Below are 106,529 nucleotides of genomic sequence, written 5' to 3' on the forward strand. Positions count from 1 at the left end.
CTGGGCACTGGAGCTGCTCCTGCAGCAGCCTTGGAGGGGACAGACCTGCTGCAGCAGCAGGTGGCACTGAGGGAGGGCAGGTCAGCGGGGCAGGGAGCAGCTGGGGGCTGCAGGTATCACATTCTGCACCCTGGTCATGGCAATCATCTCCACATGCACATAGGGGAATATCCCAGCACAGCTGGAGCTGTGAGGAGCTCTGAGCCCTTGCTGGGGAGCTGGTGCACACAGCTCATGAGCCAAAATGTGAGAAGAGCCACCAGGACCCTCACAGGACCCTCTGCAGCAGCCCCAGGGCAGGACCTGCTGTGCCTGTGGGTCAGGGCTGAGCTGGCTCTGCTGGAGGATGGAGACAAGAGCTGCTGCCCACCCAGGGCAGGGTCTCCAGGGGGTGTTTCAGATGGTGCCAGGCTGCAGGGAGGATTTCAGCTGCACCAGGGTGGGCTCCTCACAAGGGCCTGGCTGCTGTTGGGCTGGGTGGGATCTTGCCAACATGATACTGTTCTGAGGCAGAGACCTGAGCTCTTCCAGCTGCTCCATGTTTGGCTTTTTGCTTCCTGTGCCCCATTTTCCCCCATTGGAGGGGTTGGATGGTGCAAGGTCTGTCAGCCACAGCCAGGCTCCTGGTGCTGGGGCTGGGATGCTCTGCTGGGCAGGATGTGACCCCAGCCCACACCACAGAGGTTTGAAATGGCCTTTGGTGGCTCTGCAAGGGAGGGCAGAGGTGGATGCAAAGCATCCCCTAAAGCAGAGAACACTCTGATCCCTGTGCAGCCCTGCCTGCTCCTGCCTGAGCGTTCCAGGTGCCTCCTCACCGTGCTCAGTGCCACCAGGGCAGTGCAGGGACCATCCAGAGCCAGCCCTGCTCTCCCCAGGAGGGACAGGGAGTGCAGGGACCATCCCAGACCAGCCCTGCTCTCCCCAGCAGGGACAGGCAGTGCAGGGACCATCCCAGACCAGCCCTGCTCTCCCCAGCAGGGACAGGCAGTGCAGGGACCATCCACAGCCAGCCCTGCTCTCCCCAGGAGGGACAGGCAGTGCAGGGACCATCCCAGACCAGCCCTGCTCTCCCCAGGAGGGACAGGCAGTGCAGGGACCATCCCAGACCAGCCCTGCTCTCCCCAGGAGGGACAGGCAGTGCAGGGACCATCCCAGACCAGCCCTGCTCTCCCCAGCAGGGACAGGCAGTGCAGGGACCATCCCAGACCAGCCCTGCTCTCCCCAGGAGGGACAGGCAGTGCAGGGACCGTCCCAGAGCCAGCCCTGCTCTCCCCAGGAGGGACAGGCAGTGCAGGGACCGTCCCAGAGCCAGCCCTGCTCTCCCCAGGAGGGACAGGCAGTGCAGGAATCATCCTCACCCGGTGTCTGCTCTACATCACAGAGCCCCTCACAGATCAAAGCTCTGAGGTTTTCCCTGAGCAGCTGAAACGCTCTCAGAGGGTGAAGTGCTGCTGTCAGCAGCCCCTGGCCACGGGGATGGGCTTGTCCCCGTCCTGTCACAGCCACCTCACTGTCACTCGTGCTGCATGCTGGGGCTGTGGGCCCTCGGTGTCCCCAGCACTGAGACCCAGGTGGGTTTGTGCTGGAGCTCAGGTTGGTTTGTAGGGAGGTTTGGGTTGGTTTATCGTGAGGCTGGGGTTTGTATTGAAGTTAGGGTTGGTTTATAGTGAAGTTTGGGTTGGTTTATACTGAAGTTTGGGTTGGTTTATACTGAAGTTTGGGTTGGTTTGTAGTGAAGTTGGAGTGGGTTTGCAGTGGATCTGGGGTGGGTCTGCAGTGGAGTTGGGGTTTGCAGGGCTCCCTGCCCCTCACCAAGGCCAGGATTTTCAGTCTCTTGCTCAGTCACCCGTCTCCCCTGTGGACAGGGGTGATGGCAGCCCTGGCACAGTGTTGGGGTCAGTCCCAGTGTGGAGCTGAGGAGGTGACAGTGAGTGACCTCTCTGGGACAGCACGGAGACCCTGGTTTGTTATCACTGAGGACAGGGGAAAATGCTGTGATTAAACAGAAGGAAAATAATAATGGCTAATCCTTCCAAAAAGTAATTTGGGGAGCCTCAATTTAGAAAGCCAAAATTGAGCTCCCTTGAAGAGACAGTTTTCCAGAGGCTTCTCCAAGACGTCTGGGGGAGTCATCCGCCGTCTGGCACCAGCAGAATTTGCCATTTCTAGGAGCTGTGGCCGGGAAGTGATAGTTAAGATTCCTGCCTGGCTGGGGCTGCCCGTCCTGCACATGAGGAGCTGTCAGACAATCCCCGAGCTCAGGGACAGCCGGGCTGTGCCAGCAGCCCCGGGTTAGTGTTACCCCGGCCCTGGGATCTCACCACGAGCCAGCTTTCCCAAAATAGTCCCTGGCACCCCTCCACTGCTGCTGTGCCGGGCCAAGTGTCTCTGAGACTTCTTCCAGCTTCCCCATAGCCCAGGGAGAGGAGGAGGAGAAACCTCCCTCCCTTCCCTCTGCATCGCCTTGGCCCTGCTCTGCCCCACTCCCCCTGCCCAGGGCAGGGCCCCCTTCCCCTTCCCCTTCCCCTGCTGTCCCCCAGCTCTCCCGATTCCCGGCTGAACGAGCCCCTGTACATAAAATTATCACCCTCGCAGGAGGCTGCCAGGGGATCCTGCCCGGGCTGCAGCAATGGGAAGCAGATGCTCCGTGATTGAGCCCACATGGGCAGGGCAGGGCTGTGCCCGGGGCAGGGCTGGGGGCATTAACCTGCCTTGGGGAGGGATGGCTCAGAATGGGACACACTGCAGGGATTAGATGGGCAGGGCTGGCAGGATGGGGCCAGGAGATCTCTGTGCCCACCAGTGATGCTCAGGGGGAAATGGGCTCATGCACCACTCACCCCCTGAGGGCAGTGCCCCATTCCTATGGGAGCCAAACTGGACTTTTCAGCTTCATCAGACCAAGAGAACTGGGTGAGAGGAGGGCTGGGAGCTGCAACCCGACAGCTGCAACCTGCCAGGGATGAAACCCTGGAGGGCAGGAAGGGCCATGCCCAGAGCAGCTCCAGCCCAGCAGCCCCAGCTAAAGCCATTTGCAGCCCCCTGGCAGCCCCTGGAGCAGCGGTTTGACTGCCCTGCACACAGCCTGGTCCCTGAGACCCCCACTGTGCTCCCTGCAGAGGGTTCCAAAGTCCCAGCCCTGGTCCCTGAGACCCTCCCTGTGCTCCCTGCAGAGGGTTCCAAAGTCCAGGTGACCCTGGCCAGGCCCCTGTGGAGGTGCAGAGGGAAGAAGCGGGCTCGGTGTGCGGGGCCAGCCCTGCCCGCAGAGCTCTGTAACCTGAGCTCCACCTCCCCGATAACATCAAGGACCTCCCTGATAACATCAAGGCACAGGGGGGCGGTTTGCAGGGTAAGGTCGAGGGGGGCTCGCTGACCCCTCCAAACACCAGCCCAGGACCCCCGGCACCAGCGGGCAGGGACAGACACTCACTGCTGCTCAGCCTTTGATTCTCCTTCTCTTCTTCCCTTTCATGGTTTTGTCCCTGAAGGGGGGAAGTCACCACTTATCTCCTGCCCTTTCCAGCCTCCCCAGTGTGGTTTCTCCAGCCTCCCCAGCAGGGATGGCCATTTCTGTTTCTTCTCAAGGCGTTTTTCCACCCACCCTCTCTGGCCCTGGTGGGAATTGTCAGCTTTGAGATAACGAGAAGGATGAATTGTCGTACAGGATGTTGCACGAAGCCCAAGTGCTATTTGCAGGCAACTTTAATAAGTAATAATAAGGAGAGAGAACTCCAAAGGAAGTAACCTGGTACAGCAGACAAGGCAGATTTATCAAGGCAGAGAGGAAATACTCCCCAGAAATGAATCTGGCATGAGTTCCTGCACACCAGTCCCACGATCCTGTCTGCCACCGCAGGCAGCTCTTATCTGAAACAGTCCAGTGTTTAAAATAGACTGGAAAATAAATAATCTTCCAGCACGACTGATCCTCCAGAGCCTGCAGTTCATCCCAGCAGCATTTACAGTTTTCTCTGGAGTGTTTCCGACGGACTTCAAGACCTTCCAGCTCTTTTCTTCTCCTCCCCTGCCTGTGATATTAATGAACCTTTAGGGATTCTCAAAGCACGTTTTATGTGGATGTATTTTTAAGCAGGAGAAGGAGAGCGGTTCCCAGCCCGGGCTGGATGCAGAGTGGTTTTGTGAGGAGCACTCCAAACAGGAATCCATCAAGCTGCAGGCTGAGTGTGGCTGCGGCAGCTCGCTCGTGTGAACTTGTTTAATGTTCATTGTTCACAGCTGTGTCACCCTAATAGAGTATTTTATTGTTTTTCCAGTCGCGCTTAAACCCATCATTCATTATCCTGCCCAGCCTGGCCAGCGCCTCACCTTTAATTGATGACACCGGACAAAAAATGCCTGCTCGAAGTTTCCAGGGTCTGCACCACGACTGGGACTGGCTCCCTGCCACCCCCAGACCCTGCCAGAGCAGCTCAGGGCCTGTCAGTGACCTGGAGGACAAGGGGGACAGGGCCACCAGGAGCTGTGTCCCCCCCTGGAGCAGTTTGGGGGGAGCAGGGCTGTGGAGCAGACCTGGCACGGGGCACTGGCTGATCCTGGGCTGGGATGTGACCTCAGGCACAGACACCCCGCGGGGTCAGGGTGACACAAGCCATCCCTGGGGTCGTGGGGAGGACCAGGCTGGGTCTCTGTCCCCTGTGGAGCAGTTCAGGAGGATCAGGGCTGTGGCCCCAGACCTGGCATGGGGCACTGGCTGTCCCTGGGCTGGGATGTGACCTCAGGTAGAGACATCCCGAGGGGTCAGGGTGACACAAACCACCCCTGGGGTCGTGGGGAGGACCAGGCTGGGTGGCAGCAAAGCCCCTGGGGACACCCCTGCTGTCCTGGAGAGCGAGTGCCCAGGGCATGACCCTGGCTTGGCCAGAGCAGCAGAGATGGGCTGGCAGAGGCAGAGGAGCAGCCCCAGCTCTGTTCCCTCACACAGGGACCCCTCACAGCCCCCAAATGGACCTTTTTGGCCAGCAGAGCCATGTCCCCATGTTGTCCCTGTGAGCCAGGCTGGCCTGTCCCATGTCCCACCCCAAGCCCCGCCAATGTCCTCCTGCCCACAAGTGACAATCCCACACTGCAGTGACCAACTGCATTTGCTGGAAAATCCCCTTTGGCAGGCAGGGAAGGTTTCCTGCTCTGTGTAAGGCCTGACAGACCCTCTACAGTAGTTAAAAGGGACAGCATTAAAGAAAAAGAACTTAACCCCAAAGTGAAGGGCCTGTAATTTATTTACTCCCCTCAATGAATGCTGGTTGCAAATCACTGTATAAAAATAACTCCTTTCTCCAACTTTTGATCTCTGATATTCCTGTATTTCCCTGGGGAAAATGTAAATCTATGAACTTATTACTAATGTTTCCTGTCCCTGACAGTGGAGCCAGTTGATATTTTACTTGAGAAGCTGGAGAGAAAAAAAAAAGAAAAAAAAAAGTAGCATAAACTTAATGACTGCAGACTGTTTCCAATCTTAGTTTCACTTTTCAGATGTAGAGTTTCCATCTTACAACAGGGAGAGGGAGATTTTTAAATAAAACATGATTTAACTTCAGCCAAACTTCCTCCTGGTGTTTATGCTTTTGGCTGGGGGTTTGATCCAGTTAAAGCTGGTTCCCTTTGAAGCGGCCCCGGCTCATCACTGTGCACCATCACCACGGCTTGGAAATTGTCTGTTCCGCTTCTGGATCCAAATTCCCCGGCCTCTGGCTGCCCTGTGCCCCCCTGCCTGCCCTGCCTGGGGGGCAGCACCCAATTCCTGTCCCCCTGTGGGCAGGGGGGTGACACTGTGGTGGCACCTGCACTGCCTGGGCATCCCCTGGGACACCCACCTTGGCCACTGGAAAAAGCAGCTCCGTGGTCCTTTTGCAGCCCCAAATCCATGTGCGGGAGTGGCTGGTGGAGAAGTGCAGGGCAGGAGCTCAGGGGTCCAAAAATTTCTTGGAAAGTTTCCGAATTGTCTCATTTTAGTGTGTTTCCCACCCCTCCCAGAACCAAACAAGTTTATAGTTGACAACAGCCTTGGCTCAGAAGTGCAAGCTCTCCAGCTCTGCTGAACAGGTACAGAGAAATCCCCAGCTTGTTTAGGTTTTTTCCTATTTCTGGATAGAAAAAAATCCCCCAGAGTTCGCAGAGCAGGGGGAGAGATCGCCCTGGCAGCACCAGAGCTGGGGAGCTGCAGGGAGGCAGCCCGAGCCTGGCTCTGCAAAAACAGCCCCTTCAGCTTCTCCCTCCTGTCCCCACCCCACAGAGCCTGGCATGGCCCTGGGGGGACCCTGGGCTCCTGTCCTGACCCTCTGCCCATCCTGCAGAGCCCAGTGCTTGGGCACTGCCTGTGCCTGCCCCTGAGGCTGGAGCTGGGCTTGGGGTGTAGGGACGGGCTCTGGGGTGCAGGAACAGACTCTGGGGTGCAGGGATGGGCTCTGGGGTGCAGGGATGGGCTCTGGGGTGTGGGGATGAGCTCTGGGGTGCAGGAACAGGCTCTGGGGTGCAGGGATGGGCTCTGGGGTGCAGGGATGGGCTTTGGGGTGCAGGAACAGGCTCTGGGGTGCAGGGACAGGCTCTGGGGTGCAGGGACGGGCTCTGGGGTGCAGGGATGAGCTCTGGGGTGCAGAGATGGGCTCTGGGGTGCAGGGATGGGCTCTGGGGTGCAGGAACAGGCTCTGGGGTGCAGGGATGGGCTCTGGGGTGCAGGAACAGGCTCTGGGGTGCAGGGATGGCTCTGGGGTGCAGGGATGGGGCACAGCTGGCCCGGAGCAGCAGCAGACCTGACGCCAGGCAGGGAACTCATCTCCCTCAGGAGCAATTCAGGCGCTGCTTCAACATCAGCCAAAACACGGGGAATAAAAGGAACTTTAATGGGGTCTAAGTTGAGCTGTGCACCCTGGAGGATTCCCGGCTGCCTCTGTTCGTGTCAGATAAATAGCCCTGTGACTGCAGTAATGTTTAACATCCCCTCTCATTATCTCTCTGGCATCCCGGGCTCCTGCAGGGATTGCAGCCAGGCCTCACCACGTCCTCCCCCCAGTCCCCATCGCTCTGCCTGGGCTGCAGCAGCACTGACACAGCCATCCCATCCCTTTGCTGGGAGACACTTGGAAGCACCACATTTTATTTTCATTTCCCCTCATGGAAAGTACAGCTCAGCACAAACCCATTTCCCAGCCGTGGCCAACCCACGGGGACAGGTCCTGGCAGCACCCAAAGGCTCCAGGCAGCACCCAAAGGGTCCTGGCAGCACCCAAAGGCTCCAGCAGCACCCACAGCTCTGCACTGCCCCTGCCCCACGCCAGCCAAACTTTCCTCCACAAACCTAAATAGGGCGAAGAAGAGAAGGAAGAGCCCAGGGGAGGAAATGGCCCATCCCCAGCAGCCCGCAGTGCACGTTTCCTCTGCCCAGTGGCCAGGAAAGGCTCCAGTGGGGCCGTCTCCATGCTGACTCCTGGAGCTCTGCCTCCAATCCCTATTTCCCAGCACTTTGACACAAAACACATCAGCTACCCAGGGCTTCAATCCCCCTGTTTACCATCCACCTGGGCCTGCAGCAGGAGCAGGCAGAGGCCCCTCTGGCAGGGCTGCCAGGCTGTGCTGCAGCTCCTGTGGGCTCATCCCCAGCCCTGGAATTCCCTCTGAGGCCATAGAAAGGAGTCAGGAGCCCGAGTGCACAGCTTTGGGATGAGGTGTGATTTCCCTGCAAGGTGTGGGTCACCAGCCCGGGAAGTGAGGAGGTGTCCAGCACACCGAGCCCCCGCAGGGGAAGGCCTGGCTGCTGAGAAACAAGAGCCAAAATTCCCCTCTTGGCTCTTGGCCACTGACCCTGGGAGCCACCAGGAGAGGAGCAGAGGAGTTTCTGTGGGAGGTTTGGGCTCACACAACTGGGCCTTTTGCTGGTGCACTGGTCACTCATGGAACCCACAGACACCACCTCTTCAACCCCCGAGGGGGCACAGGGAACCACAAGAGAGGTTTTCCTATTCCCCCAAAATAAAGGGACCCCCCAGCACCCTGGGGTGCCCCCAGCCCCCCACAGCCCCTCTGCCAGGGGGGGCCACTCAGCCTGAGCCTGGAGCTGGACCCTTTCCTGCATTCCAGGACTGGCAGGAATGTTATTTACTGAACCGGGGAGAGCCTGAGAGCGCCGGGCCGGCTCTTCCCCATGTATGGCTGTGCATGGGTTACTCAGCAGGATGCGGCACAGACGGAGGCGCCGCGGGCTCCCCTCGGGGAAAAGGGGGGACAGGAGGGGGCCCGAGCTGCCAGCCGGGCTCTGGGGACACCACGGCGTTGTCCACCTGCCCTGAGCTGTGCCAGCCCTGCCCCGAGATGTGCCAGCCCTGCCCCGAGATGTGCCAGCCCTGCCCTGAGCTGTGCCCACCTGCCCCAAGCTGTGCCAGCCCTGCCCTGAGCTGTGCCCACCTGCCCCAAGCTGTGCCAGCCCTGCCCTGAGCTGTGCCAGCCCTGCCCCGAGATGTGCCCCCCTGCGCCGAGCTGTGCCCACCTGTCCTGAGCTGTGCTCACCTGTCCGGAGCTGTGCCAGCCCTGCCCTGAGCTGTGCCAGCCCTGCCCTGAGCTGTGCCCACCTGCCCTGAGCTGTGTCCACCTGCCCTGAGCTGTGCCCACCTGCCCTGAGCTGTGTCCACCTGCCCTGAGCTGTGCCCACCTGCCCTGAGCTGTGCCAGCGCTGCCCTGAGCTGTGCCAGCGCTGCCCCAGGGCTCAGCCAGGCTTTGGACAAGCCGGGGGACACAGGTGGGATGTGAGGCTGGGCCTGGGGGTGCAGCAGGGCCAGGGGAGGTGTGTCTGCCCTGGGAACAGCAGAAGAAGCCCCCCAACCCCTCCCTTTTCCCTTAGAGGAGCATCTCACCCAGAAGAAGCCCCCCAACCCCTCCCTTTTCCCTTAAACAGCCTCGTCCGGCTCAAAGCAAATATTTTTGTGCAAGCGGGATTTCACTTCCCATTTGTATTTCTGGCGTTAGTTGAAGGCTGACGGCGCGCTGGAGGGGAAGCGGCGTTTCCCGAAGCCGTGCAGTGTTCCCAGCCCCGGCTGGGCCTGGGGAAGGCCGCCCTGGGCCCGCAGGTGGGGGATGCCCGGGGACTGTCACTGCCCACACAGGGCGGGTTCCCTGAGTCACCGACACATCCCAGGGCTCTGCTCTTCTCTCTCCCTGGGGCTCCAAAGGCTCTGAAACAGGAATAGCCGCAGCCCCAGAGTTAAATCAACAGAGCCTCCTGTCCCACCGCCCTAAAAACACCCCGGGCTGTCCTGGCCGGGCTGCACCGTGCACGGACAGGGAATTAAACACCGGCACTTTTCTCCTCCCGCCTCCAAATCCTGCCGTTTTCCCCCCCTCTCTTGGATTATCCCCCTGCCCTGCGGTCCCTGGGCCGCTGATATTTTCCCGGAGCAGCCCCCGAGGGCAGCGGGAGCAGGAGGGAAGGGATGGGATGAGCCCTGGGCAGGGCGGGATGAGCCCTGGGCAGGAGAGAATAAACCCCGGGCAGGAGGGATGAGCCCCGGGCAGGAGGGATGAGCCCCGGGCAGGAGAGAATAAACCCCGGGCAGGAGGGAAGGGATGGGATGAGCCCTGGGCAGGGTGAAATGAGCCCTGGGCAGGAGGGATGAGCCCTGGGCAGGAGGGGATGAGCCCTGGGCAGGAGGGGATGAGCCCTGGGCAGGAGAGAATAAACCCCGGGCAGGAGGGATGAGCCCTGGGCAGGAGGGATGAGCCCCGGGCAGGAGGGATGAGCCCTGGGCAGGGTGGGATGAGCCCTGGGCAGGAGGGATGAGCCCTGGGCAGGGCGGGATGAGCCCCGGGCAGGAGGGATGAGCCCTGGGCAGGAGGGATGAGCCCTGGGCAGGAGGGATGAGCCCTGGGCAGGAGGGATGAGCCCTGGGCAGGAGGGAAGGGATGGGATGAGCCCCGGGCAGGAGGGATGAGCCCCGGGCAGGGTGGGATGAGCCCTGGGCAGGAGGGAAGGGATGGGATGAGCCCTGGGCAGGAGGGATGAGCCCCGAGGAGGGAGAAATGCACCCCGAACAGGGTGGAAGGAGCCCCGAGAGGATGAAATGCGCCCCGAACAGGATGAAATGCACCCCGAACAGGATGGAAGGAGCCCCGAGCAGGAGACACCCCAGGGCGGCCCAGCCGACGCCTTTCCCAGCCGTCACTGCCCGGGGAAGTTCAGTGTGAGTGACTCATTGGCTTCCCCCGCGCTCTGAATCGCCGCTTTGTGCTGAGAAATCACAAACACAGCGCCATCCCTGCCGGGTGCCCTCCCGCAGCCCCGGGGGGGCGGGGAGGGGAGGGAAGCCTCAGTTTCCCCTGGAGGAGACCCGACCCTCCCCCGAGGGCCGGACCCGCTGTGCCACCGAGTTTTGGCACCTCGGGGACCTCGGGGCGCTCCAGCAGCTCCTCCAGGAGACGCCTCTCTTTTCCTTGGGAAGGAACCCCCGCGCAGGCAGCCGTGCCAGACGTGTGCTCCCTCGGCAAACAAGCCGGAGAGAGGGAAAAAAAAAAAAAAAAAAAAAAAAAAAAAAAAAAAAAAAAAAAAAATTAAAAAAGCAAAAAAAAGCAGGCGAGAGGAGCGCTGTGGCGGCGCCCCCTCTGCCAGCGCCGCCCCTCCCCGCGTGCCGAGTACACAGTTTATTTTCCTTCCCATTAAAGTCTCCCCGGCAGGCCGGGCTGGCTCTGGGAAAGGGGATTTATGCTCCGAGCCCCGGGTGTGTTGTTGCTGCAGGGGAACAGAGCGGGGCAGTGAGAGCGGGGGCGGCGCCCCCGGCCCGGCACAAGCCGCTCTTTGCTTTGGCGGCCCCAGCGCCGAGCGGGGACGGGAAGTCCCGGCGCAGACACAAAGTCTGGGGCTCTGCGGGGCTCGGGGGCTGCAGCCCCGCCGGGCAGGGCCGGGAACGGGGCTGGGGATGGGCTGGAGCCTCGGGCCAGAGCACGGCCCTGGTGGGAGCTCCTGCACGTCCCGGGATAGAGCTGGGGGTCCCCAGGGCTGGATCCTGGGATGGAGCTGGGGGTCCCCAGGGCTGGATCCTGGGATGGAGCTGGGGGTCCCCAGGGCTGGATGGGAGAACAGTCACCCTCTGCCAGCCGGCACGGCACAGCTCAGAGAGAGGGAGGGTAAAGGCTGCAGGGATGAGGGATGAGTCTGAGCGCCCCCAAACCACGGCCTGGCCCAGGGGGTGCCCTGGGGGACGGGGCTGAACACAGGGCAGATCCATGCACAGGAGAGATCCATGCACAGGGTAAATCCATCCTGAGGGCAGATCCATGTTCAGGGCAGATCCATCCTGAGGGCAGATCCCTGCACAAGAGAGATCCATGCTCAGGGCAGATCCATGCACAGGGTAGATCCATCCTCAGGGCAGATCCCTGCCCAGGGCATCCCCAGCATTGCCCCAGCTGTTTTCCAGCTGTTTCTGTGCTCCTGAGCTGTCTGCAGCAGTACCTGCTGTGCTTTCCCCCAGCAGGGCTGGTGCAGCAGGAAGAGCCATGTCCTGGCTCCTGCCCCAGGATCCCCCCTGGCCTCCAGCACCTCCCTGTCCCCTCTGCTCCTCCATGCCCGCTCCAAGTGACCCCAGACAAGCGAAATCCCAAAGGCCTGGCGTGAGCAGGAGGTGACCTGCCATCCTCACAGCTGGTTTTTCCCTTGCTCTGCAAGGTTACAATAGCTCCTTGTTCCTCTCCTGTATCACATCCCACACCGCCGCCTGGCAGTGACCTCATCTCTCTCATTTTCCGTGCCTCCCCCTGAACCAGGGCCACGTTCTGTCCCAGCCCCTGCCCCTGCTGTCCCCTGGGGGTGCCAGGAGGGGACGGGGGTCTCCAAGTGCCCCCCTTGCCCCAGCACCCACAGGGCCCACACAACCAGAGTGCAGCCCGGGGAGGTTTGCAATTGTGGCTAAAGGACCATCTGTGAAATCCATTTGCAGCTTTTTTTTTCCCCTGCATTTTTAACCCCTTTATCCCCACGTAGCCTCAGTCTGGCCTGGGATGTGCTGAGCAGCCCCTGCCAGCTCCAGGCTCTTCTCTGGGGCACAGGGTTACTCTGTAGGGTGCTGCCCCAGGAGGGACCTCACCCCAGATGTGTTTGGTCTCTGTTTCAGAGACCATGAATGCCTTGGAAATGCTTGGTGGCCCTGCACATGGTGCTTCTCTTGCCCAGCTGGTTTGGGACACTTTGGCATCTCAGTGTCATTTTGGCTTCTCACCACGGCCCATTTCCAGGACACAAAGTTTTCTCTGGTTGGGAACTTTCCTGTGCCCTCTCCGCCCCCGTCCCTTTCATGTGGTGTTCAGAGGAGCCTCGTTTGCATGAAGGAGGGGAAATCACCACAGGCTTTCATCCATCCCCTGGGGCCTGGGACCTTCACACCCAGCCGGGGCTGCGGTTAGCCAGAAAAAAACATTTGTGGTGGCCCAGGGCTGGTGAGAGCCCAGGAGAGCTGTGCACTTGTGCTGTGGCCAGGGGAAGGCACTGCCCGGCTGTGCTGAGCACCCACAGGGATGGCTGTTACACCCAGGACAGTCTCAGGTGGGCTGAGGGACAGGGACAGGGCCCAGCTGGTGCCACCCACCCAATTTCTGCATTTCTGGGGGAGCCTCCTCAGGGGCACAGGGCCCCTCACTCACTCTGCCTCAGGGGGTGACAGTGACCCTGGGGCAGGAGCTCCAGGACTTGGCTGCTCACACCCCGGCACAGCAGAAAGCTGTTTGCCTTTGAGCTTCCTACTGAAACAGGACCTTTCTCTTTCTCTGCCCCACTCAGGCATCAGCTGGGGAGGGAAGGTCTTGGCTGCCACAGGGGCAGGACAAGCCAAACCAGACCAGACAGGGCAGAGGCACTGTCCCAAGAACTCCACTCCATCTCTGTGGCTGCAGCATGGCAGGACCTCCCTGGGGAGATGCTGTGTGAGACCCCAAGCCCTGTGCTGGTGAGTCAAACACCACAAACACCACAAACTCAGTGGTGCTGCAGGACTGTCCCCCTGTCACCAGAGCAGGCAGACGTGGGGTCTCTCTGTGTCCACCTGGTTAATTATTCTGAGATTTTCATATTCAAAACCAGGAGGGTTGGGAAGCCCCACAGACAGCAGGGGGGGCCCACCTGTGCCCCCACCTTGTGTTCCCCAGCCCGGTGCCCGTCTGGCGCCCGCCGGTGCAGCCAGAGCTGGGGGAGATGTTTTGCTGAGGGCGTCAGCCTTGGAGCAGGGTGGCAGTGCCTGCGAGCACCGGCATGAGCTCACGTCTGCCGGCAGCCACACAGCCTCAAGTGCCTTAAGTAGGTGTTGAAAATGAGGAGTTTCTTTCAAGAAGCTCCGGGGGTGGGAGGCACGGCCTGGCTGCGGTGATTGATAATGTGCTGCCACTGCTGGGCACTGCTGCTCCTGGGGCTGGGGCTGCTCCTGGGGCTGGGGCTGCTCCTGGGGCTGGGGATGGGGGATCTGGGGCTGCTCCTGGGGATGGGGATGGGGGATCTGGGGGCTCAGCTGGCCCTGTGGCCACTGAAATGCTCCTCGGGCTCTCACAGCTCCGACACAGGGCTGGGAGGAGAAGGCAGAGGTGCCTCCACAGCAAACAGGGGTGGCTGGGGACACATGGCTGAGTTGGCACTGCACAGCCTGTGGGAGGTGGGTGGCCACTCTCTGCAGTGATGCTGGGTGTGCTCCAGAGCCCAGGAGCTGCCCTGAGACCTGGGGCAGGGGCTCCTCCACTGGGGCAGGGGCTCCTCCAGTGGGGCAGGGACTCCTCCACTGGGACAGAGACCCCTCCAGTGGGGCAGGGACTCCTCCACTGGGGCAGGGGCTCCTCCACTGGGGCAGGGACTCCTCCACTGGGGCAGGGGCTCCTCCACTGGGGCAGGGACTCCTCCACTGGGGCAGGGGCTCCTTCACTGCGGCAAAGGCTCCTCCACTGGGGCAGGGCCTCCTCCACTGCCTGTGATGATGGTGTATCCTCAGGAGGCTCCACACCAAGATCTGCCTCACCTTCCCCTGCTGCTGTGGCTGTTTGGGGCTCACAGGTGGTGATGCTCAGGAGCTGCCCCTGCACTGCTCACTGCCAGGCCCCCACTGTGCTGATGGTGTTTGATGAGTGGGGCTGGGCTGGCTCTGTGCCTTGGGTCCCCCAGAATACCTGAAGAAAACCAGACCTCCCTGTGTGCTGCAGCCTCACCAGGAGTCTCCCTAAAAGGATGAGGGTGTTTCCCTCTGCAGGTTTGGATGTGGTTAATGTGCTCTAGGGGGGTGACAGGGACCCCAGACTCTCACCTGGGGCTGGGAGCCCAGCCAGGAGAGGTGGAAGGCACAGGTGAGAACTGCACAGTGCAGAGCCCCTGTGAGGCTCGGTGTGCGGCAGGGCCAGCCCTCCCCCGGTGTCTCTCACTCACTCACTCACAGCAATCCCCACTCCCAGCTGGCAGCCCCGGCTGGGCTCCTGTCACTGGGGCTGGAGGGATCCCCTGCCCCTGCAGCCGTGTGTGTGCTGGGGGAGCTGCCAAGGCAGAGTCATTCCCCTCGCCGGGCCAAGCCTGGGGATTTCTGGGCTGCTCTCCACGCGTTTCCGTGCGCTGGAGCTCTTGGCTCTGGCTGTGACAGTGCGGGCTGTTCCCAGGCCGGCGCCTGGCTGCGGCCCCAGGGATCTGCAGCCCCAGGGATCCCTCCCTGCGCTCATTCCCCGGCGATGCTGGTGCTGATAACGGCCCCGGGGATCCATCCCTGCGCTCATTCCCCAGCGATACTGCTGCTGATAACAGCCCTGTGCAGAACACCGGCCTGGGGAGCGCTGGGGCAGGCGCTGGGCAGAGCCCCCAGGGTCCCCAGGGCTGCAGTTTTGGGATCCTCGCCCCGGGCACGGGTGGCCCAGAGGGTCCCAGCTCTCCTCTGGTGCTGCTGGACCTCAGAGACACCTCGCGGCCAGGAGAGTGACCCCACTGCACACCTGGATCAGCTTTAAATGGGAGTTTTGGGGTGTCACCCCCTCCTCTGATCCCACTGCACACCTGGATCAGCTTTAAATGGGAGTTTTGGGGTGTCACCCCCTCCTCTGACCCCACTGCACATCTGGGTCAGCTTTAAATGGGAGTTTTGGGGTGTTGCCCCCTCCTCCTGTGCAGCAGGAGCTCCAGAGTGAGCGCTGCTACCAGAGCTGGGATGTTTCAGAGAAATGGTGCATCTTTAGAAAGAAAGCTGCAATCAGTGTGGTGGGGAAAAAATGTGGATTTTGATTCGTTTCTGTGCTTGAAAATATCCCTCACCATTGGAGCTCTGTAAAAAAAAACAAACTAATTTGTTCCAAGTCCCAGTGATCTCTTTTTTCCCATGAAATGTAAGCTAATGAAATGCACTTAAAAACATTCTGTGTGTTCAAAGTGCAAACAAAATATTTCAGGAGTGTCTGAATGAGGGTGGAAGAACTGACCAAGGCTGATCTAATCCAAGGCTCGGGAATGAGCCTTGAAATGTCATTTTCCTCCACCTTTTGAAGGGGAAAATTTCAAACCCTCTGCTGATCTTCTGAGTAGCCAACTGACCTGGGTGTCACGAGAGGTGTTTGGTGCCACCTGAACTGCCCTGAAGGTGCCAGGCTGAGCAGAGTGGGCCCTGCCAGAGACCTGTGGGATGCAGGGATGGGGTGACAGGGACAGATGTGTCAGGGTCAGGGACAAAATGTGGCACTGGGGTCACCTCTGTGGCACTGGGGTCAAGGCAGGAGGTGTGGGAGGGACACAGGGGGACAGGGGGGTCCCTTGGGTGCCCAGGCAGTGTGGGTGCTGCAGTGGGTGAGGCAGGGCAGCAGCCTGGGGATCCCTGCTGGGCACCCTGGCTCTGTGTCACAGCAGAGATGCCCCGCTGGGGGATGTTTGGAGGGCCAGCCTGGATAAAAGATGATTGTGAGCGCAGCCCAGGCTTGACACTGTTTATTAACAGACATTTTATTGCAACACCTTGGGCCCTTTCCAGAGGGTTGCAGTGCAGCAGAAAGCTCAGAGGAGCAGGCTCAGGGACAGGCAGTGGTGTCTGTCCTCTCTCCAGTGCTGCAGGGCAGGGGCAGGGCTGTCCCTGCTGTCCCCTCTGTCCCCTCTGTCCCCGCTGTGCCACAGCACAACAGCAGGACTGGCACTGCACAGCTCCTGGCTGGAGCCCCGGGTTTGTGGGGAGCCAAAGCAAAGCCCCCCGTGCCTTGAGCTTGTCCCCCCAGACCCCTCAGACAGTGACAGCCCCATCTGGGTGCTCCAGCCAGGCTGGGGTGTCTTCATGGCCCCCATGACCTGATGGGTGACACCTGCTCCAATGTCCACCTCACCAGGTGAGAGCAGAGCAGATCTGGGCCTTTCCAGGCCTGTCCTGCCCCACTGCCCACAGGTGTGTCTCCACCAGCTCAGAACCCAGAGCTGTCCTGGGCTGTGAACAGGTCACAAGGAGCTCATTCCTGTGGGGCAGGGATGGATCAGACCCGTGAGGATCCTCCCACCTTTGCTTTGGGAGATAAACATCCCAATAAACAGGGGCTGATGCAATTATCACATGCAGGGAGACACCAGCCTGGCTCCCTCCTGCCCGGGGAGGGGCAGAGCAGTGGCTGGGGGGGCTCTGGGGCGTGGGGGGCCTCGGGGACCTCCAGCTCACCCTCCCTGCCGCCCTGTTAATATCCAAAGTGGCTGTGATAAGAAGCAGTTGCTGGGGCCGCAGGTGGGAAGGTGTCAAGTCGTACACACGGAGCTATAAACAGTGCGTGCCCATAAACCAGATCAAAGCACCAGGAGTTTATTTTCAGAAGGTCTGCTTCCTCCGCTGAGCCTGCAGACAAAGAGCTTTGGGGGGAAGGGGGGAAGGAGAGGGAGGGGAAAAAAATGGGGAGTTAGAGGAGGGGAAAGGATCGAGTTGGCCTCGGTGGTTTCTGCAGGGTGGATCTCACAGGGATCCTGATTGCATCCAGCGGGTTCAGAGGGGGTGAGGAGCTGCTGGGGCTCAGCCTGGAGCAGCTGCGGGGTGCAGGACTGTCCCCCCAGGGCACACAGGGCTGTCCCCCAGGGCTCACAGGGCTGTCCCCCAGGGCTCACAGAGTGTCCCCCCACAGGGCATACAGAGTGTCCCCCCAGGGCACACAGGACTGTCCCCCCCAGGACTGTCCCCCAGGGCTCACAGTGTCCCCCCAGGGCACACAGGACTGTCCCCCCCAGGACTGTCCCCCAGGGCACACAGGGCTGTCCCCCCAGGGCTCACAGGGCTGTCCCCCAGGGCACACAGGGCTGTCCCCCCCAGGACTGTCCCCCAGGGCTCACAGTGTCCCCCCAGGGCACACAGGGCTGTCCCCCCCAGGACTGTCCCCCAGGGCACACAGAGTGTCCCCCCAGGGCACACAGGACTGTCCCCCCCAGGACTGTCCCCCAGGGCACACAGGGCTGTCCCCCCAGGGCTCACAGGGCTGTCCCCCAGGGCACACAGGGCTGTCCCCCCCAGGGCACACAGAGCTGTCCCCCCAGGGCTCACAGGGCTGGGCTGCTCCCGGAGCACCTGAGCCGTAAGTCACAAGCCTTTAAGCAAACTATTGTGAAACCCCTCTGGATTGCAGCGCCTGTCCCCACCCTCCAGCCCCCAAATCACAGGGCTCGGCTCCTGCAGTGCTGTGGGGGAAGCGGTGCCCACCTGCTCCAGGGAGCTCGTGGTGTCTGCAGGCAGCAGGAGGAGGAGGAGGAGGAAATCCAGGAGGGGGAAGGCAGCGGCATCAGGTTCGCCAGCAGCGGAGCTCAGAGGTCAGAGAGCAGATGTTGGGGCTGCAGGGAGTGCGTGTCAGCACAGAGGCGCCTGCATCCTGTGCTGCCCTGCTCACCTCACCCGCTGGCTCAGGCAGAGAATTCCCACTCCTGCCTCACTGACCGGCTCTGAAATGAGCCACAGGAAGTTTGAGATCTCAGACTTGTTCAGTTTGGGCTCTAGATACAAATATTCCTCTGAATCTACTCATCCCCCAGTGCAGCTGGGGGCTGTAGCTGCAGGCTCCCACCACAGAGGGTTTGCAGTGCACTCGTCCCTCCTTCACACTGATGGGCTGATGGGCTCAGCAGAGCAGATACTGAGCACTGCTCTGCAGGGGGAGAGTGGGAGCTCCTGGGTGTGCTCCAGCCCCACCAGCACATCATTTCCAGCAGCACACTGGTGTCAGGAGGCCCCAGAGCCCTCTGCTCCCCTGGGCTCCCCTGTGCTCTCACAGCCTGGTCCCCCCAGCAGGCAGGAACATCCCAGGGCACATCCCAGGGAATATCTCACAGAACATCCCAGGGAACATCCCAGGGCACATCCCATAGAACATCCCAGGGCACATCCCAGGGCACATCCCAGGGAATATCTCACAGAACATCCCATAGAACATCCCAGGCACATCCCAGGGCACATCCCAGGGCACATCCCAGTGCACATCCCAGGGAATATCCCAGGGCACATCCAGGGCACATCCCAGGGCACATCCCAGGGAATATCCCAGGGCACATCCCAGGGAATATCCCAGGGCACATCCAGGGCACATCCCAGGGCACATCCCAGGGCACAGCCACATCAGGAGTTGGTGACCTCTGCTCCCACACCACCAGCCCCTCCCCTGTGCTGTTCTGCCCACCCTGGAGTGCTCCCAGCACGTTCCCTGCTCTCACCCCGTGTGGGCCTGGCTGTGCTGGGGCTGTGCCTGCAGCACTGCAGGGGCCTGTGGCCTTTGGTGGCTTTCTCAGCCTGCAAAGGCTGATCCCAGATCCCTGGGAATGTCACCCTGGGCTGTGGCAGGCTCTGCTCTGTCCCAGCAGCACGGGGGATGTTGTGCTGATCCCACAGAGCTCTGGCTCTCCTGGCCTGGGCTGTGCTGGCTTTACCTTGCAGGGATTCCTCCCACGGGCTTTGGGTTTAAACCACAGCAGTGAAATGCCCAGGTTTTTTCAGGATTGCTTTTCCTGCAGCCCCCAGCAGGTTCCTGAGCCTGTTTTGGGGGTGAAGTCAGAATCCCGGGCTCTCTTTCCCTGGGAAGGGGCAGCACCACTCCCACCCTGCCCTGGCAGCACCTGCTGCAGTGCCGGCCCTCCCCTCCCCTCCCCTCCCCTCCCACCCACCGCCGCGCCGAGGGAAACACATTGCGCGGCCTTCAAGGGAAATTTCACTCCGCTTTGCACAAATATTTATCCCACCTGTTTCCTGCCGGGCCCGGTGGGTCAGGGGCGGGGGAAGCGCAGGGAACCGGCTCCTGCTCACACACACAGACCTTTGCTCTGCAGGGCTGTGCAGGGCTGTGCAGGGCTCTGCAGGGCTGTGCAGGGCTGTGCAGGGCCGTGCAGGGCTGTGCAGGGCCGTGCAGGGCTGTGCAGGGCTGTGCGGGCCGTGCAGGGCTGTGCAGGGCTGTGCAGGGCTGTGCGGGGCTGTGCAGGGCTGTGCGGGCCGTGCAGGGCTGTGCAGGGCTGTGCAGGGCCGTGCAGGGCTGTGCAGGGCCGTGCAGAGCCGTGCGGGGCCGTGCAGGGCCGTGCAGGGCCGTGCAGGGCCGTGCAGGGCTGTGCGGGCTGTGCAGGGCCGTGCAGGGCTCTGCAGGGCCGTGCAGGGCTGTGCAGGGCTGTGCAGGGCTCTGCAGGGCTGTGCAGGGCCGTGCAGGGCCGTGCAGGGCCGTGCAGGGCTGTGCAGGGCCGTGCAGGGCCGTGCAGGGCCGTGCAGGGCTGTGCAGGGCCGTGCAGGGCTGTGCAGGGCTGTGCAGGGCTGTGCAGGGCCGTGCAGGGCTCTGCAGGGCTGTGCAGGGCTGTGCAGGGCTGTGCAGGGCCGTGCAGGGCCGTGCAGGGCCGTGCAGGGCTGTGCAGGGCTGTGCAGGGCCGTGCAGGGCTGTGCAGGGCTGAGCAGGGCTGTGCAGGGCCGTGCAGGGCTGAGCAGGGCTGTGCAGGGCTGTGCAGGGCTGTGCAGGGCTGTGCAGGGCTGTGCAGGGCCGTGCAGGGCTCTGCAGGGCTGTGCAGGGCTGTGCAGGGCTGTGCAGGGCCGTGCAGGGCCGTGCGGGGCTGTGCAGGGCTGTGCGGGCTGTGCAGGGCTGTGCAGGGCTGTGCGGGGCTGTGCGGGGCTGTGCAGGGCTGTGCGGGCTGTGCAGGGCTGTGCAGGGCTGTGCAGGGCCGTGCAGGGCTGTGCGGGCTGTGCAGGGCTGTGCAGGGCTGTGCAGGGCCGTGCAGGGCCGTGCAGGGCTGTGCGGGCTGTGCAGGGCCGTGCAGGGCCGTGCAGGGCTGTGCGGGGCTGTGCAGGGCTGTGCAGGGCTGCGGGGGCTGTGCAGGGCTGTGCAGGGCCGTGCAGGGCTGCGGGGGCTGTGCAGGGCTGGGCAGGGCCGTGCAGGGCTGGGCAGGGCTGTGCAGGGCTGTGCAGGGCTGTGCAGGGCCGTGCAGGGCTGTGCAGGGCTGCGGGGGCTGTTCCCCTCTGCCCGGGGAGAGGATGGGATGGGAAATCTGCAGGGGAAGGCATGGAGTGCTGCAGTTAAAATAAAAGCCGCCCCAGTTTGTCTTTGGTTTGTTTTCACCCCACGCTGGAGCATCTCTGGGGAAAAGTGAACGGACTGGGGAAGTGTCCTGTGTTTCTTACAGGGTGTTACTAATGGCCTGGGTTTGGATCTCCCCGTTAATTCATCCTGAAGGGGCCTTTCTCCGGGCTGAAATAGCTGGGACAGGAATGGTGGTGAGACCCCCATTCTGGATCCCCATCCCACCCCGAGCTCTGGGCACCGCAGGAACAGCTCCCCCGGCCCCGCAGCCGCTCCTGGGGCACCGGAGATGCCATTCTCGGGCACGGAGCCGCAGGACGGGCCGGGCCGGGCACCGGAGCCGCCGGTGAGGGGCAGGCGCCGCATCCCCGGCCCCGCCCGGCTCAGGAAATCCCCGCTCCGGGCCGGGAAACGCCGCCGGGCTATTCTTACCCTGCCCGGCTGCGGGGGACAGGATGGGCTGGATGGCCCTGTCCCCAGGCCGGCTCCGGGGCTTTCCCCCGATCCCAGCCCTAAAACAGCCCCGATTCCTGCAGGGAGAGGCTCCCACTCCCAGCACAGCCCCGATTATTCCCATAGGGAACAGCTCCCAGCACAGCCCCGATTCCCGCAGGGAGTCGCTCCCAGCACAGCCCCGGCCCCTCGGGGGGCTGCTGCAGTTCCCCCACCTCCTGTCCCCCCATCACCGCCGCCCTTTCCCAGCCAGGCCGTGATTCACGAGCACAGCCCATGGAGGCTCTGGGAAGCCCCAGGAGCGGCTCGGGGACACATCTGGCGGTGGTGGCACTGTCCCCTGCCAGCCCCTGCCCCAGGGCCACCCTGTCCCCCCCTGTGCCCCTGGCACGGCTGTCCCAGCCCCAGAGCAGCCCTGTCCCCCCCTGTGCCCCTGGCACGGCTGTCCCAGCCCCAAGAGCCCTGACCAGCCCTGTCCCCTCCTGTGCCCCCGGCACGGCTGTCCCAGCCCCTGCCCCAGGGCAGCCCTGTCCCCCCCTATGCCCCTGGCACGGCTGTCCCAGCCCCAGAGCAGCGCCAGCCTGGGAGATGCGGGCAGGAAGGGCCTGACTCATGCCGGAGTTAATGAAAACAAAACTCTGCAAATAAATAGCGCTCGCAGCGTTTCCTCACCGGAACGGGCCCCGTTTCCTCCGCCGGGGCTCCTCGGGGGGTGTCACCTCCAGGGACTGGCCCTGAGCTGCCTCTGGCGCCGGGGCTGTGCCAGCCAAAGACCTGTCCGAATGTGCCCTTGGCTGAAGAGAGTGAGGGTCGGGCTGTGCTGGGGGTCGGGCTGTGCTGGGGGTCAGGGCTGTGCTGGGGGTCAGGGATGTGCTGGGGGTCAGGATGTGCTGGGGGTCAGGATGTGCTGGGGGTCGGGCTGTGCTGGGGGTCAGGGATGTGCTGGGGGTCAGGATGTGCTGGGGGTCGGGCTGTGCTGGGGGTCAGGGATGTGCTGGGGGTCAGGATGTGCTGAGGGTCAGGGCTGTGCTGGGGGTCAGGGATGTGCTGGGGGTCAGGGCTGTGCTGGAGTCCCTGTGCTGGTCACTGTGAGCCCCCAGACCCCAAGGGTTTGATCACAAACCTGACCCCCAGCCTGGCTCGATATTTTGGGATGTTCAGACAGACCTGGATGCTGCCAGGGACTCACCTGGGCTGAGTTTTGAGCGAGACGGGGCAAACATTTTGGTTTTCAGTTGACAGAGGTTTTACAGTGTGGATTCCCGGGGTTGGGGCTGAGCTTTGCCCCACAGAACTCACACCCAGGGCCTCCCCCTGTCTGTGCTGGGCCCTGCCAGTGCAGCCTGGCTCTGGCCTTTGGGACACCTGTAATCCCTGTCCAGCAGCTCCTTGGGGACACTGTGGGGCCTGGGGCAGGGCTGGGGACACTGTGGGGGTTGGAACAGGGCTGGGGACACTGCAGGGCTGGGGACACTGCAGGGCTGGGGACACTGAGGCTGGGGACACTGCGGGGCCCGGGACAGGGCTGGGGACAGGCCTGGGGACACTACAGGGCTGGGGACGCTGTAGGGCTGGGGACAGGCCTGGGGACACTGCAGGGCCCGGGGCAGGGCTGGCAGCCTCACACCCCCAGCAGGACGCTGCTTTTCCCCGGGGTCTCATCCCAGTGTGGCCGGAGAACAGGAATCACGACTCCCTGTCAGCTTTTCCCACCCTCTGCCCGAATTTCCCAGGCAATTAATTTACCACTTTAAAAAGACCGAAGGAGACCCGAGGGAGGGCAGAAATCCCCTCTGGGCCCAGGCTGGGCTGTCCCGGGTCCCTTTTCTCCTCCCCAGGTGAGAAATGCGGTGCCTGGGGATGTGTGTGTGAGGCACAGCCCCGCTCCCCAAGCCCGGCTGAGGATGCTCAGGGCTGCCCAGGGCTGTTCCCAGCCCCTTCCCAGGCCAGGGGGAGCAGCAGCCCCCGGGACAGGCCGGAGAGCCGCAGGCGTTTCCTGCTGAGGCAGCACATTCCCGGGGGGAGGAAAGGTCTCGGCGCTGGGGCTGTCCCGCTTTCCGCTCCCGGCGGCTCCGGCAGCTGCTGCTGCGGCTTCCCCTGGCTCCGGCCCAGCCCTGCAAGGTGCAGCCCAAACCGGGCCGGGCCTGGCCGGGAGCGCCGCGCCCACGGCCCACGGCCGGGCCGGGATGTTCTGCCTCCCGGGGTTTTGGGGTGGGCACAGCTGGACGGGCCGGGCTGTTCTCCCTCCCGGGGTTATTGGGGTGGGCACAGCTGGACGGGCCGGGCTGTTCTCCCACCCGGGGTTATTGGGGTGGGCACAGCTGGACGGGCACAGCTGGACGGGCACAGCTGGATGGGCCGTGCTGGGCTCTTCTCCCACCCGGGGGTTATTCGGGCACAGTTGGTTGGGCACAGCTGGACGGGCACAGCTGGACGGGCCGTGCCGGGATGTTCTCCCACCCGGGCACAACTGGACGGGCCGGACACGGTGACATCCCCCCTGTCCGGTGCCACAGCCCGGCGGTGACACACAGAGCCCGGCGGTGACACACAGAGCCCAGCGGTGACACACAGAGCCCGGCAGTGACACACACCAGTCACTTCCCTCCTTTTTCCCCTCTCAGTGAAGCTCCTGAGGTGCCGTTTCCATCCCCCCCCGGGCTCCCTGTGGGGATGATGGAGGGGGTGAGGTCTCCCTGTGGCACCGCAGGGATGTTCTCTCATCATTCCCAGGCTGCCCTTTGTATCAAATTGAATTTTGTATTGTCCAAATAACCACATCCGTGTAATATGGACATCCACAGTATATATTGTAATGTAATGTTACATCCGAAATATATTTTGTTATGTAATATATTCCATCCACAATGTATATTGTAATGTAATATTACATCCACAATATATCCAGCACATCATTTAAAGGAAAATGTGAAGCACAAGTATCTAGCACTGTTCTCGGTATAAAAATTGAAGCAAAATTAACCAAAATAATCGCGTGGAAATGAAACTTTGAAGTTTATTTTAAAAAAAAATAATAAAAAATCAGGCACAGAGCTGATGGTGCCAAAACCCCCATTAGTGTGAGTCAGTTCAAGTCTCCCCCAGGAAAAAGCCCCGAAATGCTCCTGTCCTGGGGAAGTGTTTCATTTGTGGCTGCCAAGGCAGGTGGGTCCCAGGAGTTCCCCTCAACGCCCGGGTGATGCTCAGTCAGTGCCAAGGGACAACAAACCCAGCTGAGAGCCCCTTATCATCCCCGGGCAGTGATTGAATCAGCCACAGGCTCTTCTGGTGTTTCCAAGCATTGCACTTCCCTCGGGGCGATTTACTCACTAAATCCATTGGTGTCATGGGTTAAATTGTCATTTTTTAACAGATCACAGTAAAGTAGCTGCTGACAGTCCCTCGTGTCCCTGCAGTGGGTGTGTGCAGGGCACCCCTGGCCGGGGCTGGGGCTGGCAGGAGGGTTTATCTCCCTGCTCTTATCACTCTCCTTTCTCCCGGGCAATCAGCTGGGAGCCCATCCCTCTGCAAAGGGATTTAATAATCTCTGCAAGCAGAGGGGGCTGGAGGGATGGTGGGTGCTCATAGCACACGTCCCCAGGGGTGGGTGAGCAGGGGCAGCCAGAGGGCCCAGGATGGACCTGCTGTGGAGCTCCAATCCCCTCCTCAGGCAGGGAAACTGAGGCACACACAGCCACAGCTGAGCCTGTGCCAGGGGCTGCTCTGGGCTCACAGGGCTGTCCCCAGCCAGGGAAACTGAGGCACACAGACACACACCCCAGGCCAGCCTGTGCCAGGGGCTGCTCTGGGCTCACAGGGCTGTGCCTAGCCAGGGAAACTGAGGCACACAGACACACACCCCAGGCCAGCCTGTGCCAGGGGCTGCTCTGAGCTCACAGGGCTGTGCCCAGCCAGGCCTTCATCTCCATCTTCCTGGGAGGAGAAAAGGACTCACCTGAGCTTCTTCAGAACGTGTTTGCTTTGCCTCCGGGTTAATATATATGGGTTTACTCATCTGATAGAGAGATCAATGGGCAGGGCTGGCCCCGGACAGGGATGTGACACATTTATTTTCTGCCTGTTTCAAAGACTTCATCAGCACGAGGCTGCCCCTCGTTATCAGCAGCCAATTGAAGCATCTGAAATGCAGGCTGGACTTTTTTTGCACGTTTGTCCATCAGGTTTCCATGAGGTTGGGCCTTTCCCAGCACCCCAGGCTGAGCACACAGGAACAGGAGCAGCAGCTCCCTGGGCAGGCTGGAGAGGAGGGAAGGAGCTGCTGCCCCCACAGCCGGGTCAGGGCTGCACCTGCAGGGAAGGACAAACTGCCAGGACATCCTGCCCAGCTGTGCCTGGCGGTGGCTGTGCCAAGTTCAAGCTCCTGGCTGTCCCCAGCACGGTCTGCAACCTGAGCAGCCCCTCCTGGCCCTGTCCCTGTCCCTGTCCCCGTCCCTGTCCCCATCGTCCTCCCCTGATAACACGGGGGACAATAGGGCTGGCAGGGGGGTGAGCAGGTGAACCAGGGAGGGACAAGGACAAACAGCCCAAAGGCTCCTCAGGGCCCAAGGCCAGGGCTCCTCCAGGGATTAGGTCCCCTTGTGCTGGGGTGAAGCAAGAGTTTACCAAAGCCCTCACTATCAGCCCAGCCTGTGTGAGGAGGGGGCTGTGAGCATCCCTGGTGTGCCCCGGGGCTGGGCATGGCCCCCTGCCCCTGCCCTGTGTGAGGAGGGGGCTGTGAGCACCCCTGGTGTGCCCCAGGGCTGGGCATGGCCCCCCTGCCCCTGCCCCTGCTCCTGTCTGTCCCCAGGTGTCCCCCAGCCCAGCAGGACTTGCCTTTACTCCTGGGCCAGGACAGCTTCACCTGCCCTGGGGGGAGCTGGGGGGGTCCAGGGGGGCTCCCCATGAAGGAGGACTCACCTCTCCTCCTCCTGGAGCTCCAGCCCTGAGCTGGGAGTGGGAGCATTGTCACTGAATCCTGAGGTGACAGTGAGGAGCATTGTCACCCAGCCTGGAGCCCCAGCCCTGAGATGGGATTGTCCAGCCCTGAGCTGGGAGTGAGGAGCATTGTCACTGAGCCTGGAGCCCCAGGCCTGGCTCACGCTCCCAGGGCAGCCCTTTCCTGCACAGCCATCACCTCCACCCACCCTCATCCCCAGCAGGAGACGGGCTGGCTCTGCCTCTCCCTCGGCTCTCTCCCTCTTGGCAGATACTTTGCTGACGTCTGGTAACCGCAGAGCAGGTTGATTTGAATTTTCCATGGATGGCTCAGAGTCACGGATAATTCATTATTCACACCTCTCTAATGAAGCTGCTGCCCAGCAGGCAGAGGCAGGGCTCAGAGCAGCCACATGTCCCCAGGCCTGGGTGGGTCAGTGAGGTCCAGGGTGGATGAATTTGGGCTGTGGTGTCACAGGGGACACATTTCTGAGGGCAGCGCAGAGGGAAGGGCAGCAGCCCTTGGGAGTGTTTCCCCAAACTTGGAGCCCAGCTCAAGGTCCTGCCAGAGCCTTTCTGCTCCCGAGGAAGGGCTGGACAAGGCAGCAGCGATTTGGAGCCGTGCAGGAGCAGGAGGAGCAGCAGAAGGAGCTGGTGAAGCTCGCAGCCACCTCACTGGGTTCACACCGGCTGGGATCACAGTCCTGGGTGTTACAGCTCTCTGTGACCAGCCGGGCACAGAGCACAGGGCAGGGCACAGGGCACAGGGCAGGGCACAGGGCACAGAGCAGGGCACAGAGCAGAGCACAGGGCAGGGCACAGAGCACAGGGCAGGGCACAGGGCAGGGCACAGAGCAGGGCACAGAGCAGGGCACAGAGCAGGGCACAGGGCACACAGCAGGACACACAGCAGGGCACAGAGCAGGGCACAGGGCACGCAGCAGGCACAGGGCACACAGCAGGGCACAGAGCACACAGCAGGACACAGGGCAGGGCACAGGGCACAGAGCAGGCACAGGGCACACAGCAGGGCACACAGCAGGGCACAGAGCTGGGCACAGAGCAGGGCACAGGGCACAGAGCAGGGCACAGGGCACGCAGCAGGCACAGGGCACACAGCAGGACACACAGCAGGACACAGGGCAGGGCACAGGGCACAGAGCAGGCACAGGGCACACAGCAGGGCACACAGCAGGACACAGGGCAGGGCACAGAGCAGGACACACAGCAGGGCACAGAACAGGGCAGCAATGCAGCTGTGGGCACGGAGCAGGGCAGCAATGCAGCTGTGAATGCAGCAGGATGAGCCGCACCGGCTCCATCCCCGGAGCATCCCCCGGGCCGCGGCGCTGATGAGAACTCCAAATGCGGCCGGTGGGCTCCTCCACAGGCAGCTCCGCGCCGCCGAGGCAGCCAGGGCCATTTTAATCATTTCCAGATTTGTGTGGGAGGTCAGGGCCCTGGGGTGCTGCTCCATGTCAGTTTTATAAACACGGCAGTTTTTCCAGATGGTCTCTGGCTCCAGCCTGGCTAGCAGGTTGATTGGGCCAGACCAAAATAACAACAGGTGGAGAACAGGCCATGACTGCCTGGCGCTATCTCCTTTCTCCATCTATTCCCCAAATGATTTTCTTTTTCTTTGCAGAAAACAATTAAGTTTGGCGGGGGCAGGGGGCGGGAGCGGGGCCGAGGCCCCACACCTTCAGTGCGGTGTGAGAGCAGAGTCTGCCCCGCCTGGGGGGCCGGGTCCCTGCACAGACACCCCCCGACACCCCAGTCCGGCAGTGGAGGTTCTTCCTCCATCCTCCCAGGGCTCCCTGAGTTAGCAGATGAGCTGCTCACCAGTGGGCTCCTTCATCCCTCCCGCTCTCCCTTTTTTATTCGGAGTTTTATAGTGAGATGCAATTTAAAAAAATATTTTTCATTAACTCCCCAGGAGTTTTCATTAACTCCCTGCAGCCTGCACCCCTCATCTCCAGGGTCCAGAGGGAGCCCTGCACCCCCAGGTGCTTTGTGGGTCCATCTGAGGCTGCTGGACCTGGTGCTTTCCCAACGCTGCCAACCCACCAGGACCACTGAGAGCAGGGCCAGCTCCACATGAGAAACGTGGCAGAGGTTCTGAATGGATGCCCAGAGTCCCAGGGCTGAGAAATCAAACGGATCCCAGCTCTGACTGTGCACAGGAGCTCCAGGGCCCCATCCCTCCCTCACCACCACCCTGGGGCAGCACTGGGAGCACTGGGAGCAGCACTGGGAGCAGCACTGGGGGCACTGGGAACACTGGGGCAGCACTGGGAGCACGGGGGCAGCAATGGGAGCACTGGGGGCACTGGGAGCACTGGGGGTAGCACTGGGAGCACTGGGAGCAATGGGAACAGCACTGGGGGCACTGGGAGCAGCACTGGGCACTCAGGGCAGAGCTGGTGGTGGCACAGAGACCCCTCTGAGCCCCACGGATGGAAACCCCAGGGCTGTGTGCACACCAGCAGAGCTGCTCTCTCTCTCTCTCTCTCACACACACACACACACACACACATACACACAGAGCTCTTTCACATTCCCCACTCGCCCCCGTGCTGATGTCTCTCTGCAGGCCAAACCTTCCCATCCAGGGGAAGAAGCTTTTGCCAGAGGTTGTAAACTGATTGTGGGTGTAAATAAAGGAGCTGCACGTGCAGCCCTGCAAGCCAAGGCCGGCACAGGACCCTCCCTGCATCTGCTGCTGGCCCCACACACACCCCACAGCCCTGCATGGGCCAAGCTGAGCACACACAGCACCGGGGGAGGAGGAGGAGGGACATTTCCGAGGGCTCTGCTCAGAGGGAGGTTTCACACAGCCAAGAGGACACGGCTCACCACCCACTCTGTGCCTGTGGTGCAGCTCTGTGTCCACCTCCAGCATCCCAAACCCTCAGCAGCATCCCTTCCTCTCTCCACAGCACCATTCTGGCATCACACATCTTTATTTCCTAAACCCTGGCCAAGGCTCCGCTGGCCCAGCCCTGTCACCGTGTGACAGCTGGCTCTGACACCTCCCTCCAGCCTGCCCTGATTCCTTCCATAGGAAGGAATTTGCTCCTGCACACCAACTCCCAGCATTGCCTGTCCCCCTCTGCTCACTGCGCAATCCCAAAGGAAAATCTGTATCCAAGGTGCTGCAATTTAACATTTAATTTATTCCGTGGCTATTAATGGAGGAGAGGCTCCATCCCACGAGCAGCACAAAGCGCTGACAGGGAAGGATCCTGGCTGAAATGCAGTGCTGGAGGTTTGGGCAGTGTGGCCGTGGCTCCAGGGGAGGATCCTGAGCAGGATCAGCCCCAGGGTTGTTCCTGTGGCCCAGGGAGACCAGGGCAGCCGTGCCCAGAGCAGGCAGCAGCCTGTTCCCAGCCCACCTCCCCGCTCTGGTAAGAAAGCAGGGGATTAGAAAGGCCTCACCCTGTTTCCACCAGCTCCTAAAATGGAAGTGTGGAGCTCTGGGCAGCGGGTCTGGACAGTTTTACTCCCGCAGGCAGGTAGGCAGAGAATCTGGAAACCCTCTGTGGTGGGAGCAGTGGCAGCAGAGCAGGGACTCACCTCCCCCAGCCCTTTGTTTAGGAATCCCATTTCTGCCATGTCTAAATATGCCCTAATCCTACAAACAGTTCCCCTCCAGGAGAAGGAACAGACCTTGGGCTGATTTTTCTCCGCAGCCATTTGAGCACACCTGAAACCTCGGGGTAATGATGGATGAAATGGCTCCAGCACTGCTCCCTTTCCCCTTGGATCTCACCTTCCTCCCCAGAGCTGGGTGTTCTCAGCCCTGTTTGCAGGTGGAGAACTGGGGCTGTGTTTTGGTGATGGGGGAAGGCTGGTCTGAGCACTGGCACTGCACCATCACACACTGCACACGTGTGCTGCACACAGGATCCTGCCCAGGGCAGGCACAGCTGTGCCCGTGCCTGTGTCCATGTCCATTCCCATGTCCATGCCTGTGTCCTTGCCTGTGTCCATGTCCATTCCCGTGTCCATTCCCATGTCCATTCCCGTGTCCATTCCCATGTCCATGCCTGTGTCCATGTCTGTGCCCATGTTCATGTCTGTCTGTATCCATGAGTGTGCCTGTGTCCGTGTCCATGTCTGTGCCTGTGTCTGTGTCCGTGTCTGTGCCTGTGTCCATGTCCATGCCTATGTCTGTGCCTGTGTCTGTGTCCATTCCTGTGTCATTGTCCATGTCTGTGTCCATTCCCGTGTCCATTCCCATGTCCATATCTGTGTCTGTGCCTGTGTCCATGTCCATTCCCATGTCCATGTCCATGCTCATGTCTGTGCCTCTGTCCATGTCCATGTCTGTGCCTGTGTCCACGTCCGTGCCTGTACCTGTGTCCATGTCTGTGCCCATATCTATGTCCGTGTCCATTCCCATGTCCATGCCCACATCTGTGCTTGTGTTCACGTCCATCCCTGTGTCCATGCCCATGTTTGTGCCCGTGTTCATGTCTGTCTGTATCCATGTGTGTGCCTGTGCCTGTGTCCATGCCCGTGTCTGTGCCTGTGTCCATGTCTCTGGCCATGCCCATGTCTGTGCCTGTGTTCATGCCCGTGCCCATGTCTGTGCCTGTGCCTGTGTTCATGTCTGTCCGTGTCCATGTTTGTGTCCATGTCTGTGCCTGTGTCTGTGTCCGTGCCAATGCTCCTGCACGCCTGGCAGCTGGAGCTCTGTGCACACACTCTCTCTCACACACACACACTCACACCCACCCACACCCACACCCACACCTACACCCCCCCCCACTCTCTCATGCACTCTCACACACACATATATTCACACACACATATATATTAACACACATACACTCTCTCAGACACTCACACTCACACACATACACATATTCACACACTCTCTCTCACACACACGCATGCAGTCACACACGCACACACACTCACACACACTCTCACACTTTCACTCACATTCTCTCAGACACACATTCACTCACACTGACACACACACACCCTCACACATACATATGCTCTCTCTCACACACACAATCTCTCTCACACACTCACACACACACACACACTCATTCACACACTCACACACACACACACACACACACACGTGTGAGCATCTCCCGAGCTGGTTGGGCGCCGAGGGAAGGGAACAAAGCCGGGATCCCTGTGTCTGGGCGGGGAGGCAGAGGAAGGGCAGGAGCAGCCCACACACCGAGCCACCCGTGGGCTGCCCGCGTTCCCAGGCTGCTCCAGAGGCGTCCCGTGCTGCCTGCACCTGGCTGCCATTAACCGTTCAATCAAAAAGGGATCACAAGCCAGATAGAACTAATTCGGAGGAACTTTTTTACACAACAAGCCCCTTTCAGTTTGCTTGTTTGGTTTTATATCTGAGGCGGACTCCGGCAGGTTTGAAAATGAGCAGAGCTCTTGGCTGCGGGGGAACACGCCACGTTTCCAGCAGACAGAGGTGGGAGTTCTCCTTTGGTGTTTTAAAAATAGCACTACAAAGAGAGGAGGGCTGGGATCCTGGTGGCGTGCAGGGGGTGACACCATGGGCCAGTCCTGGGGACAGGGCCCACAGAGATGGGGGGTGTCTGTCCCCCACAGCTGCTCCTCAGGTCCTCTCTGCACTTGTTTTCCACCCTGGTGAGAGTGTGGGGCTGCCCAGGGGGTGAAAGAAGAGACAGGCTGGTGCCCTCAGCACTGTGACCTGCTCTTGGACCCTTCCCAAAATCTCACCCCTGAGCTGGTGTGAGCACTGGGCACTCCATGCAGAGGCAGCTGGGACACAGCCCTGGAGCACACGGCTGCCTTCAGCTGCACAGACACCACTGGAGCTGCCAAACCTCCCCTGAGGAGCTGATGGAGGCAGGAGCAATCCTGGAGGACACCTGGAGGTGAGGCTGTGACCCCCAGCAAACAGCCCCGTGCCAGACCCCGTCCCCAGCAAACCCTGGACAGGTGGCGGAACTGGCCCCAAATGTCTCCTACACAATGGCTTTGACCCTATTTCAGCGAGGAGCTTCCAATGCCATTAATCACTGGCGACACTTCCTTCTGCCGTGGCAAAAGAGACTCAACATCTTATTCTTTTATCAACTATGAAAAATCCACATTAAAAAGTTCCTTTTCTCCCACCTTCACAGAGCCCAGCAGCAAACACTACCATCTCCTCCACAGCCACCTCTAGATCCCCATCCTAAGAGCAAAAACTTTTCTGAGACACAAAAAATGAAGGTAATGACAACAATAATCACACACCTCCTGTAGCAAAGCCCCTGGGGGTGCAAGTGCCTCAACCCTCACACAGGGAGGGCACACACAGACGTGGGGAGAGCACAGAGATCCCCTCACAGAGCGTGGCCAGGCTGCTCTGGCAGCTGCAGAGCCCAGTCCCTCAGTTCAGTGTGTGGGTGTGCAGGGATTTACACACCCAGCGGCTCCCCGCGGTTTGGAGCTGCTCGTGCTGCCAGCCCCAGGAATTGTGCCCAACATGTGCTTAAAGGCACCATTCAGCAGCGTCCACCAGCATTCCTGCACTGGCCACACTCCCCTGGGGCCTGGGACACGCTGCCTTTTGGGCAAAGGCTCCAAGGAGGTTTTAATTTAATGCTGGCGCTTGCCCTGGGAAGAATTTCCCAAGTAGGTGGAAATTCATGATTCCCATCAGGCCGGGGAGAAAGGAGGAGCAGGGAAGGACCATCCCTGTGCACTAAAATTCCTCTTTTTGGGGACTGTTCAGGATGTCTATTCCCCAGACACTGACATTACTCTTCCCCAGGAATTCTGGCCGCTTTAAAACTTCAGCCAGTTTATTTGCACGTTATTCACGGCGGCTTTTGGCTCCCCACTCGCCCGGCTCCCGGTGCTGAGGGGACCCGAAGGACCGCAGGGGCTTTTCAGGCTCGGGCCGGGCTCCGGCGGGAGGGAGAGAGAGAGGGAGGGAGCTCGGCCAGATGGTTTGTTTTCACTCAGCATCAAACCCGCGCCTTGTGTCGGTGGCTCCCCGCAGCTCCTCATCCTCCCACGGTCGCCTCGGGAGAGCACGGGCTGTGCCTGGGCTGGGGGAGCCCCCGGGAGCCCTGGGGTGGCCACGGCTTGGGGACCCTGGCCTCGGTTCCCAATCCCGGTTCCCAATCCTGTTCCTAGCCCCGGTTCCCGGCCCCTGTTCCCAGTCCTGGTTCCCAATCCCTGTTCCCAGCCCCGGTTCTCAATCCCTGTTCCCAGCGCCGGTTCCCAATCCCGGTTCCCAATCCCTGTTCCCAGCCCCGGTTCCCAATTCCATTCCCAGCCCTGGTTCCCAGCCCCAGTTCCCAATCCCTGTTCCCAGCCCCAGTTCCCAATCCCGATTCCCAGCCCTGGTTCCCAATCCTGGTTCCAGCTCCAGTTCCCAGCCCCGGTTCCCAGCCCCGGTTCCAGACCCGGTTCCCAATCCTGGTTCCCAGTCCCGGTTCCCAGCCCTGGTTCCCAATCCCGGTTCCAGCCCCAGTTCCCGGCCCCGGTTCCAGCCCTGGTTCCCAGTCCTGGTTCCCAATCCTGGTTCCCAATCCCGGTTCCCAATCCCAGTTCCCAGCCCCGGTTCCCAATCCTGGTTCCCAGTCCTGGTTCCCAATCCCGGTTCCCAATCCCGGTTCCTGGCCCTGGTTCCCAATCCCGGTTCCCAATCCTGGTTCCAGCCCCAGTTCCCAATCCCGGTTCCCAGCCCCGGTTCCCAGCCCCGGTTCCCAATCCTGTTCCCAGCCCCGGTTCCCGGCCCCTGTTCCCAGTCCTGGTTCCCAATCCCTGTTCCCAGCCCCGGTTCCCAATTCCGTTCCCAGCCGTGGTTCCCAGCCCCAGTTCCCAATCCCTGTTCCTAGCCCCAGTTCCCAATCCCGATTCCCAGTCCCGGTTCCCAATCCCGGTTCCCAATCCCGGTTCCCAATCCTGGTTCCCAGTCCCGGTTCCCAATCCCGGTTCCCAATCCCGGTTCCCAATCCTGGTTCCCAGCCCTGGTTCCCAATCCCGGTTCCCAATCCTGGTTCCCAATCCCGGTTCCCAATCCCGGTTCCAGCCCCAGTTCCCGGCCCTGCTTCCAGCCCTGGTTCCCAATCCCGGTTCCCAATCCTGGTTCCAGCCCCAGTTCCCAATCCCGGTTCCCAATCCTGGTTCCAGCCCCAGTTCCCAATCCCGGTTCCCAGCCCCGGTTCCCAATCCCGGTTCCCGGCCCCGGTTCCCAGCCCCGGGGGGAGCGGTCCTCCTCGGGAGGACACGGCAGGATCCCTCTCGCTGGCCCCAGCCCCTGATGGAGGGAATTAAGGAGCGGATTTGGCTGGGAACAGCCCCCAGGTTCTCTCCCAGGGAAGGGGAAGGCAGATGTGCGGCTCTGTCCCGGGAAGGACAATAAAGAGCTGGGCTGGAGAAGCGCTGCGGTGTTGGGTCGTGGCCAGGGTGACTAAGCCTCCTCTTCCTCTCCGCTCACCCTCCTCTCTGCCCTGTCAGACTTTTTAAAAAGCACCTCCAGTTTTGCAACGCTCTTGCTCAGAGCCTCATTACTCAGGCTGAGCTGGCCCCGTTTCCTGGGGAGCGAGGCATCCCTGCCTGATAAGATAAGCTCCCCAAAGAAAGGTTTTGGGACCCTGACTCAGTGCAGAAACTTTCATCCAGCCTCTAACACACTCAGCTGTTTGATGGGCTTATCAGTGAGATTCAGATGTTCATCTATGGCCATTGCGGGACAGCCCTGATCCGGGAGAAGGGTCATCCCAATCAGGTGTTAAGCCTGGAGAGTCACCCTATCTGCACCTCCCTAAATATTCACAGCCCCTTCTCGGTGCTGTCCCCAAACCCTCCTGCCCTGGGCCCCCACAGGGACTCAGAGACCCTCTGGTGCTGGAGCCCCGTTCAGCTGGGGCTCTGGGGTGTCAGCTCTGCTGGCAGGAGTCCTGTTCCTGCTGTCAGCTCCCCCCTGGGCACTGCTGGGGGGTCTGTGCCCACACTGGGGCAGCCCCAGGCCCTGGGTCCCCATCCCCAGCAGGGTCTGGCTCCAGGTTATCGCTCCTGCTGCTCCTGGCAGCCCAGGGCTGGTTTTACAGACGGGCAATAAATCCCCGAGGAGAAGCAGCCACAAGGTCTCTATCCAGGCACCCCCAAGGGGAAGCAGGTCCAGACCCCAGATCCTTGTCCTGGTCAGTCCCCACGTGAAGGCACCCCCGGTTTTCTGTTCTGGGTGCAGTGAGCTCTGAGGCCAAAGGATGCCACTTGTGATTGTATCAACATATGCTGCTGACACTGGGTGGGGGAGAAATCCTCTTGTGGGGGGATTAACCCAGCACGAGTTTGGGAGCAGTTCCTTGGCCCCAGTGAGTGCATTCCCTGCACAGTGCTGAGATAGGAGGGGGTCTATGGGTGCTTTCCCCCGGCACCCAAATCCAGCACCCAAATCCAGCACCCAAATCCAGCACCCTGGCATTCCCCTGGGCTGGCCCCAAAACACCCCACACCCCTGGGTTGACCCAAAGCACCCCACACCCCTGGGGTGGCCCCAAAACACCCCATATCCCTGGGCTGGTCCCAAAGCACCCCATACCCCTGGGGTGGCCCCAAAGCACCCCACACCCCTGGGCTGGCCCCAAAGCACCCCACACCCCTGGGCTGGCCCCAAAGCACCCCATACCCCTGGGGTGGCCCAAAGCACCCCACACCCCTGGGCTGGCCCCAAAGCACCCCATACCCCTGGGGTGGCCCAAAGCACCCCACAGCCCTGGGGTGGCCCCAAAGCACCTGATATCCCTGGGCTGGCCCCAAAACACCCCAAACCCCGGGGTGGGCTGCCTTGGCCCCAGCCCCACTGTGGAGATGAGTGTGTCAGGGCTCTGTGCCCAGCTGTGCCCAGCTGTGCCTCTGGCAGCAGGACCCAGCAGGTTATCGGGGCAGCTCTGGGAGCCCCCAACAACTGCAAATGATCAACCCCGGGGGGAATTTTTATTTTTTTTTTTTCCCCCTTCCCTCAGCTCTGGAGTCAATTGTCAGCCCCGCTTTTAAAGACACCCTTGTCGGCAGCCCGGCTGTGCTTTTCTGCTCCGGAGGAATTCCTCTAAAACAATAATAGTGACATTGTTCCTCACTTTGCTGGCGGTTTTATAGGGCTCACGTTGGGGAAAGGTGACCACGGCTGCCTTTTGGCCACATGTGTTTACACAAGGAAATGCATGTGGGTTTTGGGGTGGCGCCTGGAGTCAGCAGCCGCTCTCTGTACTCCTGACCCTTACAGAGCTGCTTTCTTGCTTCTGGGTACGTTTACTGCACTCCAGATGTGAGCTGGCTCCAGCCAGGCTGCGCAGCGCCAGGGATCTGGCATCCCCAGACTCATCAGTCCGTGGGGTAGAATGCCATGGTGGTTGTTTTAAAAGCTGTAATGCGTCTTGGTAACACATCATGATTTATTCAGCCCTTGTTTGACAGGGAGCCTTTATCAAAAGCCGATGCGGAGCCCGGGCTCGGCGGCGCTGCCGAGGGTGGCTGGGAGGGGGCTCTGGGGATGGGCTGGGGGTCCTGCGGTCCCCACCGTGCCACCCACCCCGAGGGGCTGCCTCTGGGGACACCTGTGGCCCATGGAGCCACTCCACGGATGAGCCACGAAGGGTTTTGGGCGGTGCCAGGTCCCCGCTGGTGGCACCGGGGGCTGCGGGACCGGGGGTGGCCTGGGGGTGACCTGGGGGTGACAGGGGGGTGGTCTGGGGGTGACCGGGGGGTGACAGGGGGTGACAGGGGGTGGCCTGGGGGTGACCTGGGGGTGGCAGTGCCACTGTCCCTCCTGGCAGAGCCCTCCTGGCTCGCTTTGGCCTCGCTCTCAGGCAAACCAGAGTTGATGAGAGGAGAGGAAAGGAGTGAAAATAGAGCTTGGGGAAAAGCAGAGCAGAGTGTGGGCAGGAAGGGAGCCCCGGGGAGGCAGAGCAGGGACAGGGCTGGGCAGTTGTCCCAGGGGCAAGGGCAGCTCTGCTGAGCCCCCCAGCTCTGTTCCTCCCCTGTCCTCAGCAGATAAACCCCCAGGGAAAGGGGGGCTTGGCTGGGTCACAGCCTGAGGAGAGGAGGGAGAGGAGCCCGAGCAGAGCAAACCCTGCCCTGGGCTGGGGCTGGAAGGCACTGGGCAAGATTTGGGGGAACAGCCCAGGATAAGGACTTGTCCCCAGCCCCAAATCCCTGCCCCAGCCTCCTCACTCGCTCCCTCCAAGGTGCCATTCCCACGGGCATTCAGAGGGATGCAGGACACCAGAGCCCTGGATTAGGGATGAGCCTCTGCTTTAGAGATATTTATTTGCTTTTTATCATAATGAAAAAAAAAATGCAACAGCAGATAGAAGAGGAAGGAAAAAAACCCCAATCTGGGTCAGGATCTCACACTGGCTAGTTCACTTCACAGTTTAAGTAAATAGTTCTCATCCCAAAACCCTTCGGGGTCATATAAATGCGCCTCTTCACATGGAAGAGACTATTTTGATAGTAGCTGGGTGCCTGATGAATTTGCAACTTTCCCAAACTGTCGGTGTCTAGAATGTGACTGGGTTTTTCACAGTGAGATATAAAATCCTATCAATTAATCTAACTTTTATTGCACCTCTGGGGCACGAACGTGATGTTATTTAAACAAATGGTTCCCATTACCTTCAATTATTTTATAAATGTTTTTCAGTGATTTATAGGCTTCTATTAAATGGACAATATACTCCTGTGCTCCTCGAGGGGGTAAACAGTAATCTGAGGGCTTGGATTTGCTGATCCTTTTTTTTTTTTTTTTTCTTTCTCTCCTTCCTTTTCCACAAGCATCAGAGGCTGCTCTTTAATTACGGGGGAGGTGGGGAAGAGCCCGGCCAGACGCGCCTCTGATGGTGCCCCCGCCCCATTTCTGATCCCACAGCCCCCCTGCCCCTGCCCCATCCCACAGCCCCCCTGCCCCATCCCCATCCCACAGCCCCCCATTCCCCATCCCACAGCCCCCCTGCCCCATCCCTGATCCCACAGCCCCCCTGCCCCATTTCTGATCCCACAGCCCCCCTGCCCCTGCCCCATCCCACAGCCCCCTGCCCCATCCCCCATCCCACAACCCCCCTGCCCCATTCCTGATCCCACAGCCCCCCTGGGGAAAGGGCTGGGGATGGATCTGAGCACAGGGAAAGGGCTGGGGATGGATCTGAAAGCACCGGGAAAGGGCTGGGGATGGATCTGAGCACAGGGAAAGAGCTGGGGATGGATCTGAAAGCACCGGGAAAGGGCTGGGGATGGATCTGGCAGGGCTGGGCTTTGTCCGGGGGGTGGCGATTTTTCTGCAGGACAGGACAGGGGGACACAGGAGGGTCACAGCTCTGTTGGTGCTGCTCAGGAAGGGACAGACAATGAGCATCTTGCTCCTCTCGTACACGACTGGAGGAATTTCTCCTGCCTGGCACGGAGATGTCCCTGCAGAGCCTTGTGCTCTGGGGACACACGACACCAATGTGACACTGCCACCAACATGACACTGCCACCAACATGACACTGCCATCAAAGTGACACTGCCACCAATGTGACACTGCCACCAACATGACACTGCTACTGACACTGCCACCAACACGACGCTGCCAACAAAGTGACACTGACACTGACACTGTCACTGCCACCAACATGACACTGCCACTCACACTGCCACCAACACGACACTGCCACTGCCACCAACGTGACACTGTCACCAGCAGTGCTAACTGCCACCAACCCTCACAACCCCAGGAGAGCAGCAGCTGTGAGCCCCAAAAAGGCTGGCACAAAGCCCGGACAGCAGGTCCTTTCTGCCAAGGCAGGCCCTTCTCTCAGTGTTGTTGTCCCAGGCTGGGTTGGGGAGGCCAGGGCAGAGGCAGAGCAGCAGGATGGGGCAGGGGATGGTGCAGGGGATGGTGCAGGGATGGAGGCCAGGGCGGGCCAGAGCAGCAGGATGGGGCAGGGGATGGTGCAGGGATGGAGGCCAGGGCAGGGGCAGAGCAGCAGGATGGTGCAGGGGATGGTGCAGGGATGGAGGCCAGGGCAGGAGCAGAGCAGCAGGATGGTGCAGGGGATGGTGCAGGGATGGAGGCCAGGGCAGGGGCAGAGCAGCAGGATGGTGCAGGGGATGGTGCAGGGATGGAGGCCAGGGCAGGGCCAGAGCAGCAGGATGGGGCAGGGGATGGTGCAGGGATGGAGGCCAGGGCAGGGCCAGAGCAGCAGGATGCAGCCACGGGGCCGGTGCAGGGCCCGTTTATCTGTGCGGGGTCACGCCGGGACGTGGCTCCTGGAGCAGTGACCCCGCACAGGACCCCATCCATCTCCCTGCAGGCCTCCCCTGCTCACCCTCAGCCCTGCACGCTGACAGACAGGACAGCAATTAAGTCCTCGCTGAACTAATTCACTTGAGCCTGTCCACATTTCAAACAGCCCTGCAGATAGGCTCTGTTTACAGAGCCCGACGCCGTTTATTATTTTTTTGGGGGGGTGTTGCAGGGAGTGGGGAGGGGAGATGACATTTGGGGAAGATAAATAGGGCAGAAGATGCTGTAAAGACAAAGGGCTGAGCAGGGCTGGCTGGGACAGGGCTGCAGAGGGGCAGGGAGAGCATTCCCCACTCTGGCTGAGGGCGGGCACAGCTCAGTGCACACTCCTGGGCTGCTCCAGGCAGGACCTGTTGGGGTTCCTCTGCTGATGGGGATCATTTATAGCCCATCCCCAGCACAGCAGGGCCCTGGTTCCATGGGCAGCCCTTTCCTGCCCACCCCGGGGCACAGCAGGACACACTGGGGGAGCTGCAGGTCCCCACAGGCCCCTCCCTGCTGGGACCTGGCTCCTGTTTGCCGGGGAAAGGGGCAGCCCTGGGGGAGCAGGAGAGCCCTGGCTCTGCCCTGAACTGGGACATGGTAGAGGGGATGAGCTGCTGGGGCTGGGGGTGACAGGGGGGGCCTGTCCCAGCTTCCCAGGGACCCCCAAACCCTGCCCTGCCCCTCCCAGCCCTGCCAGGGGTGCTGGGACAGCATCACCATCCTGGGCTCTGCAGGATCCAACCCTTGTTTTCCCAAAAGGCTGATCCCACCTCCCAGCCCGGGCAGGTTTCTCTGCCCTGAGCTCTGCCAGGCACACAGAGCTCAATCCTGCAGACCCACCTGGACCCTTTTCTTGGCAAAAAACTCCTCAAAATTGTTACACCACCAAAACCAGCTAATTAGGTTTTAGTTAATTAAGCAGCATGAGGCCTCAGGATGCTGATGGTCCCTTTTTCCCTTTGCCTTGCTCTGTGCCACGTCCCAGCCTGGAATCACCCCAGCACTGATAAATAATCATAATAAAAAGGTATTTATAGCCACCCCCTTGTCTTGCCTTTGCTCAAATCAGGGCATGTCTGGAAGACAAAAACCCCGCTGGGGAGTCGGGGTTTGGGGGAGACAAAGGGGAGTGTTGTGTGCAGTCAGGGCTGTCCCTGCCCGGGCTGTTTGCACAGCAGCAGCTCCGAAATCCGATTTCACTGCAGCACCACAGAGTCTTCCTCGGGTTTCTCCAGATCTGGGCTCGGGCCTATTTCTCGCTGCAAGGTTATTAAAAACACTTGAACCTGAAACAGGCTCATTGTGTCCGCACGTTGGCTGTTTATTATTATAAACAAGGGTGTCAGGGCCATTAAAAATAAATCAAAATGGGTGAAAAATGAGCAAGAAATACAAGGAAATGGAATGATTGAAAACACCCATCCCACGGCCCAGGGCTGACAATTCCTGCACACAAGAAAATGCCTCTGTGGCAGAGAGAGGGGAGAGTAACTTCTCATTTTTTCTTTTCAAAAAGCTGCATCCTTTCCCAGCTGTGGGGATGGAGAGGAGCAGACCCAACACTCAGCCCTGGGGTTGGTGACCCCTGGGATCTGTGCTGGCACCTTCACTGCACCAAGGGATGGGAGTTCCTGGTTCTGGCTGAGCTGTGGGAGCTGCAAACACGGGCAGGGCCAGGGGCTGAAGGGTTGGGAAAAGCCTCCTCATCACAGCACCTCCCTCAGAGCATCTCAGCCATTTAAAATTCTTAAAAATCATTGCAAAGCAACCAGAGGAGCTGCATCCTGCTCTGGGTCACACCAGCACACATGGAGAGCAGAGGTGTTATTGTACACAGCACTAAAAGCTGTCCTGGGGGAATTGTAATTGTTCCCCAGGTCAGACCCCTGGGCTGTGCCATGGGGAGACACCAGGGCCAGTCCCAAATGTCCCAAATGTCCCAAATGTCCCCCCCTTGGTGATGGAGGGACAGCTGAGACTCTCAGGGGAGCAATGGCACAGGCCAGCCCTGGGCTGCTGGCCCAGCTGAGCCCATAATCTCATTAAAAACATCCCTGGGACATTTCCCCCTCCACACCCCGGGCAGTTCCCACACCAGGTCTGGGGGAACTGAGGCACGAAAATCTGATGAAATGATGGGAAGTGTTAGAAGAGTCTTGTTTCGTGGCAGTGGGACATTTCTTGTCACTCTTGTTTGAACACCAAAGCTCATGGGTGGCATTAGGAATATTTTAGAAGAACCACACATCAAAATCCAACTGGTTTTTTTTTTTTTTTTCCTAATTTATTTATTTTAATTTTTTTATGCATGTAATAATTTAAATCACAGCTTTGCATGGTGGAGTTAATGAAATCCTCTCCTTCTATAGACCTGCACAGACCAAAACCAACCTCAAAACAACTGGACAGCGACCCTGCACACAAGAAGAGACACTGAAAGGGATTTTTGTTGTACTTTTGTGGCCGGGGGTGGGCAGGGGACACAGGAGCATGTTTTGCTGGGAAAGCATGACGACATCCAGGGAAGGAAGGGAACACTCTCAGCCTTCTGGCCTAAATTATCTGCTAACACAAATAATCAAATTCCAGGGACCACACGGCTCTGGCGCCGCTCAGAGCAGGGGGCGGCCCAGGGCAGCTCTGGGGGAGCAGGTGGCAGCCCAGCCTGACCTGCCAGTGAGACACACAAAATTCTGCTGCTCTCTGAGGAGGCAGCATCGCTCCCGGGATCGTGGGAAGTTTTTAATGGCTCGCTCAAGGCAAGGCCTCTGAAATGTTTATATTCATACGTACTCTTGGATAGCCCCTCGTTTGGTCTCAGCTGGAAACCCGTCCAAACAGCTGAGAAACATCTGGCCGCTAACCCTGGACAGCATCTGATCTGGTAGCCCGGGGATTTGAGAGGTCTCCTCGGAGGGACAGGAGCTTGGCAGGTCCTTGCTGGGATCTCTGTCCTGCCCTGGCTGCTCCTCAGTGCTGCTCCCAGCTCCAGGCTGACACCTCCAGACCCCCCTGCAGCTCCAGAGGGAGAGCACAGAGCTGAGATTGGGCACTGCTCTGGTTTTTGGACACTCCTGGAGGGGTGGGACACACAGCAGTTGACCAAACTGAGCACTTCTCCTCCTCTCCTCCTCCTGCAGCCTCCCCTGGCTTGTCTTCCCTCAGCCTCACTTACAGAAAATCAGCCCCAGAGAGTCTCCAGCACCAGGAAAACAAAATTCCTCCTCTCTGCAGATCTGCAGACCACGATGAAGGTCTTAAAGCAGAGCAGGCAGGAGGGGAATGGCCCCGTTGTTTCTGGTGAAGGTGGCTCAGAATTTGCATCACTTTTCTTCCCAGAAACTCCTGCTTGGGTGGTTTTTCCCTCCCCAAGAATCTTCAGCTTTGGCTCTCCTGAAACATCCTTTGGCAAGTGGAAAGGTAAAAAGGAAGACAACACAAAAGAACAGATGCTGAGCAATAGAAAGGGGGGAAGAGACTTTAAGACATTTTACATTTATTCTCCCCTCCTGTCACCCCTCAAGGCTCTCCAGGGCTTCCCAGAAATGTCAGGGCAGAGACACCAGGACCTGCTCAAGGGGCAGAGAAACAGGACAGGAGCCACATTTCTGAAATCCTTTATTTAAAATGAGATAAGGATGAATAAAGGTGACAAGATGCTTGACAGATATAGAATGAGCATCAAGCTTATCTCCCTTTCCTCAACATCATCTTCTGCTCTTGACTTTTTTGTGGGAGACATTGGGGTAAATGTAAAGGCACGAGCAGCAGGGATGGAGCACCAGGGAGGGAGGACGAGGAAGAAGATGCTCAACGGGGGCTCAAAAAGCCTTTCCAGCAGAGGCTGAGCACGCTGGCTCTGCTCCAACAAAGCACTTAAGCCTGTGCCTAAATTAAATTTGCCTTTACTGGGGCTCTTTGCAGCACATTCTCCAGCAATCTGCTACAGCAGGAGCAGGAAAACGAGGGGCTGTAAAGGGACCTGAACCCCAGTCAGCAGCCAGGTTAGCTGAGATTAATGCAACATGGCAATCCCACTGACAGGAAAACCCTTGGCCTTCAGAAAAAACTCCCTAAACAGAAAATAACAAGTAAAAATTTAGATATTAAGATTATCAGTATCATTTTTTCTTTGGCTTCTTTTGGCTCAGTGTGGGTAGAGCCTGATGCAGACACATTCACAGGTACCTGCAGGACTGGAACTCTCTTGTTGCAGAAAATGTTGGTGCCAACTTGAAAAAACACCTTGAGCTCAGTGTGCTGTTCCTTGGTGTGACAAACACCGTCCTTGTCTCTCCTGTTCCATGTCCTTGTCCCCCCTGCCCTGTCTTTGTCCCCTTTGCTCTGTGTCCTTGTCCCTCCTGCCCTGTCCTTGTCCCACTCAGGGATGAGCCACAGACAAGGCTGGTATCTCACAGAGCAGCTGATGACAAAATTATTTCTATAATGACAGGGGGAGGAACTTAAATTTTAACTGTAAATCACTGCAGGGGGTTGTGAGGGAGCAGAAAGGGCAGAGTTAAACACACACTCCTTTATTACACACACTGAGCTTGATGCCAACACACCAAGAAGTGACCAGCCATCAGTCTTTATTATCAATGGAGGTGATTATTATTTATTATCAATGGAGGTGATTATTATTTATTATCAATGGAGGTGATTATTATTTATTATCAATGGAGGTGATTATTATTTATTATCAATGAAGTTGGTATTATTTATTATCAACGAAGGCGATTATTATTTATTATCAATTAAGTTGATATTATTTATTATCAATGAAGTTGATATTATTTATTATCAAAAGAGGTGATTATTATTTATTATCAATGCAGGTCTCCCTGCGGTGCTGGTGTCCCCAGGAGGTCAGTGCTGGACAGTCACAGTGCACAGGCTCCTCAAACCAAACCCATTCCGGATGAAAACGAGAAGCGGCTCCACAGGAGGACGGAGCGTTCCCCCGGAGCAGCAGCCGGGAACGGCCTTGGGAAGGGTTGGGGCTCCCTCTGCCGTCCCGCGGCCAACGCGGCTCCAGCCCCGGCAGGGCTCGGCTGGAGAGGGGACAGGGCTGGAGAGGGGACAGGGCTGGAGAGGGGACACTCTGCGGGCTCAGGGACCCTCTGAGGATGCAGGGACCCTCTGCTGTCACAGGGACTCTCTATGGGAACAGGGCTGGCTTGGGGACCCTCTTCAGGCACAGGGACCCTCTGCAGGCTCAGGGATGCTCAGAGGGCACAGGGCTGGCTCAGGAACCCTCTGTGGGCACAGGGACCCTCTATGGGCACAGGGCTGGCTCAGGAACCCTCTGAGGGCACAGGGCAGGGCGGGTCCAGCTCAGAGCAGCCTCCTCCAAGCGCTGCTCAGCCACCTCCAGCAGCACCTGCTCCAGGCACATTATTTCTTTCATGGCCAATGCTCTTATTTTATTTATTATCCCTTTCTCTGGGGACAGCCCGAGGGCTGGCAGGGACCACCAGAGCACAGAGCACTCTGCTGGGCCCTGCCAGGGTTTGGACAGGGTTTGGACAAGCACAGGAGTGAGTGGCTTTGCTCCCACACCTCATTTGTGAACACACCAGCCTGGGGTGAAGGGTCCCTGCCCCTGCAGGGGTGACACAGACAGAGCCACCACCCAGCTCTGATGAGAGATGACTCCCAAGGAGCTCTTTTCCCACACTGCTCTTGGTTGTGGGAACAGCAATGGAGCTCTGAGGTGTCCAGAGAGTTCAATTCCTGGGGGAGAACAGGCACAGTGAACCCTTATTTCTAAAGCAGCATCCAGCTGTGTGTGGCACATCTGTGCCCAGGCTGCTCCTGCCAGCCCAGCCCAGCCAGGTGGGAGCTCTCACCTCTGTGACTCCCAAAGCAAACCAGCCGCTTTCAGGGTTTAAAATTCATTCAGGGAGGTCCCAAACTGGCACCAAGCACAACCTCCCAAAGAGAGCAAAGGGCACTCTGAAAAAGAGACAATCAAGCAGCCCAGTGTAATTATCACACCCGGTTACCACCTTTGACACTAAACTATTTTAAATAAACACACACACACAGTGTTAGTCCCATTGTCCTCACAGACACCCCCGGGAGGGAGCAGAATTCATCCCAGCCCAGAAACCAGCAGCGAGTTTCACAAAGTTTCACAAGGCCACTCCCTGTCTCGTTCCCAAGGCAGAAGAAGAACCTCATTTCAGCCCATCACTGCAGCCAGTGAACGCACCAGGACCTTCCAGGAATCCTCTGGGCTGGGAAAAGCCAACATTTCACAGCCTGGTTTTTCCCCAGCCTGGGAGAAAAGCTGGGCTGGTTGCAGGGGATGCTGCAGGCAGATAAAATCTTCACCATCTGAGGAAAACAGTTATAATTTCGGGTTGTGAAACACTCCTCGACAGACAGTGTAACATGCAGCTGTTCCACCTCCTCGGGACTCCAGCACAGGAACCCCTTGGCAGCTCCAGGGCCTCACCTGGTGCCACCAAAGGCCAAATCTGGGCCAGCCTGAGGCTCAAAACTACTCCAAAGATGCTCCTGGGCACAGCAGCAGCTGGATAGAGACAATTGCCTTTCAGCACCACTTTACATTCTGTCAGCTAAACGTGATCTGGAGGAAGATACTTCCAACAAATCGAGGATTCCGTCAGGGGATCAGAATTCTAAACATAAATACAATTAAAGCCTTCTAATATTAATGCACACTTTTTTATTATATTAAAATCAGGCAATGGTCTGATACAATAAAAAGGCTGCTTATGGAATACTGTTATGTTAAACTTTCAGTACAGAGGATGTTAAATCCTTACAACTAATATTTTCCTCAGAAGTTAATGGAAACATCAATTGTTCATTGACTTGACAGCTGCTGCTTTAAAATGTGTTTATTTTTACTCTTTTCCTTTTTTTTTTCCTCATTTTTTTCTTTTTTTTTTCTTTTATTTTTTTTTACACAAACACTGAATTTTTTGATAAAACTTAGGACACACTAGGTTGGTTTCCTGTGAGCTTGCATCCACATTGCAGCAGTCAGTGGTCCGGAACAGTAAAACCAGAAAAGGCAGTGATTTGCCAGGATGCAAAGCCAATCAAGGTCCTTAATCTGCTGTGCCACCGCTTCCCCAAAACCTCCCCTGAAGAGATTTCTAACCCTTACAGAACCCTAACAAAACCCCACCAGTTGGATTTTGATTTGTCTGTGCCTGTCACACCTTTAGGGAGCAAAACGCCAAGTGCAACATTTTGTTAATGAACATTCTTGGGTCAGTCCAAAGCACCAAAACAGCGATTTGAGGGCACCTGGAGCGTGTGTTCACAATCTCTACGTGCAGAGCCTCCCCCGGTGGGGTCTGGCAGCAGAAGGGTTTGGGCAATCCTGGTAAATTACTGCTCTTTTCCCCACTCAAAGCCTATCTAAGAGCTCGGCGGTGCAGGGAAGGGAGAACCCACGTTTGCCAGCAGAACTGATACTCTTCTTTCCCAGGCTGGTGAAGAATAAATTTGTTGCAAAACCCAAATGATAAGCGGGAGGGAACAAGGTGGAGTTATTGCCCCGAGGCTCACCCCCTGGGCCAGGGGTGAGAAGAGTCACCGAGAGGGGCAAAAAGAAAGCAGCACCCCCCACTAAAAAGAGGGGGAAGAGATTAAAAGAACCCTGAATCCCTCACCCAAAGCTCATGTCACTGGTGAGGGGGACCAGGGAGAGAAATACAATCTATGCCTTGGCCAAAGGAAAGGAGGAAAGCTTGCCCCAGATTATCAGGGCATTTAAAAAGAAAAAAAAAAAAACAACAACAAAAAAAAACAAAACCCAAAAAAACGACCACAGTCACATTCAGCCTTTACTAGAGCGAGCACAAAGGGAGGGATGACTGAGGTGAGCACACATCCCCAGTAGTAGTCCATACAGCCCAGTGCAGCACTGGAAGCAAAAACCTTTGTGTCTACTCTAATAAATAGCCCTGAGCTTCGACTCTATTGCAAAAGACAGAGAAAGAAAAAAAATAAAAATAAAAAAAAATAACCCAGGCCAGACACACAGCAAGGTGATTGTGGGATGGATCCTTTCACAGTTAAGTTGGATGTGCCACACTGGTCTCGACAGTAATAAATTTAAATAGACTTTTCCTGATACCAGAAGTTCAGCTATGTGGACAGTGGTTACACGACAGGATTATTTGTTATAGCACAACTTATATTTCAAATGAAAAAAAAAAAAAAATTAGTATCATTTACAGTATCTCAAGAAAAAAACTTCCTTTGAATGGGAACTTCCTTTCCAGTATTTTGAGGTCTACAAGATGCATCTAGAAAATTTTACTACTGTGGAAAATGAAGACAGCTTAAATTGAATAAGGGGGGGCATGTTGGTTGGTTTTTTTTTTTTTTTTTTTTTTTTTTTTTTTTTTTTTTTAATTAATTGCTGTAACATTGTCCTTCAGGTGGCTGAGGAAGTTTCATATTTTCTTTAGACATCATTAGACGCCGAAGCTCTTGCAGAACAACTTTGATACTATAAGAATTCTGCCATTTTGCTAGGACTGATATGGCTCTGGGGTCCACCTAAAACAGACAAAAAGACCATTCCTGTCAGAACTGGTGCACTGGTTACACTGAACTTCCCCCCATCCCCAAGTAAAGATCCCACATGAAATCTGAGTGGAACAAATAAAAAAGTTTTCCTAAAAACATAATAATCTCCATTTCCCTTCTGCCCCCCTTTCCTTCTCCAACAAACACCACAAGCAATGATTAGCTAAGCAAGCTACAAGTATAAACAAAGCATTAAAGCTGCACAAAAAAACCCCCAAAAAAACCCCAACACTAAAATGAATAAAAGCAAAAAAAAAAAACCAACTTACCACTCCATTAGAACTATTTACTCCATTCATATTAATTTTTGTTACAAATCTTACAAATGGAGGTGCTTCTGGATACTTAGGCCCACATTCTATTTTAAGGCTGTATATTCTGTTTTCATAAATCGTCTGAGGGGAAGAGAAAGGGGGAAACAATTACATCAGGCAGTTCATTAAGCATTTGGTTAAAGCAGGGGCTACTTTAGGGACTACCAGGAGTGAGGGCAGCCATGCAGACACTATTCTGGCTACCTGCTTTTAGTTCATTTTATAACAGTCAGAGCATCAAATGTAATAAATTCTGCTGGTGTTTGTGCACAGAGCAGGGCCCTGAGCTCCCTGCAGGATTTGGGGGACTGCAGCTCTGCACAGCTGCTCTCTCAGGGAGGGTTTCCTCACCCCAGATTTAAAGTCCTTGGCCCCCTAAAAGCCCCGAGTTGTGTTGGTATAAAAAAGCAGAGTCCTCAAGGTTCTGTTTTCAGGTTTCTCATGGTGTTTATTATTTGATATCTCAGAGTTTTCTCTCTCCCAGCCGAGGTCTGGGCAGGGCTGGGACATGAGGGGACGGCCCCCGATGGGGTCACCTCACATTTATACAGATAACCACGGGTGGGGTATTTACAATTTCACACCAATGCCCAGGGCTCACACTAAAAGGGTCATTTCTGCTCTGACCCAACCCACTGTCACTGCCCTGTGCCATCACCACCCCAGGGGATGGAGGGCGGGGGAGAAGGAGAGGGACACGAGGCACCACCCAAATCCCTCCATCTTGTCCCCCATTTACCTCTATTCTATGAACCCCAAAACTACTGAATTTTGCATCTTCTACTGTGCTAAACTACTGTTTTCACTTCCTGGTGATTTGCAATTCCTCTCCTTGTACTGGAAGTTTCTCCCATGGGCTGAGATCAAACTCAGTGTCTTCCTGGACTGTGCCAAGGTTTCCAACCCCCCTGGACCAGCTCCACACCCCCTGCCCAGGGCTCAAATTCCCTTCCTCGGGTCCCAGCTCATCCCAGGGGATGTCCTGGACTCCAACACTGCTCCTTCTCCCCACTGGGATCCAGCAAACATCCTCCTACCTGCTACAAGAGTGAGTGCTCTCCACCCAGAGGGACACAGGACCCAGCTTTTGTCCCCAGCCACATCCCACTAAAAATCCAAATGGTAATGACTGAGTGTGAGCAGTGTTAGAGGGAGGACTGAGTGTGAGCAGTGTTAAAGGAAGGACAGCAAACAAGAATGGCTGCAAGTCCCCACATCTCTCTCAATACATCCTGCTGCCTCAAGCAAGGAGCTCAAAACTAGTCAGGACATTTGTGGCAAGAAGATCTACATCCCTCAGTGTGTCAGGAAAGCAGCAGAGGCAGGGCTGACTCCTCTGCTGTGATGGTCCTGTGGCCTTGCTTTGCAGCACGACAAGAACTGCAAACTCCCATCCCTGCTGGCAAGGCTGCACGCTCCTGTTTGCACATTTCAATTCCTATTTAATTTTCTAAATTAGATTTCAAGGTTGTTTAAATTCTCCATAAAGCCCATGCCCACAGTGAGCTTCCTTCAGAGCCTTAATGCAGGCTCATTAGCACTCTCCTAATGCTCTAAAAATCAAATGCTGCTCTAGAAAACAATTTGGGTACATCACCAACAAATGAAATGCTCGTGACTGGGGAGAGATTAGCAGAGGAGACAACAAGTAAACAACACTTGTGGGTGAGACAGAAAACGCTGCCTGTGTAATGCCTTCATGATGCATCTTCCTGTATAAAACCTCACTGCATGTCAAAAAAAAACCAAACAGGCAACTGACAGAATGGGAACAGAGAGCAGGAACGTGATTAAAAGGGCTGTAAAGATTTTTATACAATGACCCCTGGAATTACTGAGAGATGATACTGAGGGCAGATGTAGAAGACAGGAAGGAGAATTGCCTATTGCACTCCATCAAAGGATATTAAGGAAACAGAGCAGTGAAATGAGACAACAGACAGGTTCTGGTTTTAGAACAATGCACACATCCAACACACAGTTAAGTCAGGTTCACTAATAGAGTGAAAACCCACAGTTCAGGAGGGCTGGGGGGAAAAGAGAACACAACAACACTCCCACAAAGACCAGCTGCATTATAAAATGCTGCTTTGGGAGAGGACATTCAGAGAAGAGACTGAAATCACTGAAATCTGAGTTTCCTCAGTCAGCTGGAATTCTACAGGAGCTCCTCAGTTCTGCTGCAATAAACAGCACCCCAAAAGCTGGTCAGGAGCAGCAGGAAAAGCAGCACAGAGCATCCCCTGGCACCTGCAGCAGCTCCACCTGGAGCCTCACCAGCTGAGGGGTTTTAAACCTTGCTGCATTCAGGGGCACAGGACATCACAATCCTGAGGTCTCAAAATAATGAATCTGCCGACAAGTAACACCAGAATGTTTCAAATGATTATCAAAGAGTCATATAGATACATGGAACCCATTATTATAAATAACTTCAATATAAATCACTTCCTAAAGTGGTTTTTTTTCACTCATTTGCCTTTATTTTCTACTTCAATTGTTGGGTTAGGAGAAGGGGGAAAATGTAATAATACTATTTTAGTATTTCAGTGGATACTTACTCTTGGAGGCCCAATAATCATTCCTGTCCATCTTGTAAGTGTCATATCTTCATCATCTTCAAGGCCCCAGCTAACTGTTCCATCCCCTACTCCCTTCTGACCCTCTTCAAGTTCTTCCAAAAGACGAAAATTACGAGGAACTTTTACTCCTGAAACAATCAGAAAAATACTTTTATTTGAGAAATCTAATAAAGAAAAAAAGCTAGAGTAATTTCCCTGATACTTTTGGGATGACATTTTGGGCAAAACCATGGAAATACCATTTTTTGAATGACAATAATTCAACATTAAATAAAGCTGTTCCCATATTTAGCCTGGATTTTACAAGCAAAATCAAGGTATCCCCAAATAAACATTCCAGAAGGCTGACAGGCCACATGTTACAGGAGACAATAAAACAAAAGGAAACCTCTGTTCCCTCAAAGGTAACACCCAGTATTATGGAGCTCTAATTAGCACTTGTCCATATGATTTATAGTATAAAAATTCAGAAGTTTCTACAAAACGACACCATCAGAGGCTTGACAGCAGTCGACTCACTCAGAGCTTTAAAAATACCTTTGAAAGCAAATAAAACCCTTTCATAACATGAGTAGGTTAATCTGAAGTTAATTGAAGTGGGCTTTGTCAGCAGCAATAGCATCCTTTGTACTTGTGACCTCCACCACCAAGGAATCCCAGCACTGTGTAACTGCTGGCACGTTTCTCCTCAGAACAGACAGAAAAAACCAGAGAAATTTCCTTTTCCCTGTTACATTAATGGAAACCAATGGCACAGAGAGCTCAGGTGACACAGCCAAGGTCACACACCGAGCCCTGGGTGAGGGAGGATCCTGAACTCAGCCCACAGTGGGTTTTAAACTCTCCTTTAAATACATTAATGATGTAAGAAATGAAATGGCAGAGATGATTTTGCCACGCAATCAGAGGTGTCCAAATTTCATTCACTACAAAGCACCAAAGAAACCAAACCAGACTAAAGGAAGAAGTTTGTTGACCAGTTGGGTCGTGTCTAAGAACAGGAACAGGAACCAGGAGCCAGCAGAGCAGTGCTGCAGACCCCAGGCCTGTGCTGGCAGAACCAAAGCTCCCACACGGGGCTGCTGAGCACAGCTCCCTGCCCAGTCCCCTCCCAGACACCCCGGCCTGCTCAGCAACACAAATTTCTTTGCCTGTGAAAAGGAAATGAGTCACTTGGAGCTGGTAAAGGCTCTGCCATCAGACTGCCCCAGCTCTTGGGTGGCAGCAGGACCTCCTGGGCACCACTGTCACATCCCCTGCACGATTAATTCCAGCATTTACTCTCCTACAAAACCATTAAATGATGGAGTGTGTGTATCCTGTGTGCCCCAGACAGGTGTGCAGGCCACACCTGAGCCAGGACAGAGCAGCCACTCTGTGTTTAATCCTACCCCCAAGGCTGCAGTTTGGGAGGCAGAGCAGCCCAGCCCCAACACCTGGGACAGGAGAGCTGGGGGCACAAGGTGCAGGACAAGGTGCAGCCTCTGCCTGCACACACCTCACCTATTTCCCTGTTTGCTGCAGGGGCTGCACAGGGAGCTGCTGGTGGGGAGTGACTCACAGCTCAGCTGCTCTCCGGGCTCCAGTCCTGGTGCTGGAGAAAAAAGGGCCAGGGGAGAAGGGCAAACACAAGGTCCTCATGGAGGGGCCTGCAGCTCTTTCCCACAGAGGAACCCTGTGGATGTCAGCAGAACCCAAACCTGTGGAGGACCTGCCTGGAATGAGCCACGGGAATGCCCAAAAATGCTCTCACTTCTACACCACAACATCACAATGCTCAACAAGCATCATCTCTGTCTGTGCCTCACTCCTCAATAACATCAATTTACAGTTATCTCTGCTGCAAAGACAATGCTCTGGTATTCACTGAGACCAGGCTAAACAACCCAGGAGGAACCAGCTCCATGGGAGACACGGGCCACACACCAAAGGAGAAAACCAAAAATATTGCCTGTCCACCCCTCCTCTGAGCATCAGCTCTGAGAGACCCCTCTGAGCATCACACCCTGCTCCCTGAGCCAAGCAGGAACCTTTAAATGAGTGTGTAATTAAAAATGACATCACCACATCCACATTCCAGCAGGCCAGGACTGAGAGCAGCCTCAGTTCTGACATTTGTTACCCAGAGCTGGGCTTGGCTTTACAACCTGACGGGAAGAGAAGGCAACTTAATTGCTGGGCTCTCCCCAGACACAGCTGCTCTGATTCAGCATGAATCCAGCATGAATCAGAGCCATAAAAGAGTCACAGAGGATTTCAGAGCTCTTTGGCAAGTGTGGGATCTCCAGAGAGCTGGCGAGTCATGCTGAGCACTGACTGCTGGCACACAGAAATCCCAAAAAGGAGAGTTTTCATTCCACAGGAACTGCTCTCCCTGTGAGCACTGCAGGGGGATCATGGCAAGGGGCTGCACAAAGGGAAGGACATAGAGATTTGAGTTTATGCACTTCACAGAAAATAAAATGATCACGGGAGATAACTGGTAATTTTACAAAACATGACCCTGTCCAACAGCATTGTTGGTTTTTAAACATGTTTTAGCCCTGTTCTGAAGCTCGGGGTGTGACATGCAGGACCATCACCTCAGCTCCCACAGAGAGTGGCAATTCAGCTCCTCCCTGACACATTCTCAGACAATTCATTCAACAGAAAGAGAATAACACACATTAATCTAAAAGATTATGCCTACATGACCATAAACGCTTTATATAAATAAACTTCCCTCAAGCAAGGCAGAATAAAGAGCAGATTTGTCCCTCTGGTCAGCCTGGAAAGAGGCACAAGGCCTTTAAGCCACCCCATCTCCTCCTCTGGAAGGGCCTGGAGCACTCACTCATGTTCTGCTATCACATCCCTGCTGGGATCCAACCTCAGAGGCCACTTTATCCCTTGTGCTCACACACAAACACATCACCATCCTGTTTTTTTTTTTTTTTTTTTTTTTTTTTTTTTTTTTAAGGGCCCTTCATTTAACACTAGAAAGCCTAAATAAAGTGAGAGGCAATTAAAAAGTCATCAGCTTGTCTAAAGTACTTTCAGTTATGCATTTTAATTTAGGCTTCGCTATGGTTCAAGATGACTCTCAAACAGCAGCTTCATTTGAAACATAAATACAGTAATATCTCAGTGACTGCTTCACTTGCAGCTTGTTTAACCTCACAGAAAGCATTGGGACTGGAAAAAATACACAAACCATTCCTTCTCACAATGGTATATAAAGTTCCTGAAGCGATGGACTACCTAAAACCAAATAAAAGCCTTTCAGCAATTGTCACCAAAAGCCTTCAGGAGACAGGAACTTTGGATTTCTTGCACTGTCTTTACAGTCACAATTTCCACTCTGATGATGCAGACAAGGCACTGAGATATTCTACAGACACACAAATAACTTCCTGTGCACTCCAACAACCTGAAGTGGTTTCTGTTCTGTTATTGAGGTTCTACTTTTCAGTGATTTAGGCAGGTTCCTTGGAAAGAGGTCACTAAACCATCAGTAACTGCAGCTCCACTTGCAGGGATTGAACTGCACCTTCACAACCTGAAAAATCCCGATTTTCACACCCTCATCAAATCTATCAGCGTTACACCTGCCAGGATCCTTACCTGTAATTAATCCCTTAATACACTAATTAATACTGTTCTCAGTAATAATGCTTTTGAAACATATTCTGTAATTTATCTCATAGAAGATGAAAATATTCAATTCAGTATCGTCTTGTAGGAGTGTTGAACTATTCACCTTTCTGTTCAACCTCCTGCATCCTCCTATTACAATACACAGAGCTCTGCAAACAACTCCTCTGGCACTATTTCACCTGCTCTTACAGCCTATTTTATTTAAGAATCAGAATTTATCTTGCATTTTCTGTCCAGTGACTTTTCCCCTACCCCTGAGTCTTTCACTCACAGCCCCAGGGAGCCCTTGGTTCTGGCAATGATTCCTTTGAGATCAGAGTCACTGCTGTCCTGTGCTGTACAATACTCACATTTCACCTCTCCTGTGCTCTCCACAACCATCCCCCGGGGTTTACGGGGATGTCACAGGGCCCCCACAGCAAAACAGACACTTTTAATGCTCTGTCCCAGCCCCAGTGTGTGCTGCTCTCTGTTGGGAGCATTAAGGCACATTAATTACCAGCACTGTCACAGCCACACACCCACTGACTGCAGCTCTTCACCTTTTTCTGCAGTTCTTCACCTTTTTCTGCAGCTCTTCACCTTTTTCTGCAGCTCTTCACCTTCCTCAGACTCGGAAAAAACTTAAATTTGGGCAAACCACTTTAGTGCTCATCACTTCCAGGCTGCTGGTGAACACAGTGCCTCACACTCCCTGCCACAGCCCCACTAAACTGAACCCTGAAGGAAAAGTGAGGTGATTAAACATTTCCCAGGGTTAGAGGAACACAATCCCCCAGGGCAGCACCCTCCACGCTGGGTCTGGACTCATCATAAACCCCAAATCTGCAGGACACAAAGGCTGTGCAAGGTCTGTGGTGTAAGTGCAGCCCAGCAAGGGCAGGAGCCTCTGAGGAGCCCTTGGATTCCTGCAGGACACCTCAGGATGCACACACACAGTGGGGTCTCCTTGGAACAGCCTCATTAAAATCATTAAAGTCATTAAATCAACCCTTTTTGTTCATACAGAACTGGGGTGTGTGGGACACCCACACCATCAGCAAGGATTCCCCTCTCTCAGTGGTACAGGTGGATTTCACATCCCAACACTCCCTCCAGGCCAATGGGTGGGTTCTGCCCCTTGTTAATAATTTCTACCTGTTTAATAGATAAAAACATCTAATCTATCTCCCTGCCTGATTGCCAGGACCAGCCCTACGGCTTTTTTAGGTTACAGGGACATTTGTAACCACCTCTTCCTCTGGGGCAGCAGCTGCCTTTGAAGACAGAAGAGCCTTTTTCATCTTCACTGTGTGTTCAGGCTCCACTGCTAAACCACTGTGAGCTCCAGACACCACACTTATTCCAGTTTTACAGACAGATGTGAGCACACTGAGATCCCACAGAACAAATCTCAGCAAACAGGGACTGCCAGGTGAGTGAAGGCAGCACTGAGGCTCCTTCCCCAGCCCCAGAGAGGGGCCAGCAGTGCCCCCAGCACAGGGAAATCCATCCTTTCCCAGCTCTGCAGCCCCCTGTGCCAGCCCCTGCCCCTCCTGCAGTGCCCCCAGCACAGGGACAGGGACAAATCCATCCTCTCCCAGCTCTGCAGCCCCCTATGCCAGCCCCTGCCCTCCCTGCAGTGCCCCCAGCACAGGGACAGGGAAATCTCCATCCTCTCCCAGCTCTGCAGAGCCCTGTGAGAGCAGCCCAGGGGTCACAGACAAAGCTCCCAGAGTGGATTTGGGCTTTGTGCAGACACACAGGGCTGGGAGTGACCCCTGCAGTGCCCACACTGCCCACAGGACACTGCTCCCAGCCCTGGGGAGACCAGGCACCCCACAAACCCCGGGGACAATGTCACAGCCACACCAGGCTGTCCCCAGGGCTGTGCTGGGGCTGGCACTGCAGCCCAGCCCCTCCAGGAGCACCAAACAATCCCCCCCAGAGCTGCCCTGCCTGGAAAAGGGAAGGGTTTGCCTGGTTCTCCCAGCCAAACACAAAGTGCACAGTCAGCAGCCTGAGAGGAGCACTGGGGAGGCAGAGCAGGCAGGAGAATGGGATGTGACAGGGAAGGAAAGGTTCTTTCTCCCTGGTTACAGCTTTTGTGTCTTTGGTCAACACCTGGACAGTTCAAACACAGACCTGGAACACTCTCAGGGCAGTGACCACCCCACTGGAAAAGGGTTTTTATTAAATTGATTCATGTGAATTATGTGTACTGTGATGGTTATCCTTAAAATCTCAGTGGTCATTGAGAGAGGACTATCTGTAAAAAAATAACTCCAAAATTATTCTGTTATATCCTCACAGTCACATTGTGGTGAGCACAGAGTTAAACCTCAGAGGGGGAATTTGAAAACCAGCACTCCAGGGGCACAGTGAAACCTTCCATGGACTCAGGAAAACGGGAAAATGAAACTGCCTCGACAGAAGTGACTCTGATTTACTGGATCTGCTGAAGCTCATGAGAGGATGTCAACAGGAAAAAAAACCTCCCTCTGATCTACCTGCAGTATTTTTGTTTAACGTGTAATGATAAATGCAAGGGGAGAGTGCGTGTAACTACTTAACGCTGGTGTGGAGCAGGTTTGAAAGGGATAAAAATTTCATTGTTGGAGCACACGGGGCCTGGCAGGAGTCAGACTCCTCATGGAACAGGGAGAGGGGAGCAGCGAAAGGGGCTTTGAAAGGGGCTGATTGCACCCACGGAGCTGCAGCCACAGCCCGGGGACTAACGAGGGGAGAGCCCCGGAGCCAGACGGGCCCGGGCAGGGGAGGAGCGGGGCAGGAGAAGCTCCCGAAGGGCGGCCCGGGAGCCCCTGGGAGCCCCACGGGCCCCACCGCGGGCTGGGCCCGGCCCGGTTCCGGCCCCCGGGACACGCGTCCCGCAGGGCCCCGCCGGCCTCCGGACCCGCCCCGGGGCCGCTCCCACGGCCGGGAAGGCGCGGCCGGGCCCGGCGGGACCCGCGGACGGGAGCGGGGACACGGCTCCGGGAGCGGGGACACGGCTCCGGCCCCGGCTCCACCCCCGCCCCGCCGGGCCGGGCCCCGCTCGGGCCCCTCAGCCGCGGCCGCCCCTGCGCCGGGCGCCTCCCGCCCCGCCGTCGCCGTCCCCGGAGCTGTCCCGGGGCTCGCTGTCCCCGTCCCCGGCCGTCCCGGCGCTGGCTGTCCCCGGGGCTCGCTGTCCCCGCCGCCCGGCCCGGCCCGGCCCCGCTCACCCGCGCCCGTGGTCGCCGCCATCTTGCGCCGCCGCCGCCGCCGGCCCCGCCCCCGCCTGACGTCACCGCAACGCGGGAACTGCGGGCGCGGCGGGCGCGGGCGGGCGCGCTAAGGGGAGTTCGCGGCGGGGCGGGGCCGCGCTCAGGAAAGCTCTGTGGTGCACGCGGAGATTTCCGCAGCTCCGCGGTGCGGGCGGGCGTTATCGCTGCGGATACCGGCCCCGGTCACCGGCCCTGGGATCCGGGATAGCGGCGGCACGTCGGGCCTGTAACAGCCCTTACAGTCCGGCCCGGCTTCCCCCAGCCCGCCCCGCTTCGTGCATAATACAAAAAAAAAAAAAAAAAAAAAAAAAGGAAGGAAATGAGTTCCGCTTCACTTCGCTCCGAAAACTGAGCCCCAAAACGTCCCACGGAAACACCCAGAAACTGAGCCCTCCCAGACTCCGCTTTAGCCACGGGAGACATCGATTGTCCTTGGAAACCGCTTTAAAACAGCGATGCGGGTCTTAGTGGTCGGCTTTTATTGCACCCGGTAACATTTCATTGCATTGCATTGCATTTTATTGCATTTCAGCCACGGCTGAGCGGGGCAGCGGGAAAAAGGGGCAGGAAGGAAAGAGAAGGCAGTAGGAAAAGCAGCAGGAGGAGGCAGCAGGAGAAGAAGCAGGAACAAGCAGCAGCAGAAGGCAGCTAGATGGCACAAGAGCCCAGCTCTGCTGGTGCCCGGCGGGCAGAACTGGCCGGACCAAATCCCAGGAGGATCACAGAGACAGGCACCGCACCTGAGCCAAGCCCTCCAAGTGGGATTTTGAGGCGCTTTGCAGTAATTTTTCCTCAGTTTTTACTATAGCACGACACTTCCCTGTGCAGCTGTGTCCCCACTCAGCCCTGTCTGTGTGTCTGAGGGGATTCTGCAGGGCCACGGCTGCATGAAAGGGATCCCAGGTGCTCCTGGGATGGGTGTAAGGGATCACAGATACTCCTGGGATGGATGAAAGGGATCCCAGCTGCTCCTGGGATGGATGAAAGGGATCCCAACTGCTCCTGGGATGGATGTAAGGGATCATCTCTGCTCCTGGGATGGGTGTAAGGGATCACCTCTTCTCCTGGGATGCACATATGGGATCACCCCTGCTCCTGGGATGGATGTAAGGGATCACCCCTGCTCCTGGGATGGATGTAAGGGATCACCCCTGCTCCTGGGATGGATGTAAGGGATCACCCCTGCTCCTGGGATGGATGTAAGGGATCACCTCTGCTCCTGGGATGGATGTAAGGGATCACCCCTGCTCCTGGGATGGATGTAAGGGATCACCCCTGCTCCTGGGATGGATGTAAGGGATCACCTCTGCTCCTGGGATGGATGTAAGGGATCACCCCTGCTCCTGGGATGGATGTAAAGGGTCACTCCTGCTCCTGGGATGGATGTAAGGGATCACCTCTGCTCCTGGGATGGATGTAAGGGATCACTCCTGCTCCTGGGATGGATGTAAAGGGTCACTCCTGCTCCTGGGATGGATGTAAAGGGTCACTCCTGCTCCTGGGATGGATGTAAGGGATCACCCCTGTCTCTGGGATGCACATAAGGGATCACCCCTGTCTCTGGGATGCACAGAAGGGATCCCAGCTGCTCCTCCAAGGCCCTCCTGACCACAAGATCCACTCACAGAGAGGAAATGCAGCCCCAGCAAAAGCTGGAGGCCTGAGAGTCCTTCTGAGGGTCCAGAGAGCAGGAGCCTGACCAGAATTCTCCGTGGAGCTGAGACTGAAATCAGAGAGCATTTAAAAGCATTTAAAAGCATTGAAGTGAACTGCAGGCCATCCATCCCTGAGGAGTTTAACAGGAGTGCCTTATTCTGCTTCAGCTCTAATCTGCCCCTAATCAACTTAAGACAAATTTTCTTAAGCCAGATTTGCAGCTGTTAAGAAGGATCCAGGCAGCCTTTTGCTCCACAATTGCCATATTGATTTTTGTGGGATCATCCAGGTCTCTGGAGGGGTGGAGCAGGACCTTGGGAGCTGCAGGCACGTCGTGTGTGGGGAGTGACAGAGCCAGGGCTGCCCCAGGAGCCCAGCACAGCAGCCGTGTGGAAAATGCATCTGGAGATTAGCTCTGGCCCAGTTTCTCACAATTAAGCGAGATTAACAGATAAATAGTCCCAGCAGCCACCACTATGAGTAGCTCAGATTTGTTTCCAGTAAGGCAACGGCGGCCAAGAGGGGTTTGGGCAGCAGCAATGCCTCAAACAGCACTTGGGAAGTACAAAATTCTGGTGATTGCTGTGTCCCAGATCCGTTTGTTCTGTCCACTGCACCACTGCTGCTCGCTTGGCATTTAAACCGGCAGTGCAAAGAGCTCTCAGAGGACCCAGTGCTTCAGGCTGATGGACACAGGAGCCCTGAACGTCCACCCAGTTCTGCCCAGAGCTCTCCAGAATCCACTGAAAGCATTTGGGGACTCCTGCTGAACTGGAAGAATTATTTAATGTCAAAGCTGCACAGAGACCTGGTGCTGACTCTGGGAACAGTTTCATGTGATGGGGCAAAGTTCTCCAACACTCACATGAAATATTTTGTGACCAAGGTACCAACTCTGATTTTAATCTGCAGTACCCACTCAGAGGCACCTGCATTCAGCACTTCCCACTGAAGGAGAGTTGTCAGGTCCCAACTCATTCAGAATCCATCCACCATCTCTGAAGGAACTGGAGATCAAGGTCAGCCTAAACCTATGACTCAAAACCATCTTACCCTGCTCTTCAGTTTGAATTTAACACAATTTACAGCCACAGGAGGGAACATACCTTACAGCTGATCAGCACTGAGCTTTCAGTCAGGCAAGAATGAAACAAGATCCAGATCACATTAACTTGATAAAGTGCCTGTTGGATGTTTTTAGAGAAACTTCTTGTCCCTAATTCAGCTGGAGTTACACCTTTGCATCCAGAGCAGAATGAATTACTTACACTTCTTGAAAGGTGCAGAAATCTGGTATAACATAGTGCCAGGCTCCTAAAAGGCTGGCAGAGGATCACTCCAACCCAAAAAAGCTTTGACAGGCTGCCAGGTGTCTCAGGTGTTGTGCAACCACTGATCCAGCTCTTGCACTGAGTGCTGCCAGTGCAGCAATGAAAAACAGCAACAAGACTTGAACGTGATTAGTATTATCCAACTGCTTTGTTATAAATATATTATATACATTCAAACATCACATTAAAATATTATTCCATTACACCAGAAGAGATTAAGGCTTTATATTATTTACAGAAACAAGCAAGCACCTTAAAAAAAAAATAATAATAAAAAGAACAAAACACCAGTCATTGACATTTCCCTTCTAACATTACGAGTTTGATACCTTGAGCTCTTGAATACAGCTATTTGCAGTGTGCCCAATGCTAGAACTATTTCAAACATTTATTGTCAGGGTAGGAAACACTTAATAGAAGACTCAGCAGTGAGCACTCCACACGAACAGACACATGTGTTGTAGGGTGCCCTCCCTCTCCTCCAGAGGCTCCTGAAGTTGAAGGCTTATGCAGAAAATTGTCTGCTCAATTCCACGTGGAGAGTAGAAACGAGAGTAAAACGACTCTGATTTAAGGGAAACTGAAGACACTTGAGGATTGGCGGCCCCCTGGAGGAGCAGGAATTCTCCCAGTCTGTTCCAGTGTGACACCAATGGGGCTGAACATGATTGTGCAGGCAGAGCTGCTGTCCATCCATCCATCCATCACCGAGTGCATCCATCCCACAGTCATGATTTATTGTACAGCCTTCCACTGCTCCCCCCACTGTCCTCAGGCAGTGCCCTTGTGCTCCAACACCAAGTGACAGGCTCGTCCCCCTCCTCCCTGCAGGTGTGAGGCGAGGAGCTGCTGTGGAAGTGTCCAGAAATGTTGATACAACACACGTTTCCTCCGCCCCCACGTGCCCCGGCAGTGCCTCCGCTCCCTCAGGGACACGAAGCGAGTTCTAAGGTGTAAAGCAGACATGGCTACACAAAAAAGGTGCTCAGTGAGAGTAATCATCTTCATTTCAAGTATTGTTTTAAGAATTAGTTCTTTTCATTGCAGTCTGTGTTAGCACTTTTTTTAGTTTGTGCTTTAGAGTCTGTTATTTCTTTGCAGGTCTTGATTTTGGCTGATGGCTTTATTATTATTATTTTTTTTTCTTTTAAAAACAACATTGGCAACGAGTTAAGGATTGCAGAAGGCTGGCAAAAGTTATTTGATTTTCTGAGCCCATTTCATGTCATCTGCTCTCGGCTTCTCCCCAGTAAGTCCTTGGATGATGTTCTCCAGGCATCTCCAAAATCTTATCTTCTCTAAGGGATAATTCAGCCAACCTAAGGGATTGCAAAGGAAAAAGAGGATTACTTTGTCACAGCATCCAAAGTTCGACCTTTTTATAATGAGAAAAAAAAAGCAACCAGCCCAATACTGCTAATAACGGTTAGGCTTAAACTCTCAGGACATAGTAGGACTTAAAAATAGCTCTTTGGGTGGCAAGATTTTTGCCACCATCTGTCAACTCAGGCTTCTCAATTGTACCATGTTTCTACATGACATTCTGCTAATGAGAATTAGATTTTTTTTTCTCTTGGCAGAGGTTTCAAACCCCACATGAACCGTGTGCAGAAGCCAATGCCAGAATGAAGAACCAGAGTGGTTTATTTCCAGCTGTCTAATTCACCTGATAACTTATTTAGGCTCGTGCAACACTGGTGACTGAGCGTTCCCACCTGTACAGATAGAAAAGGAAGCTAAAGCTTTCTGCAAACCTCTCCACTCCTCTGAGACAGAATGAGTGGATGCTGACAATGCAGAAGCCTGGCTTTTAGAAATGAGCATCCCAGAGCAGCTGCAGACACTCTGCTCTTTTGAAGGAACAGCAGCTTTAGTGAACAAACCCCATTAGTGGCCTGAGCTCACCAAGACCCCACACAATCAGATCTCAGCAGCACTGACTGCTCCCTCAGGCTCCCTGCAGCTCATCACCAACATTCCCTCACACTTTTTATGCAAAAACCCCCCTGATTACAGTTTTTCCAAGGGCTGTGGGAGCACAGCTGAGGGCAGGACTGTGAGTTCAGGGGGCAGTACCCGTGGTGATGCAGAAGTAGGTCTCGTGTGGGGACACGTGGTGGATCCTGTGGTGTTTCCTGGGCAGGATGATGTGCCAGTCCTGCAGGAACACGACCCAGCGGGGAAGGCCAAAGTAGGTGTGGGACCACTTGTGGATCTGGTTGGTCATGGTGATGAAGATGATGAGGGCGAAGACGTAACAGTCCCAGGGGCAGCTGTCACACAGAGCCTCTGCAAAACACCATGGGCAGGGTGAGCACCAGCCAAGGGAAGGCACTTCTCTGCCAGGACAACATCCTGCCCAGCCAGAGCTGCAGGAATTGCCAAAGGCCTCACCACAGCTGCTCTGTCACCAGAGCCAGTGAGCCACCAGCAATTCCCAAATGTCACAGGACAGGCTGGGAAGTGCCACAGTCTGTCAACACACCATAAACAGGAAGTCAAACTGAGTTTGCAAAGTTTATTTGATCCTTTAGTTCTTGACTCCTGGTTTGCACAGAAAGTACTTGTGCACAGAGATGAAACATTGTTTTGTGTTACACACTTTGGAACAATCAGTTTCTCCAGATGTTCTCAGCTTGGTCCCTCCTATTAAAAGAGTATTTAGCATAACTTCTAATCTTCCTTGCACAACTCCCCAGCCCCAGATTCTCTGCTGAGCAGGAGAACCTCACTGTGCCACCTTCTGCCACCACACCTCAAAGGAAACAAATCTTCCCTCCCTCCTGCCAGGAGCACCAACAGCCATTTCTTGTCAAATCACATCCACGGATTTCTCCAACTTCACGCAGACAAATGTTCATTCAGCAGCAACAAGAACAGTAAATCCACAGCAGTGAGGAGTAAGAGCTTACCTGGGGAAAAGGACACAAATTTGTAGGCCATGTTTGCCAAGGGGACCAGGGTCATGAAGCAGTTGTCTCCGTTGGTCTCGATGAAATCGTGCCTGGTGATGGCTGTGGGGTCAATGTGGTGTTCCCTAAAGGGCCTGATGAAAGCCTGGGGAATTCATGGGACAAACACAATGCCACACTCAGTAATGGTCTTGGAAAAGAAAAAAATAACCCAAACAAACCCCCCAAACCCCCTCTCATACACTCAAATATGCCGAGTTGAAGAGAATTCCATAGTACCAGCATGTAAGCAGGATTCAAACTTTTGTCATGACCACACTTCAGATCTTTTGATTTACATTTGCAAAGAAATTCACTTCCCACACCCAAATCCAGGTTTTCTTTGCTTTTCAGGTTTCTTCTTCTGAATTGTCACTTAGGACTTTTAGTGTGTAATCTTAAAGCATCAATACCCTAATTTCACAGGCAAAAAAAAGCCTGTGAAATTCACTTGCTAAGCAGAATCAACCAAGGAAAAAAAAACCACAATTTTTTTTAAAATAATGATCCTTCTAATATTGCACTGTGAGGAGTAATTAATGATAGCTATCAAGAAATTTAATTAAGAAAACAGATTGTTGCTCATCACAGAAGCCAGTGCACCTTGCACTAAGCAGCTGGCATTTGTAGCTGCAGGTGTATAATACACCTCAAATTAAATCTTCAGTCAGCACCATTCTAATATTATTACTGTGTTACAACAGGGGCCCAGGGAGGAGGGGAGTGGGAAGAGTCTTCCTGGAGCAGCTTCATGTTTCACACATTTTCAGGAGTTCAGCTGCAGGGACAGCTCTCCAAATCTGTGTTTTTGCCCTTCTGAACATCCACAGTGCCCAGCCAGGTCCCAGCACTTTGTCACTGTTCCCACACAGAGCTCTGCAAACCCTGGGATTGCCACACTGCAGCCTCAGGGCAGGTGACAAAGGGGAGCAGTGGCACCTTGCAGTGTCCCCAGGCCAGGAGCAAACACAGCCCTGCCCCAGCAGTGCCCAGGCTGCTCCCTGGGCTGGGTGTGGCACTCCCAGGGCTGCACTAAGGGACTTCAGAACTTTCCCAAGCTCAGGAATAACCATCTCAGACCTTTCCAACGATGGGCAGCTCCACGGATCCCCAGGTGTCTGCTCCCCAGTGGAACAATCCTGAGAGGAAGTCAGCTGTGATAACTCCTGCAACTGGAATGAGACAGAGACAGAGTCACACAAACACAGCGTTTTTACTGACTCACTCACATCTTATTCTTGTGGTAGAAGTTTACTTGTTTATCTAACTTAGATGTTTACAACCACACGAGATCTACCCGGTCTGAATAAACACATGGTCAGGCAATTAGGAAAAAGAGGTTAGCAAGACACCATTTAGACAGTAACAATTGTCATTAAATCTGTATTTGTGTTTAGCCCATCTCCTACAGAAGAGAAATACCTCCCCTAGTGGGTACCTTTTGCTTGGCTGACCCCTCACCTCTGCAGTTCTTCCCCTCACCTTTTATTTTTAAAACAGGAGAAGAAATAATAATTAAAAATAAATTAAAAATCAGCCCCCACTGTTGAATCCATTATCCAGTTGGTCCAAACTCTTAAATACAGCAAGAGAAGCTTCATTCTTTATCTACCCCTTTATTACACTGCAGACATCTTATTTTCTGAGCAGTAAATCCTGCCCATTTGTTGTTGTTTCAGACCACCCAGGCAGGCTGCAGCAGGCCCGGGTGGGACACAATAGCGTTTAGATCTGCTCCCAGCAGCTGAAAGGGCAAACAGCCTGGGCTCAGGGGAAGACATCCAAACAACACTTCTCTTTGCAACAGCTCAAATGCCATTGTCACTGAGGTAATGCCCCCATTAGCCTGCCTGGCCTCCAGCTGCTGCATCTTCCCACCGAAATAACTGCAGGAGCAGTAGCAGGAATTGAGGCAAAACACTGACAGTTCAATGCTTTGATGTCAGCTGGTGAAGGGAAGAATGGAGGGTGCCTGGAGCAGTGCATTATACTAAAGCAATCGGGGGGAAAAAACCCAAACTACCGGCAGTTCTGTTCCAGCTGTGCTGCAGCAGGGTGTGCTCACCCCTCTGTGCCTGTGGAGCTGTGCTGGGGGTCCACACAGGCAGCTCAGTGACACTTCTCGGCTTGGTTTTCTCACCCCAGACTCAGGTTGTTTAAAGTCCTTGCCCTCTAAAAGCCCCGAGTCACGTTGGTACAAAGAAGCAGAGTCTTCAAGGCCTTGTTTTCTGGTTTCTCAAGTTGTCTATTATTTGATATCACAAAGTTTTTTCTCCGCTCCCAGCCGAGGTCTGGGCAGGGCTGGGACATGAGGGGACTGACCACTGATGGGACGTCACCTCACATTTATACAGATAGTTACGTGTGGGTTATTTACAATTTCACACCAATGCCCAGTGCTCACACTAAGAGGGTCACTTCTGCTTTGACCCAACCCACTGTCACTGCCCTGTGCCATCACCACCCCAGGAGATGGAAGGTGAGGAAGAAGGAGAGGGACACGAGGCACCACCCAAATCCCACCATCCTGTCCCCCATTTACCTCTATTCTAAGAATCCTAAAACTACTGAATTTTGTATGTTCTACTGTGTTAAACTACTGTTTTCACATCCTGGTGATTTGCAATTCCTCTCCTAATGCTGGAAGTTTCTCCCATGGGCTGAGATCAAACTCAGTGTCTTCCTGGGCTGTGCCAAGGTCTCCAACCCCCCTGGACCAGCTCCACACCCCCTGTCTAGGGCTCAAATTCTCTTTCCCAGGTCATCCAAAGGGATGTCCTGGACTCCAACAACACTCAGTGTGTGTCCTGTCCCCAGCCCAGAGGGCACAGCCCACTGCTGGACTGGGCTCAGCACTCACACACCCAGCACTGCCTGCCCTGGGCACGGCAGGAGCAGGGACAGGAGCTCAGCTGCTGCTCAAAGGTGGTGAAAGATCCTGATTTTCTGTCATCAGGGCTGGGAGGATGAGAGGAGATGGACAGCCCTGAGCATGGCTGAAGTGTTAACTGCAGTCAGAAAAGGCAAGATAACCCCAGCTGAGGTGTGGAACTGCCAACGGTGGATTCAACACTCAGCACTCACCACAAGCCAGCTCAGTGCAGGGTTAGGGAAGTTCCACACACACTGGGCTTCCCCCAGCTCAGTGAGAGGGGTGGGGTCAGCCCAGCCAGGGGGTATCCCCGAGGAGGACAAGGAGGATGAGGAGATGCTCAGGGCACACAGGAGGAAGGCAGAAGGACACGAGCTGCAGGACGTGCTCAGAACTTTAGGATTTTTTGGTTTGCAGAATAAGGAGGAGGGAAGGCAGCCCAGGAAGGGAGCCCAGAGGTGCACAAATGGACTCCAGCCAGTATCCAAGTGAACTCCCACACACCTCTGCTGGAACTGATGCTCTGTCCCATTTCCCCACTCTTGAGATCCTCTGTGTGGGCACCTCCAGCCACAACAAGGCCATTGAACACCAGGTGAATCTCCCCAGAGCAGGACAAAAAACTGCCCCAAACACACCCTGGACACAGGGCAGCTCTGTCCTGATGGTGTCACCAGGGAATGTGTAGGGTTTGTGACCCAGGAGAGGCCCCTCTCCGCTGCTTCAGTCAAAGTGAGAGACAACCTGCAACCTCTGCTCTTCAAACCACTTCCCATGGCCCATGGAAGGAGGAGGCACCACAAGAGCTTTGAGAGACAAAACTGCTGTCCATATTTACCATTAAAAGTTGTATTTCACCAAATTTTTATGACCCGAGCATAAGCTTGGCTTTGCATAGATAGAAATGATCAAATTGTAACCTGGAAGTTTTACATCAAAGTATACAAAGTTTCATATTTACTGTAAAAATTCAGTTAGAGGCTCTGGAGAGGAAGAAACCAGGAAAAGATGTTATTAAATAACTTGATGCCATTGTGTAACATCGCTGAGAAGTGGAGTCATGTTTAATCAGTGACTGCATGAACTGGTTGAACAGCACTAAAAGGTCGGCGTGCTGAACTTCACACAGAAAAAGATCTTGTTGTCTAAATATCAAAATGCCAAAGTACCAGTTGTTTGCCACTCATATGCTTATAAAAATAAAATGCCTTAATCACCTGCAGTCCCCATTTAGTGACTTTCAGTACAGGGAAGGCTGGAGTTTGATAGATATGGCAAATTATGAGGCTAAGATAACAATCTCTGGATATTTCAATAAGTAGAAAGTAGAGCAGCTTAAAAAAAAATTAAAAAAATTTATAATTTTGGCTAATAAAGCTGAGAAACTTTGAGTCATTGCTGGACCTGGGAGTGCCCAGAAGCAGGGCTGGGACAGCAGATGTGTCCCTGTGTCCAGCAGCTCTCACACACTGTGACCAGGGTATCCAACAAGTCTGTCCCCAGTGCTGGGCCAGACACAGCCCAGGCTGCCACAGCAGCTCCCCTGGTAGCCCAGCAGTCACTCAGGGAGCAGACACCTCCCCCTGGGGCTCCTCCAGCTCCAGAGCTGCCTCTTGGCAGAGAACAGCCCAGGCAGCCTCGGGGAACAGCCACAGCAGCTCTGACCCTGCACTGAAAGGAGGGGCACAAGGAATCGGGGTCCTGTCCCCTCCAGAGATGAGCAGCACCACATCTTAAAGCAAATACTGATCTGCAAAAGCACAGAATCACCACCTGATAAAGGAAATCCTCCAGGCAAACTCTGCTGTGACTTTAAGAGAGCCCCTGAGAAGCGGGCAGGCAGACAGAGCTGCCTTTGTCCCCTGGGCACGCCCGTGGGGACACAGTGCCAGGGCAGGAGCCTGGGCACACCCTGCCCCAGGACAGCTGCCAACACGCCCGGGCTCCATCCCCAGCCCCAGGGACTGCTGGCACAGTGACACAAGTGCCAGCATCACCTGCTGAGGGCAAACCAGCGTTAATTGTACTGGGGCACTTCGCTTCCAACACCCTCCTCCTCCTGGTGCCCACCCTGGTTCTGCCCGGGGATCACACAGACACCACACAGCCCCTCCTGCTGCAACACAAAGTATCTCTGCAAAGGGTAACAGAATCAAAGCTCCGGCCCTTAAATCACAACTGAGTTTCCCTCTTGAAGAGATGGAAACACAAAGTTACCCACAGCTACCAAGTAACTGCAGGTTCCTTCAGGGGGTGAGACAAAGGTGACAAAGACCTGACTCACTTGGAGCAGCGCTGAAGTAAAGGATCATTTCCCTTTGCCAGTTGAGGTTTCTGGTGTAATTTCAAGAACCTTTTAAAATAAAATTTCACGTGGAAACTCATTCTAAGGCATATAATAAAAGCAAGATGCAGTGACATGCTTGGAGCTGTGAGGCAGCAGGATGTGAACACCTGAGCCACCAGCACTCACACTGACACCTCTGGAGTGTTTTCTCTCCAAGCTGTCCTGTGTTCCACACTCAGTGTCTGGCTCTGCAATGCAGCTGACCAAGGGCAGCCCTGCAGAGCTGCTGGAGCTGGAAACAAAGAGATTCTGGGCCTTAATGAGATCCACTTTCTATTCTGAAGCTGCACTAAGTGATTTCTTCCTGTGTGCTCTCTCTGGCTCACCCACAACCTCTGCAATAATGAAACATGGAGTTCAAATGGGTTTAAAAAAAAAAAAAAAAATGCCCATCTTTCAAGAGAGCAGTAATTAATTGTAACTTGCGTCGTGTCACAAGATGTTCCTAAAGATATCTGTCCTATGTAGGGCAGTTCTTAGGAATATAAACAGGTTACAACACAAAGCTGACTCTTTTTTTTTTTCCTAAGACTGCAATGAACAGTCCCTGCCATGAACAAATGTGGCTGCAGATAACAGTCAAATGTCTGAAACAAGTCAAGCAACTTGGAGAGAAGGGGTTTAAAACCCTACACAAAAATAGGAGGAAGGAGAGGAAAATGAAAACCAAGATTTAGGCTGTAACTTGCCAAACATTTTATCTAGATGTTATTAATATATGAACTATATACTCAGCTCATGTATATTGAATATGCTGGACACCACAAGCTCACTGGAAGGTATGAGGGCTTTCGAACCTGATATCACACATCTTGGTGAGGCTTTTGTGCTTACCACACAACAGTCCCTTTGCCAGGCCTGTCCCTGGCACTGACAACCCTCAATTCCAGTGGCAGAGGCTGCTCTGGCTCTGTGGCACTGCTGGGATGTTGTCCTGCTGCGGTGGGAAAAACGGGGGTGTTCAGCCTCCCCCACAGCCCCATTCCCAGCCAGGGCTGAGTGAACTGGGTGTTTGTGCATGTAAATAAATCACCAAACCCAGATCTGCACAACCCTCAGCCTGCAGAAAGAGGAACAGCCCCATGGCTGCCCAGCAGCTGAGGAAGGATATCCAGAACATGACTGGAGTTGGCACAAAACACCACAGAAATCTGTCCTCTGCCCACTCTTTTCCTTTTTTTTTTTTTTTTTTTTTTTTTAATGGTGAGGAGGAGAAGAAAACTGTCTCATCTCTGCTAAAGCAGCCTGGAAGACAAGAGAGCCCCGTGGCTCTTCCTGTGCAGGAAGCTCATCTTTAGTCAGCAGGACATGACAGAGCCCGAGAGCTGCTCTGAGGCAGGGCAGGAGTGTCCCCTCGGTGCTCTGAGGCAGGGCCAGGAGTGTCCCCTCGGTGCTCTGAGGCAGGGCCAGGAGTGTCCCCTCGGTGCTCTGAGGCAGGGCAGGAGTGTCCCCTCGGTGCTCTGAGGCAGGGCAGGAGTGTCCCCTCGGTGCTCTGAGGCAGGGCCAGGAGTGTCCCCTCGGTGCTGAGCTCCCCTGCAGGCACAGAGTGACTCAGCACGGCCACCACCTGCCTCCCACACTGCCACAGCACACAGGGAGCTGAGAAACCACTGCCTCACTGCCAGCCAGGCCAGGAACACAGCCCTGCTGTCTCCAGACAGGAGATCCTCCAAGGATCCCGAGGTTAAGGTGCTCACAGCATTACTCATGTGCCTGTAAATGCATTAAAAGCTGTGACACAGCCTTTAATTACAGACACGGGGTTTAGGCTCAGTAAAATGATGTTCAAACGACCTCATTTCCTAAAAGAAAATACATATTTACATAAGAGCACACAGAGGGTCCCCATGCAGTGAGCAGCCCACTGGAACAGGGGCCCTTTCAGATTCCCAAAGACTCGGCAGGAACTCCATCTAGAGCTCCATCTTTATTAGCAGAATGTTTATTCTGTGACTGCAGCTCAAAGGTCGATATTCCAAACCAAGCCTGAGGCAGGCTGTCAAGGGAACACACCTCATCCTATGGGTGATTCAGGATTCCCAACAGCAAATCCTGAGCCCATGGAGCTGCTCACCTATTTAGGAACCAAGACTTTTATGGGTATGTCTTTCACAATGTGCAATAAAACCCAATAATCACTGTGAACTACAGACACCGTTCACACTTCACACCTGGAGAAATAATGTATTGGAGGCAGCAAAAACAAGATAGCCTGAAGCACTTACTGTTTTATGGCACTCATTTTTGTGTGCACTATCAGTTATTTCCACACCACTTTATTTACATAGAATCCAGATTCTGCTACTTTAATCATTCACTACTGCTTAAATAACACTATCAGTGAATTGGCTGCTTTATCAGTCAAACTGGTAACCAGGATATCAGGAACTCCAGCTTTTATCAATGTTAACGTTGAGATGAAAGGCAGGTGCAGACAGATTGCACCACAGGTTACCCATCACTGCTGATCCTCTTTGTCTGGGTCTGCCCTCATCCCTGAGGAGCAGCTCCCCTGCCACGTTCTCTCCATCCCTCCCAACAGCTCCACCTCACCAGCTGAGAGCAGCAAGACTGAATTACAGCAAGAGAGCTGCTGTGACTCACAGTGAGAGACCCTGCTCCCCCCCAGCCCCAACAAAGCCAAAAACCTCTGCACAGACACCAGGAATCACCAAACTCTCTGTACAGACACCAGGAATCACCAAAACCCTCTGCACAGACACCAGGAATCACCAAAAACCTCTGCACAGACACCAGGAATCACCAAACTCTCTGCACAGACACCAGGAATCACCAAAACCCTCTGCACAGACACCAGGAATCACCAGCTCTGGCAGAAATTCTGAGTTTCTCTTATGTACCACTGCTGGAACCTGCTGCAGGGTTTGGTTTGGTTTATTTGAACTCATTGGCAATGCCCAGCACTGATGATGAACCAGTACCATTCTCTTCTAAATAATATAGTTTATAAGTTTATAAGGAAGCTGTTCTTTTCTAAAGCACAGGAGCTGAACATTTTATCAGAATCCTTCACTGGGTCTTACTCTCCTCCACAGAACAGATGGAATCAACTTTTCTTACACCCCTGGAAAAAGTCATCATTCAGGATAAAGGCCAAACATCACATCCTGACATGAAAAGAATTTTGGACAATTGTGCTGTGTTCAGACTGCAGTGCCCAGAAATTAAGTCACTTTGATGCCTGAAGCACTTTTTGTAACATTTCCCTTCAGCTTTTGCTTTTTGAAAAATTCTTGCAAATATTTTTGTGGACCAATGCATTTTGTTTCCAGCTCTGACCATTCTGACAGCTCTTTTCCTTCCCAATAGTCCTTACAGCTGCAGTGACCACCCATCCAAACTTCCCCTCTGAGATACTGAGAAGCCCCTGAAATGGAAAGACAAAGCAGTAACACATTTTACAGATGGTCTCAGTTTCAGAGACGTCCCTCTCCTTTTCCTTGTCCCTTGAATTTCCAGGTCAAGCCTAAAGGATCCCCCATTTCTCCCCACACCACACCAGCCTTGCCCTGGGCAGGGAGGGCAGCAAACAGCTCCCACTTACAAATCCCAACGAGGACCGAGGGCGTGTGTTCCAGTCGCAGGTAGAAGAGGAGGTTGTAAAAATTGAAGCAGATCAGAGAGAAGCACAAGATGACAGAGATCCATTCTTGTAGTCTCTTTCCTGTTGGGGGAAAAGAAAAAAGGGAAAAAGCACGTTTTACTTTTATCTGAGAGGACATTTAGAAGCCTGAAATAACAGAGACAGACCATTCTACTGCCTGGATGATTTGCTCCATTCCTCTGACAGGGAACTGAAACAGAAACTTAACCCACGAGAGGTGCACACATTTTGTGAAATGACATTGCTCTTCCTTCAGCCACCCCTAACCTCTTCCCCCTGCCCCTGTCCAGTTAACAGGGCCAAGCCAGACATCATCTCACACTGTCCTAGTTTCCTTCCCCCTGAGATTTTGCTGGCATAAAGTTCCTCCACGTCACATTTTTTTCTCAATTTGCATTTCATCCAATATTCAGCGTTGCTGGAAGGGCTGAATCTGGGAACAAATTTCTGGCCTCAAACGTATTCAAATCACCTTGTGGTCTGTGATATTTACAAGCTCTGGGATGTTAAATAAAGCTGTTGCACTAAGAGGAAAAAGCACCATTCTGTATTTTGGTGGCCCTGGAATGGCTTGTCTAACATCACAAGGGTTTTCCCCTGAAGCCTCTCCATGAACTCTTGTCCTGTCTGTGCCTTCCTGCTCCCAGGCAAAGGCTGGGGAGTCTCAGCTGCTCTGAGATGACAAGGCACAGAACAAGAAAAGACAAAGAACTGGCACAAATCCTCTCCCGCACCTTGCTGTGCCACTTTGTACCTCTATTAAAAAAAAAAAAAATCACTTCCTGCCTATAAAAAAAAAAGGGAACAGGCACATCAGAGTGCACTTGGAGTATCAGATTAGCACAGAAAGCTGCTCCCTGCTCCTCACTGCTGGATCCACAGGGAGCACTCAGGGTGAGACCTGCAGGATTTAGGGCACAGAAACAGACCTTTAATACCCAAGGCCAGGAAGATCTGAAGTGCCATCAGAAGGGCTGGGGCTGCAGGCAGCTCTTAATGCCCTGAGGAGCTGCCAGGCCTGTCCTTGCCTGGTTTAGGGGTCAGGCAGCACAGCCTCCTCCTGCCCAGGGCTCCCCAGAGCCCTTTCCTCATTCCCTCTGGGCGGGCAGAGCTCAGGGAGGGCTCAGGGCAGGCTCAGAGAGGTGCAGTCCCCTCCCAGCAGCACAGGCACACTCAGGCCTGGCGTGTGTTCAGCTCCTGCCCTGCTCCTCCTCTCTGCTGACTGACCTAATGCCTGATCAAATTTCTCCTCCTAAATGCTAAATCAAGTCCTCCTTCTCAACAGCACCACGCCAGGAGCAGGGGAAGGAGGAACAGAAATGGAGGATCAGTCTGATCTCCAATGTGCCCACAAGGCAATATTTGAAAGGCTTTGACAGGTCAGGTTTAGAAGGGCCGTGGGTATATAAATTAACACCCTCTGCAGCAGCAGAGCACAGAACAGTAAAATTAAATTAATACACAAGAACAGCCACATTTGACAGCAGCATCAGGTCACAACGTGGGTGATTCTATAAAGAGATCCCTGGAGTAATGAAAGTAAGAGTTAATTAACACTCGCTTCCTACACGAGAAAACCACACCCTGATTAGAGGAGCCAAGTGGGCAGATCCTCGTGGAACAATTAGCTGGGTGCTGGAAAGGAGGCTGCCTGCTCTCCTGAGCTGAGGGTGTGCAAATACCTCTGGACACGGGGATCCAGGAGGGCTGCTGAGAGATCCAGGCTCAAAAATGCAGCCTCAGCTCTGCCCTGGGAGGGCAGATCAGCCAAGGAACTGAGTCAGCGCTGATAACTTGTGTTTAAAGGGCACTCAAACCCCAAAGTGTGTCCCGTGGGAAGGAGGGGAGGGCCAAAGCTACAAGGTACATGCTCAAAGAAATCAGGGAAATATCCCAGTCGTGTTCACTCTGCACAATTCAATGTAATCCCTGTTCTGATGAATTCAGAACTTGAACATGAGATGCTTCCACTGTAATACATATTCTGGTATTGCTTATGTAAATAATTTATGTAATGCCAGAAGAAACCTGCATATCTAATAGACCCTCAGCTCTCTGACATAGCTCTGTGCATGTGTCACAGCCAGAGAGAAGGGCAGGCAGCTCTGCAGGGAGAAAATCTCCTCCCTGGGAGCCAGAGCAGTGCTGGAGTCAGTGACTGTTTTTGTGTAAAGGACAGGGATCAGTCCCAGGCAGATGAAAGGTGTCACACAGGACCTCCCCAAGGCAGGCAGGAGGTGAAAAGAAACTGAAATGGGCTGACTTGGCCCAGTCACACAAACCAACAAAGGCCTTGGACTCCTTATCATCACATGGCTCTGAGGAGTCAGAACACACCGACCTGGGCAGGAATTGCCCTGGGTGTGCAGGCTGGGCTCAGCTGGGAGCCACTGGAAACACATCTTCCCTCCCTAATTCCTCACCAGGGAATGGATTCACCAGGAACCACTGGAAACACCTCTTCCCCTCCCTAATTCCTCACCAGAGATCTTCCCATCCCTAACCCCTCACCAGAGAATGGATTCACCAGGAGCCACAGGAAACACATCTTCCCCTCCCTAAATCCTCACCAGGGAATGGACTCACCAGGAACCACTGAAGACACATCTTCCCCTCCCTAACTCCTCACCAGGGAATGGACTCACCAGGAACCACTGAAGACACATCTTCCCCTCCCTAATTCCTCACCAGAGAATGGACTCACCAGCAACACCCAGCAGTGCTCACACTGGCAGCTAAACACAAATGCTTTTCTTTTTTTTTTTTTTTTAAGAAGGAGTTTGCAATCATTTCCACAGCACGGTCAAACAGTCCTTTACCGAGCACTTAAATGACAAAATGAAGCTTGTTTGAAGAGTCCTGAGCTTCAGGAAGGGCGAAACAGGAACTCAATCACCCCTCAGGCCCTGTCTGAGGTGCCAGGCCTGGGGATCTCAGGGAATGTCACCGAGGAGATGCTCTGAAGGCAAATTCGCTGTTCTTACCTGGTGCTGGGGCCACATCTGCCCACCTGCGTCTGGAGGGGAAGGGGAGGGTTTTGTCTGTTTTTAGAGGGCGGAACGTCCACTGCGGGCAGTTTGTGGATGGAAACGCTCTTGCCCGAGCCCAGCCCCGCTCCCAGCCCTGGGCCGTGCCCAGCCCCGCTCCGGGCCCCGCTCCCAGCCCCGGGCCGTGCCCAGCCCCGCTCCCAGCCCCGGGCCGTGCCCAGCCCCGCTCCCAGCCCCAGGCCGTGCCCAGCCCCGCTCCCAGCCCCGGGCCCAGCCCCGTGCCCGGCCCCTGCCCGCTCTTCCGGGGCCCCGCAGAGCCGGGAGAGCCGGCCCGGAGAGAACCGGGCCCGAGGGGAGCCGCCCAGGGCAGAACCGGGCCTGGGGAGAACCGGGCTCGAGGGGACCGGCTCCTGAGGGAACCGCCGCGAGCACCCGGCCCGAGGGCCCCGCCCGCCTCACCTGGCGAGTAGAGCTCGGCCAGCTCCCGGGCCCCGGCGTGCTGAGCGCCCCAGCGCCGCCCGCCGCCCTCGGGCTCCTCGGCGGGCTCGTCCCTTGGCGCGGCCGCCCCGGGGCCGCTCTGGGCCATGTCCGGCCGGGGATGGGCGCGCAGGGCCCGCGGACCCGCCCGGCAGCCACGGGAACGGGCCGCGCTGCGCCGGGGGGAGCGGCCGCGCCGGGCCCCGCCCCCGCCGCCGCCGCCCGCCAATCGCCGCCGCCGCCGCGCGACAGCCGGACCAATGGGCAGCGCCGCCCGGAGCGCAGTAACCAATGGCGAGGCGGCACGGCCGGCGGCGCAGCGCGGGGCGGGGCGGGGCCGGGGCGGGACCGGTGGGGACGGACGGAGCGGGGCGGGGCCGGGAGGGGCGGGGCCTCACCGGGGAGGGGCGGGGCCTGGGCGGAACCGGGGAGGGACCGGGGCGGGAACGGAAACGGGACCGGGGCGGGGCAGAGCAGGGTGGGGCAGTGGGCGCGGTCCGGGGTGGGAACGGCAGCGGGACCGGGGCTGGGCTGGGGCGGTCCCGGTTGTTCCCGTTGGCACCGCCCACCCCGCCCGGTGCCTCGCGCGCCCTCTGCCGGCACCGGGCGCTGTTCCCGCCACAACGGCGACACCGGAGCCGCTGCCGGTGCCTTCGGTGCCCCCCCAGAGCCCCTGCCCGGCTGCCGCCAAAGCCTCCCGTGCTCCCGGTGCTGGGAAGTCAAACCGAGAGCAGGTCGCCGCCGTTAACCGGGGCTGCCGGGCGCTCCCAGCGGACAGGTGTGCTCGTACCGGTGCCCGGTACGGGTGTGTGAGGCAGAGGGAGATGGCACCGGCTCTGGTGCAGGCACATTCCCGGCACGGCACGGCACGGCACGGCTCCGACCGCTAGGTGGCGCTCCAGGCCTGCTGCGGGACCGGGATGGGGCTCCACAGCGGGATCGGGACTGGTGTCACTGGTGTCCCTGGTGTTACTGGTGTCACTGGTGTTACTGGTGTCATGAGTGTCACAGGTGTCACTTGTGCCACTGGTGTCACTGGTGTCCCTGGTGCCACTGGTGTCACTGGTGTCACTCCTGTCCCTGGTGTCACTGGTGTCACTGGTGCCACTGGTGTCTCTGGTGTCACTGGTGCCACTGGTGCCACTGGTGTCTCTGGTGTTACTGGTGTCACTGGTGTCATTGGTGCCATTGGTGTCACTGGTGCCACTGGGCACAGCCAGGGGACACACAGCAGCCCCGGGGATTCACTAGGATTGTTGTTAGGATTCACAAACAACAAGCCCAAACCGATTCCCTGACAGCCCCACTTTCCTCGTGGTTCTCCATACAGGATGAGAGCAGATGGAAAACAAGCATTTGTACCCTCTAGAGCACGGAGTTTTAATGCTTTTAATAAAGAAAAAAAATCTCCTATTTCTTCTAAGCCCCTTCTCCTCTCACCCCCTCAGATTTTCCTTGTTTTATGTTGCCCCTGGCCACACACCCCAGGCAGTTCAAGCTATTCCAGCTCCCACAGCCTCAGGACCTCGGAAGAATTCTCCTCTTTCAGAAATTCCTAAATGAATGACCAAGATTTGTTCCTAGGAACTTCTGCCACTTCGCAGAAGGATGGAATCCATCTCCCCTTGGTGGATCTTTTGAAAGCTCGGATACACTACAGGCCATAAATACATGACCTGTAACAAATTCGGCTGCAATTACCCAGGAGAAGTCAGGAAAGCAGAGAGAACTTTAGGGAAGTTGGTGGACAGCAACTTCTCTGCCATTTTTATTGGAGCACAAGGAAATGGGCCACAAAGTCTCCTCTCGCTGTCCCTGCTCAGATTTCCATACAAACAGCTCCAGCAGGGCCTTTCTGTGCCCTGCAGGATGGAGATGGTCCTTCTGCTTTGTCCCTGTCCCTTCCCTGGGCTCTTGTGTGCTCTGACTCTTCCTCCTCCCTTTATTCCCCAGATCCGCGGGGTGGCTGCTCTGACCTCGAATTTGCTCTGGAAAATTTTCCCCCCGCCCGGGGAGGGGATTGGCCGGGGTTGTCCCCCCGGTGTCAGTCTCCAGGTGTCGTCTCTCCGCCCGCTGGGGCAAAGAGCAGCGGGAGATAAACCGGGATTGAGCAACAGGGGCCGAGCCCGCTGGGTCAGAGGTGACAGAGAAAATCAGCGCAAGAACCAACAAAAAAAACCCGTGTCACAGCCCATCACCGTGTCCCACGGGAATGGGGTGAGGGAGCACTCTGGGGACTCTGCTCTGTGACAAAAGGAGAGAAAAAGGCCTGGAGACACAGGTGGGAGCACCCGGGAGCTCCTGCCCCTGGGACTGGCAGTGTGGCAATCCCTTCTTGTCTTCAGATGAAGCAAAATCTCCAGGCCTCTCCAGGAGCTGGGGCAGACAGGAGGAGAGTCTCTCTGTGGGTTGAGACATTGTCCCTGTCTGACATTTCGTAAGGGCTGTTGTTTTACAGCAGCAAGTGGAGGCCAACAGCTCCAAACCTGAGCCCTGCCAGGTGCAGCTGGGGAATTATTGTTGGCAAACGGTGTGTGGCTGAGCAAAGAGGGACCTGGGGCTAGGGACAGGGGAAAGAAAGTGCTCGACATGCTCGGAAATAAATTTCAGTGTTACTTCTCTATTTTACGGCCTTTATTGCAACATTGCTATACTTAAGTCGGTCTTTTAGGCAAGGTCCCCTCCCACCCCACAGAACCCTGTGCTGGCCTGCAGGGTCACTGCTGGGGGGTCCCTCGGGGGGTCCTGCAGCTCCCCTCCAACACACCTCCCACAGCATCTGGGGCTCTGCTGCAGCTGTCAGGGGCTGGCATGGCCTGATTCCTCCCTGCTCTGCCCCTGCTCTGCCCCTGTTCTGTCCTGCTCTGCCCCTGATTCCCCTCCTGCTCTGCCCCTGATTCCCCCCTGCTCTGCCCCTGATTCCCACTCTGCTCTGCCCCTGATTCCCCCCTGCTCTGCCCCTGATTCCCCCCTGCTCTGCCCCTGATTCCCACTCTGCTCTGCCCCTGATTCCCCCCTGCTCTGCCCCTGATTCCCCCCTGCTCTGCCCCTGATTCCCCCCTGCTCTGCCCCTGATTCCCACTCTGCTCTGCCCCTGATTCCCCCCTGCTCTGCCCCTGATTCCCACCCTGCTCTGCCCCTGATTCCCCCCCTGCTCTGCCCCTGATTCCCCCTGCTCTGCCCCTGATTCCCCCCTGCTCTGCCCCTGATTCCCCCCCTGCTCTGCTCCTCCTCTGCCCCTGATTCCCACCCTGCTCTGCTCCTCTCTTCCCTGTTCTGCCCCTCCTCTGCCCCTTCTCTGCCTCTCTCTGCCCCTCTCTGCCCCTTGATTCCCCTCCTCTGCCCCTCTCTGCCCCTTCTCTGCCCTTCTCTGCCCCTCTCTGCCCCTCTCTGCCCCTCTCTGCCCCCCTCTGCCCCTCCTCTGCCCTTGCTCTGCCCCTCTCTGCCCCTCTCTGCCCCTCTCTGCCCCCCTCTGCCCCTCCTCTGCCCTTGCTCTGCCCCTCTCTGCCCCTGCTCTGTCCTGCTCTGCCCCTCTCTGCCCCTGATTCCCTTGTTCTGCCCATGCTCTTCCCTCCTCTGCCCCTCTCTGCCCCTGCTCTACCTCTCTCTGCCCCTTGATTCCCCTGCTCTGCCCCTCTCTGCCTCTCTCTGCCCCTGTTCTGCCCCTGCTCTGCCCCTCTGCTGCTCCCCACTGCAGCTCTGGACTTTGGGCCAGCAGCTCCAGCACTGATGCAGCTCTGACCTTACTGACCTGCTAAGAGCTGCTGCCAGGGAAATCATAAATGGGACAAAAACTGAGCAAGAGACGTCAGAAATGTCAGCCAGGCTGGTTGCAGGGGATGACCCTCGGTGCAGAGCCCTCCTGGTAAACACCTCGGGGTCTGAGCCATCAGCACTGAACCAACAGCATCCCCCCAGGCTGGTGTCATTGCAGAGACAGCTGCTGCACACCTGGAGTGCGTGAACTGGAAAACTCGCAAGAAATCCTGGAAAAGGAGACAATTTCCAGGAAGAAAATCTCCTCTGCAATCCTTTACTGTAGGTCTGAGCCCAGAGCTGTGGAGTTGAGGCTTCTACAGCACAAAGAGAGAGTTTAATTCATGACAGAGATGAGCAGAAGGTCCTTCCCTCCACCTTCTCACCATGCAGGTCTCCCCCTGTCCCCCTCCCCGTGTCTGCATTGTTTCACACATGAATGTAGAATAATCTGGATGCTATTGCATCAGAATTTTTTTTTCCTCAAAAATGTTATATTCTTACTAAGTAATTTGGGGCTTTTGCTGTCTCCTCCTTCAGCTGAATAATTCCAAAGAAAAAGAAACTGTGAAATCACTAGAAGGAAGGCGCTTTTCACAGAAGTGCTGCTTTTCTAATGAAAATTGCTCTGTTGGGAGACAAACTGAAGAGGGGCTGCTGCCAGTGCCTGGATCCCTTTACCAGGAATGTTTGCATCTCCCTGCCTAAAGCAGGAGCTTCTCCAGGACAATCATGAGCAGCCTCTGCACATCTGGCAGGCACAGAGCTCTGTGTGCCCAGACCTCAGCTCAGTCCTGTGGTGTGAGCCTCGCTCTGCACCTGTTCCCATTCCAAACCCCCACTCCCGGCCCTGCATTTGTTGTGACAAGCGCAGAAATAATTGAAAAGAGACCAGAGCGAGCTGAAAACCTGCTCCCCAAACGCTGGGGTTTGGGCTGAGTGGTTGGTTAGTCCCGCCAACAAGGTTCCCATGAGAAGCTCCAGCAGAGTGGATGTTGGGATTTGAGGTGAGCTGGAGGAAGTTGAAAGAGGTTCCAGGTAGAGCAGGGAGGTGAGGGGGAGAAGGGGACGAGCTGGGCACCCAACCTGAATTACCACCCCGGTGACGTGCTGGGGGTGACTGTGGCATTACTCAGCAGGGGCTGGGAGAGCAGGTGTGGGCCCCGCCAGCCCCGATAGCATCAGCCTCACACAGCTGCACACGGCTTTGATTTTCTTAGGAATGGTTAACCCAGGCGGGAATACAACTTTGTGCTGTAGTGTAGTAGAGAACAGGGTGGAAAATTGAAAGGGGAAGACTCAGATCTCTGAAAACAACTTGAAAATCAGTTTAGGGGTTTTATTGAGCAGATTCAGAGTTTGGCTTTAGGCAGGGCCCACGGTTGTCGCTGTGTCAGACACACAAAAGACACGCAGGCAGCAGCAGGTCAAGCAGCAAAGATTCTGATTTAATGTCTGACTCCATCCTTATATACAGTTTGTACAGAAGGCCAAAGATTGGCCAAAAGGGTCACCACCTTATGAACATCATCGGTGGGCTTGACCATCAATGACATTCCTCCTCTTAGAGAAGAAATATGTAAACGCACTGATAAGTTGTGAGAAAACATTATTTATGTGAAGGTACAGAATTTCACAGGCAAGAAAATTCAGGGTGACACAGGGAGAGCTGCTGGGACAGTGCTGGGGCAGAGCTCTGCAGGTCACCAGGCAGCAGATCCTGCCCCAGGCTCCGGGGACGGGTCCGAGGGAGGAAACACTCGGGACTGATTCCCCAGAGTTCGGTTGGAAGGGCCAGTCGGGGCAGCCCTGGATGTAACTGCCAGATCAGAATGCAGGATAAAGGCACAGGAGGAGGGAGTAAACAGCCAGGAGAACAAGCCCTGGCTCACTGCAACTTGCCAGTATTTGCACCCAATACAGATATTTGTATTTACGGAGGTTTGGGCTCCAGCTACAATCTCCAGACCCAGCTCTCTGGCCAGGCCCAGCTCCAATTTAATCTCTAGAGCATTCACCAAAGATTAACTTGGGAGATAAAGATGGAACTAGAAATATTTGAAGCCTGAAAACCTGTTAGGGGAGCTTTTGTTATGGAAACAAACAAACAAACAAACAAACAAACAAAATCCTATTAAAAACGTGAAAGGAAAAAAAAATATTAAAAATAAATAAATAAATAAATAAAAAAAGCCTGATGATCCACTGACTGATTCTCGAATTCTTCCTCTTTTCGGAGTCCTGAGGTTTGAACATTAAGAACAGTTGACTGTTTGAATCATATAATGCAATACCTGTTCCTCTGGCTTAACGTTACAATATTTCCCACACCGCAGGATTGCCTCACATTATTCTGAGAGGCAGTGTCATTTTCCCTGCAGTGCTGGGTCCTCTTTGCTCAGGGAGGACACTCCTACTTCCTTTAATTATATGTTTTGTTTTAAATTAATGTCCTTTATTCTGGGCATGAATCACCGGCTTGTAGACAGGTAAATGTGGGAGTAAGAGAGTGAAAATATGAGTTTGATTCCCAAGGTGGGTGTCTTTAATTAAAACGGACACCGGGATCCGGCCCTTCCTTCCCAAATCTCAAAAATTTTGGATTCCAGGTTGTGATGAGCGGCTCTCACTCTCCTCTGTCCCCAGTTCTGTCCCATGCAGCCCCAGCAATGATCCCCATCCCGTGTGTGCCCTGATGGTTTTATCGTGTCCTGCAAAGTGAATATTCTGGGCTGGGCCATCCAGCCCCAGCTCTGATTCCCCATCCCCTGTGTGCCCTGATGGTTTTATCGTGTCCTGCAAAGTGAATATTCCGGGCTGGGCCCCGAGGCCCCCGGGGGTGCTGGGGGCTCTGGGGGTCGGCCCTGGGCCCTGGAAAGGGGCTCCAGGCACATCCCTGGGGATATTCCCGGCCAGTGGATTCACCAAAGGGAACCCGGGATGGGGAATAAAGGGATCCGTCTTTGGTTTGCGGCTTTCCGCCCGCTTTGCCGAAAGAAATTGGGGAAATCTCTCCTGCCTTGATTTACCCCGGGGTGAAACGGGACCTGGAGAGGTCTGTGCCTGGCCCTGGGGCCTGCGGGGGGCGAGAGAGACCGGGGGGAACCGGGACAGAGCCCGGGGGGACACGGGACAGGGCACAGGGGGGAACCGGGCACCGGGACAGGGCACGGGGGGGCACCGGGACAGAGCCCGGGGGGACACGGGACAGGGCACAGGGGGGAACCGGGCACCGGGACAGGGCACGGGGGGGCACCGGGACAGAGCCTGGGGGGAACAGAGCCCGGGGGGGAACCGGGCACCGGGAATAGGGCACGGAGGGCACGGGGCACCGGGACAGAGCTCGGGGCACCGGGACAGGGCATGGGGCACCGGGACAGAGCCTGGGCGGGCACGGGGCACCGAGAACAGAGCTCAGGGCATCAGGACAGAGCTCGGGGGTAACGGGGCACCGGGAACAGGGCACGGGGGGAACGGGGCACAGGGACAGAGCCCGGGGCGGGCACAAAGCACCGGGAACAGGGCACGGGGCACCGGGACAGAGCTCCGGGCACCGGGACAGAGTCCGGACCGGCACAGGACCCCGGGACAGAGCCTGGGGCGGGCACAGGGCACCGGGACAGAGCCCAGGTTTGCCCGGGGCACCGGAACAGAGCCTGGGGGGAAGGGGGCACGGGGAACAGGGCACAGGGCACCGGGACAGAGCCCGGATAGGCACGGGGCACCGGGACAGAGCTCGGGGCACCGGGAACAGGACACGGGGCACCGGGACAGAGCCCAGGTTGGCACAGGACACCGCAGCACCGCCCGGCCCTCCCGCAGCCCCGGCTCTGAGCCCGCCCCGTCCCCGCACCTGCGGTGCCCAGCCCGGCCCCTCCCCCGGTCCCTCCCGGTGCTGTGGGCGGCCCGCGGGCCCGGCAGCTCCGTGAGCCCCGGGAGCCTCCCCCGGGCCGGGCCGGGCCAGGGCGGTGACGCGCCTGTTGCCATGGGATCCACCGCCCCTATAAATACCCGAGCGGAGGAACTTTCCCAAGTCAGAGACTTTAGGACGCGGGCCCCAGAGGCGGATGGTCCGGAGGAGACGCTCCAGCCCCGCCGGTGAGAGCCCGGGGCCCCGCAGGGACTGAGCCAGCCCGGCCGGGGCAGCCCGGACACCGCGGCGGGGCCCGAGCCCGGCCCGGACACCTCGGCGGGACTGAACCCGGTCAGGACACCTCGGCGGGACTGAACCCGGTCAGACACCTCAGCGGGGACTGAACCCGGCCCGGAGCCCGGCCAGACACCTCAGCGGGGACTGAACCCGGCCCGGAGCCCGGCCAGACACCTCAGCGGGGACTGAACCCGCCCAGAGCCCGGCCAGACACCTCAGCAGGGTCCGGAGCCAGGTCAGGCACCTCGGCGGGGACTGAGCCCGGCCGGACGCCTCGGCAGGGCCCAGAGCCCTCACAGGGTCCTGGAGCCCCCCACCCCCGGGACGGCAGCGGTCTGACCCTGTGCCGGGGGGGGGCCCTGCTCCTTTTCCTCCTCCCCGCATCCCCCTTTGCTTTCATGCAACGCCTGGTGGCCTGGGACGCAGCATGCCTCCCCCTGCAGCCGCCCGCCTTTAAATCCATGGAAGTGGCCAATTTCTATTACGAGGCGGACTGTGTGGCTGCTCTGAACAAGCTGCACCCGCGGGCGGCCGGGGCCCGCTCCGTCAGCGAGCTCAGCGTCGGGGACCACGAGCGGGCCATCGATTTCAGCCCTTACCTGGAGCCTCTGGCGTCGCAGCCGCCGCCTCCTCCTCCCGCAGGGGGCAACTTTGAGCCTCCGTGCGGCGCCGGCCAAGATTTCCTTTCCGATCTCTTCGCCGAGGACTATAAAGGAGGAGGAGGAGGAGGAGGAAAGAAGCCCGAGTACTCGTACATCAGCCTGGCCCGGCACAGCCACCCCTGCGGCGGGCAGAGCCACAAGGCCGCGCCGCTCCCCGCCTGTTTCCCGCCGCACATCGTGGAGACCAAGGTGGAGCCGGTGTTCGAGAGCCTGGACTCGTGCAAAGGGCCCCGCAAGGAGGAGGGGGGCGCGGGGCCGGCCCCGGGGGGAATGTCCTCGCCCTACGGCAGCGCCGTGCGCTCCTACCTGAGCTACCAGTCCGTGCCCAGCGGCAGCAGCGGGAACCTCTCCACATCGTCCTCCTCCAGCCCCCCCGGCACCCCCAACCCCTCCGAGCCCTCCAAATCCGCCGCGGCCGGCGGGGGTTACGCGGCGGCGCCCCCGGGGAAGAACAAAGCCAAGAAATGCGTGGACAAGCACAGCGATGAGTACAAACTGCGCCGCGAGAGGAACAACATCGCCGTGCGCAAGAGCCGCGACAAAGCCAAAATGCGCAACCTGGAGACGCAGCACAAGGTCTTGGAACTGACGGCCGAGAACGAGAGGCTGCAGAAGAAGGTGGAGCAGCTCTCCCGGGAGCTGAGCACCCTCAGGAACTTGTTCAAACAGCTGCCGGAGCCTCTGCTCGCCTCCTCTCCGCGGTGCTGACCCCCTGAGACCCCCGGGACACACAGGGGGGAGAGAGAGGCTTTGGGTTCCGTTTGTGCTCTTTTTTTTTTTTTTTTTTTTTTTTAATTTTTTTTAAAATTTTTTAATTTTTTATTTTAATTTTATTTTTATTTTTATTTTATTTTATTTTTATTTTTATTTTATTTTATTTTTATTTTTAATTTTATTTTTTATTTATTATTTTTATTTTTTATTTTATTTTTTATTTTTTATTTTTTATTTTTTATTTTATTTTTTATTTTTATTTTTTTATTTTTATTTTTATTATTTTATTTTATTTTTTTTATTTTTATTTTATTTTTATTTTATTTTTTATTATTTTATTTTATTTTAGTTTTATTTTTATTTTTTAATTTTAATTTTTCTTTTATTTTTTTATTATTATTTGGTTTGGTTTTTTTTTTTGGTTTTTTTTTTTTGGTCTTTACCGGGGTGGGCACAGAGAGACCCCGGCCCCGGCCCGGGCGGGCTCTGCTGGGAGCTGGGGGGTTTTTATTTAAAAAAAAAAAAAAAAGAGCGAGGGAGAGAAGTGATGCAATCCTCTAAGCATGGCTGGGAATGCTGTGTACATGATGCAATCTCGTGTAACTGTCAGTCATGGATTGAGTAATCTGTTAAAGATGTTCCTATACAGGATTTGTTGTTTGTTTTTTTTTTATTATAAAGAATAATCTATTTCTATAAGAAAAAAAATACATATGTATATTTTGGGATCTATGCATTCTTGCTACATTTGAAGCATTAATGAACGATTTTAATAAACTTTATGACTAGGTTAAAAAAAATTGAAAAAGTAGCTTGTTTTATTTTGAAGGCACGTTTAGAGTCAGTTTAAAGCTGAAATTCCAGCTGATTCTGGCTCGGTGCTGTGATCAGGGACAGGGATTTTTGTTGCTCTTTTAGCTTTCTCTGAGTGAAAGGAAAAAAAAAAAAAACAAAACAAAAAAAACCCCCAATAACCAAAAGCAAACCCCAAGAGAAACTGAGCAAAGGGCAGAGCTGGGAGCCTGAGCCAGCTCTTGTTGCCTCATTTTATTTCCTCTAATCACCTGCTTTAGCTGCTGCCGGGCTGTTGTTTGGGGAGGAGGTGTTTGTGTTGGGTTTTTTTCTGCACTTCATGCTGTTTTGAACGTGTAGAGCAAGATGTGCTCTCCAAACCATGACCAATCCTTGGCAAAGAGCGCCGAGTCTGGAGTGGGAGGGAGGCAGGGAAAAAAGTGAGGGAGGAAGCCTGAAATGAGCTTTTGTTTGTGGTTTTTTTTTTTTTTTTTTTTTTTTTTTTTTTTTTTTTCTTTCTTCACAGAGTTTCTATTCTCTATGATTCAGCATTTCTCATGTTTGTAGTTTGCAGGAATAAAGATGAGAAAGTAGCAATTCTGTCGGATCTGGGTAATTTGGGCTTTGCTCAGGAGGCTGCAGGGAGACCCAGGCAGGTGAGAGGCTCACCATCCTCCCTCCCCTTCCCTCCCTTCCCTTCCCTCCCCTTCTCTCCTGGGACATTTCCCTAAACCCCCCTGATGAGAGGGGTTTGCTGGGGCAGGGGACAGACCAGAGGAGGAGGAGGAGGAGGTTTGGAGCAGGGCAGGGCTGTGTTTTGGGGAGAGGATTGTGTTTTGGGCAGATCCAGGGCTCTGGGACAGGCAGAGCTCCCAGCTGGGTTATTCTCTGCTGTGAGCTCTGTGAGGAGTGAACAGTCTCAGGCTGGTTCCGTGGAAGGAGTTGGGCAAAAGATCAGCTCTTAGTCAGCATTTTCCATTTTCCTGTTAGGCTGAATTGAAGCCTGAAGTTTTCAGATCCAGATCCCCAGTGGAAAGGAGCTCCTTTGGTGCCTGTGCTGTGACAGCCGAGCACAAAAGGGGGTTCAGTACAACTGGCCTTGAATTTGTTCCTAAACATTCCCCACACACAGCCGTGGCCTGCAGGACAAACCCCCAAATTTGTTGCTTATTTTTAGTGTCTCTTTAAAGCAAAACATGTTTTCTGCTCTGTTTTTTTTGACTCTGAAGGTCAGTCCATCAGCTGGAGCCCTCCCTGACATTCCCCTGCGGGTTCCCTGCCACCCCAGGGCTGTGCAGAGTGAGCAGGGCAGAGTTAACCCCGCACAGATCTCCCCCATTTGTTTTTCCATCAGCACAGCGTGGCTCAGTTGTTGTTTTTTACGAGCCCCTAAAATAGATTCCTTGGGTGAGCTGGCTCCTGCTCCTGCTCCAGCGTGACTCAAGTTCTCGCAGGCAGGACAGACGTTAGATCTTGTCTCGGCTGTCCCTCGTGACCACGGTCCCTGCAGCCTCCCGTGGCTGTTTATTCTGCTCTTTGTGTTGTTGTGAAACTCGTCCACATCGTTAGATCCTATTTTCTGCTGCTGCTGGAGGCCACACAATGTCACCAAACTCCTGAGCAGTGTCCCCAGCCAGGGCCCAGCTCTGCCTGAGGTGGAACTGCTGGAGGGCAGATTTCTTTTAGATACATTTCTTCCTTTCCTTTCCTTTCCTTTCCTTTCCTTTCCTTTCCTTTCCTTTCCTTTCCTTTCCTTTCCTTTCCTTTCCTTTCCTTTCCTTTCCTTTCCTTTCCTTTCCTTTCCTTTCCTTTCCTTTCCTTTCCTTTCCTTTCCTTTCCTTTCCTTTCCTTTCCTTTCCTTTCCTTTCCTTTCCTTTCCTTTCCTTTCCTTGCCTTGCCTTGCCTTGCCTTGCCTTGCCTTGCCTTGCCTTGCCTTGCCTTGCCTTGCCTTGCCTTGCCTTGCCTTGCCTTGCCTTTCCTTTCCTTGCCTTTCCTTGCCTTTCCTTGCCTTTCCTTTCCTTGCCTTGCCTTGCCTTGCCTTGCCTTGCCTTGCCTTGCCTTGCCTTGCCTTGCCTTGCCTTGCCTTGCCTTGCCTTGCCTTGCCTTGCCTTGCCTTTCCTTTCCTTGCCTTTCCTTGCCTTTCCTTGCCTTTCCTTTCCTTGCCTTGCCTTGCCTTGCCTTGCCTTGCCTTGCCTTGCCTTGCCTTGCCTTGCCTTGCCTTGCCTTGCCTTGCCTTCCCTTCCCTTCCCTTCCCTTCCCTTCCCTTCCCTTCCCTTCCCTTCCCTTCCCTTCCCTTCCCTTCCCTTCCCTTCCCTTCCCTTCCCTTCCCTTCCCTTCCTTCTAAATAACCAAGTTCCCACCCCGAGTTCAGCTGGTGGGGGCTGGAGGAGGCCGGGTTTGATTTTAAGATAAGATGTACCAAAGGTATTTATATCTGTTTAAATAACAGCCCAGTTTTGGAGCCTGAGCTGCAGCAGGCCAGAGGGAGCTAATCCCCATCCTTAAACCCTGCCTGCCCCAGTGCAGGGGGGCCAGGGCTGCGATTTAAAGAATGATGTTTGAATTATTGCTGTATTCTGAGGTATCTCCTAATTAGGATGGCAGATTTCTGGTATAGGAGGAACTTTGTCCAGCAATTATTTTTTTATTTTTATTTTTATTTTTATTTATTTTTTTTTTGTACAGGCAGGAAAATTAGGGCCATAAACACACCAGTTTTACAGTAATAAAGACTTGGGAAGAGAATTCCCCAATCCTTCATTTTCAATCTTGTATTACCCTCATAACTCCCATTGTAGGAGCTTTTGTAGTGCCATTAAATACATGGAGATCATTAAATACTCTGCCCTCTAAAACAGTATATGAAAAAGTCTGGGTAATTAAAACATTTCCTAGAAAATAACAGTCTGGAAAAAAACAGCTTGTAAATGAATCTGAGAAAATTCCAAACATTTAAACAGACAAAAGATCCCAAATACCTTTTTTAATTGCAGTTGAGGGGGGAGGATTGGAAAATCCCTGTCCAAACATCATCTCAGCTCCAAATATTGATTTAGTTTCCCAGGACAAATAAGATTCTGCTGGCTGAGAGCAGGACTTGGAATGTCTCAGCTGGCCTGGGACAGGCCTTCCTGAGCTTCTCCTCCCAAAATCACCCAGGACAGATTGTGGGAGGGAGACCAGGCACAGAGCTGCAGGCACCAGGGAGCTCTCCCAGTTTTACAGAGATTTATAAGTTGCATTTCATTTGGGCTCTTTATTTTTGTCTTTCTTTTCAAACGATGTATCACGTTGGTTAATTTTTACATCTCTTTCTTATTGCTACTGAAATAACAGCGGTTTTTCCTCAGTCTGTAAATCCTTGGCACTGCCATCCCCTTTCCAAAGCACTTGGTTTATAAGGTGTTTAAATTCAGTAGTGCTTAATTCTGCAAAATGAATCATATGTAGCAGCTAAAAAATAAATTTAAAAATATATTAAATATATATATAAAAATATATATATTAAATATATATTAAATATATAAATAATATATATTAAATATATATTAAATATATAAAAATATTTAAAAATCCAATTACGGTTTTGAAAGCAGTTCTTCAATTATCCCAAAGCCTGTGTAACCCAGTGCAGTTCTTACACTCTGTTGCTGCTTTTCCACTTTTCCCACTGCCTTCCACTGGTGACTCTTGGGAGATGTGGGAAAATTCAGGCATCTTTCTATACTAACTATTGCTCCTCTGTCAAATAAAATCATCCTGCTCCTCAGTTAAATAAAAATCATCCTGCTCCTCAGTCAAATAAAATCATCCTGCTCCTCAGTTAAATAAAATTCATTCTGGTCCTTTGCCAAGTAAAAATCGTGCTGCTCCCAGGGCTGGCAGGGCCCTCATTCCCTAAATATGCTCCATGTGATCCACTGGAAATTGGAAACTCCACTGGAGCCCAACTTGCCTTTTGTGCTCATTCCCCCACCTGCTCAGTGCTTCAAATGTTTTATTTTGAATAAAAGGGTTTTTCTCCCCTCCTGGATGTGCTGGTGGATGGATCTCTCTGGATGTGGGAAACTGTGGGGCTGGAATTCAAAATGAGGATAAGTGGGTTAACACTTGCCTAAGATCATTGATTTGCATTTACAACAGGGATATATTTAATTCCAAACCTTCCAACTGGGTGCCACGATTTCCCAAAGTGGTGCCAAATTTAACCCTCACTTATTATAAATTCTCCCCCCAAAATTATACATTTACTATGGAAATTATTCATATAATAATAATAATAATCGATTACAATTTCTAGCTAATTAAAAATTAAGAAAGGCAGAATTTTTAAGTCTTTCAAGAGTGAAAGACTTCTGGTTTTCACCTTGCCCTGTCCTGTTGGCCCTTATTTTTGGGATTCCTGTATCACACATCCCATAATCAGAGCACCTTCCCAGAGTTCAGGGTATTCAATCAGAGGGTTTAGCCAGGTATCCTAATTTTGTAAAATTTGCAGAATCAATCCCCTCTGATCTGAGGCTGGAGCAGCTGTGGTGGGGCAGGAACAGCCCTGGTGGGGCAGGAGGAGCTCTGGTGGGGCAGGAGGATCCCTGGTGGGGCAAGAGGATCCCTGGTGGGGCAGGACAGCCCTGGTGGGGCAGGACAGCCCTGGTGGGGCAAGAGGATCCCTGGTGGGGCAGGAGGAGCTCTGGTGGGGCAGGAGGAGCTCTGGTGGGGCAGGAACAGCCCTGGTGGGGCAGGGGCAGCTCTGGTAGGGCAGGAGGATCCCTGGAGGGGCAGGACAGCCCTGGTGGGCTCTGGTGGGGCAGGACAGCCCTGGCTGTGCCAGGCCCAGCACAGACACCTCGGGACAGAGGGAGCTCCTGGCCCCAGCCCCGCACGGCCCCGGACTTGTTTGTTTGCTATAAATACCGTCCCTTTGCCAGCCTATTGCAACAGCTCTTCATTAGGGCTGTGGTGAGCAGCTCCTCGCTGGTGGTGCTGGAAATGACAGTGACAGGAATTCCAGACAACCAAAACCCCTCCCCAGGCTCACCTGCAGCCCTCCCTCCCCACCCCAGCACAGGGGACAATGATGCTTTGGGACAGATCCCCTAAAAATTAACAGAGGAGCTTCAGTTTGAGAATCCAACGCGATGGTGACACGATGGGAAAATATTTCAGAGCAACATGATGAAACAATTACTTGGCTCTGCAGCAACTGGGGAAGGGAATCACAAGGAGAGGGAAAGTGCCTGGAGCTGCTCTGGCAGCACTGGGGGCTGGGGCAGGAACAGAGCCCTGCTCGTGTCCCCAGCCCTGCCAGCCACACCAAGGGCTGCTTTCTGACAGGGGAGCTGAGCCCAGGTGTGCTGGAACAGTAAAATACAGTAAACAGTAAAATTCTGCAATGCAAAAAGGCCAGAAAACAAACCACAAATGTAACTCGTGGAGAAACTTCAGCGTGTCTGAACTTCAGTGCACAAGGAGCAGAATATCCGGGGGATAACCCGGCACAAGGAGATGAGGAGAATCACAAAAAGAAGGAGCAATTCTCCAGGAGTTTGGTTGCTCAGAGGAATGTGAGCTGGCCCCCAGCCAGGAACACTTGAGTTAAGCACACACGCCAGCCCCGGTGCCAGCTCTGGGAAGAAACCCAACCTCTGCACGGGGCTGCTCTCCTGCTGCTGAGTTATTGACGGGCACAAAACCTTTCTGTGCTTGGAGTTAAGAGCTGTGCTGATTGCTGGGCCGAGTCCCCAAATCTGGAGAAGAAGGAGAGATAGCAGAAGGCCTTGATGTCTGAGAGCAGCTACAGTGTCCTCAGCCCCTCCTAAAGCAAATTAAAGAGCTGCTGAGTTAATGGGTGCAGAACACTGACAGAAATTAAGATGCAAGGGATAAATACGGAGCTTTGGAACAAAAGAGATGGTTTCTGGTCCTGCCTTTCCCACCAGTTTTTCCCATATCTCTGCATTATCAGTTAGCCCCTAACCAGAGCAGAGGCTCAGGCAGGTATCTGCAGTTCCAGGTGCAGTTGCCATAGCTGCAGGTGGATTTGCCTGTTCCATATTTAGATCCCGATCCTTCACATGTGCCTCATTTTATACATGTGGCTGTGGTGATTTCAGTGGGACTGTTATTACTGGCATGAGTAATGATAACTGCATGAATCTGCATTTACATGGGGAGTATTTACATGGATCTGTATTTACGTGGATCTGTATTTACGTGGATCTGTATTTACGTGGATCTGTATTTACGTGGATCTGTATTTACATGGATCCCAGATCACGGCGTCTCTAGGAAAATTGTTGTGCCTTGCTCAGTTTTGCAGAGCACATGCCCTGGCAAATTCTGAGCACTCCATTTGGTGAGTTTTCAACTTTCAGAGGGCTGATTTGGCTGTGTCTTGCTGTGCCAGAGGAGCTGACAGTGGCTTTGGCATTTTCGCATTTCCCAGGGGGAAAAAAACCTCAACCAGCAGCACCTCTGACAAGTGGGACACAGCCAGTGCTCCTACAGCTCCTGGGGGCTCCAGCTGCCCACCTGGGTGTGTGTTGTGCCCCAGCAGAGCCCAGCAGAGCTGTCGGGGTGTGGGTGATGGGGGCAGTGCTGTGCCAGCACAGCCTGGAGCTGCCCAGCCCTGGGCTCGCACTGCTGGAACAGAAACATGGCACACACACACAGAAACCACAGGGCACAGCTGGGGCTGTCCAGGGAATGAGATGCTCTGCAAAAGGCCCAAAGGGATCCTGCTGCTCTCAGGGAGCCCGTCCAGCCTGGCAGCCAGGGCTGAGAGCTCGGTGTGATAGTGCCTGGCTGCTGATCAAAGGGCTCTTGAGCAATAACAACCCACTGCACATCAGCAGGAGCTGCTGCCAAGAGCAGGGACTTCTCTGCGCTGGGAGACAACTGATAAAGCAGATGCTGAGAAAAGCACTGGTGCCTGCGTTGGGCAATCCAAGGGAGACTAATGGCTACTGGAAAATGTTATTTGGGTTTTAGCTCTGCAGTTGCAGAAAGCCTGATTTGCCAACAGCTCCCGCTTCGTGCCCTGCTTGGGTTTAGTTTCTGTTTTTTTGCAAAGCATTTTGTTTAGAGGAATAGATTTATTTTTTCCCCACTTCATGGGGAAATCCAATACTCTTGGGCAGTTCTTCCTCTTGCCAATAACAAATGGGGGCTGATTGTGCCTTTCCTCGGGATGGGGGGAGTTCTGTGAGCTTGGCTTTGAGGGATGGGGCCCCAAAAATCCTCCTGTCCCCCAGGGCTGTGCCTGGAGCAGGGCTGGCAGGGTGGGAAGGGACTGGCAAAAAGGGCAAAAAGGCCAATCTGAACGTGCTGAGGGGGCCTGGGAAGGAGGAAGTGATACCCAGGAGCCCAGGGGTCAGCCCAGGGGTCAGCCCAGGGCTCTGCCCAGGGTGCTGGGAAGCTGCTGCAGCCTGGGCCACTGATGGGAACCACTTCCAACACCCAGGGGATGATTTCCCAACCGACCTCAGTGTAGATATTTTGGAATTAGGTTTGATCTACCCATCCTGGGCCCCACACCAAGGCCAACTGTGAAGCCAGTGGCACACAGCTGAAAATTAGATGTTAATGGGAGATAGTGGGTTTTTAGGTGTTAATAGGTACAGGTATTATAGGTATTCCTATTCCTGTTAATAGGTATAGGTGTTCCTTTTAGTCACCTTAAGTACAAGTGAAACAATATCTATTTACATTCTTTCTGTGCTGTGTGCCAATGAAAGCATATCTGCATTTGTAAACTATCTAGAAGTGTATATAACCTGCCATTTTAGGTGAAATAAACTGAGAAAGTAGCATTAATCACAATGATTGGATCTGCCTTTGCTCCCGTCCAACTTCCCAATTATTTTCAGGGTCCTCTCACTTTACCTCAGGGTAAGGTGGAGTGAAAAATCTCACTCTGGTGCTCTCTGCCAAGTGTTTAAGGCAGTCCTAGGGAAGGGCTGAGGGCTCCAGCAGCAGCAGCAGGTGCTGCCCTGCACCAGCCCCGCAGAGCTTTATGACCAGAGGGACACTGACTATTAACGAGCCATAGGCTCAGCCCGTGTTTACTGCAGGACGGGCCCTTTTATTGCAGCGAGGAGGGAACTCCCTGCTCAGCCCTCCAGGTGGTCCCTCCAGGGCAGGGTTGAGGCGCTGCTGAGAAGGGGTGCGGTGGGGTGGGAGAGGCTTTCATTGCTGCCCTACCTGTTCTGGGCATAAATTGAAATGATCAGTCTCTAAATCCTGCCAATTAGGAATGCTTTACTGGCATGAGAGCCGGTTTGCTATGGCAGCCAAAGCAAAAATGGATTTCTTTTCTCTTTTCTTTTCTTTTCTTTTCTTTTCTTTTCTTTTCTTTTCTTTTCTTTTCTTTTTTCTTTTCCCTTCTCTTCTCTTCTCTCTTATTTTCTTCTTCCTTCCCTTTCCCTTTCCCTTTCCCTTTCCCTTTCGCTTTCCCTTTCCCTTCCCTTCCCTTGGGAGAGCAGAAGGAGATGCTTTTCCAAGAGTGTGAAACTGCTAATCACTGTGCTCTCAGTGCCTCCCCAATATTCTGGCCCACACATCCCTGTAGTGAAGAGGCCAGTGGAGCTCTTGGGTTTGTTCCTGCAGACACTGTTCTCTTTTTCCTCCCCGCTCCCTCTCTCAGGGTAATTCTGGTTACTGCAAAGGCCAGAGGCAGGACTGTCCCTCACCCCAACCCTTCCCAGGCAGTAATTTGAGCACACCGAGCCTGCCTCATTATGTATGTTAAACAGGCAGTTGCTATTAGAAAGTAATTTTTTCCCCAAGTGAGCAGCCTGTCCCTCATTAGGGAATCCTCTGCAGGGGCCACATTTCCATCCTGCCCCACAACCTTGAGGTGTTTAAGATCACCCACAGAGCTGGATAACATCTTCCCTTTTCTGCCCTGAAAGCTCTGCCTTCCCTGAGGTGCCCTGAGCCCTGTCCTGGCCTTTCCTGGGCCAGTTTGTGTCTCCTGGTGCTGCTGGGGCTGCCACAGCTCCCTCAGTGTGCAGGGACAGGGATAAAGGGACAGTGACAGCAAACCTGCCCTGCTCACACCTGGCTCTCAGTCAGGCTGGGGAAACACTGAAGGGGGGTCTAAAAGCACCTGTAAGAGGCTGATGGAAACATTCAGAGAAATGTTCTGTAGTGTTCAGGGTCCTAAATGAGAGCAGAGGATGAAACAGGAGAGGAGGATTCTGCTGGATGTCCAGAACATCCCCCTGGGTCACCCTGGGTGGGATGAGCTCATCCTGTGACACCAGAGAGGGGAATTTCCCTCCAGCAATGCCCACAGGGACTGGTGGCAAAATCCAGGTAAACATCTGTCCAAGGCAAAAAGTTAAAATCAAATTTTTTTGCATATCATTATTTTGGATACCATTATTTTTACTTGTCTACTTCTCTCCATAGGAAATTCATGATTTTTGATGAAATGCTGCAAACGCGTCTCCAGCAGGAGCCCTGTGTGCCCAGAGTGATGATCTGCCACATCTGGCACTCCCACTCGGGGCCTTCCCGCACGGGAGAAGCTGCCCAGGGAGGGGAATAATGAACATTTCCAAGTGAAACAGAAATGACAAAACAGTTCCTGGTGCACCAGCCAATTTCCAAGGCCAAAGGCGGCTCTCTGCAAGTCCAGGGGAAAGGTCACCAGGAGCCAGGATGAAAACTGCTGCTTTACCAGCAGTGCAGGGGCAGAATAAACTCCCAGGGAGGGACTGACTGGGACAGAGGGATGTCACTCAGGGTCCTGGCAGTGTCCCCATGTCATTAACCTCATCAAGGTGGTCAATCACAGTTCATACTGCAGCACCAGCATAAAAGACAACAATTAGATTTATATCAGAGCTGGATAATAAATGGAGCCCCCAAAGAGCAGCAGGAGGGTTCAGTGCCCTGCCAGGTTCCCAGCTCGGCTGGTTTTGGGAATCCCAAAAGCCCGACGTGGTGGGTTTGAGCTCTGTGGGGTTTGGTTTAGGGACAGGACAGCCTGTGCTCAGCCCCACAGCGAGCCTGAACTCGGCTCTTCCCGCATGAATCACCCAGCACCGAGATGGAAAAACTCGCATATGCAAATGTTTAATTAAAGTCATTAGCACAGTCAGTTAGCCGGGCTGAGGGAGCCCCGGCAGGCACCGATCCCACACCCCGCTCCGGTTCGGGTTCCCTTTCCCGGCAGCCGCGGCCACAAACTGCTCCAAGAACTGATTTTTTTCCTTGTGCAGTTCCAGGAAGGAAAAGGAAGGGTGAGAGTTTGCCAGGAGGATTTTGACAGTTCTGGGGAATGCTGCACACCCTGGAGCTGGTGGGGACAGCTCAGGAAGGATGGAGATGAGGGATGGAGATGGAGATGGAGGGTGGAGATGGAGGATGGAGATGGAGGATGGAGATGGAGGGTGGAGATGGAGGATGGAGATGAAGGATGGAGATGGAGGACGGAGATGGAGGATGGAGGATGGAGATGGAGGATGAAGGATGGAGATGGAGGATGGAGATGGAGGATGGAGATGGAGATGGAGATGGAGGATGGAGATGGAGATGAAGGATGGAGATGGAGGATGGAGATGGAGGATGGAGGATGGAGGATGGAGATGAAGGATGGAGATGGAGGACGGAGATGGAGGATGGAGGATGGAGATGGAGATGGAGGATGGAGATGGAGGATGGAGGATGAAGATGAAGGATGGAGATGGAGGATGGAGATGGAGGATGGAGATGGAGGATGGAGATGGAGGATGGAGATGGAGATGGAGGATGGAGATGGAGGATGGAGATGGAGGATGGAGATGAAGGATGGAGATGGAGATGGAGGATGGAGATGGAGGATGGAGATGGAGGATGGAGATGAAGGATGGAGATGGAGGATGGAGATGGAGATGGAGGATGGAGATGGAGGATGGAGATGGAGGATGGAGATGAAGGATGGAGATGGAGATGGAGGATGGAGATGGAGGATGGAGATGGAGGATGGAGATGAAGGATGGAGATGGAGATGGAGGATGGAGATGGAGGATGGAGATGGGGGATGGAGAGTCAGGAACCCTCTTCTTTAATCTCCTCATCTCTGGGACTCTGTCAACCCAAACAAGGCGGGTTTCCCTCTGCTACAGCAAATATTCTGACACAGGAAAAAGACCGTGTGCCAGATTTTTTGGCTCTATTTACATCGAATTACCCGAGATTAGAATCTGAAACGAGAAACTTTCTTTATCCAGCTACAAATAGCTATATTATGCATTTTTAAGGGGTTAAGAAAAGGAGGAAATCGTAACCACAGAAGTCATAAAGGCAACTTATCCCAAGCCAAATAGTTTTGTTTCTAATGCAGGGCTTTAATTATAACATGTCATATAATGATGACATAGTGCTATAATAGGCAAATATAATGCATTAATCTGATATTATATTCTGGCTTTAACAATAGGCGCAGCCAAGCAGCCTCGGTGGATAACTCACTCAGAACCTCTCTGCACACTCCACCTAGATACTTATCTGCCTCTTTAATTAAGTGGAGGGAAACTTCTCCAGGCCATGCCCATAAAGCCAGTCTCTGATGATAGCAGAGTTACTGGAAGCCTTTGGTAATCGTTTACACCCACGTTTTGTGGTTGGCTTCCAACTTCGGCTTTTTTTTTTTTTTCCTTCTCACTTTGGAACCACCTATTTATCCCCCAGCGTAAATCCCCGGCTGCTCCTGTCCCGAGAGGGGCACAGAGGGCTCGGGGCTTTGTTTGAGCAACACGTCAGCAAATTGCCATTGGCTCCTGGGGACTGGGCCAGGCTTCTGAAGGGCAGCACTGCACAAAATAAACCAGATTTGGAACGTTTTCACTCGCCTGGAGCACAGCACTGGGGTGGGCAGTGCCACCTCCCCATAGCCCAGGTCCCAGGGACAGCACAGCTTCAGTGGGAGCAGCACTGGGACACTGAGTCCTCTTTCCTGGCTCCTGGGGAGCGTTGTGTGCATCAAACCCACCCTTTCTGCCTTCTTCAGACACAGAGAATTGGCAGGAAAATAAAATTTCACTGATGTATTCTCCTGGAGAAGGTGGTTGGTTCGTTGAGTTGCAGTGCCCGTTCTCTGTTTGGGATCTTTGGGAGGAATATCCTGCTCTGAGCTGGAGCCTGCAGGGATCAGAAATACCCAGTGTGGGGATGTCATCAGGGCCAGCAGTGCCCAGGCCACGAGCCAAAGGTGACAGGAGCACAGGGTGACAGTCCCTGCAGCAGCACAAAGGCCACTGCCACCAGCTCCAGCACCTCCTGAGCAGATCCCCACGATGTGAGCACCACCAGAGAGGCTCCAGCAGCTGCTGCCTCCTTCTCCTTCTCCTTCTCCTTCTCCTTCTCCTTCTCCTTCTCCTTCTCCTTCTCCTTCTCCTTCTCCTTCTCCTTCTCCTTCTCCTTCTCCTTCCCCTTCTTTCTCCTTCTCCTCCTTTCCCTTTCCCTTTTCCCCTTTCCCTTTCCCTTTTCCCTTTTCCTTTTCCTTTCCCTTTTCCCTTTCCCTTTTCCCCTTTCCCTTTCCCTTCCCCTTTCCCCTGTCCCCTTTCCCCTTTCCCTCTCCTCACTCCCTGCTCTCCTCTGGCCTTCTCCACGATGAACGGTCTGTTCAGGACCTTTGGACAGAGCACACTGAGGATGTCCCTGCAAAGCTCCTCAATCTCCTGGTGGCGCCCGGGAGATGTGGTGATGGGCACTGAGATGCTGAAGAACAGGCAGACAGATAACCAGATAACCAGATCAGATTAGATCCAGGAGTGGTTTAGTCACCCATCACACAGAGCAGCTGACACAAGTTCATTTGTAAAGCCAACTGCTAAAATGGCTTTGGAAGTTCCCTCACATTTGAATTTTGTTGAAAGGCAGAGCTTTGATGTGAATTGTTTTGGTGGCATGTGCGTGATTTGAATGGAAGCTCACCTGGGCAGGTAGTACCAGACAGGTCACTCCTGGCATTCTCCTGCACTGGGTCCATGCAAATCCATCCCTTGGCATGGCTGGGGGCAGGCAGGTAACTGGGCATGGCTGGGGGCAGGCAGGTGACTGGGCATGGCTGGGGGCAGGCAGGTGACCGGGCATGGCTGGGGGCAGGCAGGTGACCGGGCATGGCTGGGGGCAGGCAGGTAACTGGGCATGGCTGGGGGCAGGCAGGTGACTGGGCATGGCTGGGGGCAGGCAGGTGACTGGGCATGGCTGGGGGCAGGCAGGTGACCGGGCATGGCTGGGGGCAGGCAGGTGACTGGGCACGGCTGGGGGCAGGCAGGTGACCGGGCATGGCTGGGGGCAGGCAGGTAACTGGGCATGGCTGGGGGCAGACAGGTGACTGGGCATGGCTGGGGGCAGGCAGGTGACTGGGCATGGCTGGGGGCAGGCAGGTAACTGGGCACGGTGGGGCAGACACTCACTGCAGGCAGGAGCTCCACGCTGTGCTGATATGCAGAATGAATCACGGATAATAAAGGGCTCAAACCACCCCACAGGTGACTGAATGTAACCCCAAAACGCTTTTACATTCAGCACAATCAGAAAATAAAAGCAGAAAAATTAATAGATAAGTGTTATCCCTTCTCTTTTTCATGAATATTTATTAAATCACACCGTGGGGGAGGTGGAGGAGGAAAGGGAATAAACCAGACCTGGCCAATTCTCTATTGTTTACACCACTCTTTTATTTCCTGCATTCATCGCAGGGGAAATTATTTACATTTGCATGTTACGTTTTTGTAATTCGGCATTAAAAATTTTCAAAGGCGCTTCCTAGGGCAGTTCATTATTTGAAGTGGGTTATTTGTTTTCACCCTAAATGCGAGGCCACACAGGATCATTCCTGGTTTTTGCAGGGAGTTAAGGGAGTGTTGGTTGTTCCCTGTGCTGCTCCGAGGGGCAATCCCAGCACTGGCACTTTGACACTCAGTCCCTCTGAAGCAAAAGCTGCAGGATGAACCACAGATAAATCCTTGCAGGTCTTAATTAGTGACGGCTGAACTCTCAGAAAATTCTGTGGCTGAATCAGAATAAACACTCAGAAAGTTCTAACTTTAAGCAAAATCTCTTTGGTTGTCGTGATGGGAGTCACTCTCTGGACCTGCCTCACTCATCCCACTTTTAATATCTCCTGCCCAAAGCTCTGCACAGGCAGCAGCTGGCACAGAAAGGAACTCCCAGCCCAAACCAGGGAGTGCAGGTGTGAGCAGCAGTGTCCACACACCGTGACACCTCCCCTGGCTCGGGGCTGGAGGGCTGGGATTGATCCTGCTGAGATATTGGGATCCTCATCCCCTTACCACCTGGGGATGGGAACTGTCAGAACCCTCATCCCCTCACCACCTGGGGATGGGGTTAGAGCCCTCATCCCCTTACCACCTGGGGATGGGAACTGTCAGAACCCTCATCCCCTTACCACCTGGGGATGGGGTTAGAATCCTCATCCCCTTACCACCTGGGGATGGGGTTAGAGCCCTCATTCCCTTACCACCTGGGGATGGGAACTGTCAGAATCCTCCTCTCCTCACCCTTTGGCAGGCTCAGCCTGTTTTTTCAGGCCAGTGGCACAGGGCAGTCCAGGCTCCAGCCTGAGCTCCTCATTTCCGTCCCTGCACATTGAAGGACCGAGGGGCAGCTGCCTTGGGAGATGCTGATGCTCCTTCCCTGTGGGATGTGCAGCACTTAGGGGACAGATCCTCTGGGGTTTTCCTGCATTTGCTGGGTTATTATGGGCTGTAACATGGGAAAAGGGGTTTCTCTGAACAGAGGTGTCCATGGATGATGTTCCTGCAGCCCTTAGGGGACAGATCCTGTGGGGTTTTCCTGTATTTGCTGGGTTATTATGGGCTGTAACAGGGGAAAAGGGGGTTCTCTGAACAGAGCAGTCCATGGATGATGTTCTTCCTGCAGCCCAATCCCCCCAGGGCTCACAGCAAATCACCCCAGGAGCTGCCAGGACCTGTCTGGGATTTACCACCATGAGGATGAGGATCTGCCAGAGCTGTACCAACATTCTCAGTGCTTTTGCACAAGGGCAAACATTGGATTTCTCACGTGCGGATTGGACATCTGCAGAGAGTTCTCCATCCGGCTTGAGAATAAATGCAGTAATTGGGTTTTTCTCCCCGTGCCAAATATGTGCTAATCAAGGCCTGCAGAGTGCTATTGGCTGAGGGAAGCATTTAAAAATAGGTACTGCAAAGTATGACGTAGTCAAGGAAAAGAAAACAGTTTTAATTTAATTTTCGGAATTGCCAAGCAGCTCTTGTTTGTTTAGTTTTGGGTTTGGGGTGGTTTTTTTTTTTTTTTGAGAATCAATCACTCACATGTTTCCGCTCAGGTCCTGGAACAGGATTTTATATTCCTATTTTCCTTGAGGAGCATTGGCCAAAGTGCTGCCTGTCAGCAATTGGGATCTTTATCAGGAAATCTCCAACTGAACATTCCAGGCCAAGATGCACAGAAACCAAACCTGGGCAGGAACTTGCATGGTGTGGTGGGAGTTCCACTGGGAGCAGGAACTAGGGTAAAAAAAATCCCAGTTCCATTAAAAAGCCAAGTTCAGGAGAAGCAGCAGAAACACCTTTTTGTGAACCTGGAATGTGTATTTTTGTGTAAAATCCCTCCTCACAGCACTGGGATTCCAAAGCCTTGACTGAATAACTGCAGCTGATGAATAACAGCACCTACAAATAAAAATCTTAATTGCAAAAGAAAGGAATAATAAAGAAAAAATTAATGCTTTTTTTATTTTATTCAAAGCTTAGAAAAGTTTAGGTTGGAGTTTGAGGGGAAGGTTTGGTTGCTGCCTTTTCCCCTTTTATCTGAACCAGCTCACTCAGACCTAATCTTCATCATCTAAACCACAGGATTAACACACAAAATAACTCTGGAGCGAGCCAGGTCCAAGCAGGAAGCTGCAAGCACCATCATGTCCTGGTGCTATTAGCCAGCAGAATAACTGTGGCTTCTCCAGGTTTTTGGTGGTGTGTTGTTCTGGCCGCTTGTTTTTCTGGTTTTGTTTTGGTTTTGTTCTAATTCACTACGATTAATGTTTTCCTTGAAAGGGCCTGGAGTTTTTGTTTCTTCTTGGTGTTGGAAATGTTCAGATCTTTGGTCTCAGTCCTGCAGGGAGTTTTTATTCTCCTGGACAATCCCCTCACTGCAAACAGCCCAGGAAATCTCTCTCTGTGTTGAATTTCCAGTGCAAACCAAACCAAACCCTGCAGCCCTTCACTCTCCCCTGCCTGTCGGGGTTCAAAGGGCCCTGAATGGTGTGAGGGGACAGATCCTGTGCTGAGCTCAGCTCTGAACACCCCTGGATGGAGAACAGGGACTGTCTTTTCCTCCTCTGAGGATCCCAGGGGGTTTTAGGTGGGAACTCTGCCCTCAGATCCCAGCACTCCTGGGCATGTCCAGACAGAAAAGCTGCTGGTACTGGAAGAAATGTTATCCTGAGCAGGGAGTAACCTCTGGAATTGTGAGTGCTTAAGTCCTCTTTTGCATCTGGCCCAAACTTGCAGCAGAGGAAGAGCCAAACGCTCAGAGGCAGCTTCCATTTTATGGCTCAAAAAAAAAAAAAAAAAGAAAAATTCTGGACTCGATCACTTTGCACCTGCATTTGTGTTGGAGTGAGGAGGGAGAGGCTCAGCCAGGCAGGGGAGGCTCTGATCCTCTGCCCTGTGAGTCCAGGGGGAAGGGAGGGCTCCAGGTATCGGCCATTGAAGGAGAGATGGGGAGACTGACTAGGATCAGAATCCCATTTTACTCAGGTTTTCCGACAACTTATACACCATTTCAGTAATTAATAATTTCTGCTACAACAATTAGGTTAAAAGATCATACAAACAACTCATACGTTTTTCAACATGTCCATGTAGAAAGTTGATTGAATCTTCTTCTCTTGAGCAAATTTCTAATCCCATCTTCTCATGAACTCAAAGTTCTGTTTGTTCTTTCCAGGGCATCCTAGTCACCAAACTAGATGTGCTGATTAAGTCTGTCTTACTCTTGTAAATCCCCACAAATAAAGGATCCAGGCAGAGGATCCAGTCCCCATGTGTATCCCACACTCTCCTGCAGAGCTCCGAGCTGGGTTCTCTGGGTGCTGCTGGGGCAATGCCACCAGCCTCCCTTGGAACATTTTCCCCTCATTGTGCTGCTCCTCCCCAGCATTTCACAAACCACCACAAAGGGGATGAAGGAAAAGGGAAAAAAAAAACCCAAACCTTCTCCAAATGAATAGTGAGTGTCCCTTCCCTGGCTGCCCCACAGCCCCGGCAGGCTCAGAGGAGCCAGGCTGGGCTGCTCTCTGCTGCCTCTGACTCTTTTATCATAATTTGGGGGAGTTGGAATTGTAAAACCACAAGGAGGGGAGTCAGGATTCAGCCTTCACTCCTAATTCTGCACCAAGACCTGTTTGTGTTGGGATGACATATTTGGGTTGTCCCATTGGCACCAGCCTTGCTTTATCTATTTGCTGCCTCTGTTATTTCCAGGCCTTTCTGAGGCTCAAATCAAAACATTGGCAAAATATCCTGATTTATCTTCAAAACAAATTATAAACCTGAGAACTGTGACCTCCCTGCTCTGAATCAAAGGCTGCTAGAGACAACTCAGAGACATCCTGTGTGCTTTAGGTTCCAGGGCAGTCCCTGAGCAGATGGAAAAAGGGAAGGAAATCCAATAGAAACCAAGGGAGAGGTGGAAACATTCAGGAGATATTAATGGGAATTTAAAAACCCCCTCAAGGGATGCTGGAAGCAAGACTTCTGTCAAGGCTTGGCTGGAACACACAAATTTAGGGACTCAACTTTTTGGCTCATCCCTGGAAGAAAAGAGCTTCCTGTCCTAACCTCTTAATGGGAGTTCTGTTTGTCATTCACAGAGCTTTTCTTACCTGAAAGAACAACTCAGTTCTGCTTTCGTGGCAGAGTTCCCAGTGATTTCACTGCGAGCACAGCTCACATCCTCCTGTTTTCTGCTGTTCCCACCTTCCCCTGCTGGGCTGGTCCCCTCTCCTCTCCTCCTTGGTCTCTGTTTCTGTCACACAGGTGCTAAATCCATCTAAAGATCCTATTTGTTTCTGTAGCAGTCAAAGCAGTGAAAAGGGGAAAATAATGGAAATTAATTCAAATGGGGTTTTCTGCACATATTCAGGACCTGTCCTGCTCACAGTGACAGTGTTTTCTCCTGGTTTTCCCCACCATCCTCACAGCCAGGCTGATCCCGGGTGGGTGATGGAGAGCAGAGCCCTGGGCAGCCACAAGCAGCCAGGAAAGGGAGGTGAGAACATCCCAAAGCACAAATACAAAACTGAGGAAAGAATGAACCAGAAATGTATTGCTAAAATAAATGTATTGCAAAAAAATTGTAATGTACTGAGGATGAAATGGGACTGCCCCTGTCTGCACTGCTGTTCCATCAGTGTGGGCTCCGAACCAGCCCTGGCTTTGGGGTCCTGATCAGAGTACCCACAGCTGCCTCTGTGCCTCTCAACATCCCCTTTTAAATTCCTTCCCAACAACATAAAACCTGGAAAGTTTATCTTAACCCAGGTTTTTTCTGAAGTTATTCCAAGGCTTTTATCACAATAAACCCTGCAAAGATCTATAACCATGACCCACTAATAACCACATCATGGCATCAGTGACCCTCTGCTGCCATGGGTGATGGGAAGTGGAAGAATATGAGCACTGATGATAAAAGGAGAAGCTCTGAGCTGTGATCAGAATTGGATTTTTCTAGCAAAATGTTAAATTGGATTCACTGGCAGCAGTGACAAAAAAAGACAACATTTGATACTTTGATCCAAATATTTAATTTTGATTTAAGGGCTTTTTAAAATATAATTAAGCACCAAACTGAAATGGGAAACTCTAAATCCCAAAGCTAAAATGTTTCACTTACAAAATGTAAATTTGTTGAGGATCTCAGAGTGATATAACCAAACCAGTCAGCTGAAACTACTTAGACTTCCCAAGGCTTTTGATTTTCCTTAGATTTGACCATTTTGGCTCAGATTCTGTGCTGAGAGCTGCTGGAGGAGCAGAGTGGTGCCAGGGGCAGGTCCCAGCCCCAGCATGTGCAGGTGATGGCACTGTCCCCGTCCCTGTCTCTGTCCCTGTCCCCGTCCCCGTCCCTGTCCCTGTCCCTGTCCCTGTCCCTGTCCCTGTCCCTGTCCCTGTCCCTGTCCTGTCCTGTCCCTGTCCTGTCCCTGTCTCTGCCCCTGTCCCTGTCCTGTCCCATCCCTGTCCCTGTCCCTGTCCCTGTCCCTGTCCCCATCCCTGTCCCTGCCCCTGTCCCCGTCCCTGTCCCTGTCCCTGTCCCTGTCCCCATCCCTGTCCCTGTCCCTGTCCCTGTCCCTGTCCCCATCCCTGTCCCTGCCCCTGTCCCTGTCCCTGTCCCTGTCCCTGTCCCTGTCCCCGTCCCTGTCCCTGTCCCATCCCTGTCCCTGCCCCTGTCCCTGTCCTGTCCCATCCCTGTCCCCTGCCCCTGTCCCTGTCCCTGTCCCTGTCCCCATCCCTGTCCCTGTCCCTGTCCCTGTCCCCATCCCTGTCCCTGTCCCTGTCCCATCCCTGTCCTGTCCCATCCCTGTCCTGTCCCATCTCTGTCCCTGTCCCTGCCCCTGTCCCTGTCCCTGCCCCTGTCCCTGTCCCTGCCCTTTCCCTGTCCCTGTCCTGTCCCATCCCTGTCCCTGTCCCTGCCCCTGTCCCTGTCCCATCCCTTTCCCTGTCCCTGTCCCTGTCTCATCCCTGTCCCTGTCCCCTGTCCCCTGTCTCTGTCCCTGTCCCATCCCTGTCCCTCCCTGCAGGGTGGGGTGTGTGGGGTAACTCACACTCAGCCCTGGTGTGTCATTAGCCCAGCAGAGACACCAAACCCACAAACTCCACCTGGCAGCCACACACGGGCACATTCCTGATGCCATGGCAGGAAAGGCTCATAATTAGCACTGGGCTTCTTTTCCCTTTAACATTTTCTTCAGAACAAACCCCAGGCAGGTGATTTATTGTTTATCCACACGACATTTAATACAGTTGCAGTTCATACTTTAAACTCAAACACAGCATCAATCCAACAATTTTTTTTTTTTTTTTTTTTTTTTTTTTTTTTTTTTTTTTTGGCAATTGGAAGGCAGCGATGGAGTGTGAGGAATCCAAGGAGACCCCGACCTAATTTACATGGTGTTGCTCTCAAAAGCTGGCAGCAGGGAGAGCATCTCCTCAAAATGTTTCTGTTAGGAGCTGATGTTTATGATCACTCTCAGCTTGGCACAAAAACATTCCTCTAAACATTTACATTTCGCATTCTTTAGGACGGTTGAAAAATGTTGGCTTGCAGTTCTCCACAGCGCAGGGAGGCCGTGAGGAATGCTGCAGTGGAGCATTAACAGCCTTGGACTTTTCTTCCTCTTTGATTTACTGTGTGGCAGTTTTTTATCCCGGTTGTGTTCTTGATGTTGCCCGTGCTGAGTTGAGTTTCGCTCAAACAACACGAGCCTTGGGTTTATTTTTCTAGCTGAAAAACCCAAAGTCAATTAATTTATTAGCAGCACTTTATACTCATGTTATAGTCACCATTTGGAGACATTCCCATTGGGATATATTTCCTAGATCCTGTTGCAAAACTCCCCAGCAGAGTCAGAAAATGAGAATTTTCCAGGAGCTGCATCCACGAAGGAAGGACTGGTGGTGTTCTCTTTGTCCA

At 54.5% G+C, this 106,529-nt stretch overlaps 3 protein-coding genes across 3 annotated transcripts; 1 reads left to right on the forward strand and 2 right to left on the reverse strand.

Annotated features, from left to right (window-relative positions):
* Positions 1-46,066: 46,066 nt before the first annotated feature.
* LOC310915886 (ubiquitin-conjugating enzyme E2 variant 1) lies at positions 46,067-57,534 on the reverse strand. The gene is made up of 4 exons (XM_083873083.1): positions 57,474-57,534; positions 50,617-50,765; positions 48,011-48,136; positions 46,067-47,711 (listed from the first exon to the last, which is right to left on the reverse strand). Exons 1-4 carry the CDS (start codon positions 57,493-57,495, stop codon positions 47,565-47,567), a joined length of 444 nt encoding a protein of 147 aa, XP_083729209.1. The 5' UTR covers positions 57,496-57,534; the 3' UTR covers positions 46,067-47,564.
* A 3,082-nt stretch (positions 57,535-60,616) lies between these two features.
* On the reverse strand, positions 60,617-75,904 carry LOC310915885 (plasmanylethanolamine desaturase 1-like). Its single transcript, XM_083873082.1, has 6 exons — positions 75,744-75,904; positions 72,238-72,357; positions 64,534-64,625; positions 63,415-63,559; positions 62,579-62,791; positions 60,617-61,821 (listed from the first exon to the last, which is right to left on the reverse strand). The coding sequence occupies exons 1-6, from the start codon at positions 75,868-75,870 to the stop codon at positions 61,700-61,702; spliced, it is 819 nt and encodes a 272-aa protein (XP_083729208.1). The 5' UTR covers positions 75,871-75,904; the 3' UTR covers positions 60,617-61,699.
* Positions 75,905-84,065: 8,161 nt separating this feature from the next.
* On the forward strand, positions 84,066-86,585 carry CEBPB (CCAAT enhancer binding protein beta; the record flags this gene model as incomplete). The annotated part of the gene is made up of 1 exon (XM_083873560.1): positions 84,066-86,585. The coding sequence occupies one exon, from the start codon at positions 84,066-84,068 to the stop codon at positions 85,035-85,037; it is 972 nt and encodes a 323-aa protein (XP_083729686.1). The 3' UTR covers positions 85,038-86,585.
* Between the last annotated feature and the right edge of the window lie 19,944 nt (positions 86,586-106,529).

Source organism: Zosterops lateralis (genome assembly GCF_965231275.1).
Source record: "Zosterops lateralis genome assembly, chromosome: 16".
In the NCBI taxonomy this organism is placed as follows: Eukaryota; Metazoa; Chordata; class Aves; order Passeriformes; family Zosteropidae; genus Zosterops; species Zosterops lateralis.

What these genes read in the sequence shown, in the direction of transcription:
- LOC310915886 (XM_083873083.1), bottom strand. Translation starts at nt 57,495, where the DNA reads ATGGCGGCGACCACGGGCGCGG. An exon ending in TGATTATTGGGCCTCCAAGA is followed by an intron (nt 48,137 to 50,616) that starts GTAAGTATCCAC and finishes TCTTCCCCTCAG; the next exon opens with ACGATTTATGAAAACAGAAT. An exon ending in TAAATAGTTCTAATGGAGTG is followed by an intron (nt 47,712 to 48,010) that starts GTAAGTTGGTTT and finishes TGTCTGTTTTAG; the next exon opens with GTGGACCCCAGAGCCATATC.
- LOC310915885 (XM_083873082.1), bottom strand. Translation starts at nt 75,870, where the DNA reads ATGGCCCAGAGCGGCCCCGGGGCGGCCGCGCCAAGGGACGAGCCCGCC. An exon ending in GGCCGAGCTCTACTCGCCAG is followed by an intron (nt 72,358 to 75,743) that starts GTGAGGCGGGCG and finishes TTCCCCCAACAG; the next exon opens with GAAAGAGACTACAAGAATGG. An exon ending in CTCGGTCCTCGTTGGGATTT is followed by an intron (nt 64,626 to 72,237) that starts GTAAGTGGGAGC and finishes GTCTCATTCCAG; the next exon opens with TTGCAGGAGTTATCACAGCT.